Source organism: Dipodomys merriami, unplaced genomic scaffold, assembly GCF_024711535.1.
Source record: "Dipodomys merriami isolate MVZ:Mamm:240054 unplaced genomic scaffold, mDipMer1.0.p SCAF_292, whole genome shotgun sequence".
Taxonomy (NCBI): Eukaryota; Metazoa; Chordata; class Mammalia; order Rodentia; family Heteromyidae; genus Dipodomys; species Dipodomys merriami.
Genome location: NW_027204404.1, coordinates 1,152,235 through 1,296,413, shown reverse-complemented (window position 1 = coordinate 1,296,413; position 144,179 = coordinate 1,152,235).

Below are 144,179 nucleotides of genomic sequence, written 5' to 3'. Positions count from 1 at the left end.
TCACTGAGTTTCCTGCCCAGGCTACCTTTGAATCACAAGCAGCATCAGATCTCAGCCTCGTGACTAGCTAGTATTACAGATGTGAGCATCAGAACCCAGAAGAAGTATATATGATTTTTCTTTCTTTTTTTTTTACAGGAGTCTAAAGTTCCCTGAGTCTCATAAAAGGCTTTACATTTAGACTCTTGACCATTGTTGGAAATTTTAAGACTGTGGAGAGTCTTAAGATTTTACCTTTTGAGAGGAACATGATCCTGAAGGGTCCAGGGGCAGAATGTTATACCCTTAAAATGAAATGTCCACCACCAGCTCATATTTTCAAGGCATACTGCCCAACTAATGCTGCTGGAGGAGAAACGTATTAGCTTACTTCTAAACTTAAATAGAAGTAGAATGGCAGCCATATTTCAGCATCTTAGACATCCCAGCCTTTTCATGGAGCTGGTATAGTTTTCAGATATCAAAACAATATTTTGGAGGATCTACGTATCTTGACTGTCCCCACTAGCTCCTTTATATAATTTGGATTACTGATAGAATTATGGATCTCCTACAGACGTCTGCTTCGAAGGTGTTTCTGAAAACCAGTACCTCCAGCTAACAACATTGTTTGTTCCTTGCTTACATAGTCCTTCCTCCTCCATCTCCTTCTTCTCTTCTTACTCCTCCTGCTCTAGCCTCTTCTCCTCTTCTTCCTCCTCCTCCTCCTCCTCCTCCTCCTCCTCCTCCTCCTCCTCCTCCTCCTCCTCCTCCTCCTTCTCCTCTTCCTCCTCCTCCTCCTCCTCCTCCTCCTCCTCCTCCTCCTCCTCCTCCTCCTCCTCCTCCTCCTCCTCCTCCTCCTCCTCCTCCTCTTCCTCCTCTTCTTCTTCCTTCATTTCTATTTTTATTTTTTGGTTGGTTGTGGGGCTTTACCTTTTTTTTCAAGGTGGTATTCTAACACTTGAGCAATACTTCTTTTCCTGTTTTTTTTTTATGGATAATTGGAGATAAGAGATTCATGAACTTGTCTGTACAAGCTGGCTTCAAACTGCAATCCTCAGATCTCAGCCTCCTAAGTAGCTAGGATTACAGGCTTGACCACTGGTTTCCACTATTACTGTAAATAGGTCTTTAAGAAGATATTGCACTACTAAAACCCCAACTTTTAGCTCAGTGCTTATCACTAAAGCACCAGGTTAGGAGAGCAGACTCAGGACACTCTCCCTGGATTGACAGACCTAGCTCTTACTCTTAGAACACTCATGCCACAGAACATGGGCAAATGAAGGCATGCATGTCATTAAGGAGATACATGGCTTACACAAACAGGTCACAAGGACAACTGGAACTTAGTAGGCACTGTATAAGGTTCAGCTGCAATAACCAGTAAAAATAAACAGTATCACATCCACTTGATCTTGTGATATATCTTGTTTGTCATATATTAATTTGTTGAATTTTTATGTTCTTTTTGCCTGTCCTTGTGCTTCAACTCAGGATCTGGGTGCTGTCCCTGAGCATTTGTGCTCAAGACTAGTGCTCTACCACTTGAGCCACAACTCCATTTTAGGCTTTTCGTGGTTAAATGGAGATAAGAATCTCATGGCCATTCCTGCATGGGCTAGCTTTGAACCTTAAACCTTAGATCTCAGCCTCCTTTGTAACTAGGATTACAGGAATGTGTCACAGGCACCTAACCTTTATATAATTTTAACACATTAAAAATATTTGCCATGAGCAAAGACACACAAACAAGAAATTATTCATCCAGACAATAAGTAATTACAGAATGAAAGGTGACTTTCAAGGCACTGAAGCTGCTCTTCCTTGGCTTCACCAAGATATAATGGAAAGGAGTAACCACTGAGAGTTGAACTTTCAATTGAATTAAATTCTAAGTCTATCTGAAGATTATGGCACCCAGGGTTGAATGTAGGGTTGGGCACTGTCCCTAAGCTTTTCAGCATAACATTTGAGCCATGGCTCCCCTTGGGGCATTTTTGGTGGTTGATTGGAAATGAGAGTCTCAGAGACTTTCTGCCATTGGGTGGCTTTGAACTACAATCCTTAGATCTCAGCCTCCTGAATAGCTATGACTATAGGCATGAGCCACTGGTACTTGGCAATTTTACATTGTATTTAATGAAACTCTTGAAACTCAAAGCATTTTACATTTTGTGTACAGTTTAGCTTCACTGTACATCCATTGGTAGTAATAACCACTGAGATATGTATATAATATTACATATATATTTTCTACATTATGGGGATGTGTGTATTTACTTATTATTATTACTACAGATCATTTTCACATGTTGAGTTATTTGATGTTTGCAAAATTAATCACATCAAGCAGTGTTTTAAATAACTCATGCTAATGCAGTCTGATTGTATTTCATGAATGTATTTAAGATTGCAACCTCTGAGCAGAAAAATGATCAGTAAAATATGTGAGACCTCTTATTATAAGGTCTACAGTAAATTTAGAAACAAGTGACCAGATAATATCAGCAAGAGACAACTTATCTCCATTTCAGCGATCTTAAAGCTGTTCTTAATCCTGAAGCAAATAGCATTGGTTTACTTACAGTTATTATGGTCCTTTGTGATTTGGAAATTAAGATGCAATGCTCATAGGACAAGCCCTAAGAACTTGTATGCTAACATTGCTGGAAGGAGAATAGGAATAAAGTGGGGAAGTGGTCTGAGTCCAGAAGGCCAATGGGAAGACAATAGCCTCTTCTCTTAAGTGGATGGTTTTATGGTGGTATAGTGGCAGCTTAAAGGTACCAGAGACAACATTGGCTTACCACTGTGCTTCACAATGTATGGTCTCTTGTATAGGTATTAACGTTGTTGAAGAAAGAATATTCAGTCTGGCATGTAGCTCAGTGGCAAAGTGATTGTCTAGCAAGCACAATGTCCTGGGTTCAATTCCAACTACCAAAAATGAACAGACCAAAAAAAAAAAAAAAGAATCTTCTGTTGGCACTGGTAGTTTACACCTGTGGTTCTACCTACTTAGGAGGCTGAGATCTGAGGATCAAGGTTTGAGTCGTGAGGCTATTATCTCCAATCAACCAGCAAAAAGCTAATAGTAGAGGTGTGGATTGAGTGGTAGAATGCAAAACTTGACAAAAAAAGCCAAGCAAGAATGAGAGGACCTGAGTTCAAGCCTCAGTTCCAGCACAATTAAAAAAAAATCTTCAGAATCTGGGCACTGGTGGCACACACCTGTAATACTAGCTACTCAGGAGGCTGACATCTGAGGATTGAGATTTGATGTAGGCTAGTCAAAAAAGTCCCTGTGAGATTCTTATCTCCCATTAGACCCTAAAAACTGGAAGTGGAGTTGTGGCTCAAGTGGTAGAACACTAACCTTGAGCACAAAGAGGCCCAGGGACAGTGCTCAGGCTCTATGATCAAGCCCCAAAACAGAAACAAAAACAAATCCTCAGAAAATTTAAAATGGCCCCTGAGCAAAATCACAGAGTTAATGGGTGTCAGGATCAGGGCTCAAATCTTGATCTGGGTACAAAGTACATTTTCTCCTTAAGTTGTAGTAAAAATTTTTATTATTTTTCACAATGTGAAAATGTGTAAATCAGTGACATTTAGCAATTCACAATTTTGTGTTACTATTGCATGATTTCTGGAGTATTTTTATTTGCCCTAAAGAAGACCTATTAAGGAGTAATTCTCCAACATTATATTGCCCCTAACTCCTGGGAGCACTAACCTACTCTGTCCCTACAGATTTGCCTATTCTATAGATATTTTATATCAGTGAAATCATACAATAAATGGCCTTTTATCTCTGCCTTCTTTTAGTTAGTACAGTGTTTGCAAAGGTAGCCTATATCACTGCATGCATCAAAACCTTTTGTCCAACCAGGAGGCAGTGGCTCACTTCTGTAATCTTACTCAGAAGGCTGAGATCTGAAGAACACAGTTCAAAGCCAGCTGGGGCAGTAAAGTCTATGAGATTCTTATCTCCAATTAACCACCAGAAACCAGGAGTGCCAGTATGGCTCATTCTGGTAGAGCACTAATATTTACGGTAAAAAGCTCAGGGCAGCACTCAGACCCTGCATTCAAGCCCCACAACAACAAAAAGCAAGCAAGCAAGCAAACAAACAAATCAACTGAAAAATACCTTCTGGCCATATAATCTTTTTTTTCCACTATATTTTATTGTTAAGTTTATTTAGTGACAAGAAGGGAGGTAGGGAGTTTCCCAAGTGAGTTAAGTTGGAAGTTGGATACAATTCAGGATCTAGGTTTTCTCCATATTTATAGTTTCAATAAAGGGTTAGTTAGAGAGAAGAGTTTTTCCCAGACTTGTTTGCCAAGGCTGGTTTTGAACCATGATCCTGACATCTCAATCTTCTCAGTAGTTAGGATGCTAGGCATACCACCTCTACTCAGCTTCAATTACTTTTTAGGTGTAAGAAAATATTACCCTGAATTTTCCCCTCCAATCAGCTCTGCCAGATATTCAAGGCAACCTATACTTCAGCAGTTGCTGGCAAAGGAATGGAAATACAATGAATCATGTAAGATTAATGAAGGTTGAGGCTGGAAGGGGCCCCATTTCCCCTGTTTCCTACAGTCACCTGATGCCTGAACATAATCCAAAATGTCAGGGAAAGTGATGGCTGTAAGATGGGGCAGCCACCAGTTGCGTGGGCAAGATTTCCTGTAGCAAACCCCTCTATCTCTGAGCTCCAGGCCTTAACTGGCTATCTGAAATGAAAAACAAAACCATCCAAATCACCAACCTCAACATGCCCAAGATGGAACTCATGGTCCCTTCCCATTGTTGCATTTAATTGTGACGAGCATTCCCATTTCAGATGCCCATGCTGGCAAAAGAATTTTCACATCAGCTTTATCATCCATACCAAGCAATGTCCAAGTCCTGCTGATCTAGTCACTGTTACTTATATCTACTGCTACCATCCTAAATCCAAGTGACCTCATCAGTTCTTCCCTGGATACTCCAGTCTAGTTTTTCACAGCACAGCTAGAGTGGGCCTTTCAAATATAAATTGGTTGTGTTTAAGGCACTGCTTCTGGAATGAGGACTAAAATGTGGTCTTTGTTCAATCATTCTCGTCCCAGTCACACTGCTTTCCTTTGAGCTTAATAAGGTTTGCACTCCATCCCACCTCAAGTCATCTGCATCTGCCCCTTGTCACCTCTCACTTTCACCTTAACCTTCATTTCCAAAGGAAAGCTTTCCCACACATCCTCATGGTCAGACCCTTGCACTAGGAGTCACATCCTCATGGCTATACCCTTGCACTGGTGGTCACATTCTCATGGTCAGACTCTTACACTGGGAGTCATATCCTCATGGTCAGACCCTTGCACTAGGAGTCACATCATTAGGGTCAGATCCTTGCACTAGAAGTCATGTCCTCATGGCAAGATCCTTGCTCTGGGAGTCACGTCCTCATGGTCACATTCTTGCACTAGGAGTCACGTCCTCATGGTCGGACCCTTACACTGGGAGTCACATCCTCGTGCCAAGATCCTTGCACTTGGAGTCACGTCCTCATGGCCATTTCCTTGCATTAAGAGTCATGTCTTCAGGTTAGACACTTGCACTGGGAGTTAGAAGAGGACTCTGTCTTTCTTTTTTTTCCTCAGTATGCAGAATAAGATCTAAGGTTCATAACAAGAAGTAGCTGGTGCCTCCTCAACCACACTCTAAATGCCAAGTACAGGGCTGTTGAATGACTAAGTGAATGGGTAACCTTCACAGAAGTGTAGCAGACAAGAACATACCCCAAGCTCCAGGGGGTTACAGGATGGCTGCGTACAATGGGTCTGCAGCCCAGGTCACCTGTGCCCATCTGCAGTGGCTCTGCCCCTGGCCCGCCTCTCACAAACAGGCCAGGGTGGGGCATGGAGGTCCTATGATGTAACAGCCTCCCAGCATGTGATTAGGCTCTCTGGCACGCAGGCTAGGGAATGGACGTGTCTCTGTGTACTGATTGGCTGTCTCGCTGCGGTTGGGCAGGCAGTGGTAGTGGCAGCGCAGAGAGGGACTAGAACAGGCCTGGCAGGGAGGGCAGAGGCAGGCAGCCTGGGTCCTCACCACAGGCTTCCCTGAGCCTTGCTTGCTTGGACTGCCCATGGTGGGCCCGCCGTAACCTTGGCAGGATAAGGGCTCCCTGGGGTGCCCTATGGTTGCCATCTGCAACACAATGCAGGAGAGGTTAAGCTGGGTCGTGGCCAACTGCTTCCACCAGCTGCTGGAGGAAGAGTGGGACCCATTCAATCTCTTGCGTTAGGCCAAGCTCTGGTGCCAGCAGCAGCTGCAGCACCAAATGCATGACCAGGTGGTAGTGACGGCTCCTGGCGGCTGGGGTGGCCGAGTGTGGCCAGGCCGGAACCTCAGTCCCCAGGCTGGGCATGGGCTGCAGCTGCAGGGAGTCCCAGAAGGAGCTCAAGAGCAGCCCAGCGCCTGGTGTGCCATGGCCAGACAGCCCCGACTGGGTACGCAGGTAGGAGAAGAGGGGCTTGGGGCTCAAGACCACCTGGCCAGCAGCCTGTACTCTCCACGTGAGTCCGTGGCACTGTGCACAGCAAGGGTGGGAGCCCTGGAGACATTGCAAGGGTCAAGAGCATTCATGGCCACGAAGATTGCACCTCAGGTGGCCCTGGAGTCAGGCAAAGTTGGGGGGTCGCGGGGCCTGTGCACAAGTCCAGAGCGGGCTGGTGCTGCGCAACCACCATCCCAGCCAGTGCACAGTGTGAAAGGGGACCGGCAAAAAGGGAAGGGGGTGACCTGGAAAGGGGGGAAAAGTGGAGGGTGGGGCGCAGGGACACGAAGGGTGCAGGGGGCGGGAGGCAGAGGACATGGGCAGGGCTCCAGTTCTCCAGTTCTCCAGCTGACGCTGGCCTGGCAGCACTTGCAGTCCTGAATCACCCCTGATTGCTCTAAAAAGGCATTCCTAACCCTGTCACCTCCAAGCTTCTAGATGCCTCCTGCCTCATCAGACCACAGCCTGGTGCAGGAAGGGGAAGGGCACCTCAGAAACCACTTACACCTTACCCGCCCTGACCTACGGCGCTTGCACCTGCCTCCCCCTTCTTCCCTGATTGCTGAGTGAGGTGTGCTGTTGTCATGAGGTTACATGTGTAGTTGTCACTTTTGTAAGTGTTGAGCTTAGTTGTCACTGTTTGGAGTAGTGAAGTGAGGTGTGCAGTACTCATTGTTCAGACTGTTCTGAGTGTTGAGGTTAGGTCTGTGGTTATCACTGTTGTGATTACTGAGGTTAGATTAGATGTGTAATTGTCACTGTTCTGAGTGTTGAAGTTAGGTGTGTGGTTGCCAATGTTAGGAATATTAAGGTTAGGTATGTGGTTGTCAGGGTTCTGAGTGTTGAGGTGAGGTGTCCAGTTGTCACTGTTGTGAGTACTGAGGTTTGATATGTAGTTGTTGCTGTTGTTAGTGTTGAGGTTAAGTGTATAGTTATCACTATCCTGAGTACGGAGGTTAGGTGTGCAGTTGTCACTGTTCAGACTGTTCTCAGTGTTGACATTAGGTGTGTGGTTGTCACTGTTCTGAGTGTTGAGGTTAGGTGTGTCTTTGTCACTGTTCTGAATATTGAGGTTAGATGTGAAGTTGTCACTGTTCTGAGTGTTGAAGTTAGGTTTGCTGTCAGTGTTAGGAGTATTAAGGTTAGGTGAGCTGCTGTCACTTTTCTGAGTGTTGAGTTTAAGTGTGTAGTTATCACTGTTCTGAGTATTGAGGTTAGGTGTGTAGTTGTCACTGTTCTTAGTACTGAGGTTAGGTATGTAGTTGTCACTCTTCTGAATGTTGAGGTATGGTGTGCTGTTGTGTGTTCTGAGTATTGAAGTTAGCAGTGTGGTTGTCAATGTTCTGAGTATTGAGGTTAGGTGTGCAGTTTTCACTGTTCTGAGTACTGATCTTACGTGTGTAGTTGTCACTGTTCTGAGTACTGAGGTTATGTGTGTACTTGTCACTATTCTGAGTATTGAGCTTAGGTATGTAGTCACTGTTCTGAGTACTGAGGTTAGATGTGCAATTGTCACTTTTCTGAATATTTAGATTAGATGTGTGTTGGTACTGTCTTGAATATTGAAGTTAGGTGTACAGTTGTCACTTTTCTGAGTACTGTGGTTAGATGTGTAGTTGTCACTATTCTGAGTACTAAGGTTAGGTGTGTGGTTTTCACTATTCTGAGTATTGAGGTTAGGTGTGTAGTTATCACTGTTCTGAATGTTGAGTTTAGGTGTGCAGTTGTCATTGTTCTGAGTACTGAAGTTAGGTGTGTGGTTGTCACTGTTCTGAGTACTGTGGCTAAGTATGTGGTTGTCACTGTTCTGAGTACTAAAGTTAGTTTTGCTGTTGTCACTATTCTGAGTATTGAGGTTAGTTGTGTAGTTAACACCGTTCTGAGTATTGAAGTTAGGTATGTAGTTGTCACCATTCTGAGTACTGAGGTTAGGTGTGTGGTTGTCACTGTTGTGAGTGTTGAGGTTAGGTGTGTAGCTATCACCATTCTGAGTGCTGAGGTTAGATATGTAGTTGTCACCGTTCTGAGTACTGAGGTTAGGTGTGTGGTTCTCACTGTTGTGAGTGTTGAGGTTAAGTGTGTATTTGTCACTGTTCTGAGTATTGATGTGAGGTATGCAGTTGTAACTGTTCTCACTGCTCTGAGTATTGAGTTTAAGTGTGTTGTCACTGTTCTGACTATTCTGAGTGCTGAGGTTAGATATGTGGTTGGGAATGTTCTGAGTACTGAGGTTAGGTATGTAGTTGTCATTGTTCATAGTAGTGAGGTTAGGTTTACAGTTCTCCCTGTTCTGACTGTTCTGAGTGTTGAGGTTAGGTGTGTAGTTGTCGCTCTTCTTACTGTTCTTTGTATTCAGGTTAGGTGTATAATTGTTACTGTTCTGATTATTGAGGTTAGGTTTGTAGTTGTCACTGTTATGAGTAGTGATGTTAGATGTGTAGTTGTCATCATTAGCAGAGCTTATTTGACCTGTTCCTGGCTTGGTCAATACTTGTGCACTGCTTCTGGGCAGCAGAGACTCATGCCTCTTCTCCTAGGTCCTTTGTAGGCTGAGATGGAATCTAGGTTTGAATTCACCCTGGCAATAAAGTCCAGGAGACTTCTACATCCAGTTAACCATGGTGGGGCTGTGGTTCAATGGTGGAGTGCCAACTCTGAGCCTGAAGTCTTGAGAGACAGAGCTGAGGCCTGAGCATGCACACAAACATGTGTGTGTGTGCAGACACACACACAAAGTGTGAGTTCCAGCTCTATCAGAAAATTTTAAGAACTGGTACCTTGACTTGTGCAAATCATGACTCTGCCTTTACCTGTGCAAATCAATTTGCTACTTGTAGCGACCGTCTACTCAACCAGCGAGGAAAAACGACCACCACACCAGGAGTCTTCTCAGATCACGCTTTATTGGAGAGCCTTTTAGTTGTAGGAGAGCTTGGGCGCGAGAGAGCGTGCACCCGAAACACAGCCGCTTATATAGGAGAATCGGAACGAGGGTCTTTCTATTGTTGGTCGCCTGCCTTTCACCGTCACCAGGTGTCATGGGATTGGCTGGGGACTCTACCTGGCTCGCGCACGCGTACAGCCCAGGCGTACCGCCAAGCACCGTCTGGGGTGGTTACCTCAAAGCTGCAAGGGAGTGGGCAGAGTCTCGCCTCGGCTCCCTACAGTTCCCCCTTCTTTGTTTTATGGCAACAGGTAAGAGTAGAGGTTGGGCCTCTGTCTAAGACATTAATGAGAGGACCTTGCACTGGCCTTCGCCTGAGGGGCGCCTTCCCCAGTGATGACCAGGCCCGTCCGATGCCTTTTTTGCAGAGGTGGGATCTTGGGCATCAACCCACTTGCAACCCAGCATGCTCTTCTTGAGGGGATGAGACCCTCAAGTGCAGTGCACTTGCCTAGCACCCTGTCCCAAATTGCAAATTGCATACCTGTCCCGGTGCAATGGGATCCCCTGATCCCTCGGGGTGCTAAGGCTATGCAGAATGGTAAGGCTTAACTGCCTCTTAGGGCCGACAGCCAAATCTGGGGTGAGGATCCACTCCCCAAAGCGGCTAATGCTTGTGAGATAACAACCTTGTCCCTTCTGGTTTGGGCTCGAAGGTGACAGACCAACCATAGGCAGACCACGCATCCTCCCAAGCAGCAGGCTAAAAACATTCTGACTCCCACCCGCTCTTTGGAAAAGGACACCGCAGAGGCAATCCAGTCAGTAAATTGTAACAGCCCACAGCATCATCGGTTTAGCTATCACAGGGATTGCTATTAGCACTGTTGCTAACAGCAGGAAGATCAGCTGCATCTTCAAGAGGGGGTTCTGTTGCAGTCTCCACCGGCCTGGTCAGTCTTGTTGGCACCCAGTGAGGTACTTCTTGACTCTGTGGAAAAACACAAACAGCTCCCCTGGATCTCGTTATTACCGGATCCGGTCCATACCATTTATTATTAATAACATCCTTCCACATAACCATGTCTTTAGTATCCATGGAGTCTCTTGTCATATGCCGATCTGCGGCAGACTGATCGTTGTCATTTAGAATTAAAAAATTAAGGGTAAAGAGCGCAAGAGAAAGTCTTTCCCTGGGGGACGCGGACTCAGCAACTCCCCCTTTTTGTTTTTGAAGCATTTCTTTTATGCTTCTATTAGCTCTTTCCACTACACCTTGTCCTTGAGGATTGTAGGGCAATCCGGTGGTGTGGGCAACCTGCATTTGTGTGCAAAAGGCGCAAAAACCATGGGAAGTATAAGCAGGGACATTATCCGTCTTGAGACTAAGGGGCTTTCCCCAAGCTGCCCAAGCTTCTAAGCAGTGTATTTTGACGTGAGACACCTTTTCTCCTGCCAAAGGTGTGGCATGAATGACACCAGAAAAGGTGTCCACAGACACATGTAAATATTTTAACTTACCAAATTCTGTCAGATGAGTAACATCCATTTGCCATAGGGGGTTTGGTCTCAACCCCCTGGGGTTTACCCCCACATGGGGAGGATGAAGAAAGGTAACACAAAATTTACAGGCTTTAACAATATCTCTTGCCACATGCCTGGACAAATTATATCTTTTCCTAAGGGTATTAGCAGGTACATGATACAATCTATGAAAGTCTTTTGCCAATTCTACAGGATCAGCAGCGACCAGAGCCACAGCCCGAGTTGCCTGGTCCACCAAATCATTACACCTTGCCATCGGGCCCGGCAACATAGAGTGGGCGCGAATATGTCCAATATAAAAAGGGTGTTTTCTGTTTAAGATAAGGGACTGAATCTGTAACAAAACATTAGAAATTGTACTGGCCTGCTTAATTGAAGCAGCAACTTCAAGAGAAGCAACGGCATTTACAACATATAATGAATCAGAAAATAAATTAAAAGGTTGATCAAATCTTTAAAAAACTTCAAGCACAATTAAACATTCAACAGCCTGTGGGGCATTCGGCCGAAAATTAAAGACTACCGGCTGTTTGTGTCCTTGAACAAAAAAGGCACCTTGTCCAGATTTTGATCCATCCGTAAAGATGGTCACGGCATCAACCAAGGGCTCCTTTGAAGTGACAACAGGAAAATACACTAAATTTTTGTTAACTATGGCAAGCAGAGGATGCTTAGGATAATGGTTATCAATTACATTTGGAAATGAGCAAACAAGAATTGCCCACATATCCACTGTGGCTGCTAAAATTTCAACTTGCTCACGGGTGTATGGAATAATTAATTTATCTGGAATTTTTGCAAAGTGCATTAAACAATACTTTATACCCAAAATTGCCTTTTTTTTTCTCTCAGAATCAAAATTGCCTGTTTAGCCACTAATTCAGGAAAATATTGAACAGTTTTTGCTCCCACAGAATCATAGCATTAATAGTTAGCCTTTGAAGCAAGGCAGTGGTATAATTGGCCGTCACCCCATAAGTCCGGACTGCCTCAACTAAATCCTTAAGCTGGAAGTAGGAAACCGGCTCAAAATTTCTTTCATTAGTAATTGGATTTTCAAAAACTGGAAAAGCGGCCACCAGCCGCGACCAGGTGCTTCCTTTTATAAAATGACTCCGCCCTGCCGGCGGGCACGGCTGGGGGGCCGATGGGTGAGGGCCAGCTCCGTTTCCTCTTCCTGGCTGCTGCGGTACTCCCACCCCTAGGGGGCGCCACCCCCCATATCTGTCTGCCTCATACTCCGCCGCAGCCTCTTCTAAGTCTTCACTATCAGCTGGATCAAGCTGTTCTCCCTCCTCCTCTAACATTTCTTCCTCTGAGTCACTCATAAGATCACTGCATTCTTGGTCCCGCCCTTCCACATGTAGGGCTGAGAACCGGTTTGCTTTTAAAGAAGGGCATGGGGGTCTCCTTGAGACCCCCTCCTCCCTAAGACCCTTCTCCTTTTGTGAGGGCTGCAGTCCCTCCTGCTTTAATTCTTTAGGATCCTTTTGTCTTTTTTCCCTTTGTCTTTTAGGCCTATTTTCTTCCCCTTTACTGGATGCTGACTCTGATAGACTATCCTGATGCCGTGTTAGTACTTTGCATCCTTACTGGATTAAATCAAACCCTCCCTCCTCGAGGCAAATGCGCACCATCAAAAAGACAAGCCACAAAGGAAGAAGCAATGCAAGCAACCAATAAATATCTAAATCTACAGTGAACAGCATACCGGGGGATACTTACCGATGTCCCCTCTCCGCCTGTTGAGTTCTGGCTCCGGTTCGGACTCTCGCACGGGTCCCGGGTTTCGGCACCAGTTGTAGCGACCGTCTACTCGACCAGCGAGGAAAAACGACCACCACACCAGGAGTCTTCTCAGATCACGCTTTATTGGAGAGCCTTTTAGTTGTAGGAGAGCTTGGGCGCGAGAGAGCGTGCACCCGAAACATGGCCGCTTATATAGGGAATAGGAACATGGGTCTTTCTATCATTGGTCGTCTGCCTTTCACCGTCACCAGGTGTCATGGGATTGGCTGGGGACTCTACCTGGCTCGCGCACGCGCACAGCCCAGGTGTCCCGCCAAGCACCGTCTGGGGTGGTTACCTCAAAGCTGCAAGGGAGTGGGCGGAGTATCGCCTCGGCTCCCTACAGCTACTTGAGAATCAGAAGTCAGTAAAATAAAGATGCTGAAAACCAAATGCTATTCCGTATGTCAGTAAGTGTATGACCTTATTTAAACAAATGAGATAATAAACTTTTGATCTTACTTTTTCTCAAATTAGACAAATACAAAGTTAAACGAGGCAAGGGTTCTCCATTTATTTACTTATCTGTGTATTTTTGGCTGTAGTAGTTGGAACTGATGGCCTCATTATTTTTCAGACATAGATGTCTCCCTATGCTTCTTACATAGCTGAGATTAGAAGTGTGTGCCATCATGACTTCATGTCTAGCTTCATTTTTTTAAACAAATGAAAATGTTGTGTCCTTTAGAAGAGTGTGACACTGCAGCTAATACTGCTAATAAGCTGACTTTTCACTGTTTTATAATTTAAAATTATATTTTGTCATGTTTTTTTTCTTATCATATTGTGGATCAAACATGGGCCTCAAGCAAGCCAAGCCAGAGGACTTTACCAATGAACTTCAGTCCTGCCCTGAGTTGGAAATTTTAAACATGTATGACACTGGATGAAGATCTTTTATTTTTCCTGCTGTCAGCAATGTGAATTTATATGCACAAATTTAATTACATAAATGCATAGTGCTGTTTCTTTTTTCAAAACTTAAGTGATATAAAACTGGGATGCAGTCTACTTCCTGCTTGACATTGTAATCCAGTGCACTTACCAATTTATCTGTCCATTTAGAGTCTAGGCAAAATGGCTTTTGAGATCTATATTTAATTTTATACTTAGAATATCTTTGTAGTTCTTTTTCAAGTGCATTATAGCAGCAAGCACCACATTAATTTCCATCTATGTAGTTACTGTACTAAAATTATATATAATGAATATTAGAGATCTACACAAATTCCTGTTAGCCCTGTTATGAAGGTCTGTGCTTTTCTATACTCAAACATTTTAAATTTAGTCTGGAGATTGAATGAATGCTTAGAAAAGAGAAATGTCGAGCACTTCGGAATATGCTTTTTGACATACACCGGAAACATTAATCCTCCAGAATGTGGAAATCAGAAGCTTGCCCAATGGAAATGGATGTAACCACTGTCCAAATCTGTACAGAAACCTTCCAGAGGCCCTTTGCTCAGTATATTCTTGAACCATCAGAGGCTGTTTCAGCTTGCTTTCCTCAGCCAAAATGCAACTATTTTATGAGAACTCTTGCTGGAAATTTTACTGTATACTTTTTCTTCTCTAGGCTTATGTTTAGATCATTGATCAAAATCCGTATGCCAGCCTTTAATTGGAAAGGGCTGGTAAAATGCAATGTTTGCATCACCTACTTCAAGCTGCAGTTCCAGCATGGAAAAGCAAGGTGGATTCTCTTGCAGTCTTGACCTCTTTCAACTGGTTTCTGGTGGAAAATATCTGTCACTATTTGCTTTGTTCTTTGGAAATTTCGAGGGAGAATGCAATGTTTTCATGATATTTGTAATTATCCTAATAAGTAGCCAATTCTATTTAACACTTTTCACCGGAAAGATCTTCGTGTATTTCAGAGACTACCTTATATTAAGATTCAGGACCAGTTGTATAATTAAAACTAAATTGTGGTGCTTGGAGCTGTTGGCTCATACCTATAAACCTAGCTACTCAGGTGGCTGAGATCTGAGAATTGCGGTTCAAAGACTACCTGGGCAGGAAAGTCTTTGAGTGTCTTATCTCCAATTAACCACCAGAAAACATTAAATGATGCTATGGCTCAAATGGTAGAGTGCTAGCCTTATGCTGAAGAGCTGAGGGACAGCACCCAGGCCCAGAGTTCAAGCCCCATGATCAACAAAAATAAGTAAATAATAATTTAACTGTAGGTTTGGAAGGTACTTTATTGGTAGAGCACTTTAGCATGTACAAGGCCCTAGGATCAATGTCTAGTATCACTGTAAAGGAAAAAAATAATTTTCTTGTAACTATGAGAAGCACTCTGTGTTTCACACCAGTTAACATAGCTGTTATGCAAGACACAACTTGGAAAAAATTATATTAACTGAAGTAAGCCAGGCCCAAAGAAACATGGGTCCCATGGTTTCGCTTATTTGCAATAACTAGTATATGTCTGAGACAAGCAGTAAAGGTCAGATAAGTTGATGTTAGGTGAAATGAATCTCAAGATAAGGATTCAAACGTTTTTTTCTTTCTTGTAATTGTTTCTAACATATTTATAAGATGATTTCTTTGTTGCTTTCTATGTCACTCCCCCACGGTATAACCCCTATTTTCATTGTATTTGATGTTGGTATAATTTATGGAGGGAAAGGGAAAAAACACAAAAATAACACACACACACACACACACACACACACACACACACACACACACACACACACACACACACACAAAATAGTTTAAATAGGAATACAGGTGGAGTCATTGTAACAATGAGATGTACAAGTCCTTATGTCGAAATACAAACTTTACAACTTTGGCCGGAGGGGGTGGGAGGTTTGGGAGATGGGAAGGGAGAGGAAGGGGAAACAAAGGAGGGGGCAACAATGCTTGATAAGAAATGTACTCATTACCTTGCCCATGCATTTCTAACCCCTCAGTACGGTATTTTTACACAATAAAAATAAAAAAGCTGGGGGTGGTGGTACATGCCTGTCAGCTGTGTGGGAAGCATAAATATGGGGTCCAGGCTGGCCTAAACAAAAGCAAGAATACAAAAGTAACAAAATAGCTGGACGTTAGTGGCTCACATCTGTAACACTAGCTACCCAGAAGGCTAAGATCTGAGGATCACAGTTTGAAGTCAGCCCAAGCAGTAAAATCCATAATATTTTTTCTCTAATTAGCCAGTCTAGAGGTGTAACCTAATAGAGAAGCAGCTGTAAAAACATAATGGTAAGTAAAAGCTCAAGGTCCTGAGTGTAAGCACCAATACTGACACCGAAAAAAATAAACAAGTAAATAATCAAAAGGGACTCGAGGCGTGGTTCAAGTAGAGTGCCTTTGTAGCATGGCTACAGACCTTAAATTAAGCCCTAGTACAGCAAAACAAAACAAAACCAAAACAGATGGGTGTACTGTATTCTTTTTATTTATTTATTTATCTATTTATTTATTTATTTATTTTATTTGTGAACATACTGTACAGAGGGGTTACAATTACATGGGCAGGATAATGCGTACATGAAGTTTTAGACTAAGGAGCTAATTTTAGAATAGGGATATAATTAGGGTTTTGATTTAGCATTATGAATTCAGACTCCTAAGCAGATTAAAACAGATTCTTAATTCTATGATCTGCTAAGTAGACTATCATGAGATGAATGAAAAAAAGTCTAATATGATACATGATACCAATCTCTGGAAAGTTGTCTGGTGTGAAGTGTGGCATAGGGCTGGTGCATTCTGTCTCCTGAATCAGGGCAGAGCCTTCTACAAAGGTAGCTATTATTTATCTTATGCCTTCTGTTAGCAAGATAGTTCTTTGTCTAGGGAGTCAAGGTTCTCAAAGTGTTTTGACTTCCTGACTACCAAATTCATTTAGGACCTTGTCCTAAACAATGTCTTAGCCAAAGAACATGGCTTTATAAGGCTGGGGTGAGGAACCTGTTTCTGCCACGGTCCCTTTGGATATTTATAATCTGTAATGTACCAAATGATTTTTCAGGTCTTAAATGACCCATGAGTCAAATGTGCCTCACCCCTGCTAGAGTTGATTACATTAAGTGAATAAAGCACATGTAGTAGAGAGCAGCTCATCTGAAGGGGTGTGGTGACTAACTAGAAGGGACACATAAAACAGCAATCTACAACCTGGTGGATCTGCCACAAGGTTTGAGAAAGTTCTGGAAAAGCTCACTTTATTTTTGGTGATTATTTCAAATTTTCTCCGTAATGGCTACTTATATATGAAAATCCTCTTAGATCAGAACTATATTTTTGAAAGGTTTATGTATTTTTTTTCTCTATTCAGACTTTTATTCTATAAAAAAATGAAAATTTTGTTCAAAGGCAAAAGCCCATATTTCAACCATTTTTAAAAAGTACGGAACTTTAAAAAGTACAATTGAACATGTCAGCTTTTGAATACAATACATCTTGATTCCTGTCACCCTTTCATCATTTCCTTATCTCCCAACCCCACCCAGCTACCTTTTTTTTTAAATAATAAGTAGGGTAGCCTTGAAAAAGATAGATTTTTGTGACATGAAAATCTGTGAAATAACATATGTAATGGTAGGGGCACAGGGATATGAGACAATGTATTGACCTTTTCTTTTTTTCTTTTAAAATAACTTGATTTATAAAAAAAACATTGCGAGGCTGGGAAGGTGGCTCAGTGGTAGAGCACTTGCCTTGCATGCCTGAGGCCCTGGGTTTGATTCCTCAGCACCACATAAGCAAAAAGAAAAAAGCCGGAAATGGCACTGTGACTCAAGTGGTAGAGCACTAGCCTTGAGCTGAAACGTTGAGTTACAGCACCCAGGCCGAGAGTTCATGCCCCATTACTGGACCCCAAAAAATTGCAAGAATTATATGAAATATTCTTTTATACCCTTCATCTGGATTCCCTAATTATCAACTTGTTAACATATTTGCTTTATCATTCTCTCCTTTTCTACATACATACTTTTCTCTTTGTCATTTGAAAGTACGATGTGTGAGTGTCAAAAACAATTGTTAATATTAATATAGCACTGTTACCTGATTCTTTAAATTATCTGATTTGCATTCAAATTTCATGAGGTGGTCTACGTTCTTTAATCAGGAATAGAGTGTAGATCAGTTCTTTTTGTAACACACACCATGGTTTGTGTTTCTCTGATTTCTTTTTTCCTGGAGGAACACTGCCATTTACATTTGGTAGGAGCACTAGAAGTGGTCTCCTGTTAATGAGTCATGTGAAAAATATGTAGGGAAGTGTCATTTTGTTTTTCTTATCTTGGGCCTTGAAATTGGTCTGAGCACAGCTGTCCCTGAGCTTTTCTGCCCAAGGCTAGTTCTGTACTACATTGAGCAACAGCACTACCTCTGGTTTTCTGGTAGTTAACTGGAGATAAGGATCTCATGGACTTTCCTGAGCAAGCTGGTTTTGAACCACAATTCTCAGATTTCAGCCTCCTGAGTCGCTAGGACTACAGGTGTGAGCCACTGGCACCAAGCTCTGGATTCTTGAACCATTTGTTATTTTCTGTCTTTTGTGTTTGAGTTTGTCAAATATTAAACTTCCTGAGTACAAGATTATTTCATTTCATCAGGTTTTAAATTACAGAAGACCTGGTATGGTGGTTTACACCTGATATTCTAGTAATTATGAGGCTGAAGCAGGATAATTTCAAGTTCATATCCTGGGTTAGATTAGGAAAACCACGTTTCAAACAAACAGTAAGCCCAAAACAACAACAACAAAAAAGCAAAGGGGAAATGTATATGGAATATATTCTGTTTTCAAGCATTACAGTGTACCAGAACACAGGGATGTTTTTAGGCTTGGTTTCTATCATTAATATATTTGAAAAGACTTTTGTGTTTTATTGTTATCTGATTTAGATTTCTATAAATATAGGACTGATTTTCCCTGATGTTACTTTCCATATATGTGTTTGCTGTTCAAGTTTTGGGTAGAATTTTTTTTAAAGATTTCTGTTTTACAAAAGACCTAGAATAGCCAAAGCAATTATAAGTAAAAGAAACAACACAGGATGGATCACGATACCAGATTTCATGCTCTACTACAGAACCATAATAACAAAGATAGCTTAGTATTGGCACAAAAACAGACTCGAAGAACAATGGAACAGATTAGAAGATCCAGAAGTAAAATCACATACCTATACTCAGCTGATATTTGACAAAACAGCCAAAGACATACAGGGGAAGAATTATTGGTGCTGGGAAAACTGGGTGGACACATGCAGAAAACTAAAATTGTACCCCAACCAGTCTCCATGCACTAGCATCAACTCAAAATGGACTGCAGAACAGAGTAGGAGAGACACTTGAACTTACAGGCATGCAGGAACTTCCTGAACAGATTCCCAGGGTCACAACAAATTGGAAAGATACTTGACAAATGGGACTACCTTAAAATAAAAAGTTTCTGCATAGATAAAGAAATAGCAACACAACAAGAAAGACAGCTAATTAACTGGGAAAAATATTTACCAGCAATGTATCAGAGAAAGTCCTAATATCCACTATATACAAGGAACTTAAGAAACTACCCCCTCCCAAATCTATCCAAACATTAAATGGAAAAGCAGCTAAAGAGAGACTTCTCAGAAGAAGATATAAAAATGGCAAAGAAACAGATGAGGAAATGTTCACCACCTTACCCCAATCAGAATGGTCCACATCCTAAATTCAGCCAAAGACAAATGCTGGAGGGGATATGGCGAAAGAGGAACCCTACTGCATTGCTGGTGGGAATGTATACTAATACAACCACTTTGGAACGCAGTCTGGAGGGTCCTCAGAAAGCTAAATATAGACCTCCCCTATTACCTAGCTATACCACTCATAGGTATCTACCCTGAGCAACAAGAACCAGGATAGAAAGACACTTGCTCCTCCACGTATATTGCAGCACTGTTCACAATATCTAAGATTTGGAAACAACTCAGATGCCTCACTATAGGTGAATGGATCAAAAAATTGTAGTACCTATATACAATGAAATATGCAGCCATTAGAAAGGACAAAATAATGTCATTCACAGAGAAATGGGTAGAACTAGAACAAATCATTTCGAACAAGGTAAGCCAAGATCAGAGAGACAAATGGCACATGGCTCCCTGATATGTGGATGTTAAAACCAAAATGCAAGGATATGACAAAATAAACAGGACTCAAGAAACAAGGGACCACTACTTAATTTGTCATATCATTTCTAAATGACTCCATATTCTTGACCATAAATATGATGTATATATATGCATATATATTCCATATATGTGTGCACATCTGAGGGAAGCTAGGAGGAGGACACAGAATCAGAGGGTAATGGGAAAACACAAAACAGAGGGGCCCATCAGCTACACCAGACATTGATGAAAATGAACTAAGTAACTGAAGGGCAGCAATGGGAGTGAGGGAATGAGAGGGAAAGAGGGAGCAGCATGCACTAAACAAAAGGAAAGAAAGGTACATATCACCCGATTTGAAAGAAATAGTTGTATTGTCAAAGCTTATGCAATTCACAAACTATAGACCATGATAATGACAATTTTGCATTGTGAAGGTTAAAATGTGTATACGACTTTAACTAAGTATTACTATTGCACAATAGTGAGAAATTTGTGAATTTCATGTAATCATTTAATCTCAATAAAAACTATTTAAAACATTATTACCCTTTGGACTATATTTCAACAATTCATATTGTGCCATGATTTTTTTTTCTGTAATTCTATGTCTAGTCCAATTTCCATAAGGGATTTTGATAGGTTAAAAATAATTTCTTTTTTTCTCAAAATTATATTAAATGCTAATAAAGAAAATTGGAAAAGAATAGAATTTTAAATCAGAAAAAAAATCCTTTTTAAAATTGTTTTGGATTTCGTTAGAGGATGGAAAAGCCAATGTAGAGAATTTATTTAGAATAGTCTTTTATATGAAAAGCAAAATTAATCATCAGTACTTCGGCATTTCTTTTCAAGAAAAGAAAATTGTAAATGGGATCTTTTGTTTTTTCTATTGTGGAAAGAATGGCTTTTCTTAGCCATGAGAAAATGATAGTATAATGTTACTGGTGCAAGTATTGAAGCTCTGGATTAATGCTCTGGATTTCTTGATTTCATGATCCCTTTTTGTTTTGGTCAGTCATGGGGCTTGAACTCAGGGTTTGGGCCCTCTCTGCGAGCTTCTTTGTTCAAGGCTAGTGCTTTACCATTTTAAGCCACAGCTCTACTTCCAGTTTTCTGGTGGTTCATTGGAGATAGTGTCTCATTGACTTTCCTCTCTGGGCTGGCTTGGAGCTGTGCTCCTCAGATCTCAGCCTCTTGAGTAGCTAGAATTACAGGTGTGAGCCACTGGCACCTGGCCAGGATCTCTTTTAAATAAGTAATTTTATTTTATGGCAAATGTTTTGAAAAGACTTTACACATAAAAATGTTAATAAACAACGGTTAAAATAATTAAAATGATGTAGTCCTTTAGAACTACATCTTAGGAGATTATAGCCTAGTAGAAAAAAAGGAGGTTCTCAGAAAGCAGGAGGATGGGCAGAAGGGAAAGTGGGCAGGTGATTACACACCAGAGCCTGATGGTGTACCACACCATCCAGGAGACTGGATGTGGCAGAACACAGGCAGAGGCTTGGGTTCTCTTATCATATGGCATTGCCACCTTTTCCTAGACCAGTGGACAGGTTTGATGGAGACAGGCAACTGAGATGATGTGGAGGCCCAAGAGGGGCATGTTAAGCACAGGCACAGGTGGTCCCGGGAACAGAGCTTTTGATGAATTTGACCAGAGAGGGAAACGAGATTTTGAAAGATACAGTGAGAATTATAAAATATAAGTCACTTTATAAATACTATTTTGCACATAAGTTTCAGTAATACATGAATCTGTTTATTATGTCTGAATATTTAACCAACTTCATATCAGTATGGTATTACTCTGTGAAAGGCTGATCCTGGGACAACTTTTATGGTCCACTTTTTCTGATGTAGAAATTGACTAGAGTGTCAATTGTATGCTAAAGGAATACTCTTCATTTCTCTAGAGCTACTAGAACTGAAACAGCATGTGTGGATATGTATCTCGTAGCTGGGGATTAGGTAAAGACACCAGGTAAGGAGTGAATTTGTGTCCCCTGAAAGCCTATGATGAAGTGAAAGTCTGTGTACTTGTATTTGCTTATATTGAGAATTGTGATCATTGAATTATGCTTTATAATTAGATATACCTAAGCAGAGACTGTTTGGGAGCTTGGAATTACTGAGATAATTTTTTTTTGGTATAAGTACGTAGGTGAAAACTTTTTGCTGTTATTAGTGATGGTGGTCGTGGGACTTGAACTCTGGGCCTGACTGCTATCCCTCAGCTATTCAGCTGAAGGCTAGCTCTCTACCACTTAAGCCACAGCACCACTTCCAGTTTTCAGTGGTTTATTGGAGATAAGAGTCTCATGGACTGTCCTACCAGGGCTCGCTTTGAACTGCAATCCTCAGAGCTCAGCCTCCTGAGAAGCTAGGATCACAGGCCTGAACCACCAGTGCCCAGCTTCTAGGTAATAATTTTTAAAACAAGTTTGCTCTGTTGCATTTACATTTGAAACTGTTTTTAAAGAGCTTTTTAATTTTATATTTGCTAAATGATTTGTGACAGATGTCTACATACTTGGTGATGCCCTAACAAGTATATGGCGTAGCATATTTATGTATGTCTCAAGAAGCTTTCTAAATACCCATATATTATATACTTCTCTGAGACCTTTCAGAGTTCTTTTAGCTTCTTGGTATTGCATCTTACTTTATAGTCATTTGTAGATGTGGGTTGCAGCTCCAAGAGAAGTTTCTCCTGTATTATGCTCCTGTTAGACATTTCTCTATGGCTTCATGATACTTTAGATCTTTGCCAATTCTGCTAGTTAGAGTAGGTATTTGTTTGCTTTTACAGTAGTTTTGGCCTTCATGGTGTCTGCTGAGAAAGTGATAGGATATACTGTAGGGTAAGGCACGGTGTAGAGCAAGAAACTGTGTAAGACCACCTTTCTGTAAATTAGAAAACTTGATGCATCTGTATTTCTATTTTTCTTCTTTTAAAGAATCTAAGCTTTTTATGCAATCTTGTTTTTATTTATTGTTAGTATTATTCTGGAGAAAGTTCCAGGGTGACCTGGAGTTCTCTGTGTCCCAGGCTGGCCTCTAACTTGTGAGCTTGCTACAGCCACCTCCTGAATGCTAGTGTTCCACTCTGTTCCACTATGCCAGACAGAACTTCTTTTCCTTGAGTATCTGTTCTAAAAGACAAATGTATAAAATAATAATGGCAAAAGTAAAATTAGGTTTACCACAATTCTCTTCTATGGAACCGGAACAGAAACTTTTTGAGTGGTTGCTCAATCTCAAATTCCGTAGTTTCAATGATCTCTTGTTTTACTTCAATTACATGTACGTATGTATGTATATATACATATATACACATACACACATAATATTTATATGTGGGTATGTAGAGGTGGCTGTGCCATTTGTGGGGCTTCCAAGATTGGTGTTAGGAAGACATATCTTGTGGCATTCATTTTGGTTTTGTTTGTCACTAATTTAGGTGATGCTAGTTCATAAATAAGTCTTAGAGTAAGATATTTTTGTGTGTGCAGAATCTGGGGCTTGAACTTAGGGCCTGGGTACTGACCCTGAGCTTTTGTGCTTAAGGCTAGCACTCTACTTGAACCATGTATGTCTTCACTTCTAGATTTTTAGAGATAAGAGTCTCACTGATTTTCCTGCCCAGCCTGGCTTTGAACCACAATCTTCAGATCTTATCCTCCTAAGTAGCTAGAATTACAGGTATAAGCCACCAACAACAAGTAAGAGTCACTTTTTGTGGTTGTGGTTGTAGTTGTGTTTGTTGTTTAATTGTTTCTGTATTTTTCAGAGCTGATGTCTGAAGTTAAATTTTTGCACTTGCCAGCAAGTTTTCTTTCAATGAGCAAAGTCCCCAATCCCTGTTTTTTGTAATCAGCTGATGTGCAGTCAGTGCTGTCATGTGAACTTTGGATCTGTGAAGAACTGAATGAGAAGTGATGTGCAGTCCATCCCTGGCTCATGCCGAAAACACTGGCAGTAGTGAATAGAATAAAGGACAGACTCACGTGACTAAGTAGTTCTAACAGTTTTGAGTTTCCTTCACAGGTCTGGCATGGAGTGTCATCAATATCATTTAAAAACATAGTATTTTGATAAAAGCTTAATAGACAACCACACATGAGTTTTCAATAATACTGCCTTAGAGTTTATACGGTTGAGAGCAGGTAATTGTATGTTACCAGGTAACATTTGATGAAACTCCATCCACTGTTAGAGATTTGGGTTCAGTGTGAAGGCTGACTACATTTGAGCTAGGTACTAAAAGCCTTGAAATGTTCAACAGCAATTTTGGAGCCTAGTCACACAAAGAGGCATGCTTTTCTCTAGCATAACAAGTCACGGTATAGACAGAATCTCTCGGGCTGTTTCTTGTAATGAACTTAGCATTGTCAGTTTGCTTTCAGCAGAACATTATTTGTCAAAACAAATTGCTGCTCATCTTTGTAGATTTGATCAAATGGTTCAATAAGCTGTTAGTACACCATGAGTTTTGAATTTATGCATAAAATAATTTAGGTCAACACAAAGGGTAGATTTGTGATTTTTCCTCTCTGTAAAATCAGTTCACTGCTCAAGTTTAATAAATGCTGATTTTTATAGTCTCAGGTGTTTGTGTTTCCCTTTTTCTCTTTCCCCACATCTTCTTAGTCATTAATTGCCAAACAGTACAAACTGTATGTCTGTAGGGTTTTTATTGTGTGTGGGTGCCTGTCCTGGAGCTTGGGCTCTGGGCATGGGCTCTGTGCCCTGAGCTTTTGTGCTTAAGGTTAGTGCTATTCTGTTTGAAGCAAGCAACAGCTCCACTTCCAGCTTTTTTGGTAGTTTGAGATAAGAGTCTCATGGACTTTCCTTTTGGGGCTGGCTTCGAACCACATCACTCAATCTCAGACTCCTTGGTACTTATGGTTGTAGTCACGAGCCATTGATGACTCATTTTGTGTTTTAATCTTGGTTTGTTTCATGGCAAGAGAACAAAGAAAATATTAAAATAACTTAGCATTGCTATTTTGCTAGACTTTGGGACTACTGGGTGCTTAAAAATGAAGTGACCCACTGGGGTCTGTCTGATGGGTAGATGTGAGCATTTATGAAGGGGCTTCAACTAGGTGTGCGTCCTTTAATACATCAAATACATTTGAGTTAAGATCTTGTTTAAAGCCAGGCACCAATGGTGCATGCCTGTAACCCTAGCTACTCAAGATGCTGAGAGCTGAGGATCACGGTTGTTTGCCAGCCATGTTAAGAAAATTTGTGAGAAATAATCGTATAAATGCGTTAGAAACAAATGCATGAAAGAAAAAAAAAAACATTTAATTACATGACTTAGGTTTCATTTTCCTAACATCACCTTATCTGACCTTTTCTGCTTGACTCTTACATTTACTAGATATTGCAAATAAGGGAAAACTTGGGACCTATGTTTCTTTGGGCTTGGCTTACTTCACTTAATATAATTTTTTCCAAGTCTTTCCATTTCCTAACAAATGGGGCAATGTCATAAGATTATTTCTTTGTTGCTTTGTATGTCCCTCCCCCACAGTATAACCCCTGCTTTCACTGTATTTGATGTGGTATAAGTTGTGGAGGGGAAGGGGAAAAGCAAGTCGTTTAAATAAGGACACAGGTGGACTCGTTTCAACAATGAGAAGTACAAGTTGTAATGTAGAAAACAAACTTTACAACATTGGTTAAGGTGGAGAATTGGGTGGGGATGCGGGGGGAGGCTGGGAAGGGATGGGAAGGGTAAACAATGGAGGAGTCTACAATGCTTGCTAAGAAATGTACTCACTATCTTGCCCATGTTATTGTAACCCCTCTGTACATATTTTTACAATAAAAAAGAAGAAAGAAGAAGGAAAAGAAAAAAAGAAAGTTTGTGAAATCCTTATCTCTAACCACCAAAAAGCTGGAAGTAGAGTTGTGTCTAAAGTGGTAGAATCCTAGCCTTGGGAAAAATACCTCAGAGGCAGTAGCTAGGCCCTGAGTTCAGGCCCAGGACTTGCAAATAAAAATGAAAAGAAAAACATCTTGTTCATAGAGTAAAAGTTTTTAATAAGAGCGCAGATCTGTAGCCAACTGATATTTGACAAAGGAGCCAAAAGACACACATTGGAGAAAAAAAAAACTCTTCAATAAATGGTGTTAGGAAAATGGGTCATCCACTTAGGATACTGAAAACGGGCCTTTTGTCACCTTCTAAAAACAAAAACAAAAACAAAAACTCCAAGAGGTACAGAGAGCTCAAAATGAGAACTGAAGTTTTAAATCTACTACAGAAAAATATAAGAAAACTTATGAAACACAGGTAATTATTTTCTGAATAGGACTCCAGAGAATGGAAATAAACATGGGTAAATGGGACAGTATCAAATTAAGAGTTTTTTTCAAAGCAAAAGAAGCGACCAGAATCAAGAGACAACTCAAAGAATAAGAGAATAATCTTTGCCACTTATCCAACAAATAAAGGATTGATATCCATACTATACAGAGGACTGAAATTAGACATAAAAAAACCCCACAAATAATGTAATTACATAGTTTAAAGAAGAATAACAGGATGGCTAATAAAGTCATCAGGAAATGTCCAACAGCCTTAGTTATAATAAAGAACATGCAAATTAATACTGCAATGAGATTCTCTTTATAGTCTTTTGGTGGGAATGTAAACTAGTGTAATCATTATGGATATCAGTCTAAAAATAAACCCTTCCAAAGACTCCACTGTACTAGTATGAGGCATATGTCAATAGAATAAATCAATACACCAGAAAGATGTCAGAATAACTCATGTTTATTACAGCACTGTGTACAATAGCCAAATAATGGAATCAGACAGCTGGAATCTTCTTCTTCTTCTTTTTTTTTTTTTTTTTTTGGTCAGTGGTGGGCCTTGAACTCTGGGCTTGGGCACTGTCCCTCAGCTCTTCAGCTTAAGGCGAGCATTCTACCGCATGAGCCACAGCATCACTTCTGATTTTCTAGTGGTTTATTGGAGATCAGAGTCTCACGGAATTTCCTGCCCGGGCTGGCTTTGAACCTTGACCCTCAGATCTCAGCCTCCTCAGTAGCTAGGATTACAGGCATGAGCCGCTGGAGCCCAGCATTGGAATCTTCTTGAATGATAAAGAAGAAGTGGTATTGATGCACCATGGAATGTTACACAGCCATGAAGGAAAATGAAATCAAGTCGCTTTCAGAAAAATGGATATAATTAGAAGACATCATAATGAGCTAAGCTAAACAACAACAAAAAAAAACCCCACAAGATATATGTTTTTTTCTCCTATATAAAAGTTAGACCTAAAAATCATGTATTTGTAGACATGATTCTACTTTTATTATTATGGGCAGACATACAATTTGAGTCTACAAGTCTATTTAAGAGGAGAAGGGGAAGGGGAAAAGAATGAATAATATTGAAATACATTGTAACTATATATGAAAATTACATGAAAGCTGTTGATCAATATCAAGTTGGGGGAGAGAGAGAGGCTAGGGTGGAGTACTAGTAATAGGGTTGACTAAGGGAAAATAGAATGAATATGGTTTAAGTAGATTTTTGTCAAACCTGTTGAAATTGTTTTGAGAAGAGGGAGGGTAACATTATGTGGAAATGTCACAACTATAACTATTTTATGATATTTTTTTGAAATGCCAGGGACTTGTTGCTTAAATCTATAGTCCTAGCTACTTAGGAGGTTGAGATCTGAGAACTAAAGTTTGAAACCAGCTCAGGCAGATGAACCTGAGATAGATATTCTGATCTCTAGTTAAACAGTAAAAAAAAAAAAAAAGGCCGGAAGTGAACGTATACCTCCAGTGGTAGAGCGCCAGCCTTGAGAGAAAAAGCTGACAGAGGGGAGAGAGAGAGAGAGAGAGAGAGAGACCCTGAGCTCAAGACTCAGGAACCTGTACAACAAAAGCAAAAGCAAAACCAAAGTGGAAGTTAATCAAAATTTATGGCAAAAAGAAACTGTGAGATTAAAAAAAATGGTTAGTAATTTTTCTTTGTTGATCATGGGGCCTGAACCCTTAGCCTAGGCTCTGTCCCTCAGCTATTCAGCTCTAGGCTAGTATTCTTCCACTTGAGCCAAAACACCACTTCCAACTTTTTCTTCTTATGTGGTGCTGAGTAATCGAGCCCAGGGCCTCATGCATGCTAGACAAGGACTCTACCACTTAGTTAATTTCCCAGTCCCTGTTACTAATTATTAAAGAGATGTACAGAGGGGTCACCATTTCATAAGCAGATAATGAATATATTTCTTTGGTGGCAATTTCACCCCTTCCTTTGCTCTCTCCATTTCCCTCTCCCATCTCTACCTACAAATTGTATAGTTGTACAGTTCATTTTCCTGATAGTGTCTACTGAGTATCACTGCTGCATTTGTTTACCCTTGGTTCTTCCATTTCTTTGCCTCCTCTTACCCCCCAAAGACAGTTAAAGGAACAAACAGACAAAAAACAAGAAATAAAGACCAAAAAGAAAAAAAAACAACACCATCTTCATCAACAATGGGAAAAAAAATATTAAAAACTTGTTGCCATTTACTGGCATTCATGTTGATAAATATTATTTTACAGGTTCACTGGCACAGAGGCATTCATTCCACTTTTGGGTCCCTTCCTTAAGAGTACCTCCTTTAATTGTAAGGGTCTTTTCAAACTAATTGCAGTTTCTACGTGTTTAGAACACACAATATTTAAGTTGAGATGTATTTTATTAATGCAGCTTAATTTATATGTACTTTAAAACCTTAAAAAGCCATCATTGAACACTTATTTTTCTGCACTAGGATGAAAAAAAATGCTGGATTCTGTATATGACTGTAATATTTTCCCAGCAATATTGGGAATTGAGCTTGGCTTGTTAGACCAAGCCTGTGTCACTTGAGCCACACATCCAATTCTACATTTAAATAGTTTACTAAAAGTAATATTTCTTTGTCTGGGCCTTCATAAAATGTTATGTTCAAATAGTATTAATGTCAATACAGAAAGGAAAAGAATGAGGTCATGTGAATTAAAATTCAAATTTTCGTTGTGCTGTATTTCGTCTGTAGATGGTATATTAAAATGAAATAGAATATAAATTAATTCAAAGTCTTGTTTTGCTGGATTAGTTATTACCAGCTTATTTATAATCATATGTGATCCTTTTTTTTAAATTTATTTCTACCTTATTGCCATTTTCTGAGTTTGTTCGGTGGTCTTTTTCTTCCTCTTGGGAGTACTAGGTTTGAACTCAGGGCCCTTGCACTAGCCATGCAGAGGCTCAATCACTTGAGTTATGTACCCAATCCTTTTTCATTATTTTTTGAATAAAGTAGCTTTTTACCCAGGCTAGCCTGACCACAGCCTGCCAAGTAATAGCTCCCATGTCTGTATAGTTCTTGTGGCAGGTGTAAACACTACACCAGCATTTTGTTGGTCTCTTACCCCAACCACACTCTGTGGTGCCAGGCCCAACATAGTCTTATTTTTATTGGGAGTATTTTTAATGCTTGTAGTTTAAGAATATTTATGTTTGAGGCTGAGAATGTGCCTTAATATTAGAGTACTCTCCTAGCAAGCATGAAGCCCTGTGTTGGATTACTTAGTACCACATAAACAGAAAAGGCCAGAAGTGGCACTGTATTTCAAGTTATAGAGTACTAGCCTTGAGTAAAAGAAGCTCAGGAGCAGTGCCAGGCCCTGAGTTCAAGTCCCAAGACTGACAAAAAGAAAAAAGAAAAAAAGAATATTGATGGCATGCTCACTCTTTCATTTTTTCTGTCTCTCTTTCTGTCTCTCATGCTGATCATGGTGCTTGAACTCAGGACCTGGTCATGTAAGCCCAGTGCTCTACCATTTGAGCTAATGCACTAAAGCTAGTGCTTTACCACTTTGAGCCACAGCTCCATTTCTGATTTTCTGGTGATTAACTGGAGATAAGACTCTCACATACTTTCCTGCCTAGGCTTGCTTTGGACTGTGATTCTTGATTTCAGCCTCCTGAGTAGCTAGGAATATAGGCATGAGTCACTGGTGCCTGGCCTATATCCCATTCTTAATTTTAGATTTTTTATGGAAATTTCTATTATAAAAGAACTTTTCACATTGTGGAAATTTATATGGATAAGAAATTCATTTTGGTGTGGCAGCTGTATGTGTACAGAACTCCTTGAAAAGCAAACCCTTAAGAAATAAGACACTAAACTTGAGCTCAGTGACTCCCACTTGTAATCTCTAAAGACTTGGGAGGATCATGGTTTGAGGCTATCTTGGAGAAAAGACTGAATATCAACAAGCCTGGTTGGGGGTATACATCTATAATCTCAGCTATGCAGAAAGCATAAGTAGGAAAATCTTCCTTCAATGCAATGCTCTTAAGTTCAAACCCTAATACTGCTTTTATTGGAAAAAGAAGAAATAGGTTATTGTTTTTTTGTGAGCTTATGTTTGTAAAAGCATTGGTGTAATTCATTCATATCACTGCAGAGCCTTTTGCTGTTGTTCAGTGGCATGGAGTTAACGGCCCCAAAGAAAGAAACCTTGGAGGAAGAGACCCTGGGTGCCCTGGATGAGGAGTCCCAAGCCAAGTAGGGTGTTTTGCATATTTTCCTCATTGGATTGTAATCTTTTCATGCATCTTCTTAATGTATTAATAAGAAGCAATGCAGTTCAAGCTATCTAATGAGTAATTTTTTTTAACTTAGTCAACTTACTTGGGGTCTGAAACTTACATTCCCATTTTTTTCTTGCTAACAGTAGATGGCATTGTGTCTTGCCTTATGACCATAGTCATTCCCTGCTTGCTTTTTAAAAATATTTTTGTTATCTTTAGGTATTCGTACAGAGCAGTTTATGAATATTGTGTGTCTTGATCAATGTTATCCTTTCAGCATTCTCCCCCAATCCTCCAAGCCACCCTTCCCTTTACTTATATTAATTCTAGGTTATGTATTGAATGTTTTGCAATTTAATAAAGCAATTTATGTGTATTCTGCATCATGATTTGTGTCACCACATCAACATCTTTACACACTCCCTTTAGCAACACCCTTTCCCTTAATGTTTCTCAATTCTGTGTTATGGATTCTTGCCTGCATTCTCCACCCTTCCCCCTTCATCTACCCTTCTCCCCTTGCTCCCTTAGCCTTCCCCTCTTGCTAGCACCAATATCCTGGTTCTTGTTTTGCTGGGCTTTGACTTAAAGTCTACACAATTGCTAATGAGTGATTTATTTTTTTTTAGATACTGTGGTTTGAATTGGAGCCTTGAGCTCTTGCTCAGCTTGCTGACATCTAGTGCTGCACCACTTGGTTGCTGCTGGTTATTTTGGAGATGGAGTCTACGACTTTTTGCCTGGGCTGGCTTCAAACTGCAATCCTCTGGATCTCAGTCTTCTGAAGAGCTAACATGCAGCATGACGCACTTGTGTCCCCTTCTAACGGGTTTTAATAAAATTAATGGGTTAAATTCAAATATTCTGTTTTTGCCCACCTCTTTCCATCAGTAGCATGTTCAACTCATTTCTTCTGTTACTCTCGCCAAGTCTCTCTTTTCTCGCTTTTCTTCTTGTAGCTTAGGTGCCTGGTCTATATCTAGCAGGTTTATACCTTAAGTCCACTTGTCTTTTCGAGTTCGTGTGGGATCTTGCTTAACCAAACCCAAGCTCGATGACTCCTCACAGTTGTCCACCCTACCTGAACCCATAGGCAGGCATTGTAATCATTTGAAACGTCTGCATGTCTTGACTCCCAGTATTCTGAAATGAGCCCTCAGTTCCACCTAGCAATCTGTTTCAGGGTTTCACTTTTACCACCTTTAAAGCTTAGACTTTCTTGTCTGCTCAGAACTCTGACACTACACTTTCCTTCTCACCCCACACCTCCTCTTTCATTCTCCCTGTGCAGCTTTGTGTCTTAAACAAGGTGGGAGTCATCAGATGGGAACTTCACAGTTTTCTCACTGTCAAAGTTACAAACCTGTTTATAGCCACTCACCTCCTAGCTTCCTGCCTTCCTGGTAAAAGACTATCTTCTCACAGCTCTTCAAGTTTTTTATCTTTTCTCTCTCTAATTCATAGAAGCTTCATAGTTACGGCTTTTCTCTTCTGAATTCATGTTCTTTCTCCCAGATCTGGTCTTGGAATCAACATTTTAAATATGGTCATTCTCATGCTGGCGCTGGGACTTGAACGCTGGGACTCTCACTTGACTTTTTTGCTCACGACTGGCATCATTAGCTAAAGCCATGCCTCCAGTTATGTTTTTTCTGGATAAGTGGAGATAAGAGTCTGAAGGATTTGTGTACCCACGCTGGCTTCAAACTGTGGTTCTCAGATCTCTGCCTGCTGAATAGCTAGGATTACAGGTGTGAGCCACAGGTAATTAGCACTCAGAAATCTGCTGAACCTTCTCTTGAAACTCCATTCTCTCATGCTTCCATCTTTCTGAGTTGTGTTCCCTCTTTCTTCATTTCCATACCCCATCCTCATTCCTCACTTCACTCCTGCCCTCTTGTCCTTCTGGAAGCTGTCACCATGTCTCCTGATGTAATGGTTGTTTCAACATGAGTCTTCTTTGTTCTCAGAAGCATTGTACTTTATTGCTTTCTTAAACATGTCCTCTCACTGGCTTCTGTCATTACTGTACTGGTTTACCTTCTGCCTCTCCGTATCTCTGTTGTAGGCTCATCCTTATCTTCTTGGTCTTTTAAAATGCCATTTCCTTCAGCGTCTCTTCTTCTAGAGCCTGTTTGTGGGATCTTATGTATCCTGTACCTTAAACTGTCAGGTTTATCTCCAGAATTTATCTCTGAGTCCTTCCTTCAGTATACTTCTGGACACCTCCCCTGATCACATATATTCCTTGTATTCCACATATCCAGGATTTAGCAAATTACTTTCATTACAAGCCTCTGAGCCTCCTTAGTTGTTTCCACAAACTAGAAGCCTAGGAATCACCCATGGAACTCCTTTTGAGACTACCTCTCCCAAATTCAATCCTTCCCTCTGCCCTGTGTGATTTGTACCCTACCTCCAACAGCACAGTCATCTGGCTGTCACATGGCTCCCTGCATTCTCACCTTGTATGCCAAAATGGCATTCAGACTACTGTGCCCTCTTGCTCACTGAATCCTGTTCTTCTTTAAGTTTCTCATCTGACCTGCCCATTCCTACATGGTCTGGCCTCCACAGGACCCCTGGCTCTAACTGTGCCTTCCCTGGGTTCACTTCATGTCTCTTATTTTTAATCTCAGACATACCTGTCCTCTATTACTGTCCTCACATCTGACATGCTTTCGCAAGTATTGATTTCCTATTCTCTATATTTCCATTCATCTTCACCTTCAAACCATTAGAACTTTTACTCATTCTTCACCTGCCCATGGCAGCATGTCTAAAGAGCATAGACAGGAACCCAGAGTGGTGAGTACAAATTCTAGCTCCACCACTCACCAGACTGGACAAGTTATTTAATCTTTCTTCTTTGGTTCTGTTTTCTTCATCTGTAAAATGGTAACAATATAGTACTTGTGCTAAAGGGCTGTTGTAAGGAGTGTGTGTATATGTAAGGGAAAGAATGTACACAAAGTGCCTAGCATCTGGTTAGCACTATGGAAATATCACTGTGAAAATCTATATCTATGTAGATATAGAAATATCAATATTATCAGTGTGACTTATCCTAAGAGTAAAAAGGCCATAATTATTGGTGATTATCAAAATAATTAATTTGCTATTCAAAACTGATGAGAACCTGCTTTGTTCTCATAACTCCACGTTGCTTCCATGGACTCTCACCTCCCACCACTCCCACCCCCGGTTCTCAGGAATAATTCATTCCTGACCTCATCTGAAGTGCAGGACCAAAGCCGGGCACTGATGGCTCACTCCTGTCATCCCAGTTACTCAGGAGGCTAAGATCTGATGATCACAGTTCAAAGCCATCTCAGGCAGGAATGTCTTTGTGACTCTTATCTCCAATTAACCACCAGAAAGCCAGAAGTGGCCTGTGGCTCAAGTGGTAGAGCAGTAGCCTTGAGCTGAAGAGCTGAGGGACAGCACCTAGGCCTAGAATTAAAGCCCCATGGCCTACAAAAAAAAAAAAACAAAGGAAAGTTCAGGACTAGGATGATACCTCTGCTAGAAAATCCCAAATGGAATATAAATTCCGAACAGGACAGTTTGGATAATAAATCCCCAATAGGACCAGACAAAGAATCTCCAAAGAATAGTCTATCAACTCCTGGTTTCTTCTTCCAGCCCAATCCTTTTATCTATACAAAGACCCTATATGAAAGACTTACCTCTCCCCTCTTGTCCCAATCTTCTTATGTATCTAAAAATGGAATATGAAGGAATGACCGCTGCCCTACTGTCTCAGGCACATATGGACCAGGCAAAGCCCAGGTATGTGTGCACTTGATGTGCAGGCAGGGCAGTCTGACCCAAGCCTGGCCTTCAACATTCCACTGTGGGCTGATTGAAAGTCCCTACCTTTCTCTGCCCTAATAGGCTTTTGATAACCTCTGCCCCCTGGCTCAGACCCCACAAAACCCACCTCCAAATCCAGCTCCTTGTAGCCTCCACTCCTGCGGGAAGGTTGGTTGCCGCTTGCTGATTCTCAGTAAGTAGACCTGTCGAAATGGAGAGTCCAACCTGTTCCTATTCCTTTTTCTATTTTTCTTAACAAAAACTGCAAAATACGTGGGAAAAATAAGATTAATAGTTAATATGATGACTTAAGCAGTGACTTGCCTAAATAAAGACATGTAAATTTATATGAATATTGGAAAATACATTAACTGGATACCTCTGGGAACACATAATATTCTTTCTGAACCAATGAACATTTATATATAGTTGGGTGATATAAGGTTGAGTAACAGAATAAAATATAGCATCATTCTAATCTTCATACTTATGGAGATACTGTAGCATTCATAAAAGACAAAGTGATTCTCTGATCTCTCTAAGAGATGGCAATCTCCATGAGGGCTAGTCAACAAATCTCCACTGGCCATAGCTGTTACTAAGCATCTGGTTGAACTGCTGGTGCTGCCCTGTAGAGCAGCCAGGTTGACCAACCATGCTGAGAAATCCTTGTTTTTGTTCTCTCTTGTCAAGCTTTTGAAAGTTGGAAAAACTATATCAAATGACAGTGACACTGGCTGGTCTCAGCCTTGTCTAAATAGTGATTTAACATTCCTGCTTTCAATAATATACAATGTGTACTTCTCAGTTATAGAAATTCTAGATGAATGAATTCAATACTATATAACCAATAATGTTTTCTTTTTACAGATAATCACAACTGCTCTTCTTTTTGATGTTGCTTCCTTAGATGAAGGTGAAATGATCCCATGTGTTTTAATATGTGAGGATAACTGTCACAACTTGTATTTTGTTATAAAAATAGCATTTCTGAAGTATTACTGTGTGCCAAAATCTGCTCTTTATAGAACTGTGTATTAATTCACTGAACTCTGAACTTCTCTGAGCAGTTAACTCTTAACTTTTCACATGGAAGCACAGGGGTTAAACAACTTATTAGTAAATACATGGCTAAAATTATAGTCCAACTCTGCACCAGACAGAAAATGATAAGAATGGTTAATTGTCATTCAGATGACCATCCTGTTAGGGACTTCCCTTAGCTGGGAATAGGTTGCTCAGTCCTATAATCTTAGCTCCTCAGGATGCAGAGATCTGAGGATTGAGGTTCAAAAGCCAGCCCAAGCAGGAAAAGTCCATGAGACGCTTATCTTCAAGTAACCACCAGAACTGAAAGTGGCAATGTGGTTCAAATTGGTAGAGTGCTAGCATTGGCAAAAATGCTCAGGAAGAGTTCCCAGATTCTGAATTCAAGCCCCACAATGGACACACACACACACACACACACACACACACAGAAAGAGAGAGAGAGAGAGAGAGAGAGAGAGAGAGAGAGAGAGAGAGAGAGAGAGAGAGAGAGAGAGAGAGAGAGAGAGAGAGAGAGAGAGAGATTCTCCTAAAAAGAGAAGTTACTGGTTCTGTCAGCTTGAGGATTGTCAGAAAGGTCACTGATGATTTCCCTAGATAGAATTGATGGAACAACCACCCCATTCCTTCCCTTCATGAAAAGAAAATGTTGAGGGTATATTTGCTTGCTTGTTATCTTGTACAAGTGTTTGAACTGAAGGATTCAGCTTGCTTGCTTGTCACTCTTCCACTTAAGTTATGCCTCAAACCTTGTTGGTCATGGGGCTTGACCTCGGGGCCTGGGCTCTGTCCCTGAGCTCTTCAGGTCAAGGTGAGCACTTGAGCCACAGCACCACTTCCAGTTTTCTAGTGGTTAATTGGAGATGAGTCTAACAGACTTTCCTTCCTGGGCTGGCTTTGAACCACGATCCTCAGATCTCAGCCTCCTGAGAAACTAGGATTACAGGTATGAACCACCAGCACCCGATCTAGCCAAGCTTTTGCTGGTTATTTGGGAAAAGTCATATTGCAGACTTGTTATTCACAAGAGCTCAATTCTCCTCTATAAGACTGTAGTTATGAGCCAAGGTGGTCTAGCTGAGTAAGTATTAATACAAGGTATCTATCTTCTATTGCACTTTGTTTCCAAGTGTATTGGTATAAACAAAGAATATTTTGCATATTTGTGTTAGGCTAAATTTGCTTGCCTCACTCATGTCTGATTAGTAAGTTTTACTTAGTTCTAGGGCCCAGTTTCTTTGGTTCACTGTATTTTTGCCTAGGTTCAGGTAGAAAGTCGAAATGTGTATGTGTGGACTGGTGTTTTAGACATTCTCTTGGAATATCACGACTCTTTTTATAAGCTCCATTGCCCTCTTACTCCCTAAATCTCAATGTAGTACAAAGGTGAAGGTTTTATAGATGCAATGCATCAGCCTTGTGGTACCTTGGAGCCCCTCAGAGTCATCACATGGACCTCTGATGGGTCTACGTGTGCTGGGTATGAGGGTCTTTCCAGGATGCACATTTAGAAGTGCCACTTCTTTCTTGGTAACGGAAGCAACTGGTGCCACATATAATTTCTACTCTCTAATATTTTCCTTCAGTGATATAAACAGGACAAGAACATAGAAATACTATGTTTTATTACAACAATATACATAACCTATGTTATTTCAACCTTTAAAAACATTGTAGTATTTTGTGTAAAGTCAGTATTCTTTCTGTAATTCCTTTTTATTACTTTTGAATGTAACTGAAGTAATATAGTTTGTGCATATTTTACCATTCTAGTATAACTTCATTTGCAGTACTTACATGCAACTATTTTTCAAATTCTGAGATTTAATACTATGTTTTTGGATAACAATTTTATTGTACTTCTATTTCAGTTTGCCATTATGGCCTTATAAATACAAACAATAAAATCCATTCTTGCTAGTATGGAGTTCAATGTCCTTTGGAAACTACAGACTCAGGATATAACATTGTGCATACACTATTGTGTATCACCTTATTTACAACTGCTCAATAAAATCAGTAGTTCAGATGGCAGCTTCTTTATTTGGCACACTGGGCCCACTGGGCATGATGGGGCCTCTAGTGAAGTAAAAGCCTAGCTGCAGCCCTTCCACTTTCTGCACCACCTTCTTCTTCTCTGGCAGGCTAGGGCAGTCCTCAGTGGGTGCCACAGCACAGAGCCAGCTGCAGTCGCTGGAAGCTCTAGCTGGGCGTGGCTTACATGGCATGGTGCCACTGAAGCACTCTAGCACCTGCCTGAAGGCCCAGGGCCTGAATGACCCTTCCCTGGGATCTCACACTGCATTTCATGATGGGGCTGACAGAATCGAAGCCATTCGCCAGATCTTGGAGCAGGGGATGACTCTGCTGCGTTCTGAGGAGAAAGACAGGCCCAGAGGTCGTTACTCCAACTTTTGTACCCAGGTCAGTGTGGAAGCTTCCTTCCCTGCATCCTCCCGCTGGCTCAGGCTGCCCCGCTCCTTGTCAATGGAAGAGCAACCATTGACACTCATGTCAGGTACTAATGGTTGCTCTTTTGGGTTCATTAATTTATGTAAAGAGAGCCCCTCCCTCAGACAACAAGTTATATTCAGGGTTTTGTATACATTCTTTATCTGAGCATTCCCAATGTTTGGCTTTTGTATTCTTTCTTGTAAATTCTAGTGAAATTTGTATTTTAGGTGTTGAGGTATGGGGAAGAGCAACCAGATTATGAACATAGTTTCCTACAAGCTTTTTAGCTAAAAAGGAAAACATATTCTCCTCTAAAACTGCCTGTCAACAAATTAGAGGGGAACAAGGCTGTTTTCTCCTAAGATCAAAATGTGCTAGTTTTATATACATGCTTTATGTGTTCAAAATACAATTAAGTCGGCCTGGGTGGCTCAGTGGTAGAGTGCTTGCTTTGCATGCCTGTGGGCCTGGGATTGATTCCTCAGCACCACATAAGCAAAATGAAAAAAGCCAGAAGTGGCGCTGTGGCTCAAGTGGTAGAGTGCTAGCCTTGAGCTCAAGAGCCGAGGGACAGCGCCCAGGCCCAGAGTTCAGGCCCCAGGGCCGGACCCCCCAAAAATACAATTAAGTCATTCTCTATCGTGGATACGATTGGGAAAACCTAAGAGTTATGTGTCCTGGGAGCTAGAGGCAGGATTTTTGTGAGCTTTATCCAAAGTGGGGGAGAGGGGAGAGGGGGAAGGTGTTAAAATACATATATTATTTTGTAGAATCAAAGTAATACAAAATGAGGATGACAAAAAATCTGTCTGGTCTAGATCTCACGTGCTGCCCTTGACATGGCACTTTTTGCCGTTTCTGGCTGTGGTTAGGTCCACCTGCCTGGTGGGTAACTTGTCTTCAAGGCATCTTGGTCCTGAAGTGGGACCTGGATTACCTAGTGGCAGTTGGAACCAGTCCAAGTACAGGACAAAGGACACTTCCAATGCATGGCTCCATAATTCCTCATGCACGTAGGATTACCAGTGAAATTTCTCTGAATTTGACTCCAGAAAACAATCACTGAACCAAAAGGACAGGCCATCTAACACCTTTCCTATTCCTCCATTCCCTCCTTCCTTGGTAAAGTGCAAAATAGTTTTGCAGGTTTTGGCTCACAAACAAATCACCCACCCTCCCCTGGTAAACTAAGTTGCAAGTGACTAAGTCATGTAAATGCATAGTGCCACATTCTATTCTGGACAACATCTTCAGGTTGTTTGATGCTTTAATCTTTTTTTTTTATTTCTTTTTGTCCGTTGTGGGGCTTGAACTCTGGGCCTGAGTGTTAACATGTTCCTGAACTCCTCAGATCAAGGGGAGCCCTCTACTACTTGAGCCACCGCAACACTTCCTCTTTTCTGGTGGTTAAGTGGAGATAACAGTCTCACAAACTTTCCTGCCAGGGTTTGCTTTGGACCATGAATTTTTAAATTATATTTCTATATTTTTTTGCTAATTTCAGGAGACTTGGTTCTCCTTTCTCTTTAATTTTCTCCTGTATCTTCTTGTTTTGGAACAAATGTCATGGACTCTCCATCCATTCAAAACTAAGCTTATTTCATTAGTTTAATAGAAAAGGAATCACGCCTGCCTGCATCTCAGGGCAGCTTCGCAAATAATGTTAATCTGATAATTCACATCATGAATTTTCAAATTCATGTTGATAATTTTTTTTTGTAAACCATTTACTAAAGAGTTCCCAAAAAGCAAGAATAAATAATAATGTTCTGATTTCTAACAAAGTTAAAAAACTAGTAATTCAACAAAACACATTGTATTCTTCCCAGATTCCATGGTGTAGAAGCCGTTAACACTAACCCCCTCCTTTCAAACTTGTAGCTTTATTCAGTTTAACTGTGCTGGCTTTCATTTTGGTACTAGCATCAATAATTTTCTTGTAGTATTTGACAGTGAAATTCCATTTGTTAATAGCTCAGTTCTTATTGACAATGGTAGACTCAAAAGTTAACTATCACAGAGCATAAAATATTGAATAGCATTAATTATATGCAACTATTCCATAAATTAATAAAGTACCATGTATATGCATGTTCATATAATTTTTAAAACGCAAAATTATATATCTGTGTCTAGTCACCTCTGTATAATCTCTTTCCTTTCCACATCCAGTTAGTCACTCATGTTAAATATCTGAAGAATAACTTGTCCCAATGGGCCTTCAAGAGGCCAGGGGTACCCAAGTCTACTGGCTATGCCCAATCTGCCCTTGTTTTCTTAGGCAATGAAGTATCAGTGTCACGGGTGTCAGGGATCAGGTGCCTGGAACCATAGTACTATGAATTATGTAGAACACAGTAGCAGAGACTAGGATACCAGGGAAAGAAGAATTGTGACTGAAATTGTTGAGTTGTAAAGGCCAGGTGTAGGAAGCATGTCTCGAGTTCACTGCTCTTGCTGCTCCGAGCCCAGGGAAGCGGGGAAGGTTCCAGCTCTGGATCAGGACCAGGCTTTGTGGACAAGCCTGGGTGAGGAATCCTGGGACCTGCAAAGTGGCCACCTTGTGCAGCCTGGGAACTTCCTTAGCGTGGCCTAGTCTTCTCCACAGAAAGGCACATTCACTCCTGTGCCTCTCCTGCCTTCAGGATTCTTGCTGTCCTCTTGTCTTCTGCCATGTCCAACTACAGGTATCAACTTCTCCACAGCGCTGAGAGGCCATCACAGAGATGCTCACAAGGATTCTCATGCCTGGTTCACCAAGCATGCAGGACTCCGGGGTGCCATCCTCCAGGCAAAGTGTACCTCCATTTCAGCTTGGCCGCCCCTGCCTAGGGGACCACAAACTGCATTTTTACACAGGAAGCCAGGGGTACACAAGGACATCCTGCAGTCTATGGCATCCTTTCTCTCCTTCTGCTCAGCTGTGCGGAGGCTGTGGAGTCAACCACAACATCACATTTGATTATCTAGAAGGAAGAGGAAAAAAGTTTCATTGTTCCAGATATAACTGCCCCTTGGATTCTCTGTGTACACGAGGTGTGTGTGTGTGTGTGTGTGTGTGTGTGTGTGTGTGTGTGTGTGTGTGTGTGTGTGTGTGTGTGTGTGTGTGTGTGTGGTGTGAGTGAGTCAGACACAGCTGAGGTTTGGGGTAAAACACTTCTTCCCTTCAGCACTGAGTTTTGGTATCTAATGGTTTTCCCCCCATCCCAATTCTGAGTCAACGTTCTAAAGTTGTCCTTCTGTATACTTTTATCCTTTGATCGTTCAGATTCCTATGGTCTGCTTGTGAACTTTACCATTTACTGTTGAAGGTGGTGCTGTTTTAAAAATAACTTATGAAGCCCTTTGATCACTTTAAATGCTATTTTACTGTGTTAGTGCATTTTACTTAGCCCAACTCAGGGCCTCGGCTGTGACTTTTAATTCTGAGATTAGCTTAGGGCTAATATGAGATACTATCCTTTCAATCTATCTTTCAAGTGAAAGATGTTCGGCATCTTTACTGAAATAATTGCCTGGTTGTAAAAAAAAAAAAACAGTGTTATAAATGTACAATCAGTTGATTTTAGTAAATTGTGCACCTTTGTAGTGATATTTATTTTTTACTAAGGTGAATTGTTGGAATGGGAGAAATCACAAATTCTTTTTTTATTGTGAAAAAATGTACAGAGGGGTTACAATTACATCGGCAAGATAGTGAGTACATTTCTTATCAAGCATTGTAGCCTCCTCCTTTGTTTACCCTTCCCATCCCTTCCCATCCTCCCTCTCCCCCAACCTGATCCTCCCCCCCAATTGTAAAATTCGTTTTTGACATGACAACTTGTACTTCTCATTGTTGCAACAGGTCCACCTGTATCCTTATTTAAACGACTTGTTGGAAAATCACAAATTCTATAACTTAAAAATTGATCAAATATAAAAAAAAGAAAGAAACACTGATTAGGAATCATGTACAAATGTAAATGTTTAATAAATAAATGAAATGTTTGAAATTCTTATCCACAAAGGAAATATACATCAAAAAGTCACAAATTCCATCTTACACATCAGAATACTTATCACAACTCAAACAAATAAAAACAAATGCTGGAGAGGTTGAAATAAATCAGGAACTATATATAGTTGTGTGGCATTATAAACTAGTGCAACACATATGGAGATCAGAATGGAAGTTTAGACAATGCCAAAAAAGACACATATTTTAATGAGCTTTACAGCAACTTGGGTACATATGGAAGAAATATGATTCAACATGAATATCCATGTACATGGGAGGAGTATTCATAGCAATCAAGCTCTGCAGTCAACCTGGGTGCAGAAAGGGAATAAAGAAAATATGATATTCATAGCTATAAACATATACTGGGATATAAGAGAAATGAATGCGTCTACTATTTCTTTTCAAAATATTTTTGGATATACACAATCCTAATTTCACTGGGCTTTATGGCATTGAGTTTTCCTTTCTTGATGAACCTCCATAATGATTTTCAGAGCAGTTAAAAAGGTTAAATATATCCTATAATAAGTGGATGGGGGACTGAAATTTAAATATATCAGTGAACACATACAGGACAATCATATATAGTTCTAATTTGAAGCAATTTTAAGAAGGCCACAATTAGGGGAAAGACAATGTTAGAAGATTAATAACAAATTTTGTTGAAAAGTTGAATAAAGAGGTATAAAATGAAATTTATCAAAAGCTGTTGAATGATAGAAGATTGATGGAGGTTAGAAAAACAGATTCATCTGCATGGTCAACTCGACTGAGGTATATGCATATTTGGTATACACTCATGAAACTCATTCCAAAACATAAAATATCCTTAAAATATTTATGAGAAGATAGAACAGGATCTGTCTTGAGTATATGTAATAGCAAGAATTCACTGGAGGATCAGAAATGTGAATGAGAGAGAATATCACCAAAATAGTTTATGTGATTCTGTTAAGATGCACAATGAATCTGTGTTTGGGAAAAAAAGAAAGAAGATGAAGAAAACATATGAGGTGTTGTCAAGATATATCTTACACATATACAGAGATGGAAAAACAGGAAAAATGTGCAACTAATTAGTGCTAATTTAACAAAACATTTTGCTCATTTTAAAAAATGAAACTATGAAAATAATATTTAATATCATCAAATAAATATGCCATGGAAGAAAATGTACATAGACAGATTTTCCCCAAAATTTGTTTTATTTGATAAAAAATGGATTAATTAAAATGTAATTATGTCTGAAGATGTTAACATTTTCAAATGTCATTGTTAGAACCACCAAAGGAAAATAACAGAGAAGTAGAGAGTAAAAACAATCTCTGTTTTGGATGAAGATACTCAGTAGAAATTTGTGACGAAAGAATGTGCTCTGTTTTCCTCATCAATATAGAGGTAGGACACATACCTTTTGACAGAACACTTGTAGTAAGCGCAATTAAGTTACTAATTTAGGTACTAATTCATTACATTTATTCCCTAATTTTATGATGTGACTCCCAAATTGTATGAGTGGTCCTAGGAGATTTTCTGAGCTATTTCACCCAGAGTTTCTAATTGCATCACCTGTCAATGTTTCTTCTGCTACTTTCATTTCTCCTTGTTTCTCAAGTCAACTCCTGTGACCTTTTGATTCATGAGAAAGAGCTAGAGAAATGTGAGGATGGCCTGGAGTCTGAGCTAACATCTACTACAGCTAAGAGGATCTGGTGAAGCACCTCCACCTGGGCCTCAGAATCATATATTAATTGACCTCTTCATAAATGGGGAAACTCACTTCATCAGGAAGACTCTGTCATTCCTTGGCTTTCTCTGAAAAGATTTGGTACTAGGGCACAATTGAGAATGAGCTTTCTTTCCACCAGCCACAGCCTTAGCAGGAGGAACAGATTCAAATCTGAAAATGGTCTCAGTTCCCACAGGGCCAGTCAGAAGACAGGAGAACATACTTTCCTGCTCATCAGGGACCTTCTGGTAGGATTAGAGTCTGGACAAAGTCAAAGATGGAGATAAACTTAGACTGGGCGTAAGGGGGACACAAAAAAACTTCCCTTTCTTTGACTATGAGTGAGTTGGTGAGTTGTTTAGTCAGACATGATGCCTCCTTCATATCAGAAAATAAACTACGTGAATTATGTCACTGCAATTTTGTGGGAGGTCAGTTTCTTCGAAGGAGAAGGGGTTAAAGTTGCCACCACAAGTTTGCTCCCTAGACTGTTGTCTCTCCACACCTTCCCATGCCAGGAATACATTGATTCTTTCAGGCATTCAACTACTTGTCCAGATCCTAGGCAGGAATACTATAGGCTATTCTTTTGCATCTCTTGCATTTGAGGTAAAATAGACCCAGGCTTAGCTCATGCCAAGAGGTAGATGCAATGTGACAACAAGCTCAGATTTGTACTGAAGATCAATCATATTGAAAAAAATAACTGAAATTAATAGCATCCTTCTATACTTACATATTTACTAACAGACAACTTCCTGGTTGCTCATCATGTAATTTCTTTCTTTTTTTTGGGGGGGGGGCGGGTGTCTGGTCATGGGGCCTGAACTCTGGGCCTGGGCACTGTCCTTCACGCTGTCCCTCAGCTCTTCAGCTCAAGGCTAGTGCTCTACAACTTGAGCCACAGCACTAGTTCCAGATTTTTCTTTTGGCTTATGTGCTGCTGAGGAATGGATCCCAGGGCCTCAGGCATGCAAGGCAAGCGCTCTACCACTGGGACACCTTCGAGCCCCTGTAATTTCAATTCTTTAGTAGCAAGAACCATTCTAGGAGGTCTTTCCTGGCCATACTTTTTGAGGTTTAAACTGAAAATTGAACTTACTAGAATCTCAAAAGTTTCAGTTTTGGGGTGGTAGATACTGGTGGTTCATACCTACAATCCTACCTAATCAGGAGACTGAGACCTGAGGATGGAAGTTCTAAGCTCTCTTGGAAAGAAAGTCTATGAGATGGATGTCTCTCTAGTTACCAAAAAAAAAAAAACAAAAAAAAACAAAAAAAAACAAAAGTGGTACTCTGTACCAAAGTGGTAGAGAGCTAACCTTTAACGAAAGATCTGAGGGCCAGTACTCAGGCCCTGAGTTCACATGCTGTGAGCAACAAAATGTAAGTTTCATTTTTTTGACTATGGTTTCCTTTTCTAACACACTATGTACTTTATCTGGAAGTCTTACTTAAGGTTCCTATGTCTCACTCAAGTAGATTTTTTTTGGGGGGTGTCCAGTCGTGGGGCCTGAATTCTGGGCCTAGGCGCTGTCCCTCAGCTCTTCAGCTCAAGGCTAGCACTTTACCACTTGAGCCACAGCACCACTTCCGGCTTTTTTCTTTTTGCTTATGTGGCGCTGATGAATCGAACCCAGGGCCTCATGCATGCAAGTCAAGAGCTCTACCGCTGAGCCACTTTCCCAGCCCCTCAAGTAGATTTTTGTCTGTCAACAATAACCAAGTCTATAAAGTCTACCTAGAGTACAAACAGCAAGTTCACAACAAGTAGTGTTAAGTGTGGGTGTGTAGACCTTAGACTAATTCTTACTTTAAAGAAACTATGTTGGCCTTCCTTCCACTTGAACAATTGTGTGGAAAATAGATGTATCTCTGGATTTCTTTGGTTCTTTCCAGAATCTATTTTCTTCAGATTATTTTTCCATTGATACAGAAAAGTTCCAAATTGTGGCTACTATTATTAATTGTATTGCTAGTTTTAAGCATGGGAAAATAGATCAAAGGTATTTCAAATTTCATTGTGTGAAAAATGTTCATCCATTATCTAAATTCAAAAAACATACATTACTAAAGGCACTGTTTCTTCGGTAAAAAGAAGAGCATGAGGGTCAGGAGTTCATAATTGTATATGATTCTAGTTTTAAGAGCAAGACTAAATGCTTGCTTGTACATAGTTGACACTTGCATATAATTTATTATATAATTATATATGCATACATATGTATATATAATTTACATATTGACACACATATGTATATATACATGTATGCATATAGTATATATATAGTATCTGTATGCTAGTACTAGGATTAAATCAGGGCCTAAGTTATTTTGCTCTTATTTTTTGCACAAGGTTGGCATTCTTCCATTTGAGCCACAGCTCCACCTTTAGTTTATTGGTTCTTAGTTTAGTACCAAGGTCCATTTTACCTTGTCTGTCTTGAAACTATGATCCTCAGCTTTCAGCCTTCTAAATAGATAGGTTTAAAGGCAAGCACCACTAAAACCAGCCCTATTCTCTTTGAATTAAAAATAAATTTAAAGAACAATAACTTGTAGTGATTTCAAATAAATGTCTTTTCATTTAAACTAAAATAAACTGCCTAATTTTTTTTTCCAACTCACCTACAAAGAAAGAAAAGGAAAAATTCTAAAGGAAAAATCCTAAAGAACCTCTGAATCTAAAAATTCTCAAGCCTGCTAGCCACAGTTTATTTGCTGGGAAATAGAACAGGATGATATTGTCTACAAGCAGAGCAGGAGAAAATTCTCTTCACTGAAGTTGCGGCAAGTCTGATGAGGATGAGGGCAAGCAACTTTATCCAGGAAGTATCACAAAGTGTTTGCTGTGGTAGGCTGACTCTAGTGGATAAGTGTAGCCTATCTTATAGGATGTTCATAATGATGTGGAGAATAATCAAAGGTGAATATGTGATTGGAGACGTGTGATTTCCTGAAGATGAATGTTTATATTGTAGTTTGTATACTGTTGAAAATAAGACAGTTAAGATAGGGATATTTATGCAATTTTTCTGCTTGTAAACAGTTAGACTAGCAATACCTTTGAAAATTGATAGTAAAGTAAGAGTCCTTACAATTTCTTTTGCAACATAAAATTTTACATATTAAGTAGTTGTTTATTCTGAATTGGTTTAGAAATGAAATATCATAATATAGTGAATACTCAACAATAATGACTTAAGAATATGCCAAGGACAGTCACAGTTACTTAGGAGGTGGAGATCTGAAGATAGCTGTTTAAAGCTAGGCCAAACAGAAAATTACTGTGAGACAGTAATTAGCCAAGAAAAAAATGTAAGAAGTTTTTCTGGGTTCAAGTTTTAAACTGCTAGCCCTGAGCAAAATAGCTCAAGGACAACACCAGGCCTAGTAAAAATCTTAGTACTGGCACAAAAATAAATTATGCAAATAAAACATACAAATATGTTTATTAAAATAAAGTCGTCATTCCTTGTATCCTTCACAATATAATAATAAACTAATTTTATAATTTATATAATTTATAGCAGTTATAGAATATCAGTAATTATACATATATCATTTATGTTATAATAACATTATATATATTATACACAGATTATAGTAATAACAATAATATCCATTAATTAATACATGTTTTAGAATAAGGAATGGATTTCTTTGGTACAACAAAGTACCTTATCACAAAAAATTATTCCTTTTGGATTATATATCACTATCAAACTATTCCATGTGTATTCAAGCTACTTAAAAGCCTGTGTTCATAAGTACAGGTGTTGTTGACATGGATTGTTACTCCTTAAACAATTACTCTAATTACTTCCACAAACAGTGGAAGCTGAATGATGTTCATCCAGGTTTCTTTAGAAATTAAACCGATCTTTATTGATACAAAGATCACTTACAAAGTCATTACCCATACCCTTTTCATTTAAAATTATTTACATTCTGTAGCAATTTTACTGCCATTATACCCATAATGAAGAAGATAATGTGGGTTTATCTGCTCCATAGTTCTTAAAAGGTATTGAATCTGACATTTACATAATATCCTTAGAAATGCCTGGTGTAAAACTAGATTTGAATTATGGGTATGCAAGTGGTCAGTCTTAGATAGTTGGGAAATTTGCTTGGCCTTGTTGCCTAGGTCTTTTTTAGTGAAATATTGAATTCCTATCCTAAATTAAAGTACTGTTATGAGCACTAAAACTACTTTAGTGAAGGTGCAATGCTTGGAATGGTTTCTGCACCTTGTGTAGTAGGTCCCAGATAAATATGCTTCTATCACCATGGTCACAGCATCCTTCCTGAAGGCCTTCAGAAATATTTACCAAGTGGAGTTCCGGAAAGATGGAGGAGGAGAAACTGGAGGCTAAACAAGCTCTCACATAAAAAGCAGTATTAGAGTTCCAGTGAACAGTCCTAAGCAAGAGAATCACACCAAGTGTGCCATCACAGGACAGAGAGTTAGGCCAGAGAGGGAAAATCCAGGCAAGGAGACAGATCTGAGCAATTGCCAGCAGCCGCCATACCTGCAAAACAGAGAGTCAGGAACAAAGGAGCCAGGCACAGTGGGTGAACGGATTCTACTCAATACCAGCAAGAACTCACAAGGAGCAGATATCTTCATCCTGCAGTTCACAGACCAGAGATGACCCAGGAACCAAGACTCGGCTAGAGTAGAAGCCTAACGTCCTCACCCCTTCTCAGGGAGCAGAGGAGGGAAGGCCTCCCCTCCCCCCTCCAGTACCAGAGATCTCCATCTTGGATACTGACAATGTTCGGTGGAGCTGCTAGCTCCAACTCAGGCCTTGGAAGAAAACTAGGGTCATTTAGCAGGTCACAAGAACTTAATGGCGTGACCTGCCAGACTCAGCTCCACCCAGGGAAAAGACACCCAGCTCAGGTGCCAGCCCCAGGAGTGGCTTTCTTCACTGGGTAATCAGAGCCAGAGGCTGCCCCTCCTTTTAGCAGCCTTGACAATCAGTTGAAATTCAGTAAACATAAACCCTCAGAGTGGCTACAGCCTGGGCTCTGTGAGTTTCTCACAAACTAGCCCCCAGGAAAAGCTACTGTTTGCTGAAAGGCCTCAACTCTACCTAGAACACAGCCTCATCACAGTATCTCCAAACTTGAGGAAAAAGCCATCTCCCTCTTTTGTGAAACTCAAAGCAGATCTCCCTCCCATTGAACTATTCTGGGAAGAAGATCATAAAATCCTGGGTAAGGCAGACCATTTCTCTGCCTGTTCAAACAAACTGACTTAAGAAACCAACCAAGCCACAGGACAAAAAACCACCATAAGCAGACCAGAGACTCCAACAAGAGGCTGGTTATGGACACAAGGGAGATACAGGATTTTTCCTACCCCTCCCAAAAAAAATCAAAGAACATTTTTTCTATTGTTTTTGTACATTTTATAATTTTTTTTCTAAAACTGTTTTTTAATTTTCAATTTTTTCCTTTATTGAAAAAAAATTGTTTTCTAGTAACTTTTTTTCCCTCTTATACTTTTTATTTTAGGGGTATGTGTCTGTGTGTGCGTTGTTCTTTCTTTTTTTTTTCGTTAAAAAATTATTTTGTTTTTGTTTAGTTCTACTGAACTTCGGATCTTTTTTTGTTTCTTTCTTATCCTTTTCACCTTTTCTTCTCTTTCATTCTTCTTTATGTGACTTAACTGTTGTTCTGCACATCCTCAGATAAACCCATAGTCGATTATTAGACCTTATACCATATTGTGTACACAATTAATCCACAAATTTATTACTCAATTCAAAACCTTTGAGAATTAAATTCCTTAATAGCAGTACTACCTCTTTATACCTACATAATATTTTAAGTATTTTTATTTTTAAGTTTTTCACATCTCCTTTATATCCATTCTCTTCTCTCATTATATTCAGGTTCTTCTCTGAATATTTTGTTTTTGATATTGCATAATATTTTTCATTTTTACTTTTCTATTTTTTCTGGTCTCTTTTTTCCCTTTCTCTTTCTTTTTTTTCTTTCTCTCTACTTTCATCCTATCCAACCTATTTCCTGCTTTGAGATTAGGACTTAGTTAAGTTAACTCTTCCATTACCTTCCCACATCACTCTATTCCTATTTTTTAGCCACATCTCTCCCTAAACCTAATAATTTCTGATTTACCAAATTCTTCTTTGCGGTTTGTAGTCCATTAATATATAGCTGTTTGATGTTGAATAGATTTATGTGTTGAACTAGATTGTATCAGCAGACTATTGACTGTGCAAATACAGATTTTGGTTGGTGTTTGCCTTAAGTTAGTGTTATAGCATAAAACTGGTATTAACTTCATCCCAAATGGGCAGAATAGGCCGGAAAAACACAAGAAATATTGCAATTCCGGGTATCTCAAGTCCCACTCATGATAACCAGGGGAGAGAACAGATAAGGAGTAATCCAGAGGAGAGTTCCCAAATAGCTCTGCAAACATTGCTGGCAAACATGATAAATGAAAAGATTGAAAACTTACAAACGAGTCTTAATGAACATGGTAGGGAGAGAGGAGGCAAACAAAAGGTCAAAGCAGGTAAAGATTGAAAACCTCCAAAGGACTCTGTATGAGCGTGATAGGGAGAGAGAGGAGGCAATCCAAAGGTTGATAAAGGAATTTCAGGAGTGTGAGGAAGCTACTCAAAAACTGATACAAGATTTGCGTGAGCAGTTAGAGAATACTCAAAGAGAAAGGCAGGAATGGCATGAGCCGGCTAGGATTTGAGAGAACATGATGAGAATACACAAAGATCACTAAAGGCATTCATGGAATACATTAACAAAGAGCTGAAGGAAGTCAGGGATACCACAAAGGGAATGCTGAATGGAACCCAACAGAGAAATGGGAGTCCAAGGAAACCATAACCAATCAACTATATGATTTGAGAATAAACACTGAACACCAAATTAAGGAAGTAAAAGGTTCATACAAGATCTAAACCAAAGCTTCAACAAAGAATTTGAAGCCAACAAAGCTGACCAATTACAAGGAAAAGAAATGAAAAAAGAAAGTAAAAAGTCTATACACAAGGTTAGACCATGCAGAAGATCGAATTTCGGGGATTGAAAACAGCTTAAACATTATAGAGAAAGAACATACAACCATCCAAGACAAGTCCAAGAAATATGATAGATCTATCCAACACTTGGAAGACACCATCAGAAAGCCCAATCTAAGGATAATGGGTATAGAGGAGCACCTAGAAACAGAAGTTAATGGTCTAGGAAATTTGTTTAACAGGATCCTAGCAGAGAACTTCCCAAACATGCAAAAAGATAGGCCTATTCAGATACAAGTAGCTTTTAGAACTCCAAATAGACCGAACCAGAATAGAACATCCCATCATCACATTATAATCCACAAAGGATCAATTCAGACCAAGGAAAAGATCCATAAAGCTGTCCAGGAGAAAAGATTAATCACCTATAAAGGGAAACCAATTAGAATCGTCTCAGATTTCTCAGCAGAGACAATCAATGCAAGAAGAGCCTGGAATGATGTATGCCATGCCCTAAAAAAAACTATCATCCAAGAATATTGTTCCCAGCTAAATTCTCCTTGATAACTGAAGGCCAAATAAAAACCTTCCATAGAAACGCAAAATTGAAACAATACATCTCCACCAAACAAGCCCTACAAAAGATTCTTAAAGATGTCCTACACATAGAAAACCAACAAGATGACAATAGAGGCCAGGAAACCACATGCAAACTGAGAATCCAATTACCATAGGAAGGACCCAGTTTTCATAGCCCCAAAGAAGGTGGATAACATTGCAGGAACTCCCAAATACCTCTGAGTCCTATCTCTCAACATTAACTCTCCAATTAAGCGACATAGACTGTCTAGTTGGATTAAAAAACAAGATCCTTCTATCTGCTGCCTTCAGGAGTCACACCTTTCCCATAAAAACAAACACATTTTCAATATTAAAGGCTGGAACAAAATCTACGAAGCAAACGGCCTTCATAAACATTCGGGAGTTGCAAACCTAATATCAGATAAAATAGACATCAAATTAAAATTGATGACAAGAGATAAAGAAGGTCCCTACATACTAATTAATGGATCTCTCCATCAGGAGGATATTACAATTCTAAATATCTATTTGCCAAACAACGGAGCACCCAAATTTATCCAAGAAACACTACTTTCCCTCAAATCCCACACAGATCCAAAGACATTAATTGTCGGGGATTTTAACACACTAATCTCCCCACTAGATAGCTCAACTCGGCAAAAACTCAACAGAGAAATTGCAGATCTAAACAGCTGCAAAGATCAACTAGATTTAACAGACATCTACCGAATATTTCTCCCAGCAGCATCAGAATACACGTTTTTCTCAGCAGCACAGTGAACATTTTCTAAAATAGACCACATTTTACGCCACAAAGCAAACTTGTCCAAATTCAGAAACATTGAAGTTATACCTTGCATTCTCTCTGACCACAAGGGAATAAAATTAGAACTCAACACCAAAAGCCACCAAAGAAAGTCCGGTATCACATGGAGGCTGAACAACACACTGCTGAATCAAAAGTGGGTCATGGAAGAAATTAGAAAGGAAATTCAAATGTTCATGCTATTCAACAAAAATGAACACACAAATTACCAGCTACTCTGGGACACAGCAAAGGCAGTACTCAGAGGCAAATTTATAGCTCTGAGTTCCTACATCAAAAAATTGGAGAGATCTGAAACCAACAATTGAATGGAACATCTGAACTTCCTTGAGAAAGAGCAGCAAGATAAACCCCAATCAAGTAGATGGAAAGAAATCATTAAATTTTAATCAGAATTAAATGAATTAGAATGTAAAAAACTATAGAAAGAATCAACAAAAGAAAGAATTCTTTCTTCAAAAAAATTAACAAAATTGACACACCCTTAGCAAATCTTATCAGAAAAAGAAGAGAACACACCCAAATAAATAAACTCAGAGATGAGCATGGAAACATCACTACAGAAACAAACAAGATTCATAACATTATAAGGGCATACTTCTCAAAACTTTATGCTAATAAGTTTGAGAACTTGGCAGAAATGGACCTTTTCCTAGCAAATATTGACATGCCAAAACTAAACCAAGATGAGTTAAACCATCTCAACCTGCCCATATCAAGCATTGAAATAGATACAGCAATAAGAGAGCTCCCAGCTAAGAAAAGTCCAGGACCAAATGATTTTACAGCAGAATTCTACAAGGCCTTCAAAGCAGAGCTCACACCAATACCCCTCCAACACTTCAATGAAATTGAAAGAGAAAGTTCACTACCTAATACATTCTATGAAGCCATCATAACCATCATCCCAAAACCAGGCAGGGACTCATCAAAGAAAGAGAACTAGAGACCCATTTCTTTGATGAACATTCATGCAAAACTCCTCAACAAAATTTTGGCCAATTGACTTCAACAATTCATCCAAAAAATCATACACCACGATCATGCAGGATTCATTTCAGGGATGCAAAGCTGGTTCAATATACGCAAATCAATTAATATTATTCATCACAAAAACAGTAGCACGGATAAGAACCATTTGGTTATCTCAATAGCTACAGAAAAATCATTCGACAAGATCCAACACCCCTTCCTGATGAAGGTTTAGAAAATTAGGAATCCATGGGAACATTCCTCAATACAATAAAGGCTGAATATGACAAACCTACAGCCAGCATTATACTTAATGGTGAAAAACTAAAGCTATTTCCTCTTAACTCAGGAACAAGACAAGGATGTCCACTCTCTCCACTTCTCTTCAATATAGTATTAGAATGCCTAGCTATAGCAATAAGAGAAGATGCAGGATGCAAATAGGGAAAGAAGAAATAAAACTCTCCCTTTTTGCAGATGATATGATATTGTATTTAAAGAATCCCATAGACTCCACTCCCAAATTACTCAGCCTGATACAAAACTCTGGCAAAGTAGCAAGGTATAAAATTAACCCCCCAAAATCAATGGCTTTTCTGAATGCCAACAATGAGAAAAGTGGCTGAAATTAGGAAAGCAACTCCATTTGTAATAGCCAAACAAAAAATACAATACGTAGCAATTATCCAAAGAAGTGAAGGACCTGTATGAAGAAAACGTTAAAAATTTGTAAAAGGAAATCAAAACAGAATTTAGAAAAGCGCAAAAACTCCCATGCTCCTGGATTGGAAAGATTAACATCGTGAAAATGGCAATATTTTCCAATGCTGTCTACAAATTCAATGTTATACCTATCAAAATTCTAACCTCATTCTTCATGAAATGAGAAGAGGCAATCCTAAATTCATGTGGAACAGTAAATGACCCCTAATAGCAAAAAAAGCTCCTCAACAGAAAGAACACTGCTGGAGGAATATCAATACCAAATTTCAAACACTACTCTAAAGCCATAGTAATCAAAACCGCTTGGTACTGGCACACGAACAGAACTCAGGACAATGGAATAGAATTGAAAACACAGAAATGAACCTACAGACCTATAGCCATCAAATCTCCGATAAGGGATCCAAAAAAATAGAATGGAAGAAAGACAGCTTCTTCAGTAAATGGTGCTGGCAAAATTGGTTAACTACCTGTAGAAAACTAAAGCTAGATCCTTATATATCACCCTGCATCAGAATCAACTCCAAAATGGATCAAAGACCTCGGAGTCAAAGCTGACACTCTGAAAACATTACAGGATGGAATAGGAGAAACCCTAGGTCTACTTGGAGCAGGCCGAAATTTTCTTAATAGAGACGTGGAAACACAACAAATCAAAGAAAGTTTGGAGAAATGGGATTGCATGAAGTTGCAGAGCTTCTGCAGGGCAAAGGACATAGTTTGCAAGATCAATAGAAAGACTATGGATTGGGAGACGATCTTCACTAGCCATACAATGGACATTGTCTAAAATATACTTAGAACTCAAAAAATTAAATCCCCCAACAACAAATCCTCAAAGAAATAGCTGCCCAATAAATAAGTGGGCTAAAGTCTTAAAGAGAAATTTCTCTGAATAAGAAAGAAGGATGGCCAATATACACATGAAGAAATGCTCACCCTCCCTAGTCATAAAAGAAATGCAAATCAAAACAACATTAAGATACCACCTCATCCCAGTTAGAATGGCAAAAATCAAGGACTCTAATAACAACAGATGCTGGAGGGGATGTGGACAGAAGGGAACCTTACTTCATTGTTGGTGGGAGTGTAAACTTGTTCAACCACTTTGGAAATTAGTATGGAGTTTCCTCAAAGACTCCACATAGAGCTCCTCTATGATCCAGCAATCCCACTTTTCGGCATTTACCCAAATGTTTACAAACAAGACCACACTAAAGCTACCAACACAACTATGTTTATTGCAGCATTATTTATCATAGCTAAGATATGGAACCAACCCAGATGCCCCTCAGTAGAAGAATGGATCAAGAAAAGGGGGTATATATACACAATGGAATTCTATGCCTCCATCAGAAAGAATGACATCGTCACATTTGTTAGGAAATGTTAAGACTTGGAAAAAATTATATTAAGTGAAGTAAGCCAAGCCCAAAGAAACATAGGTCCCATGATTTCCCTTATTTGCAATATCTAGTATATGTCTGAGTCAGGGCGAAAAGATCATATAAGGTGATGTTAGGAAAATGAACCCAAAGATATGTATTTAAATGTTTTTTTTTCTTTCAAGCAGTTGTTTCTAACGCATTTATAAGATTATTACTTTGTTGCTATATATGTCCCTCCCCCACAGTATAACCCCTGCTTTCACTGTATTTGTTGTCGGTACAATTTGTGGAGGGGAAGGGCAAAAACAAGTCGATTAAATAAGGGTACAGGTGGACCTGTTGCAACAATGAGAACTACAAGTTGTCCTGTCAAAAACGAACTTTACAACTTTGGTGTGGGAGGGGAGGAATGGGTGGGGTGGCATGGGGAGGCTGGGAAGGGATTGGAAGGGGAAACAACGGAGGAGGCTACAATACTTGATAAGAAATGTACTCATTATCTTGCCCATGTAATTTTAACCCCTCTGTACAATATTTTCACAATAAAAAGATATGAAAAAAAAATATTTACCAAGTGATGTTACCATCTGTGAAAATTTGTCTTTACTAAAATAAAAAGTTCTAGGGCCTGGGAAGGTGGCTCAGTTGTAGACCTCTTCCCTTGCATGCCTGAGGCTCTAGGTGCGATTTCTCAACACTACATAAACAAAAAGAAAAAAAGCCGGAAGTGGCGCTGTGGCTCAAGTGGTAGAGTGCTAGCCTTGAGCTGAAGAGCTGAGGGACAGCGCCCAGGCCCAGAGTTCAGGCCCCACGACAGGAACCCTCCCAAAAATAAAAAGTTCTATTCTTCCCATGAAATTATAAAAACAGTGTTGGGGCTGTCCTGTGGCTTCTACTCTAAAGGAGTTTTGCCTGAATTTCATTTACTATATTAGTGGTACCAGTAGCATTCTTTAGTGCTGCCATTCATGTTTCTAGTCTGTGTTTCATCTGCAATATAATCATAGCAGTTTATAATCTTCATTGCCAGAATAAAAAATAAAAGTTTCTTTTCAATGACAAGACAATTTTAGGCATACATTGCATATTATATGCTTAATAATTGCCTGAAATATATTTCTGATTTCTTTTAGATCCATAAAGGACAGCTCAGACCAGGGAAAGAGTATTGCAAGGAATAATAAAAAATACTTTTATGGTGGTCTTAATGGCAAAGTGTAAGTGATATGTAACAACACTGAGTGTTGGTTAACTTTCTATTTTTGCTATTGTCTCTACCTTCTTTGTAGAAAGGTTCTCATTATGAAGTGACAAATGTTCTAGACCTTTCATGCCTTGTCTCAGTGACAGAAGTGATGGGATTAAGGATATGTGCTGCCATGAACTGCCTTTAAGGAAGTTAACAATAAAGCAATGCCAACACATATAAAGAAACTTTGTGATGTGTATTCACTTCCACAATTGCCAAAATTAAATTCATATGTCAAAACATCAAATTATTTACATTATATTACATGCAGTTCAACTGGAATCACTAACACCTCCACAAATCAAAAGCAATCTAAAAGCTTGATCTCAAAAACCAACATCTGCAGTATCTGAAATCCTAAAGATACACAATAAACTTAAAGAGTTAGACCTTTTGCACTGGTAATGAGCATTGATAACTGGATTTCAAACCAGGGCTTAAAAAGATCAGATGTCACTAAATACATATTTTAAATTGAAGAATTGACCTTGGTCTCAATATTAGATGTACAATTCAAAAGCAGCTAAGGTTGCTGCAGTATTGTTGCTGCAGATACAGTGTGACCCTCCCTAATAATGGTAACGTACAGAGTACAAGCTAAGTCAGTAAAAGGTATAGGACGGATTCTCCACTGAGAAAAATTGCAGGGGTTATCATCACTGTTGCCTTGAAAATTTATAGCCCAACTCATTTTACTTTAGGCTCTAGCATATTTCTGATCTGAACACAATTATAACACAGTTGTGGGCAATGAGTGTCGAGCAGTGAGCAGTGTAGGTATTACTCTAATACACATAAAAACCTTAGAGGTATGGGATGACCCCACCCTCACACTTCATTCTATGTTGTTGAGTTTCATGGAGAAATGTTCATAATTATGCAATTCAGACTAATCTAAGTATGATTCAGGTAACTGAGATAAACGTTAGGGTCATCCACTCCAGTCATGTGGTTTGTCACCTATGAAATAAATCATATTATTTTACAATGTATATATGTTTGTGAAAATTTATGCAATACCACATACCAAATGTACGAAAGGGACAAGTATCCATCTTTTATACTAGCAGAAGTAAAGATACTCCAGAAAGGTACTTCCTTGCTAGTATATTACAGTATGACTGCTTTGGTGTCTTTCCAGATGCTCATATAATTTTCTGTACCTTCTTTGGGGAAAAGTGGATCCACAGGCAGAAAATTATGTCCCTGTCTTCACTTGACTGTTTGTCCTTTCCAGGGCATAGCTGTCAGCCTTCTGAGTGCTATTTGAGATGGTTTTCCTATCTCTTGTCCCGTTCCAGGTCTCATGGCTCAGCTGCAGAATCCCTCACATGTATGCTTACAGATATATTGTTTTGAAAAGGGTATTTTTTTCTAGGATAGGTTCACTTTATAAACTTAATATTCCCTTTCTCTCCCTCTGCATCTGTCTCTCTGTCCCTCTTCCTTTCCTTCTCTCTCTCCATCTCTCTCCCTCTCCCAACCCCTCTTCTGTCTCTCTCTCTCTGTAGTAATGAGACTCCAAGCCTCAAACTCTGTGTTCTGTGTGTGTGTGTGTGTGTGTGTGTGTGTGTGTGTGTGTGTGTGTGTGTATAGTAATGAAATTAGACTCCAAGCCTCAAACTCTTGCTTGTTTTTTTGTCACTCATGACTGAGGCTATCCTACTTGAGCCAAGGTTTCACTCTGCCTTTGACGGTACAAGTGAACACAAATGTATCATGAATTGCTACTGCAGCAAGCTGTGAACCGTGATCTTCCAATCTTAACCTCCTGTTTATATAGGAATAGGGATGGGATACTGGCATCCACCTCTATTATCAAGTGTTTAATGTTTTGTTTTGTTTCTTGCTGTTGTTTTTTTCATTGAAAATCTGTAAGAAAAGCAAATTATTCATAAACAGGAATCTTCAAATAAAATATGTGTTTTTGAAAGATTACCTTAATTATGTTATCCTTCTGCATGATTTTTATTACTTGGGCTGTCCTGTGGCTATTATTCTGAAGGAGTTTTGCCTAAAATTATTTACTATATTAGTGGTACCAGTAGCATTCTTTAGTGCTGCCCTTCATGTTTCTAGTCTGTGTTCCATTTGGAATACAATTCTAACTTCGTTTATATTCTTTGTTACCAGAGTAAAAATACAAGTGTTTTTTTCAATAACAAGACAATTTTAGGCATACATTGCATATTATATGTAATACTTTCCTGAAATATATTTCTGATTTCTTTTAGAACCATAAAGGACAGCTCAGAACAAGGAAAGAGTATTTAAGGAATAATAAAAAATACTATAATGGTAGGATTAATGTCAAAGTGTAAAGAATATGTAACAAAACTGATGGTAGGTTAATTTGCTCTTTTTGCTATTCTCTCCCCCTTCATTGCAGAAAGGTTCTCACTATGAAGTGACAAATGATCAAGACCTTTCAAGCCTTATGTCAGTGACAGAAGTGATGGGATTAAGGATATGTGCTGGTAAGACTGCCTTTAAGGAAGTTCACAAGAAAGCTTTACCAACACATATGAGAAACTTTTGTGAGTGATTTGTATTCAATTCCTCTATTGCCAAAATTAAATTCATATGTCAAAACATCAAATTATTTACCTTACATTATATGCAGTTCAACTAAAATCACTAACACCTCCACAAATGAAATGCAAACTAAAACCTCGATTTCAAAAACCAACATCTAATGCAGTATCTGAAATACAAAAAAAACCTAAAGGAGTGAGACCTTTCACACTGGTAAGAGCATTGATACCTGGATTTTAAACCAGGGCTTGAAAAGATCTGATGTCACTAAATATGTGATTAAATTGCCGAATTGACCTCGGTCTCAACATTGTAGGGACAATTCGAAGGCAGCTAAGGTTGCTGCAGAATTGTTGCTGTAGATACAGTGTGGCCCTCCCTAATAATGCTAAAGTACAGAATAGAAGCTAAGTCAGTAAAAGGTATAGAAAAGATTCTCCAGAGAAAAATAGCAGGGGTAATCCTCACTCTTGCATTAGGCTCTAGCATATTTCTGATCTGAAGACAATTATAATACATCTGTGAGTAGTGAGAAGTATAGGTGTGTATTACTCTAATACACATTCACACCTTAGAGGTATGGGATGATATGACCCTTAAACTTCATTCTATGTTGTTGAGTTTCATTAAGAAATATTGATAATTAGGCAATTCAGACTAATCTAAGTCTGATTCAGGCAACTGAGATAAGACTTTAGGGTCATCCACTCGAGTCATGTGGTTTGTGACCTATATTATTTCACAATGTATATATGTTTGTGAAAATTTATGCAATACCACATACCAAATGTACAAAAGGGTCAACTATCCAACTATTATGTTAGCAGAAGTAAAGATCCTCCAGAAATATACATCCTTGCTAGTGTATCACAGCATGACAGGTTTGGTTTCTTTCCAGATGCTCATATAATTTTATGTATCTTCTTTGGGAAAAAGTCTATCAACAGTTTGTTTAGAGGTGTTATATCAGTACTGTCACTAACTACAACAATACAAAGGCACAGATGATGGGATACCTGGACAAAGAACTGAGAAATCACAGAGTGCTATAGGAACGAAGACACCAGGGAAACAGACGGCTCATTGTTCTGGATCCCAAAATCCTTCTTAATATTCTATATATTCATTTTAATACAGGGTTTCGGTCAGTGGTTACGGGTATGTTCACAAACTATGGCATCAATCTAGTCATTAACATGAGTTATTGTTTGTATACATAGTGACCCTTGCTGTTAGAGTGCATAAGGGAGCAATAATCAGATCAACCATAACACAGACAACAATATTATCTCGAAAATCTTAATTTTTTAGTGTCCTAACAGCTCTAACTTAAATAAATTTAAGGCAGAAAATTATGTCCCAGTCTTCACTTGACTGTTTGCCCTTCCCAGGGCATACCTTTCGGCCTTCTGAGTGCTGTTTGAGATGGCTTTTCTATCTCTTATCCCTTTCCAGGTATCATGACTCAACTGTAGAAATCCTCACATGTATGCTTACAGATGTATTATTTTGATAAGGATATTTTTTCCCTAATAGATTCAGTTTATAAATTTAATACTCCCTTTCTCTCCCTCTGCCTCTCTCTCTCCTTCTCCCTCTTCCTTTCCTTCTCTCTCTTGCTCCCTCTCCCTCTTCCTTTCCTTCTCTTTTCTTCCCCCTCTCTATTCTCTGTAGTAATGAGAAACTCCAAGACTCAATCTCTCTCTCTCTCTCTCTCTCTCTCTCTCTCTCTCTCTCTCTCTCTCTCTCTCTCTCTCTCTCTCTCTCTCTCTCTCTCTCTCTCTCTCTCTCTCTCTCTCTCTCGTAATGAGATTAGATTCCAAGCCTCAAACTCTTGCTTGGTTTTTTCACTCATGACTGAGGCTATACTACTTGAGTCAAGGTTTCACTCTGTCTTTTACTGCACAAGGGAACATAAATGTCTCATGGATTGCTACTGCAAAAAGCTGTGAAACGTGATCTTTAAATCTTAGCCTCCTGTTTATATAGGAATATTGATGGCATACTGGCATCTAACTCCATTATCAAGTATTTTTGTTTTGTTTTGTTTCTTGCTGTTGTTTTGTTCATTCAAAAATCTGTAAGGAAAGCAAGTTATTCATAAACAGGACTCTTCAAATAAAATATGTATTGTTGAAATATTACCTTAATTATGTTATTCTTCTGGATGATTTTATTACTTGACATGTACATTATGTAATTTGATTTTTTTAATTCTATTATTTCACACAGTCGAGTCATATATATATATATATATATATATATATATATATATATATATATATATATATATATAATTTAATTGTCCTTGTGTTGGTTTATAATGTGTTGTTTCACAACAGAGTTTATTAAAGTTTAACTCTGTACTACTGAAGCAAGACCTTTATGATTATTCAATGTTCTGTAAATCATGTTAATCTCTTCTTGTGGCACCGTGTGAGCACCACAGGTAGTTTCCTGTAATCATTCCACATGTTTTCAAAGTCACTGCCAGACACTTTTCTGAACACATATGAATTCACTGTTCTGCCAAATATGCAAGGGCATCCTTCATAATTCTCCTTGGATTTTCATTGTTGTAAGTCCTGTGATGGTCAGGTTGATTTTCTCCCCTGTTTCTTTCATCACTGTATCTTGGGAACTACTGATATTTACTATTTTACTTCACGCCATTCTCCTTGTGCCTTGGCCTGTACCCCTCTCACAGCAGAGGGCCAGATATTGGGAATATTTAATTTACTCTTTATTCCAGACATATAACTTTACTTTCTAGCAATTCATTCATTGAATTCATTCTGTACATTTTAATGTCTTAATCATGATTACTGTATTTTTGCGGCTTGTCTGTTATTTGCCTTCAGAGAAGAACATAGCTCAGTAACTGTACCCTAGGTAAATGAAGATCACAACCATGCCTCAGTAGATGTTGTTCAATGGATAATGTTTACTTCATGGTCTGCCTGCCTGATTGCTTTACATTATTTTTCAATATAGACCTTTCTCTGCAAAATATTTGTGGCCTTGTGAAGATCAATTCCTAGTTTAAGTAGTCATTAATTTTATTCCAAAATCATTTCATGGTACCTCAGAGTTTCTTCAGGGTCTGCATAGTAGTGCTTCACATTCTTGGATACGTTATAAGTATTGAGGCATCCAATGATAATTGCTTAAGTCACCATTTGGATGATTGTAAAGAAAACCATACTGCAATCTCACCATATGACAATTTTCTACTTTTAAATTCTTTTAGATTAAAATGGAGGGGGGAGGGGGGAAAGATTGGGGGGGCGTGGAGACGATGGGAAGGGATGGGAAGGGGAAACAAAGGAGGACGCTAGAATGCTTGATAAGAAATGTACACATTATCTTGCCCATGTAATTGTAACCACTATCTACAGTATTTTCACAATATAAAATTAATGATGGAAGATGGAACAATCTGTATATTTTATATTTTGCTAAGTATTTAGTTTTAGTTTAGGTTCCAATATAGAAGCATAAAGTTAAAGCATTATTATTTACTTGGTTTTAGTATTTCTAAAATGTTCAGAGGAAAGATTCTATTAATTCACAATTTTAAGACAATAGAGTGCCCATTACGACTAAGGGAGACAGTTTATAATTTTTGTGTTCCAATGCTGGTGCTGGGGAATCTAGTAGAGTGCTTCATTTGTCTTAATCTACTGTTTTCCTCTGAGCCTGATGTGATCTGTGGTTTTATTCTCACACAAATGGAATAAAGAAAAAGTTCACTAGGAAGGAATTACTTGGTTTATTTATCCAGTATTTCTCGCATACATAAAAGTAATTTAATTCTTTTTTTTATTTTTATTTTTTATTATTTTTTATTTTTTAATTGCATTTTATTTTATTTGAGAACATACTGTACAGAGGGGCTACAATTACATGGGCAGGATAATGCATACATTTCTTACCAAGCATTGCAGCCTCCTCCTTTGTTTACACTTCACTTCCCTTCCCCGCCTCCCCCCACCCCCCACCCAATTTTACCCCCCTCCCCCCACCCAATTATACCCCCCTCCCCCCCCACCGACATTGTAAAGCTGGTTTTGACATGACATTTTGTACTTCTCATTGTTGCAACAGGTCCACCTGAATCCTTAAACTACTTGTTTGGCCCCATCTCCTCCACATGTTATACTGACATCAAATATAGTGAAAGCGGGGGTTACACTGTGGGGGAGGGACATACAAAGCAACAAAGAAATAATCTTATAAATGCGTTAGAAACACATGCATGAAAGAAACGAAAACATTAAAATACATATTTAAGGATTCATTTTCCTAACATCACATTATCTGACCTTTTCCGCTTGACTCATACCTATACTAGATATTGCAAATAAGGGAAACCATGGGACCTATGCTTCTTTGGGCCTGGCTTACTTCACTTAATATAATTTTTTCCAAACCTTTCCATTTCCTAACAAATGGGGAAATGTCATTCTTTCTGATGGAGGCATAGAATTCCATTGTGTATATATACCACATATTCTTGATCCATTCATCTACTGAGGGGCATCTGGGTTGGTTCCATATCTTAGCTATGGTAAATAATGCTGCAATAAACATAGTTGTGCTGGTAGCTTTAGTGTGGTCTTGTTTGTAAACATTTGGGTAAATGCCCAAAAGTGGGATTGCTGGATCATAGGGGAGATCTATGTGAAGTCTTTTGAGGAACCTCCATACTGCTTTCCAAAGTTTTTGAACAAGTTTACATTCCCACCAACAATGAAGTAAGGTTCCTTTCTGTCCACATCCCCTCCAGCATCTGTTGTTGTTAGAGTTCTTGATTTTTGCTGTTCTAACTGGAGTGAGGTGATATCTCAATGTTGTTTTGATTTGCATTTCTTTTATGGCTAGGGATGTTGAACATTTCTTCATGTGTCTATTGGCCATCCTTCTTTCTTCTTCAGAGAAGCTTCTCTTTAAATCTTTCGCCCACTTATTTATTGGGCAGTTGTTTCTTTGAGGATTTGTTGTTGGGTGGTTTAATTTTTTGAGTTCCAAGTATATTTTAGATATGAGACCCTTGTCCGTTGTATGGCTAGTAAAGATCTTCTCCCAATCGGTGGGCTTTCTATTGATCTTGCCAGCTATGTCATTTGCCCTGCAGAAGCTCTGCAATCTTATGCAATCCCATTTGTCCAACTTTTCTTTGATTTGTTGTGCTTCCAGGTCTCTATTCAGAAAATTTCAACCTGAGCCAAGGAGACCTAGGGTTTCTCCTATTCCATCCTGTAATGTTTTCAGAGTGTCTGCTTTGAGTTCAAGGTCTTTGATCCATTTTGGAGTTGATTCTGATGCAGGGTGATATATAAGGATCTAGCTTTAGTTTTCTACATGTAGTTAACCAATATTGCCAGCACCATTTACTGAAGAGGCTGTCTTTCTTCCATTCTATTGTTTTAGCTTCCTTATCGAAGATTAGATGGCTATAGGTCTGTAGGTTCATTTCTGGGTTTTCAATTCTATTCCATTGGTCCTGAGGTCTGTTCTTATGCCAATACCAAGCTGTTTTGATTACTATGGCTTTATAGTAGAGTTTGAAATTTGGTATTGATATTCCTCCAGCAGTGTTCTTTCCGTTGAGGAGTGTTTTTGCTATTCGGGGTCTTTTATTGTTCCATATGAATTTTTGGATTGCCTACTCTATTTCCTTGAAGAATGAGGGTGGAATTTTGATAGGTATCACGTTGAATTTGTAGATAGCCTTGGGAAGTATTGCCATTTTCACGATGTTAATCTTGCCAATCCAGGAGCATGGGAGGTTTTGCCATTTTTTAAGTTCTGTGTTGATTTCCTTTTTCAAGATTTTAAAGTTTTCATCATAGAGGTCCTTCACTTCTTTGGTTAAGTTAATTCCTAGGTATTTTATTTTTTGTGGGGCTATTACAAATGGAGTTGCTTTCCTAATTTCAGCCACACTTTTCTCATTGTTGGTATATAGAAAAGCCATTGATTTTGGGGGGTTAATTTTATAACCTGCTACTTTGCCAAAGTTTTGAATCAGCTTGAGTAATTTGGGAGTGGAGTCTATGGGATTCTTTAAATACAAGGTCATGTCATCTGCAAAGAGGGAGAGTTTTATTTCTTCTTTCCCTATTTGGATCCCCTTTATGTCTGCTTCTTGTCTTATTGCTGTAGCTAGGCATTCTAATACTATGTTGAAGAGAAGTGGAGAGAGTGGGCATCTTGTCTTGTTCCTGAGTTAAGAGGAAATGGCTTTAGTTTTTCACCATTGAGTATAATGCTGGCTGTAGGTTTGTCATATACAGCCTTTATTGTATTGAGGAATGTTCCATGGATTCCTAATTTTTCCAGAACCTTCATCATAAAGGGGTGTTGGTTCTTGTCAAATGCTTTTTCTGCATCTATTGAGATAACCATGTGGTTCTTATTCTTGCTCCTGTTGATGTGATGAATAATATTAATTGATTTGCGTATATTGAACCAGCTTTGCATCCCTGAAATGAATCCTGTTTGATCATGGTGTATGATTTTTTGGATGAATTGTTGAAGTCGATTGGCCAAAATTTTGTTGAGAATTTTGCATCAATGTTCATCAAAGAAATGGGTCTATAGTTCTCTTTTTTTGATGAGTCCCTGCCTGGTTTTGGGATGAGGGTTATGATGGCTTCATAGAATGTGTTCGGTAGTGAGCTTTCTCTTTCAATTTCATTGAAGAGTTGGAGGAGTATTGGTGTGAGCTCTGCTTTGACGGCCTTGTAAAATTCCGCTGTAAAACCATCTGGTCCTGGAATTTTCTTAGCTGGGAGGTCTCTTATTGCTGTTTCTATTTCAATGCTTGATATGGGGCTGTTAAGCTGGTTTAACTCATCTTGGTTTAGTTTTGGCATGTCAATATTTGCTAGGAAAAGGTCCATTTCTGTCAAGTTCTCAAACATATTAGCATAAAGTTTTGAGAAGTATTCCCTTATAATGTTCAGAATCTTGGTTGTTTCCGTGGTGATGTTTCCATTCTCATCTCTGAGTTTATTAATTTGGGTGTGTTCTCTCCTTTTTCTGATAAGGTTTGCTAAGGGTCTGTCAATTTTGTTAAGTTTTTCGAAGAACCAACTCTTTGTTTTGTTGATTCTTTCTATAGTTTTTTTGGATTCTAATTCATTTAATTCTGATTTAATTTTGATTATTTCTTTCCGTCTACTGGATTGGGGTTTATCTTGCTGCTCTTTTTCAAGGAGGTTTAGATGTGTCATTAAATTGTTTCCAATCTCTCCAATTTGTTGATGTAGGAGCTCAGAGCTATAAACTTGCCTCTGAGTACTGCCTTTGCTGTGTCCCAGAGGAGCCACTCTTTTCTGTTTATGTGGTGCTGAGGAATAAAGCCCAGGGCAAACAATTTAAAATTAAGCCATATTCTCGGCCCCCAAACTATATTTTATTTATAATAATTATCAGAAAAAATGGATTCATAAGATGTTTTCTGGGTTCTGGTTTTGAACTTTTGGGAAATTTTGGGTGGATCCTGAATAGTACCTCTGTAAATATGAAATATGAATGACCATCTAGGGAAAGGGGCTCTCCTAACCACTATAAAATGTTTGAGAATGGACAGGTGGACAAAATACTAATGTGAAAGGGATAGCCAATTGAGCCAAAGCACAGGTTCTATTCTAATTGGACAGGAATGTCACCAACACTGGTCCTCCACAATACCATTGGACATTTCCCCTGGCTATGTTTAGTGCTTACTAGTTATCTCTTCACAGGTTCAGCCTCCACTGCTTCTTGATAAGTTTCCCAGAAATGCCAGTTGTCCCACTATCTAGAGAGGCAAATGGTATAGTTGGCCATGGGAAGATAGGATTTTTGTCTTAGATCCTTACTCTTGCAAACAGCAACAGCACCGTCTTACAAGTTTCAACAAGCTGTGTTTGACCGACAGATCATGCACTCCATGCATGATCTGCATGGGGGTCTGAGGTTCATCACAGTGGAAAGTGGACCACTTGTTTTTCTGGTCTCTGTGCCACACAATCTTAACAGTAATAATGGGCAGAATATTTAATCCATTTCACCCAAGCATTATTTTTTGTTGGTTATAGCACTTGAACTCTGGGCCTGGGCACTGTCCCTGAGCTTTTCAGCTCAAGGCAAAAGAAAGGCCTACTACTTGAGCCCAGCACCAATTCTATTTTTCTGGTGGTTAATTGGAGGTAAGAGTCTCAAGGACTTTACTGCCCTGGCTGGCTTTGAACCCCAATCCTCAGATCCTGAGTAGCTAGGATTTCAGGTGCATGCCACTGGCACCCAGATTTGGACTTGAATTTTAAGGTTACCAAGAGAGTCTGCTTCTGAAACTGTGGTTCCAATGCCATACATCCTTGGATCAGCTAAAGGATCAATCCAGGCTTCAGAGTCCAAGTGGGCAGCTGAAGGAGTTTAGTGAGTAGGACTTTTTTGAGTTCTCCTTTCAGGATATAAGATTAAAACACGCACATGCAAGCACATATGCATCACAAGTTTTTGTTTGGACAAGTGCACATTATGGAGCTCAGTAATAAATGTCATCCATTATTTAATAGTGTTCTCAGATTTTTTTCAGCATTCTCCCAGTGGATTATCAGAAGCAGGGCCTTGGATAATTTTTCTTGGGTTCTTTAGGCCTAGAATTCTTATTCCCCATTTTAGCAGCTTTCTTGTGATTTCAGTTTTTGGTGCACTTAATCCTCCTTATTGTAAGTTTCTTGTGCACTCCTCTCATATTCAACTCTTCCCTTACTGGAGATTTCTTAAAGATGGCTTCCTATAGCTCCCACATTTTTATTCTTGGGCCAGAGAATGAAAACACGCATCAAGACTCAAGTTTTCTTTTTGCCTAAGACTCATTCAGCCCATGAAAATCCCCAATCCATGAGGTAATATGCTCTAGTCCAATTTTTCCTCTCATGGCCAAAGCATGATGTTAATTTTTATTGGGGTGTTCCTTGGGCCCTTTCCTGACATTGCTGACACACTTTCCATCATTAACCACAATAGGTGGTGTTTAACCCAACCTTGATCTACCTCAACAAGGCAGGATGTTTCTGCTCCTGAAGGGCTCCCTCCATCCCTCCTTGTATGACAAAGATCCTGGACAATGCTCCCGATTTTTGGGAATACTCTCATAGTATAAGCCAATATGCCAACAAAGACCAGCAACGTGAAAAAAACTTAGCAGGACCAAGTTTAGTTCTGTTAAAGGGTATGGTATTGGCAAGAAGACAACTAAGCAACCACTCTGAGTAGGAAGTCTGAGTAGGAAATAGGTTTTACCCCTAATGAGTTACAAATTCTGGTATTGATCAGAAGTTGTGTTCACAATCTTGCTCAATTGTCTCTTTTGAAGCTCAACTGGCTAGTTTGAAGGGGGATAACAGTTTCATAACAATCCACTAAACCAAGACAACCATGCCAGAAATTGTTAGAAAATTCTTACTAAGCTTGTGCTCTATGAGTTAAACTATGTCCCTAGAACGATTTTAGTTATAGGATATACTTTAGTTAAAATACCTTTTAGTAAGATAATGGCTATGCTTAGTCAATGCTTTCCCTCAAGCAATCACTTTCAGAGCAAAAGTCTCTAACTCCTACACAGTCCATTCCCAGACAGAATTTATTATCAGCAGCTTCCTCTTTGGAATGGAGGCTTATGAGCTTTCAGTTGAACAAACCTTATTCACATATTGCCTTGGATCCCTCAGGCAAACTCACCTCAGCAAGTGGTTATGAAACCAACAGTGGTGTGTGTCTGCTTCATTATAAAGAACCTGTCTTGTACTTCTGGTCCTACCGTTAATAGAAAGAGGAAAGCATACTCTCTCAGGAGGCACGTAGCTATGGACTTAAGCACACATATTGAACCCTGAGCACAGAACACAGATTAGGCTGTAGGATTTTCAGAGCCATCCCAGCTGCTTGGCTGACCGGAGGGCACACTTCTGATGCCACATTTCTGAGGCAAAGCAGTTCTAAGCTGCCAAGACACTATGGTAGGAAGAGGCCTGAGGGAGAATTCTTGGTGGGAAGGAGAAGGTGAAACTTTGGATTTAGGTTTTAGAAAATGCAAGCCACTTTGTGAATTGCTTGAGACATTGAGCCGATCAACATATTTTCTAGCCCTCTAGATGCGGAGTATGAGAACACTACACATAGCAGTTTTTAAGAAGGCAAAAATCAGTGAATGTGATCTAACTAGTGAAGAAAGCATATCCTTTGGATTTAGAATAAATCAATTTCTATCTCAGAACAAAAGGAAGAGAACAAACCACATTCTACAGAATTTAATACCTTAACGATGCTAGTTGGCTGCATTAAATTTTCAATGTTAGTTTCACGCAAGAAAAAAAGGAAAGCCAAGAATTTCTGGACCCTTTGCTAGCCTAGTACTTGGTTCTTGTTTTTTGTTTTGTTTTTTCCTAATTCTTAAAAAAAATTTTTTTTTGCCTCCTCTTTTGTTTCCCCTTTCCATCCCTTCCCATCTCCCTCCTGCCACCACCACTCTCCCTCCTAAGCCACAGTTGTAATGTTCATTTTTCGACATAACATCTTTTACATCTCATTTCTAATTCTTTTATAGATTCTAGTAAGAAGACAAGAAAATGCAGACATTAGCCTGGTTCAGATTAATCTGTAATCACAGAATCTAAGTTATCAAATTCTAAATCTAGTCTCATAGCTGAAGGCGAAGGCTTCCCTCCCCCCAACATCTTCAGAATAGCAGTATTATTTGTCTCAGGTTTGTTTTCTTTTAAGAATTTGAGAGCAGAAAAGTTTTTAAGCGGGTTTCCTTCAGAGCAAAAACACAGCAGTGAAATAGACTTCTCATCAAAGTAAAAATAGATTATGAAACAGACTCCTTAGAGAAAAGAGGGACCAAGAGCTGGTCGCAAGGGGCCCACATCCCTCAGGTATATGGAGAGCCCTTTGTCTTTGCCCCTTAAGGCATGTTCCTGGATTGATTGGTCAGTGGGTGGGCTTGTGCCACATTGAGTCTCATAATTGATCTCCCAGTCTCAGAGAATGATTATGGAATTTTCCTTATTGGATATCCCAACTCAGAGCACAAGTGTGGAAAACACTTTTGATTGGATGGGAGGTAGAGGGAGACGCCCCAGATCATAGAAACAGTGCATGTTAGCACCTAAAGCTTGTTGGGAGCAAGGTGTTCATTCTTTTCTGTGTCATTCATCCCTGAAATCTTGTAGTCAGTTCCATCCATCGCTTTATCCATAACTACCCAGCTGAAGTGGTTTAACTCCCTCTGAGTAGAACATCTCAATTTGTTACTCACAGGGCACTTTACATTATGGTGTCCCATGAACCACTATGCTGATATAGAGATTGTATGTCTAAATTGCTGTTTTGAAGCAGCAAAGCCTGCTGGCTTAAACTTGAACACTTACCTTGAATGCATTTTGATTTCTACTTACAGAAGGCAAATTTGGTTCTTCTTTGAGCCAACATTGTAAGATACCTTTAGCAAATCTAAGGCAGAGAAATTATTGGACTGTATTTCTAAAGTCAGTTGATGTAGGAACCCTCATTCCCCGAGTGCTTGCATTATGTTCACAGACATATATTTTGTTGTGGGAAGTAATTTCGCCTTAAGGTACATTCTGAGCTGCATTCAGACTGAAGATCATATTTGTACATCTGAAAGTATGTACTTAGGAATCTAAGCTGCAGATGAAGCAAGTTCTTAGTAACAGAACAGTATGTTCAATATATAACTGGCAATGACATTTTGATGAACAAATGAAAGAAAAATTATAAAAGGAGTGGTATCAATCAAGCTGCATTGTACTTATTTACTTACTTGTTGAATGATGACCCTTTGTACAACTACTTAAAGGAATATATATATATATATATATATATATATATATATATATATATATATGCAATACTATGTATTTTCTGTGAGTGCATATCAATCCACAGTGTAAGTATCTTGAGGACAGGAGAACTCAAATGACTATAACAATGCAGCTAGTAAAGGATTAGTCTCTTATCTGTTGAAAGCCCAGAGGAAGAAGATTCCAAGAAGATGGAGGCATACCCCAGCATTAGGATATAGCCCTCAATGTCTTGGCCCAAAGTGACCCTTAAAATGCCAGTAATCACTTCCAAGTTCCAGGAAGTGAGGTGAAGTCACAGAAAGAAAAATAAAGAAATACAGAACATGTGTGAACTGTCCTTAAGGCAATATCCTAGATGATATCAGGTAACATTTTCATCTGTATTATCTAAATATTATCATTACTGGGAAATGTTATCACTATTTTACTTAGCCTGGACTTCAGTTAAATCTATTGATTTACAAAGGAAGGGTAGTCGGCACATGAGATATTTTGCTCTGTATATCAAGGGCCCTAGACTCATGTTTAGTGTTTTACCATTTTCTATGGGGAATAGTTGATGCATTTTATGTGCAACTAGAAACTACTTTCAAGCATAAGAAAAAGAAGAAACATGTCTGATATGCTATATATGCTATTATATTTTGAAAATGTGTATGATAACCTCCAAATTACGGCAAATTACAGAGCATACTCTCATTACATTAAAATACAGTCTGTACTCAATGGAGGAATGCCAGGAGGAGCAACACAATATGTGGGAAACAGAACAACGCACAACACAGTGGCCTATCAGCTCCACTGGTCATAGAAGAAAAAGAACTAAGCAATCAGAAGACAGTGATGGAAAGGGAGAAATAAGAGGGGAAGAGGGGATAGTCTGTACTAAGCAAAAGGCAAGAAATGTAAACATCACCTGATATGGAAGATATTGGTATTGTCAAAGCTCATAGAATTCACAAACTTTAAAGACCATGATAATGATAATTTTCCTTGTGTTGGTTAAAATAGGTTTGTGAATTTAAGTATCATGATTGCACAAAACTGTGAAATAAGTGAAAATTATGTAATCACCTATCTCCTTTTTTTTTAAAGTGGGAGAAGGGTTGGGTTGGGAGGGATGGGTGATTATGTTGTTAGACACCTTGTATTCATATACTGTTTTGTAGAATGGGAACTTGTTTGTACAACTAGTTAAAGATAATAAAAATGAAAATATGTTTTTAAAATTTTTATTTACTTTTTATTGTGAAAATACTGTACAGAGAGGTTACAACATGGGCAAGATAATGAATACATTTCTTATCAAGCATTGTAGCCTCCTCATTTGTTTCCCCTTCCCATTCCTTCTTTAAAAAACAACCTCACACACGTAAGTGAGATATAGTTTTGAACCACGGATTATTGAATGTTGGCAATTAAATTGTTTCCCAGACTGTTGCAGTTGTTTTTTTTTTCTTTTTTGCAATAATTGTGGTCAAATGCAAACAACTTAAATTTTATTATCTTTTCTAAACTCTGTATTAGCATTACCTAGTTAAATAAGTGGATTTCATTTTGATATATCCACATTGGCATACAGTGTACCTTGCTTATACTTACCCCTTCATCATTCTCCTTCCCCTCTCCCAGGTTTCATTATCTTAATCATTTTAAGAATACAGCATATTTGTAGTAAGTATATTTACAAAATTGTATAAGATCAATGTCCACACTGTTTTCATCCTGCAAGATTCAAATTATGTATTCATTAAAATAATTTTCCACTCTCCTCTGCTTCAAGATATTCATCAAGTATGATTTTGCTTCCTGACTTCATCAATTCGTTTTATGTAACTGATATAAGTAGAATCATGTAATATTCGAACTTTTTATGACTGGTTTATTTCACTTACCACAGTGTCCCAAAGATTCATCCACAATATAGCACCTGTCACAACACAATTCTTTTTAAAGTTTGAATAATATACTACTGTGTGTAGAAACCACGTTTGCTTTCGCTATTCATTGGTTGATATTCACTTGGATTGCCTCTATGTTTTGAATATTTTACAAAATGAATATGAGTGTACAAAGATCTTTTCCAGACCTTGCTTTTAGATCTTTAGAGTATATGCCCAGAAATGGAGTTATTGGATCATATGACCATTCTGTTTCCTTTCTTTTTTATTTTCTGTTATTGGGGCTTGAATTCAGGGCAGGGTCACTGTCCCTGAACTTTTTCTCAAGGCTAGTGTTTACCACTTTAAGTCACAGATCCAATTCCAATTTTCTGCCAGGGTTGGCTTTGAATTTGTTTCTGCTTGTTCATAAACTACATATGCTCAATAGTTGGTACTCACACAGAAGATCAGATTAGAATTTCTGAAGTTAAAATATAGATTTAAATTGCTCTACATATGCACATTTATTTGTGTGGAGGTAGAGGATCAAACAGTCAACGTCAGCAGAATCCACACTCTGAACTCTAGGAATGAATAGGTGAAAATTTTAGCAATTTCTTGCAGCTTTGTGTCTATGATTGGAATTGGCTGTGGCATTCTCAATGGTGATTTTGTTAGGAAGTATAAATTTGTAATTATCACATTGGTTCACAGAAGAATTAGGGTTTGTGCTTTGTAAGTGTCATTTGGTATTTACACGTGAAACTTTAATTTTGCCTGATATCAATACAACACAAATATCTTTATATGGTTTCTGAGTTTTTTTTATTTTTTTTTGCATTTTTTTGTGAAAATACCTTACAGAGGGTTTACAATAATATAAGCAAGGTAATGAGTGCATTTCTTATCAAGAATTGTTGCTTCCTCCTTTGTTTCCCCATACTTCCTCATCTCCCAGCTTCCAGCCCCCCACACCCCTCTCACCAAAGTTGTAAACGTCATTTTTTGACATAACGTCTTGTAAATCTCATTGTTGCATTGAGTCCACTTGTAACCCTATTAAACAATTTTTTCCCTTCCCTTCCACATATTATACCAACATCAAATACATTGAAAACAGGGATTATACCATGGGGAAAAGACATACACAGCAACAAAGAAATCATCTTATAATTATGTTAGAAACAATAGAAAGAAAGAAAAAGCATTTGAATACTTATCCTGAATTCATTTCACCTAACATAAACTTATCTGCCCGTTTTGGCTTGTCTGAAACATATACTAGTTATTGCAAATAAGGGAAACCATGGGACCTATGTTTCTTTGGGCCTGGCTTACTTCACTTAATATAATTTTTTCCAAGTATTTCCATTTCCTAACAAATGGGAAAATGCCATTCACACAACTCCAAATTTATCAAAGACCTCAGAGTCAAAGCAGAGACCCTGAAAACTTTACAGGACAGAATAGGAGATACCCTTGATCGGAGTTGTTTCTTTCATTAATTTTGATTCTTCTTACAGCAGGCATTTTAAAAATTAGTGGAAAACTTAAGACTTTCTTGTGTTTTGTAGTCCCATTAGTACTCAGTAATCTTAATAAAGAATGAGAATCCAAGAACTAAGTGAAGAAATTGTATCTCCAATCACCTATTCCCTTTCATTAATTACTGGAGCTAAGAGAACCGGCTCCCCAGAATCTGATCTTCTGAATTCAAGAATGAGGTGGGAATAAGACAAGGAAAGAGAGACATAGTAATTTGCACTGGAGTTGCTGTGTTGTCATAACGAACACCTGTTCTCAGGCAATCTTTTTGAATCCCACAGTTAGCTTTTTTGTGCTTTTCTATTAGTATGACAAAGATAACTGACTTTCCCAGATTTAGAGTTGGAAATGTGTGGGAAACATTCCTTTATGTATGGAATTTTCCTTATTATTGTGTATCATTCATTTTGGCTCTCGGTGCCCTTTCCATCCTTGTTGCAAGTATGTATTTCTATAAATGGGACGTTGGTTCATCATTTGTCTTTAAATTATTAAGTTATGTGAATTTGGAAGATTGTGTGATTTGCTGTAGAAGTAAGGTATTATGGTTAGGACCCTTGGTTCCATGTTGGCATTTCTTTGTGGAATTTTTATTGGGGTCCTTACAGATGGACTCATGTGTAAATAATTCTTCCAATATTACAGTATAATCCAGTAGAGTGGGGCAATTCATTAGAAATTTAAAACATGCCTAAAATTCTTTTAAAATATACTTTTAAATATAATATAATAAATGAAAGCTTTGTTTTGTTTTTGTTTTTTTGTAATTTTAATATTATTGTCAAGGTGATGTACAGAAGGGTTACAGTTACATAAATAAGTCAGTAAAGCATTTCTTGTGTAACTTGTTAAACCCTCCCTCATTTTTCTTCCTCTTTTCTTGGCTCTCTCAATCCCACTGCCCAAGTTGTACAGATCATTTCTAAAATATTGTCATTTTGATTTCCTTTAAATAAATATTAGTGCTGTTTCCATCATGGAGCTCCACAATGTGAACACTGGAGCACCACGGTTATACCCCTCTGCCTTGCATATATGCATATATATATATATATACATGCCTATAATTTGGGTTCATATATTTGTTTGATTATTTATTTGTTTATTGCCAAAACTGGGGCCTGCACATTGTTCTTTGCTTTTTTCCCCTCAATGCTATCCACAGCTCCACTTCTGGCATTTTGGTGGTTGAAAGGATTTTCTCTGGAGGCTGGCTTTGAACCATGATCCTCAAATCTCACCCTTGTGCTTATGTAGGATGACAGGTGTGAGGCTACTTTATACTTTGACTTTTCATATCATTGTATTATGCATATATTTCCTACCTAATAACATTCTTAGGAATTTCATACAGGGGTTGGGGTGGTGGCTCAGTGGTAGAGCGCTTGCCTTGCATGCATGAGGCCCTGGGTTCGATTCCTCAGCACCACATAAGCAAAAAGAAAATAACCGGAAATGGCGCTGTGGCTCAAGTGGTAGAGCGCTAACATTGAGCTGAAGAGCTGAGGGACAGCGGCCAGGCCCAGAGTTCAGGCCCCATAACTGGACCAAAAATAAAAATAAAAAAGAAAAGAAATTTCATACAGTTCTAAGAACATCACTTAAAATGATTACATGGAAGTCCAGTGCTTATAAATTCCATAATTAATTGAACTGTTTTTATCACTGAACATTTTTGTCGTTTCCCAAATATTAAATGTACCATCAAAGTTCTTTTGGATTTTTCATTCTAGTATTCATTTTTTATAAATAGATAAGTGTCTCCTAGTTAGAAATAACCAAATACAATCTTTCTTCTTACATAAATGTTCCATTTTAACGTTGCTCATCTAAAACAGTAAGTTACTCTTCCCTGTGAAGTTATTCTTTTTCCCAGCATGCAGTTCCAGTTTTGAAACCTTTACACACCTTACCCACTATAGCCTTTGTCTGAAATCCTTCTTGCTATCGTCCAGTTTTTTTTACAGTTTTTGTAAAAACCTTCTCCATGGTATATCATTAATAAGAAGGCATATTCAATTAATACCAACTTAATGTCATTATTTCCATGGGTATTTGCATTTTAGCCTGGATCAGAACTTGATTCTAACAGGATATTATTTTAATGGAAGAATCAGAACATCAGTCAGAATGCTGAGATTACCCTTATGAACAAATTTTATCTTTCATTGCTTATTTTTTTTTTTGGAATTTGAAGGCTAAAGATTACCAGCTCATATATCCTCTGTTGGCACTGTATTTGATTCTGGTTCCCTGCATCTTGTATATACATTTTTCTAATTTGGGGATGGGAAGGCTAACAAAATGTTGAAACAAGGATACAGGTTGACCAATTGTAACAACGAGATGTACAATACACTATCTTGAAAATGAACTTCACAACGTCAAGGTATGGAGATGGAAGAGTTGGGGAAGTAAGGAGGAAAGGAATTGTAGGAGGAAAACAAACGATGGGTAACAATGCTCAAGAGGAAATGTACTCATTACCTTATTCATGTAACTGTAACCGCTCTAAACAGTATTTTTACAATAAAAATATTTTAAAAGATGACCAGCTTATACTCCCATAGTTAACTTGCTATACACCTTAAATGCTTCATATGGCTGGAAATGGGAAAACAAAAAGAAAACAACTTTCAATATAGATTGTCTATTGTTGTAACACCAAAATGAAAAATGCAGTGCCAAGTGCAGTGCATAGACATTAACCTCAAGAATTCTGAGTTGTTTTCTTTGGCCGGAAATCTCTTAATTTTATTATACATAATATGCAGAAATGCCCTGAAAATTATTCATGCAGAAAAAAACAGGTCTACAAAATCAGGAAAATTTGACCAAGTCAAAAAGAATAAAATAAGACAAGAAAAATTATATTCCTGTTTATATAAAATCTAGGATTAAATATGGTTCTACTAATAGTCTGAAGAAGAAAAAACAATTATTTATGTGAATTGTTATTACGATGATGCTAATATCCGTCTCTTGGATTGTTCCCTGTATTAATATGCAGTGTCCGTCCTTGACTTTTTGTATTGATTTTAATGAAAAGTTTACTTTGTCAGATATGAGGATTGCTACACCAGCTTTCTTACTGGGGGCATTTGATTGGTAAATCCTTTTCCAACCCTTCACTCTGAGTTTGCTTGTATGTTCGGCTGAGAGGTGGGTCTCCTGAAGGCAACAGAATGGGTCATGTTTTCTGATCCAATCTGTAGTTCTTTTTCTTTTGATTGTCTAATTAAGCCCGTTAATATTAAGTGATAGTATAGAGCGATGCATTGTGGTCCCTGTCATTCCCTGTTTTCCTAAGTTTTTCTTCTTTCCTTTCCTCCTGGGCTTGCTCAGTTAGACTTCTATTACTGCCTGTCTGGTGCAGGTCCTTGTTCCTGGTTGCTTTCTTCAGGTTGTGTTCCCTTTTTTAGTATTGTTTGTAATGCTGGCTTAATGTTTATATATTCATTTAGTTTTTCTTTGCTATTAAAAATTTGCAGCTCTCCATCAAATGTGACTCCTAGCTATGCTGAGTATATCAGTCTGGGTTGGCAGTTATTGGCTCTCAGGGCTCGTATGGTACTTTCCCAGGCCTTTCTTGCATTCAGTGTTTGTGTGGAGAGATCTGCAGTGATTCTATTTTTTCCCTTTGTAATATAGCTCCTTCTTCATTTTTGCTGCATGTAATATTGTTTCCTTATTATTCAGATCTATCATTTTTACTATAATGTGTCTAGAAATGTTTCTCCTGGGATCCTGCTTGTTCTATATGCTTCTGTCATGTAGGTAAGATGTTCTTTTTTGAGATGGGGAAAATTTTCACCGATTTTCTTGTTGAATAGGTGTTGAATTCCCTTGCTTTGATATTCCTCACCTTCGTCCACTCCAATTATACGAAGGTTAAATTTCTTGTCACTATCTGCTTGCTCTTGAACTTCTCTTTGGCATATTTTAAGTGATTTTTCCATATCTGTCATTTTTTGGTCCAGTTGGTGTATTCTGTCTTATGTATATGACACTCCAAATTCTATTTCGTTCACTCTGTTACCTGTGGCTTCCATTGTGGTTTGCATGGAGGAAATGGACTCATGTATGGATTCAATGTTGGTTCTCAAAATACTGATCTCACCTCTTAACGAGGAGTGTACTGCCTCTATTTTGGCACTTATCCCACTTCTTAGTGAGGTGTGTGCTGCCTCTATTTTTACGTGTACTTCCTGTTTGACATCTTGCGTCTCTTTCAATAGTTCGTCCTTGTGTTCTTTAAATTTCTTGTCTATTTCTCACTTTATTTCTTGATTCATTGCCTCCAGCATCTCTTGGATGTAGCTTTTGCCTTCCATTTCTGCTTTGCTCCCACTGGGGCTCTCCCCTGCTGGCTTTTGGGGTTAGCTTGCTATCCTGGGTGTTAATAAACCTTGTAATTTTTCCCTGTGATTTTCAAATGGGGATTCAGGGATTATTGGAGACTAATCTGAAATTTTGTTTTGGTCAATATGTGCCTGTCTTTGCTTGGTTGTTGTTTCTAACTGCTGGTAGAGAGAGTTTGTAACTGATCTAGGTTCTGTTGGGGGCCGATCTCCAGCTGCTGGTCTGACCCATATAGGGTTGTCAGCTCTCTGCTATAGATCACTGGCATTTCCCGCCTTTGGAAGGGTTGATCAGCCTAGACTGCTCCTGATTGCTCCTACAGGTGCTCTTGGTGAGATCGGATGTGCTGGATGCACTCTCCCAGATGCTGGAGTCTACTATGAGCTCCTGATGTTTTTAGTTTTTTTCTCTTGGCCAGTTGTGGGCTTGAACTCTTGGCTTGGGTGCTGTCCCTCAGCTCAAGGCTGGAACACCACCATTTGAGCCACAGCACCACTTCTGGCCTTTTCTGATTATGTGGTGCTGAGGAAGCAGATCCAGGGCCTCATGCACTCAAGATTAGCACTCTATTGTTGAGCCACTTTACCAGCCTGAGCTCCTGACTATTATCAGGTGCTGGTACCCTGTGTTGTCCAATCTTCAGCCTCGAATATATGGGTCAGGTTCTGGTGGGATTTAGGGCTTCTCTTGTCCTGAACCCCCGGGTCTTTTTCTGTCATAGGCATGCTTCCCAGGGGGTGCAGTTCCCTTTTTTTCTCCCCTCTGCTGAGGCGTATGCTCAGCTTCTGACTTTAGTTGGGAGGAGTTGGAAGTGTTGCTCAGGCACCGGATCCACAGGCCTAGTCCTGGCCCCCAGCTTGGGGCATGCCAGTTGTACCTGTGCTGCTGTGTATCCCACCTAGGGTATTCATCCTGGGGTACACAGTTCAAATCTCTTCCAGTGTTGGGTGTCTTGACCTAGGGGCACTTTTTCTGGCTTAGGAGTTTAAGCTCCCGTCCAGGGGCGCTCTTGCTCTAGACTGGCCACTAGCCAGCTGAGTGTGCTCTGTAGGCTGGTGGAGCTCTCGAACAGTTCCCAGTTTTAGTGGGTCCTGTGGTCCAGCTGTTGGGGTAGGGGGTCTCGGTCAGGGTCTGGGGATTCCCATCAGCTCTGATCTCCCTGGAGGGATACACTGTCCCCTGTGTGGTACTCACCCTGGAGCTAGATGTTTCTGTGTGATTTGGTCATTGGTTTCTATTTCAATCAGAGTTCAGTTGAGGTGGTTGTGGGCTTGGCTGGGCTGGGAAGTTGTGTCTCTGTGTGTTTCTCTTCTCTTTTCCTTGGTTAAGGCTGTTTGTGTCCATGTTGTGGGAGGGCCTCTGGCCTCTGCCCAAGAGGAAGGGGAGGGGCCTCCAACCAGGATCTGAAAGCTGGGTTTTGTCTCTGTGCTCTCCGGATCAACACCAGTTCGTTGCAGGTCTTCTGCTCTGGTGTTCTGTGGGTGTCCCGTGTAGCTCTGAGGCTCTCACTGTGGGTCCGAATTCCCAGCTTGGAGGTTTCTACGTTCATCACGGTAGACTGACACCGGTACTTCATGCTGATTCTCGCAGATGATCTGCAGACATCCCCCTGTGTCTCTGGGACTCTGGCAGCCCCCGCAGGGCTGGGCTGGCAGCGGCTTGGTGCGCTGCTTCATGGCCAGTAAAGATTAGGGAGGGCTCTTCGCGTTTCTCTCTTCTGAAATTTTTCTTTGTCTCTTTCTTTTTTTGTTTTTTTTTTTCACCTCCTGTTTTTCTCTCGGTGTTCGATTTTTTGTTGTTGTCTGTCTCTTGGGGAGATTAAGCATTGGAACTCAAACTCTCTTTTTGGTTGGGGAGAGCTGTGGCATTTTCCTACTGCCCTGTTGCCATCTAGGTCCTCCCTCAGAAAAAATAATAATTTAAATCAGTTTCATTTAACCTTTTTCTTTCTTAATCAGTTTATTTAAATGAACTTTATATGCCTAAGAGGGACATTACACAAAATAATCTTTCTATGTATATATTTTTTGCTTGTTTCTGTGGTGTCATGTCTCAAATTCCTTAAACTTTTTGACGGAAACATCCTCATTTTGGCAAATATCCAGATCGGAAGGGAAGGGAAGTGAGAATGGAGATCAACTAACATCTTACATCATCCACTGTTTAGGGCTGCTATTTCCACTATTGGAATTGATGATAGCCAGTTTGTAGATTCATTGTCATGAAATGGCCCTTACATCATTGATAAAATTGAGTAGCTCAGATTCCCTTTATAGCATTGTGCTTTTGGTGTCTGCATACTATGTGTCTGAAGGACCCAAAATCAAGCTGCTCTCGACAGAAGTGAGGTCTCCTCTCCTGAGAGAGTGAGATAATGTGGGGAGTTTTCAAAGGAAGAGGCTATTACTCAGCACTCCTATATTAGAGGATTTGGAGAGAGAGAAAAAGAAACCCATAAACTGCGGCTAGAACTTGACCTCTTCCACTCAATCTTTCCTTCTTCAGATAATAAAGCTGAGTAAGCTGAGGAAGGCGGAACACTACTTTCTAATTCAGATCTTGTTGCCTGGTTTTCCCAGACAATTCCTACTCTCTTCTATGAGGGTCTGACTTCACATCTGACCTTGTCAAGTGTCTTCTCAGAAGGAATTCTGTCTTCAAAAACTAACTTTGTGGCAAATCTTTAACTCAGTTCATAGATGATTCAGTGGGAATAAATACAAATTGAATGTGCTGCATTATACACCTTTTAATGTTTATGGACATTAATTGTAAGTTTTAAAAGTTATATATAAAAACCATGAGCTTCTAGTTCATGCTTGTAATCCTAGCTACTCAGGGGGTAGAAATCTGAGGATTGTAGTTTGAAGCCCGCCCAGATGAAAAAGTCCATGAGACTGTTATTTCCAATAAAGTACTCAGAAAAAGCTGGAAGTAGTGTTGGGACTCAGTTGGTAGAATACTAGCCTTGAGCACAAAGAGGCTCAGAGACAGTGCCTAAGCCCTATGTTTAAGACCCAAGAATAGAAAACAAAACCTATATATTCTTACAAAAGTTGTACACATTTTCCTCTTTAGGTCCATCATGATCTCCTACCAGTAAACTCACGACAGCTGTATTTTTGTTGTTCATGATACTACAGCTTTGTGGCCTGGGGAGGTCTCTCCTGACAGGTTATTCCTACAAAGCTTTGATGGGTGGCTGTGTTTTTTAAAAAATGAGTTTCTGTTCAATCCCTGTTTACAAATGAATTCACAAATCATCATGGCACCCTACTTCTGACCAGGGCTGCTGGTGAATTTAACATCGATCTCTGAGACAGAGACATAATTTCATTTGACATTATTACCATTCCAGGCAAAAATAGAAATTGTAGTTATAAAACAATGTATCTATCCTGTTGAAATCCAAGTATTGATTTTCCTCACAGACTTTGAGACCAGAATTTGTTATATATGTACAAATATATCATGGGAGAAGCATGGAATAGTGAACCGTTTTTGATTCTTATGTATTGATGAACCACAGCTTTATCATTAAACCCCAGTGTGAGATTTCTAACAATGCCTTGGGCCATCTCATTTAGAATCTTTAGATATTAGTGTAGCTTGCTCATTTAAAGGAATCAATTCTTTTTTTATTGTGAGAATACTGTACAGAGAAGTTACAATTACATGCGCAAGATAAACGAGTACATTTCTTATCAAGCATTGTTGCCTCCTCTTTGTTTCCCCTTCCCATCCTTTCCCATAGTCCCCCCACCTCCCCTCACCTGATCCTCCCCCCCACCAAAGTTGTAAAGTTCGTTTTTCGACATAACGACGTGTGCATCTCATTGTTGCAATTGGTCCATCTGTTTCCCTACTTAAACAATTTATTTTTGCCCTTCCCCTCCACAAATTATACCAACATCAAATACAATGAAAGCAGGGGTTATACTGTGGGGGAGGGACATACAAAACAACATAGAAATCATCTTATAAATATGTTAGAAACAATTGCATGAAAGAAAAAAAAACATTTGAATACTTATCTTGGGGTTCATTCCCTAACATAAACTTATCTGACGTTTTCTACTTTACTCAGACATATACAAGTTATTGCAAATAAGGAAAACCATGGGATCTATGTTTCTTTGGGCCTAGCTTACTTCAATTAATGGAATTTTTTCCAAGTCTTTCCATTTGTAAAGAAATCAATTCTTTCATAGAGCGAAAACATTACTAACCTTGGGGGCATATGGCAAGACTGAGATGAGGTCAGCCTCACCTAATGGACTACACCTCACACCAGTTGCTGGAATCTGCATCTGCAAGCCCTGTTCTCCTGTGATTTTTACAAACCTCCCAACCTCGCTCCTTACAAGATATTCTAGCGGGATGCAGGTCACTCACATCTGTAATCCTAGCTACTCAAATGTCTGAAATCCATCCAGATGATCTTGACCAGCTCAATTAGAAAGGTTTGTTAAAATTGAGCCTCCAATGAGTAGGGCAAAGAGGGCTGAAAGTGTGATTTAAATAGTAAACTTACAGCCAACTAAACAGAAGACCCTGAGTTCAACCCTCAGTACTTAAAGGGGGAAAATAGGGGGGCAAGGTGAGATGCAGGACTATATTCCAACTTGATAGTGTTCAGAGGATGTGTAGTTAGTAGGAAGTGTCTCAATGGCTGCTGTCAGTCAAGCCCTGGCTTAGAACTCTGTATTTGAAAAGTTGTAGTTGTTCTTCAATGGTAACACTCAAACTACATAAAAAGAATCACTTTGTATGTATATAGGTATAAGTTTATGCTTTGCTCAACTGTGGGAAATCAGAACAAGAAACCACCTCTGAAAACAGAATCAGCTGTATGGGGGGGAGGAAGAAGCAGATTCCCTACATAGTATAACATGAACCTCCCTGGAACTACAAAGCTTGTAAAAGCAAACTCCAGCAAAGCATTGGCTGGGATTTATGGCAAGTTCTTGTCCCCTGCAAAGGCAACCTTCCCCCATGCCTGCTTTGCTCTCCAATCTCTGGTGTCAGTATCATACATCAACACATAATGGGATACAGGCATTGGGATGCTTGCTGATCTTTCTTTCCAACTTCATGTCTTAAATTCGCCTAGCTCCATGCCCTTAAGTTAATTTAGTCCAGTTTATAAGACCTTAGGAATACATGTTGTTTCCAGATTCAATGTGTAATGTCTCCTAGCGGGGGCAGGTTATATCCCTTAGTCAATAACCCTTCAGTAACTGCCAGACAATCTTGGTGTCAAGTTTACTCTGAATTTTGTCTTTCTTATACACCACAACTCCCTAAAGTCAGTGTGATCCTTGGGTCTTCGAAGAGAGAAAGTTGGACATACTATATATAATGGACAGAGAGACCAAAAGCCAATGTAAATACCAAAGCAGTTCTGGCTTTGCCACCTACAACCAGTGGCAGCAGCCACCTCTGCATGATATCCAGGCTGCAGTTAAGCATTTACAATCTGCAGATCCACAGTCTACTTGTTCTCCATTTATTTTTTAAATTTAGAAACTTAGTGAATACTTTCCTTCAGTTTAAGAAGCCTAATATTATAGCAGTAAAAGGCCCAGCAATTGGACTCGGAGAATCCATATTGCCTCTTTGTGATGTAGTTTGAGCCAATGAAAAGGCTTGGTTCCAAACACCCTATACCCCCTTCAGACAGGATGCAGGTGGTTGCTCTACTTTTATCTTTCCCAAGATTATGGGAGGCACGTCTGTGAGTACCTTGGTTAAACATATTTTAGACAATGTCCTAAAGACCTTTGGTTTGGGTGTTGTTCTACTCAGAGTATATGGTGTGTTCTCTGCGGACACTTCATCAAATCTATTTGGGTAGTTTAGTGCTCTGATCCTTCCCAGGAGAAGGCCATTCCTCCCATGAGAAGCCTCCAGATCTTCATAAATCACACTGATACACAGTTTTCTATCAAGAATTGTTCTTTTACTTCACAAGCTAAAAGCTGCCCTTTTAAAATGGTGGTGGGAAGCCATGCACCAGTTGATCACACACAATTGTAATACTAGCCTTCTGGGAGCCTAATACCAGAATTGCAGTTTGAAGCCACTGTAGGCAGAGAAACCCAAGACATTCTTATTTCAGCTAGCCTGGAAAAAGTCACAAGTGTACCAGTGGCTCGAATGGTAAGTGTGCCAGACTTGAACAAATGAGTGAGGTTAAGAGCCAAAGGACCTGAGTTCAAGTCTTAGTATTCAAAACCCCACCCCCTGCACCTGAACCATACATCTCCCCCAACAAACACACAAAAGCAATTAGGGAGCAAACTTGTATAAATAAAAGATGTGGGGAGAGAGGTTCAGTATAAACTTGTGGTTCATTTTTTTCACTATTTAAATTATCCCATTCATGATGAGAGATTGTGTTTGCATTTACTCAATTACATATACCTTGTTTCTTAGTTCTAGAGAGAGGCTGAGAGAGTTGGTAGAGAGGAGCATACAGAGAGATTGAACTTTGTTGAAGCAAGGAACTGGATGTCAGATTGGATGGGGGACAAGTGCAACTCCTCCAGCTCCATCACTGAGTGCCCGGAATTTGACCTGGCTAATTGACATGATGCTGTCTTCATATATATCAGTGTGGGGAGTGCAGGAAGACCATTGTGTCATGGAGAATGACTGTAGCTGAGGGAATTGCAGAAATAACTTATAGCGCACAACTGGAGTAGCAGGACCTCCCTTTTGAGTTCACAACTAAGTTTATCTCTGTGTCACTGGGACCTACATCCTCATGCAGAAACATACAGCATCTGGAGGTATCACTTCCTTAGGGAGCCTACAATGAAGGGAGATAGACAGTACAATTCCAGGCAATCCTGGGAGCAATTAGAGTACAATAAAGAAGGAAATTTGTGCCTCCTCTCTGAAATTACAGACGGTAAGAGTAACTGAGGAGAGAAAGCTGTAAGTCACTGCTGAGTGGTTAGGGTTCATAAGGAAGGCACATTGGAGCTGGGAGTCGCCTGTGTAATCCTAAATATTTAGGATGCTGAGATGTGAACCATCATTATTCAGAGCCACACCAGGCTAAAAAGTGGGTGACATCTCCTCTGAGGCTAGGGACGCATATCAACCTCACTACAATAGGAAGCCAAAAAAGGTGAGTCCAGGCCCTGGCATGTACCTGGACAGGAAGCAAAACCACAAATGAACAGCACAAAATAGGATTATAGATCATCTATTTACCAAGTACAAGATTCAGTTCTAACACAAGTACCATGAACAAGTATAAGCTTGGTGATATCAGTGTCCCAGTGTGATGCACTGAGATGGCTGTTGCATCTGTTGCTCTGTGTACTACTGGCAAAGATGAAGAGTCCGTCGACATCCCTCAATCTATGCCTACAAAGAAAGCAATTGCTGAGCAGAACCACTCACAATGTCTAAGAATGGAGGGAAAGAGAGTAGGGATCTTCAGGACCAGATAGACTGCTGCGTGAGAGAAGGGCAGAGGGAGGCAATGGTGAGGTTGGCATGGGGTTTGTGTTTAGTGACTAATATGACTTCAGTGGAAATGTTCTGTCTTTGATATGTTTTATGACATGTGCATTGAAGGAGAGCTGGGTCAGTCCAGGGAAACACTCGTGTAAATTTTCCATAGGTTGAAACTTACTCTAATGTAGAAGTTGTTTTTGAAAACTGAGATGTGGAGAAGTTTATAAAAGACCACAGCCCCCCAGTTCTGGCACTGGTCTCTGTAGATGTACCTGCCCTATCCACCCTTCTACTGGTGGGTGTTTGTTCCCAGGGTGCCTCATGCTCCATCCCTTTTTGCTGCTCAAACCAGAACAGCTGCTGTTTGGCAGGGAGGATCAGGGAGCCCTGATGCACTTATGTACCAACAGTGCTTCCTTCCCTTGGAGGCACAACACATTACTGAGCTCTGAAATATCCTATCATTGCTATGAATTGGAGCTTCCAACACGTGGGCATTCACACTCTTGGGAAAATTCAGGAATTCCTTTTATTGTCCTGCACATGCAGCCATTTGGAAAAGAGAAAAGAACAAGTCAGGAAAGGCTCCCTAGTAATAAACAGATGTGTATGGAGCTTGCTTGAAGGAAGCAAGATGGGCCACCATAACAGTATGATGGCTACAGATAGATCAGATGAAGAGAACCAGGTAAGGACATGAATTGAAGGCAAATGGTAGAGAGCCATGTTAAAGCTATTGACTGATCTACAAAGGGAAGAAAACATAAAAAGTAGAGACTAGGCTAGGAATGGTGGTACGTGCCTATAATCCGCATACACATGTAGCTTAGCTCAAAGGCCTACTTAGACCCTATCTCAAAAAAGAGAAAAGTGACTGAGGAGAACAGAGTGGAACCACATACACTGGGTTCTCTGGACCTGGACATGTTGGCATATACTGTGTTTAGAATATACTTCCTGCTTGACTGGAGGGACTAGACTGTGGTTTCTCTACTGAATGTTGAGAAATAAAATGATGTTCTAAGGTGGGAAAATTCAGTGGTCGTATGTTCCTTCTCCTTTATACTCTGAAACCAACATAAAAACCTGGGACAAAATTAAAGTCAATGTAATATTTATACGTATGTATAGATGTATATACTACATGTTTTAAAAACAAAACAATGTTCACTTGCTCCATGCAGTCATGGGAAATCATGTGTCAGACTCACTCAGCATGGCAATGATTTTGGGAATATGAATGTCTTGGTTGCTTTGTCTCTTATAGTTATATCCACTTGGTGAAATGTGAAATCTATCAACCTGGTGATATCTAAGGTGATATCCAGCAGCAATACCCCCAGCCTTTAGAACATGGGCTCTGAATGTTCACTTGCTCCATGCAGTCATGGGAATTCATGTGTCAGACTCACTCAGTATGGCAATGATTTTGGGAATATGAAAGTCTTGGTTGCTTTGTCTCTTATAGTTATATCCACTTGGTGAAATGTAAAATCTATCAACGTGGTGAAATCTAAGGTTATATCCAGCAGCAATACCCTCAGCCTTTAGAACATGGGCTCTGTGCTCAGGAATAAATCACTTTTCATAACTCAGATAGGAAAAGAAACCCCACAAAGCCATTCTACGCCTGGCTAACTTCCATAAGATTAACAATTACTTGGCATTATTAATGGCTCATTGTCTTTATATGAAGAGTTCACACATGGGAGCTGGCTTTAGAGGACAGAGTGCAGATAAAGCAAGTTAGAAAAATAACCTCAAAATAAAACAGACACTTTTAGTTCACATTTTTGGAATCCATGTGATTCTCAATGAGTTATGTTTCTCTTAATCGCCTAGCTCATCTGCTCATTGGATTGTGACCCCACACAATTCATACTTGGTGTCCACTAGCACCACCCCCAGAGGATTTGGGGTTTGTGAGTACCCATCCTTAGTGTTGACATTGAGGGATAGGGCCCCCTCTGTCTGATTGGATCACATTTCACACCACATCACTCTGCTTCCTTTCAGGCCAATGAATTGTTGATCAGTGGATAGAAACTCCCTGTGCAGGAAATATATGGAAAAGGTCTGTTGTCCCAGGTTTCTGGCCAGGGATGCCATGGTTCTAATCAAGGAGCTTGACTCCTTTAATACAGTTATTTATGTAGTTTATTCTATTACATGTTAGTTTTAAAAAATAAAATCTTGGACTTGGAAGCTGGCCCAGTGGTAAAGTGCTTGCCTAGCGTGCATGAAGCCCTAGGTTCGATTCCTCAGCAACCACATATCCAGAAAAAGCCAGAAATGTTGTTGTGGCTCAAGTGTTAGTGTGCTAGCTTTAAGCAAACAAAGCTTAGTGACAGTGCCCAGGCACTGAGTTCAGGCCCCAGAACTTACAAAAATGAATAAATTAATAGTTGATCAGCTGTTGCCACTTCAGGCCAAAAAAAGGGTAACAAGGCTCAGGACTTTTGCCCCCAGGGCTCATGTTTCTGCCCAGAAACATCGTGATAAGGTTCATGTCTCTCACTTTCCAATACCGAGAAAACCCTTAAATCATGAATGGATCAATAAAATGTGGTATATATGTATGAGGTTACATATATATATATATATATATATATATATATATATATATATATATATGTATATATATATACACACACACATCCATACATACATATACATATATATATATATACACACACACAACCATCCATCATACATGTACATATATATATATATATATATATATATATATATATATATGTATATACAACGCACAGAAATCCTACTCATCCATCAGAGAGCATGATTAACTACCATTGGTAACAAAGTGGAAAGACTGGGAAAGCATTATATTACAGGAAGTAATCCAGACTCAGAGAACACAGGATGCATGTTTTCTCTTATTTGTGGCAGCTAGACTGCTCCAATAAATCAAAAAGCATATACACTGGATTTTGTGCTAAGGGTTACAGATGAATTACCTGAAGCATAATGGACTCTATGCAGAGCAGAACGTCTGATTTTTGTGTTCTCTGAAGAAATGTTTAATGGTCTGCCAAGAAAATAAAAACAAAAACTCCAAAAGTTTGTCAGTTGTTAATAACTTAGTAAAGAAGGATGCTCTCATCTGAGTGGACGAGATTGAATACAGTCACATACATTTTAGTGACTAAAAATCCAAATCCTACTGACATCACAAATAAGTGTGTCTTATTAAAAGTTTTAATCTATTTCTATTTCCGACTTTCCAGACCAAGAATTATTGTCTTACAAGGGAATATGAACACAAAAACATCCATTTGTGGAAATGAGCATGAGGCTAGTTGTTTTTTCTGAGAAGTTTGTCTAGATGAAAACAAATAACTAAACTTAAATGCTGAGGAAAATAAATGTATTACTCCATCATACCATAAAAAGAACGTAATCTGTGAACAAGGCAAACATGACAAACAAAACTAAGTCAAATAACAGAAGTTTCAATTAAGTAAATTTCTTCTTTCTCTTTGCCATCTGAAATCCTCCATCTCTGTGTCTTCTGGTATGCAAATGAGAATCTGGCAAACCTCTTAAGGACCAGAGCTGAAGGGACAGTTTCCACAATGGCCAGATGTGCAGTGTGAGTTGACAGGTACCCAGGGTAGGTATTTTTAGTATGGAAAGCTGTTGGAACGATCCTTTCCTCATAATCCAAACACACACATGTTCATGGCAATGTCCAGAAATGTCGAAGTAAGGCTTATAAAGATCAAAGGTGAAAAAGCAATAATCTAGCATAAAAGTTAAATGTTTCAAACAGGAAATATGGTAGTGCATGACTGTAATCCCAGAATTCAGGAACCTGAAGCAGGAGAATATTCAATTTTAGTCCAGCTAGGCAATAAAGCCAGCTCTTGCCTTAGGAAGTTCACGTTTCCTATCATCACTTCCTAAAGGAAAACTACTTCCACGAGACGCCCCAACTGAGATTTCCATGGCACTCTCTCCATCTTCACTTTAATTACCTTTACTAGTTTCTTCTCTGTCACTATCCATTTCCCAGAAAATCAACCGCAATTCATCTCCCTTGGTCCTATCTTCTGCACACAAATGATTGCTGCCTATTCTAGTGCCATTCCCATTGTTTCTCTGTATTTTAAACATTGTCCTATCTTCATCTGAGTGATCATTTTCACTGGAATTCCATGATATATTTGTGAGCTCAATGTACTAGATGTGGTTGCTTCTTTGGTCTTGGAGATAATTCAATATTTCAATAATTCTATATTTCAGGTGTCCTGAAATCCTTTTCCAAACCTGAGCCATGCTCCAGAGAGGGAGGCAGCAGATGTGCCTGTTAGCTTTTTAAAAAGAGGTAGCCGAGTAAGAACAGCACCTGCATGCACGTGGTATTAAGGTAAGGGGTAGGTTTATTCGGTAGACCTGCTGGGACCAGGCAAGGTTGGCACTCCATGCGGCTGGGAAAGGCCTGGGAATGAGAGAGAGCTGGGAAGAGAGGAAAGAGCTAGAAAAGAACAGAGAGAGAGGTAAGAACAGCAGCACTCACGTGGTATTCAGGTAAGGGGTAGGTGTATTCAGTAGACCTGATGGGACCAGGCACGGGTGACACTCCACGTGGCTGGGAAAGGCCTGGGAAAGAGAGAGAGCTGGTAAAGAGGAGAGAGGGAGCAGAGAGAGCTAGAAAAGAGCAGCAAGAGAGACAGAGAGGAACAGAGAGAGAAAGAAGGAATCTGGGCCTGGGCTAGCCCATATCTAGGGTATGGGTGGAGAAAGGTGTGGCCACATCAAATTCACATGTGACCTCAGCAGATGCAGATGTGACCTCTTCCATGTGTCCCAGTTGCCTAGGTAGCGCAGGTACTGGGTGGAGATTTTGCTGCTAGGAGGGTGGAGTCTGCTTGTCATCAGGGGCGGACCTTACAGTGCCCACTGTCCTAAGACTTGTTCTTCTGACCTGTGGTGAACTCTTTTGGATAGTATCGGTACTCTATGTCCCACTTCCTTTTCCACTTGGGTCTGCTGGTCCCATCACCAGAGACATGGTATCAGCCCATGCTAGAATAAGTCTTTGGAAAGAATAATACAAAACCCAATAAAGGAAGCACAAGGAAAGTATATGGTGTTCTGTCTGAAAATAGAAAATTCATATTGAAGCAAAATTTTTGGGGTTCAAACCTCCATTTTCACAGGCCTTGGTCAAGCCATCATTCCAGTTCTTCATGTGTGTTTAACATTTATCCTCAGGCTCTTCTAGTGTTCATATAAGTCCTACTGACCACCAGGAGTCACTGGAAGTCCAGGGTACATTTAGGGCATGGTTGGAGGTGTCATCCTAGAGGTCCTTTTTGGCTCTGACAGGCCAGGAATGAGATTAAGCAGCCAAAAAGAAGGCAGCAGTAGATGTAGGGGAAGCTGTGGCAATGGCTACAGTCTCAGCCTGAAACCCAAGGGGCTGCAGCCTGGTCATTGCAACCGTTGGAAATCATACGCTCATGGGGAGCTCAATTAGAATGCACAGAGTAGGGATAAGTGGGGTATCCTGAAGCCAACCTCCTGACAGCTGTGACCATGCAAACTGAGGATTGACAGCTGAGGGTGGTCAGTCCATAGGCCCAGTGGCTGAAAGGTTGGTCCACATAGTGGTCACCTAAGCCCTGGTGTCATTTGACAGGGAAAACTTTTTGATTTTTTTTCCCCATCTAAGCTGCCTTCCTACCATCATCCACACACCTCACTTCCTCTATAACAAGAGCATAGGCAAGAGGCACCCCACTCAGTTTAGAAGAGATTTTGCAGTGGTCCCCTAATTACTCCTACCTCTTCAAGAGGCTGCAGCTGGAGCTGTCCTTGGAAAGTCATGTGCAAACCCAGTGGGGACTCAAAAGGACGCAAGTGCTGTTGAACAGAAGCATGAGAAGCTGAGACCATTTGAATGTGGTGATGGAGGTGTGGCCCAGTTGGTAGACTGATAGCCAATGAACCAGAGTCAGTTCCTGTGTTAAAGTCCTCATCAAACACCAAAGAATAAAGAGAAAAATATCCCTTTGTGGCATTTTTTACATTTCACATTCCTTCTGTACTTTCACTAAATACATCTCTATATACCCATGAGTAATAAATATATTCCTTTTGTGTTTGGATTAGGCTACATTTTTAGATTACTGTATTTAGTAATCCAGGACCTCAACAATCATACTACCACTCCATTTTTCTGTTGTTTTTTTCTCCATTCATTTTTGTTTTCATCAATTCTTAGAGCTTGAATTCCAGATCAGTGCTCTGTCCATCATCTCTTTTTGCCCACATCCCTACTTTTTGCCTTTGTATCGTTATTGGAGTCTTTGAACCTCATGTAATTTTCTGCCAGAAGTGGTCTCCAATAGTGGTTCTCAGATACCAACCTCCAGACTTGTGTAGTCATGAGCCAGCAGCATCTGACTTCTACTGTTATTTGTGCTGGTGGTCTTCCAAATCATTTCTCAAAAACTAGGCTATTCCTGTGGCTCGTAACCTATATCCTTCATCTCTCACCCTCCTCAGAATCAGGGGTTTCAGGTTCAGACCACCAGCCTATAGCTTAAGACTTGTTTCATCTTATTTTTCCCTTTTTTATCTTGCTGATTTTTTAGAAATTATGAGTTTCAATAAAACCATGGATTCCGGCCCTGGGAATGTGGTTTACTTGTAGAGTGAATTAAGCCCTGGGTTCGAATCCTCTTTCTCACATAAACAGAAAAAATTAGAAGTGGCACTTGGACCCAAGTGGTTGAGCACCAGCCTTGAGCAAAAGTAGCTCAGGGACATCCCATGCCCTGAGTTCAGGCCCCAGGACTGCGAAAATAAAAACAAAAACAAAAAAACGAAAACAAAAAAAAAAAAAAACCAATAACATGGATTGCTGCTGCAGGTGACTCAACCCGTACCCTTATTTACTCATGACACTGAGATCTGTTCCAATTTGGAGCCAGCCTGGGCAGGAAAGTCTGAGACACTTATCTCAAATTAATGACAATAAGCCAGAAGTGCAGCTGAGTTTCAAGTGCCAGAGTTCTAGCCTTTAATGCAAGAAGCTCAGGGATAACACCCAACCAAGAGGTCAAGTTCTAGGCCTGTCCAACAATTTGTAAATATATGAAAAAGTAAATTAATTTTATAAATGAATATCTCTAATTGTTGGAGACATGGCTCAGTCTGTTGAGCACTAGTCAGTGAGGGAAAGTGACAGGTACTGAGATCAATTCCTGGTTTCAGACTACAAAAAAAAAAAAAAAAAAAAAAAAAAACAGAAACGAAAACCAAAGAAATAGACTAATATTAACTGAGGGGTGGTTGCAGGGCATAGGCAGGCCTTGCCTCCACTCCTCCCTCTTCCAGCCTTCTCTGCCTCAGCAGATGGTGGCCTGGACTGACCTGCAGGCAAGTGGAAGAGTCTGCTGGCTTGGGGACTAGTACCAATGCCCCCAGACCCCAGCTTAAGTAGTCAATGAGGAAGGAGAGGATTGGGTGGGAGAGGCAAGAGCTGCTGCTGCCTTAGTCTTCATCTCATGGCAGGTAGCTCTCTGCCAACTTGGTTATATCTCCCAACTCCCTCAATGTCCATTTTTTTCCAACACATATTTTATTTTTCTTTTACAATTTCTTCTTTTAATTTTTTAATGAATTGATTTATTTTGTCCTTGGTTCTAGGTAGGACTTGAACTCAGGGACTGGCCATATCCAAGACCATTTTTTTGTTGGCCATGGGGCTTGAACTCTGGACCTGGGCACTGTCCCTCAGCTCTTTAGCTAAAGGCAAGTGCTCTGCCACTTGAGCCACAGTGCCACTTTCGGTTTTCTGGTGGTGTTTTGGAATTGAGTCTCACTGACTTTCTGGCCCTGGCTGGCTTTGAACCACGATGCTCAGACCTCAGGCATGAGCCACTCGCGCCTGTCCTAGACCATTTTTCTTCAAGGAAATTGCATAATAACATTTCAGCCACATCTCAACAGCTGACTTATTTTTCTTGTTGGGTTATTAGAAAGAAGAGTGTCTTAAAAATCTGGTTTTCCTGGGTACTGGTGGCACATGCCTGTAATCCTACTTAAACAGGAGCTAAGGATCACAGTTCAAAGCCAATCTTGGTAGAAACGTCTGTGAAACTCTTATCTCCAATTAATCACCATAAAATTGAAAGTGAAGCTGAGGATCAAAATTGTAGAGCATTAGTCATGAGCAAAAAGAACGCTGGAAGACCACCCAGAATCTGAGATCAAGCCCCAAGACCAAAATAAATAAATAAACAATGAATAAATAAACAAATAAATAAAGACTTTCAAGTGTAGGTGTCTCACACCTATAAACTTGGTAGTCAGGCGGCTAATTTCTGAGGATCACAGTTTGAAGCCAGCCTGGACGGGAAAGTTTGTGTGACTCTTATCAGAAATAAGTAGAAAAGGCAAAAATGGAGCTGTGGCTTAAGTGGTAAAGTTGCTAGACTTGAGCCTTTTGCTCAAGGGATCATGAGCACAGGTATCATCATGAGCAAAGGATCATCAAGCACAGGGATCATGAGTTTTATCTCAGGGACTACCCTCCCAATTGAATAAATAAATTAAAAAGTTTAGGGCTTTGAGGAGTGACTAAGATTGTTGAGGGCTAGCCAAAGAGCATGAGCAGTAGGTACCAAGCTGGAGTCCTGGTCTGACCTGGACATGTGTGGGTCCTGCCACCCCCACCCCCTCACCATCTGGCTTACAGCAGAGGCAGGCCAAGCTAGATGGGGAGGAGGAGGAGGAAGAAACTGCTGGCTTTAGGAAACCTTCAAAGATGCTAACAGCCCCCAGCTTCACTGGAAAAATGAGTCAGGAGTGGATTTTGTGCAGGGACATCTAGTGCTCCAGGGAGCAGGTGATGTGGGAGCTAAAAATAGAGTTGAGTCTCTGCTCCTGTAGGGCAAGAAAGGAGCCTGAGCTGGGCCCCTAGACCTAGGGAACCAGCCAGTTAAGGTAGAGTCTTGATGCCCCACATGTTGCCCTGGAGCAGCAAAACCATGGGGTACCTGGAGCACAGAGAGTGCTTCTGAGCTCTGAATCCAGTTGGGAAAAGCTTGGCTTTTGTCATTGGATAGAGGTTGGTTGGGGGAGGTTGTCTGCAGCTAGGCATGGTCCAGCTGTGCTGCAGGCATAGTGTAAAAGCTGCCTGTCTGCTGGTTGAAGGCAGACAGGAGGATTTTCTTCCTTGGCAGACTGTGAATCCAGATCCTCAGATAGCTCATTTTAATACCTAGCATTGCAGATGTGAGCCACCACTGCCAGGCTCATTTGAGAAGCCTTAATTGCTTTTCTTTTTTTTCCATACTTTTACCCTCAGGACCAGGACTCCCACAAGCCACCTGATGCTTTCACTCAATGGATCTACTAACTTAGGCAGCCCTCCTTACCCCCTGAATGCCTCTTTTCTTTCAATTTTCCTTTTATTTTTTGTTTGACATTTTTAAATTTTAATTAATAAATTTATTTTTTTTGTTGCTTCTAGCACTGGAACTTAGGGCTTGGCCACTGTCCCAGGGTGTTTTTGCTCCAGATTAACACTCAAGTTTTTGATTGTGTGTGTGTGTGTGTGTGTGTGTGTGTGTGTGTGTGTGTGTGTGTGTGTGTGTGTGTGTGTGTGTGTGTGTGTTTATGTGTGTGTGTGTTAGAGACTTTTATTGTAAAAAGGAGTCTCATTGAAATGACTAGCTTATGGTGGGTGTGGCTCACAACTGAAACCCTACCTATTCAGAAGATGAGATCTGAGGGTCCCAGTTTGAAGCCAGCCTGGGCAGGAAAGTTTTTGAGACTCTTAGCTTGAATTAATTAGCAAAATCCAGAAGTGGAATTGTGGCTCAAGTGTTAGAATGCTTGAAAAAAAGAAGCTCAAGTTCAGAGCTCAGGCCCTGGCTTCAAACTCCAGGAAGGCCCTTCACTAATGAATTATTTCAGGGCTTGGAAATGTGACCCAGGGGGTAGAGTGCTTGATAATGAGCTACTGAGTTCAAGTGCAGGCCTGTGAAAGATAACTGCCTGAAGAGTCTGAAGTTCATTTTCTTTTTCCTTTCATGTCTCTTGCCTTAACTACCTTAGGCTTCTCTGTAACTCTCACCCCACCTTTCAAATTCAGACAAATGACTTCAAACTCTTCCCACTGAGCAACAGATTAACTCTTAATGGAAGCATGTAACTTAATTTTGAGCTAATATTAAAGGCATAATTATTTATGTTCTTACAATCCAAGAGAGTAGCCGTGTTGGGAGCAAACTCAATTTTCTACATGAAAAAGTGTCTTAAAATATTTTCCAACCAGGAATAAAAAATAGTGAACAGGGAATCATTTATTGAAATTAGAGAAGGTGATGATGAAGCTTTCAAAAATATCCAAACACATAGGATAGAAACTCAGAGGTGTTATTAAGAAAACAGATACTCTAGTTGCTCTAGCTGGGAAATTGTGTGTGTGTGTGTGTGTGTGTGTGTGTGTGTGTGTGTGTGTGTGTGTGTGTGTGTGTGTGTGTGTGTGTGTGTGTGTGTGTGGTGTGTGTGTGTGTGTGTGTGTGTGTGTGTGTGTGTGTGTGTGCATCCACAACAGGTCTTTTACTCAGGCCTGGGTCCTGTCATCTGCTTATTCTGTGCAAGGATGGCAGTACACCACAGGGCCACAGGTCTTTTTATGGTTTTTTTAGTAGTTAATTGGAGATATATATCTCATGAATTTTCCTGTCTGGACTTAGTATTTTGATCCCAGCAATCCTTGGATTAGTGTTACTGGGTGATACCACAAAGTGACAGTTCATTAAACTGGGAGCAATACGGAAGTACTTGTGCAAGATGCAAAGTAACCAGTTCATTAATTTGGGAGTAACACATGATCATATTAGATTGCCTTCAAACACATTGTTTCTGATGAGTTTCTCAGAAGTCCAAAGCATAATCAAAACCTATTAGCCACAATGTATGAAGTATCACATATTATGGTGTAGACTATATACAATGAATTAAATCCTAAATCAAAAGTCTTTACTAGGTTTGTTACTTAAAAACAAATCACAAATGTAGTGTCACTGAAATGAAGTCGAGACTGGAGGCATGCAACAAGCAGCAGAACACCTGCTTAGTGTGCAAAGGCCCAGAGTTCAAGCCGCAGGACCATAAAGAAGTAGAAGAAATTGAAAAAGAGGAGAAAAGACAGGTACAGAAAAGGAGGAGGAAGGGATGAGAGGAGGGAAAAGAAAACCGAGGAAGAAGGGAAGAACACAAGAAAAAGGAGGAAGAGAAGAAAGGAAAGAAGAAGAGGAGAGGAAGGAAGGAAGACGGAAAAAAGACTCAGGGAGGAGGAAGAGAGGAGATAGGAAGAAGAAGAGAAATGCAATATAACAACAAGAATTTTTGGCAAACATCTTGGATAAGTGATCTGCATCTCCTTGGCAAGAATTATTTTCTCATCAGAGAGACAACTAATACAGTGAAAATATGGATGATTACCTGTGGCTCGGTCATTTTGTCATCAAAGCATTACACTGAGTTTTTACACTGCATACTCACTGAATTTAAAGTTATCATAGATGTACTCAAATGAGGCAGGATGAGTGTGAGGACTTCCACGTGCAGTGTGGGTTGAAGATCTCTCAGGAATATGTTGGCTATGTTGGAAGGCAATCAGTGATAAGCCCATTGCTCCTGACCCTTTCCTGGGTCTATGTAACTGACACTTCTTTTCAGGAGCAGGAAATAGAATGCACACTGATAAAATAAATTACACTCAAACAAGACTAACTGGAGACATACAATTTCTTCCCTTATTTGGAATAACTATGTCTGAGAGAAGCAGAAAGGGTCAGATACGTTGATGTTAGATGAAATGAACCCCAAGATAAATATTCAAATGTTTTTTTTCTCATTCTTGCGAAAATGGATTGAGGTTTATGTTTGTTTTTGGTAGCACTCAGGGACTTTTACATGTTAGACAAGCTGTCTACCACCGTGCCATATCACCAGCCCACAAGGAATAACCCTTGTTTTCATTGTATTTGATGTTGGCATAATTTGTGGAGGGGAAGGGCAAAAACAAACCGTTTAAATAGGGATACAGGTGGACCCATTGCCACAATGAGATGTACAAGTCATTATGTGGAAAATGAACTTTACAGCTTTGGCTGGAGAGTAGGGGAGATAGGAAGGGATGGTAAGGGGAAACAAAGGATGTTTGATAAGAACTGTACTCATTACCTTGCCCATGTAATTGTAACCCCACTGTAAGGTATTTTCACAATAAAAATATAAAATAAAGGTGGTGGAGAAAGACTGGGCAGTGGCCACAGCCTGCCATCTGAAACTTTGGCCAGCTATGCTATCTCCTGCACAACAAACCAGATCAGGACAAAGTTGTGGAGGCACAGCCACTGTGTGTTCAGAACAGAGAAACTGTGATTCCACCACTTCCAAGTGCTTTAAATATGTTACTATCTTATCAGACGTTAATGTTTTTATATTTTTCAATAATCCTTTTTGGCAGCAATATTGTTTCATTCTCTCTCTCTCTCTCTCTCTCTCTCTCTCTCTCTCTCTCTCTCTCTCTCTCTCTCTCTCTCTCTCTCTCTCTTTCTCTCTCTCTCTCTCTTTCTCTCTCCATCACTCACACACACATAAACAAAATTATAAAAAAACTAACTTGTTACCAAAAAAAAATAAATAAATAAACAGCCAGGCGCCGGTCGCTCATGCCTATAATCCTAACTACTTAGCAGGCTGAGATCTGAGGATTGTGGTTGAAAGCCAGCCTGGGAAGGAAAGTCTGTGTTCCTATAGGAACTCTGGGTTATTTTTCCAACTTTGCTTTTATATAAAGCTATTCGTTTAAGAAAATATAGTTTAAAAAACAATGATAACAACCAGCTAGTCAACATTTATGAATAACCAGAAGAGGAATTTAAAGGTTCCTAATACAAAATAATAAGAAAATAATCAGTACATATTGTACAAAAGCATTGAAATATAAAACCATATGCCATAAATTTGTACCTTAGGGGCTAATCAAACTTAAAAAAATTAATAATCTACAGCTAAGATATGGAACCATCCCAGATGCCCCTCAGTAAATGAATGTATCAAGACAATATGGAATATATACAAAATGGAATTCTATGTTCCCATCAGAAAGAATAACATCTCCCCATTTGTAAGGAAATGAAAAGAGTTGGAAAATAATATTAAATGAATTAAGCCAATCCCAAAGAAACAGACTCCATGTTTTCCCTCATTGGTAATAACTAGTGTATGTCTAGTATAGCCCTAGAAGAGGATCACAACAGCTCAATAGCTATGTACATAAGGAACATACAAGATGCTAAGCGAAATGAACTCCAAGATGTGAAAACAATAGTTTTTTCTTTGTTGGTGTTGTTTTTAAGGTGCTATGTTTTTTTCTTTTGTCTTTTCCCTATGGTTTATCCCTTGTTGTCACTGTATTTGATTTGGTTACACTGTGTATTGTATATACGTTTATCTGAATAGGGAAGGGGAATATCAAAATGGTGAGACAAAAGACAAAGAGCAAACCAATGCAAGAGTGAAACTCATGAGACAATTTGTTGGAAATGAACTTCACAAGTTGTGGTGATTAGTAAGAGGTGGGGAAGTGTAAGATAAAGGAGGGTGGAGGTAACAATGTTCAACAAGAAATGTACTCTCTGTCTTACTTATGTAAGTGTAACTCCTCTGAACATCACCTTGACAATAAAATTAAAGAATTTTTCAAATGAAATAACATTTGAAGGGAAATAACTAGGTCCTGCTTTTGAGGTTTTAAAAAAAATTAGCCAAAGGATTACACATTAGTTTCCAAAAAAATTAATGATATAGAAATGTGAACTATCTTGATTTAATCATTACAACCATGTATATATGTGAAGTGTCCTTCCATGCCCCATAAATTTGTCCAATTAAAAAATAATACAAATAGAAGCATAGAATGGCAAATGGAATTGATGATATATATGTATATATAATTTAATTCAAACACTTGATATTTTGACAACTGACTAAAAGCTATAACTGTCATGTTAAATGCAGTTCCATAAATAGGAGCAATATGTACATTAAACATGCTCTCTCTTTACTGGGATTCTGGAAGTTTTTGTTTGCATCAAAAACTATTTAACAAAAGATGCAATATCTTTGTAGTTTTTCAATTAGTCACCTTAAGTTTTTATTACATTTTGTTCAGAGTCCCTTGGAAAAGCTTACATCACTCAACAAAGAGAGTTATCAAGGTTACCTTCAGTTCTTGCAGCTGAAGTAGATTGGAATTGGAAGCAACACTGTGAAACAGAAAGACACAGAGGAACTGCAAGATCTAATTATGGGAACTCAGTGTACATAACCATGGAACTTCAGTTGTGACCAGGAACATATCAACTAACAAGCCTTTCTTGATAGATGACCTATCTTTGTGCTAATAAATACTGTATTTTATAACAGAATGAAATGTTCTATAATTTAGAAGCATCTAAATGTAAGGAATTTTCCTAAGAATTGTCACAGACACGTTTAGTTTGCTAAGTCTCATCTATATGAAGTTGAGAAATGTGTCAAAATATTTGACAAAAAATGACTTTGAAAGAAGTAATAACAGAGAACCAATGCCACTGTAGGTTAAAACATTAGCCAGGTGCCACTGGTTCATTTGTGTAATCCTAGCTACTGAATAGGCTGAGATTTGAGGATCATGGTTCAAAGCTAGCCTGGGCAGGAAAGCCTAAGACTCTTATCTGCAATTAATCACCAAAAAACCCCAAAACTGGATGTGAGGCTGTGGGTCATGTGGTAGAATGCTGGCCTTAATAAAAAAAAAACTCAAGGATAGGATCCAGAACTGGCACATACAAATAAAACAAACAGAAACATTATATATGCCAACATTTATGCATTGTGAAACCAAACACAAGAATGGAGAGTATCCCTCATTTTTCAGAATTGTTTTATACATATACATTTTAACACTAGAGTGTTGGTCTTAGTTTCAAAGATTATCATCTACATAGAATTATCAATTGCTATTGTCTATAATATCCAATTAAATAATCAGGAGACATAACTCTAAAGCAAACTCACATAACCATGAGCAAATAAAACCTAATATGGCATCTTAGAACCAAGTCTCATTATATTCTTGGACGCTCCAATATCCGAATAGGATAAGGTTGGAAGTCAGTGAAGTTTTGTCGTGTGTGTATGTGTGTGTGTGTGTGTGTGTGTGTGTGTGTGTGTGTGTGCATATACTGGGTCTTGAGTAAGGGCCCAGCACACTAACTTCAGTTCTTCGTTCCAGGCGGGTGCCCTATCACTTGGATCACTGCTCTACTCCATAAAGTTCATCTTTTCTTCCTTTATTCAACTCTCTTCTCTTCCTGGGTCTTTTGTATTTTTTTCAGTAATTCCAGGTGCTATGTCTACATCTCCTTAGGAGAGCTCAACACACAGGAGACACACAGGGACCTTGGTCAGATGCCAACTCTTCAGCAAGTAGTCAGAGGACAGGGGTCTGCAATTTGGGGAACTCCTAGGGGAACCAAAGCTGCAGAACTCAGGTCCTTGTTTAGCAAAGCCTGAGAAAAGATGTGATTTAAAACCAGTGCCTGCTGAGCTCCTGGGAACTGAATAAGCAATCTCCCTCTCTTGTGGTTGTGTTTTAGGACCTATATCTGGTAGAACACTTTTGAGACTCTATGCACTCAAATTATATCCCTCAAATAACATACCAACTCAGAGACCAAAAATATTAGGTGGGGACCGTAGAATAAGAACTCATTTTTGTTCTGTAGTGTTTCTTATGCTCATCACAAGGCCAGCCTTGACTTATTGGCACAATGTGTTTGTTTCATGGAAAGTAAAGAAGCGGAAGGAAGGAGATGAAGAAAGGAAACCAGCAAGTAGTTAGTTTGCCTGGGAACATATAATCATGGGAAGTGCTGGAAGGACTTTCCAAATGGTCAGAGCTACCCATATCCAAAGGACCTTTTCGGAGGGATGCTTGCTTAGTTTGGAGCTTACTGGGTAATTATGCCTACGTAGGAACCAGGAATAAATAATAAGCTCTTTTCTTCTAGGTGGGCCTTCAGAGCCATACACAAAGGAAAGCCAGGCTTTTCTTGACAGGGAGAAAAATGTTCCAAATTTTAAAGCAGCTATAGAAATTAGGTACAGAGTTTTGGAGTGTTTAGTCGGGTGTTGGGGGAGGATGGGAAAAGAGACAACGTATAAGGATTTTTTCACATATAATTAATTTGAATTTTTTCTGCTAAAATTCTCTTTTAATTTTGTGAAACTGCCCCCACAACAGAGTGTTCTGAAACTACAGGCTATGTGATAAAGTTTCATAGTTAACTTGTTACTTTTATATATAGTCAACTGGGCTAAGCTATGATACCTAGTTATTTGTTTCCACTCTTAGGGATGTTAGTGAGAAGTATTAGCCTTTAAATCCAGAGACTCTGACTACAGCAGGTGACCCTCTGTATGCGGGAAGGACTCATCTAAGAGTAAAGGCCCAAAGAGAAAAGACTGACCTCTGAACTCCCTGAGAAAGACCACAGATATTTATTTATGGTGGCTTTCGTGGTTGTTTGGGATTTTTATTGTAGTTGCTTTTTTATTTTTTTTTAGCAGTAACTAATGAGATTTGAACTTAAGGATTTGTGCTGACTAGGCAGACATTCTACTCTTTCTTGAGACATGCCACCAGATTTTGGCATTTTTAAAGAATAAATCTTTGCTTTTTTACCCAGGACAGTCTAGACTTTAGTCCTCCTATTTATATTTCCTACATAGGTGGAGTAGCAGTGATATACCACCTTTCCAGATGTTGAGTTGGTCTTTGTACATTTTGTCTGTGCTGACTACTAATCATATCTTCCAGTTACTGACTCCCAATGTTGATATTATAGAAATTAGTACAAACAGCCTTTTTTCCCCTATCAGCAGCTCTCTGGGTCTCCAGCCTGTCATCCTCCCCTGTAGCTCCACAAACATGTGTCAATCCCTTAACACCAACCCTGCCCTATGTAATATATATGTATATGTATTATGTGTGTGTACCACACACATGCATATGCATGCACACATCAATTGTTGGTCATGTTTCTCTGAGGAACTGTAGTGCAAGTGGCTGAAGTTATTTCACTCTTTAATCACATGTAAACTAATGTACCAGCCTGACAGTAGGGATTGCATTGCCAACATTCTAAAGATACAAGAGAACTCTAGTTGTTGCTGAATTTACAACATTCAAGTATTATTCAGTAGACCAGGCCACTTTCTAAAGCCTCAGATGCACAGCTAGACTGTCATATTTTAACTCAAGACAGTGGCTATTAGGGTACACACATATGAAAATGTTTCCAGATACACTTGAAAATGAGACATTCTAGACTAATCAAAAGAGAATGTTCTCCTCATATTTTATTAGGAGACAGCTGATGCATTACACTTTAGGCCAACGAACACACACACACACACACACACACACACACACACACACACACACACACACACAAACACACCCGCACACACACCCGTATACACTTTCATAATACACAAATCCATGTACACAGAACCAAACACAGTCTGCCTGTGCCTTGCTGTAACTCTGTACAATGTCAGGGCCTCTCTACCCTAATGCAGGCTCCTAAGACAGGTCAGCAGGTGAGAGACACTAATGTAGAAACGAAACCCTCCTGTGTTTTGTCAGGCATGTTACTATATCTCTCCATGTCACAGCCACACAATGCAGGGATATGAATACTGCCAACTGCTCTGTAAGTAAGAATCAAAGCTAGTTCCATGCGTTCCTTCCAGGCACAGACTGTTCACTTGTTTTCTCTGTAATCGATTCTATCTTTGTATATATTGTCCTTGTCACCATAACTAAGCAGCCACAACCCACACACCACTTTCTCTCAAGCTCGCTTCACCTCAGGAAAATAAATAAAACTATTTATTATCATTTAGTTAATTATATACAGATATTTCAGACTATTTTGTTTTCTATGTGAATAATCTTACATGACTTATGGTGCTGGTGTTTCATCTTGATTATCTCTGTTTGAGTCTTACGGTTAGAGAATTATACACTTAGAGGTCTGTGCTTTTTTTCTCTGCTTTGTGCTTGCAGAATATTGGTTTTCCCTGAATGCATCTATTATATTAGAAGAAAGCTTCCAGAACTGTGATTTCTTCCTTCCTTCCTTCCTTCCTTCCTTCCTTCCTTCCTTCCTTCCTTCCTTCCTTCCTTCCTTCCTTCCTTCCTTCCATTTGCATCTCCAGCTAACCAAGCCACAATGGGAAGCAGGTACTAAGCCATCAGATCTCTGAGGAATATAAGTATTCTGCATCCCAAGGACTCATGCTAGCAAATAGTGTCTCTGTCAGAGAATATGACACAGGAAGATCCTAAAACATTCCCTTCCTAAACAAGTATTAGCTTGTGGTTCTGGAATTATTCCACCTCAATCCAGAGGATATTGCAATTCTTGGGTACAGAAGTTATGAATTACAGATTAACGTATCATGTATGAAAAGGTGCAGTTTGCCATAGTTGCTCAGGTCAGCACTAATGAATACGTCCCCAGCCTCTCAAGAGCCTTCTGCCCTGGGACTAGAGCTTTTGCCTGGAGCTCAGACAACCAACCACGTAACTATTCTTTTGCCAGTGTATTCCTATTCCAGGATGGAGAGCTCCCTGCTTAGATCTGGTGCTCTATCACTTGCTAACCCCTGATCTTTTTCCTTTTTATTTTAGTTTATTCTCCAGAAAATGTCATGCACTTTTCCTCAGGCGGCTTCTCGAAGATGGATATATTAATAAGGCGGCAAAACCTAGAGCATAAAATATTGGAAACATTTGTTGAGCTTAGTCAAAATAATTCTGCAAAATTAGACAATACTCAAGAAAAAAATAGTACAGACACAGAAAGTCTTTGGGTAAAAAAAATCTTAACCTTACCCCTTTAAAAGGAAAGCAGCCCCACTCAAGTTCTAAGTCACACTGGAACTAGAAGCTCAGATTAATAGAGATCTTCAAAATGGGACAATCTCTGACATGTGAGTCCACAGCACATACTCACAGGTAGGAATTGGAGATGGCAACAAGAAATGCCCTTTCCTAGCCACTTCACTGGACATTCACTGCATATGTAAACTTAGAAATACCCCCCACCTTAAAGACAGACATCGTTGACAGTTGTGCTTTTATCTCCTGCAGGGCATCAGGCTGCCCTGAGCTGATAAGTAGCAGAACTGTTTTGAGTTGGAGATTTTTCCTGGCACAGGAAAAGGGCAATTGTGCCTAGCCTCCAGGTCCATAAACCCTACCAGCTCGACTTCACCAACTGCAGCCCACAGATGGTGAAATCCTCTCAAGTGAACTCTTCTGCCACCACAAGAGGATAGGGAATGGTGGCTGGGTCACAAAAGAGAGAAGATGTTTTTTCTCTTCCATAGGAAGAAAGACACTCTCAAATCAACATCTGGCCTGATTCCTCATCAGAAGTAAGTGCTTGGCCAAGCCATACCCTCCTGTGATTAATCTCACTTGACAACCTTGCTGATGTTTTCACCTTCTGGATAGAGAGAAAATTTTCAGGCAATTTTTCTATTTTTCTTCCCCCCCCCAATTCCTGGGCATTGAATTCTGGGCCTGGGCACTGTCCTTAAGCGTTTTACATTCTACCACTTGAGCTACAGCACCACTCTGGCTTTTCTGTGATTAATTGTAGATAAAAGTCTCATAGACTTTTCTGCCCAGGTTGGTCTCAATCCACAATCCTCAGATCTCAACCTCCAAAGTAACTGGGATTATAGGCATGAGCCACCAGCATTCTGCTCAATTTTTCACCTTTCACAGGATACTGATTTTAAGGACTCAGTATGTGGTACAATACCAGGTTCATAGTAGATACACACATACACACAGAGATTTAAGTAAGGAAATTAATGGATGAATGAATGGTTAAAAACCAGCAAATGAAACAAGAACTTCTTTCTGGGGGGAAGAGAAAAGATACTTTCTTTGTTTATGAATTAGTAGCTGAAGACGAACATCTTCCACAATTTAATTTATGGTGATGATCCAGATGGACAAAAAATAGATTATTGTCAAATCTAAACAGTTCTTGAAGACTTCAAGTCCCTTTAGAAGAATATCTCTTATCCCTAAGTAACATGTAGAATTTATGAAGGGAAGTATCTCCTAAAGTTCCAGAGTTGGCTTATTTTTCTATCACATTTCTTCTCAATAAACAAATAACGGGATACAAAATCTTTATGTCGTATAGCCAATACACATTTATAAAAATCAGTTTAGTCAGAATTAGCAGTGTCCAACTAACCGGACAGAAGACACAGTTTTACTCAAATAGAATTAACTGGGGCAATGTCAAGATGGTACTTGGAATTTGCAGGTGGCTTTCTCAAGCACATTGCCACAGACAAACCTGTTCCTCTCATCACTTTCCTATGGATACCACAAAAATTCAACCCGTTGTGATTTTCTCAGGATGTGCTTTTACTAATTTTTCTTAGATTATTATCAAAACAAAAACACTCCAACACAAAGTTAAGCACCCTGATGTGTCTTTGACGACTCATTTGAGTATAGACAGAGATGTGTCCAAGAGTATCCAAGCTCTGGTATGCAAAGAGAGCATCATTGTTCTACTTGTTACTCTGCATCCTAGGTCTTTCAGGTACCAGGGACTCCTGAATATTTAAAAAGGTTGAGCTAAAGGTCATGTCTACCTTGAGTTCTATGTCAAAGACAATGTCAATAGTGAATCAGGCTGGGTGCAGGTGGCTCATGACTGTAATCCTAGCTACTCAGGAGGCTGAGATCTGAGGATTAGAGTTCATGAGGATCACAGTTCAAAGCCTGCCCCGGCAGGAAAAGTCCATGAGACTCTTTTCTCCATTAAGCCACGAGAAAACTGGAAGTGGCACTTTGGTTCAAGTGGTAGAGCTCTCACCTAGAGATGAAGAGTACAAGGACAGCACCCAGGCCCAGAGTTCAACCCCCACGACAGACCAAAAAGAAAATAGTGAACCACAAAAAGAATTAGAGACCTCTGTTGGTAGTTTGGCATCAGCTATCTTGTTTTTATAAGGGCAAACAATTGGACAAGGGTTAAAATTAGTTTTTCTCCTTTTATAATCAAGAGATTATAAGAAAAATTCACTTAGAAGATCCTGAATGCTTCTTTCCTCTTCAGAAAAGTTTCTCTTTAAGTCTTTAGCCCACTTATTTATTGTCAGTTGTTTCTTTGAAGATTTGTTGTTGGGGGATTTAATTTTTTGAGTTCCAGGTATATTTTAGATATGAGACCCTTGTCCATTTTACGGCTAGTGAAGATCTTCTCCCATTCCGTGGGCTTTCTATTGATCTTGGCAACTATGTACTTTGCCATGCAGGAGCTCTGCAACTTCATGCAATCCCATTTGTCGAACCTTTCATTGATTGGTTGTGTTTCTGGGTCTCTATTAAGAAAATTTCGGCCTGTGCCAAGGAGACCTTGGGAAGGAGTGTAAACTTGTTCAACCACTTTGGAAAGCAGTATGGAGGTTACTCAAAAGACTCCACATAGAGCTCCCCAATGACACAGCAATCCCAATTTGGGCATTTACCCAAATGTTTACAAACAAGACCACACTAAAGCTACCAGCACGACTATGTTTATTGCAGCACTATTTACTATTGCTAATATATGGAACCAACCCAGATGCCCCTCAGTAGATGAATCGATCAAGAAAATGTGGTATGTATACACAATGGAATTCTATACCTCCATCAGTAAAAATGGCATTGCCCCATTTGTTAGGAAATGGAAAGGCTTGGAAAAAATTATATTAAGTGAAGTAAGCCAGGCCCAAAGAAACATAGGTCCCATGGATTCCCTTATTGCAATATCTAATGTATGTCTGAGTCAAGCAGAAAAGGTCAGATAATGTGATGTTAGGGAAATGAACCCTAAGTTATGTATTCAAATGTTTTTTTTTTCATGCGATTGTTTCAAACACATTTATAAGATTATTTCTTTGTTGCATTGTAAGTCCCTCCCCCACAGTATAACCCCTGCTTTCACTGTATTTGATGTCGGTATAATTTTGGAGGGGAAGGGGAAAAATATCGCTTAAATAGGTATACAAGTGGACCCATTGCAACAATGAGATGTACAAGTCATTATGTCGAAAAATGAACTTTATAACTTTGGTGCGGAGGGGGGGGTAGCGGGGAGGATTGGGTGTGAGGTCACGTGGAGGATAGGACGGGATGGAAATGGGAAACAAAGGAGGAGGCTGTGCTTGATAAGAAATGTACTCATTATCTTGCCCATGTAATTGTAACACCTCTGCACAGTATTTTCACAATAAAAAAATAAAAAATAAATAAAGAAGATCCTGAATGCTTACAAGATGAAGCAATGAACTTGTTCAAGAAAATGACTAAGGAAGGTTTGTAAGAGGCGACCATAGTCTTCCTAAGAAAGCTGCATTGGCCAGGAGCTGGTGGCTGAAACATGTAATCCTAACTAGCTTCTCAGGAAACTGAGATCTGAGGATCAGGATTTAATGCCAGCCTGGGCCAGTCGTCTGTGAGACTCGTGTCTCCCATTAACCACCCAAAACCATAAGTGCCGTTTTAGTTCAAATGGTAGCTCTTGAGCAAAAGAGGTCAGGGACAGAGTTCAGGCCCCACAACCAACAGTAACAAAGCCAGATTGCAAAGGCAGCAGGGCCACCTACTGGTAGTAATACCTCAGAGCTCACAATGCTGGGCAGACTACTCCAAATCAGGGCAAGAACTAAAAAGACCTAATAAGAGATGCTGTACCCAAAATGAATGGTGACCCTTGACAACTAAAAATCATAAAGAAAACATAGCCCAGGAAGGAAAGTCTGTGAGAATCCTATATACAATTTACCATCACAAAAGCTAAAAGGGAAGCTGTGGCTCAAGTGATAGAGTTCAAACCTTGAGCAACAAATCTAAGGGCGATTGCCCAGGCCCTGAGTTCAAGCCCTAGTACTGGCACACATACGTGTGCATGTGTGCACACACGCATGCACACACACACACACACACACACACACACACACACACACACACACACAATCACATCACAAGGCCACATTCCCAGTCCCCTCATGAAGCCTCTCTGAGGCAGCTTTAGGAGTGGGTACCTGAACTAGCAGTCACTCATACCTGTGTGTGACCTACAAACCTGCTAATATGTAAGTTCTCTTGCAGGGACACAAGCCAGAGCACAGGGACCAACTTTTCCCTGTATCTACACCTTCCACCCAGTCCCAGCACCATGCTCAATCTCATTAGCACAGACTTCTCCTTGCACAGAAGGTTCTAATAGGTGCCCCCAAACTGCCAACTTTACACCCCCAAGGAAAGGAAGAAGAAGAAAAAATACCTGCTTTTTCTCCAAACTCCACGGGTTTGTTTGTTTGGGGAGTACCTAGGACTCAACACTGTATCACCCCAGCTGTCAGGGAAGTGATAAGCTCAAGCAGTCCTCCTGCCTCAGCCTCCCAAGTAACTGGGAAATTCAGATACACTACCTTAAAGTGGAAACCTTCTTTTTCATTTCCCTTCTTGGTGCTGTGAAAGAAGCACATGTAATCTGAACTCAGGGCTTCACACATGCCTTTCCACATGTCCTGGCTTCCCTCAAGCTCAAAGTGATTCTGGTGAGAAAAAAATTTACTAGATCTGCCTCCCCCATGAAAAGAGTATAACTTGGGAGTGGAGCCCAACTCTACTGAGATCAAGGCTGACCTATAACAAGTATGACATGGTGGGGCTACACAAGGAGATGGGCAAACAGCACGGAATCATCCAATATTCTAATTCCCCACAGTGAGCCACAAAGCTGCAGTACAACAGGTGAAGCACAGGATAATCTTTCCTGTATAGAAGCCTCTCCCCAAGAGCTTCCGGAGACGAGGACCACCCCAGGTTTACTCCCTCTACCTCCCTGAAAACCTAGTCAAGCCAGGAGAAACTTCCTTAATGCAGGATGTGATCCTGCCAGGTCATCACAGCAGAAGCAATACTGTGCTCTTGTGTTCATCCTGCCACTGAAGCAGGATAGCCACCCGGGGAGGGGTGTCTCATCTCAGCTGAGGGAACCTCATCAAGTGGGAGAGGTCTGATCGCCTTGGGAGGGTAGTAACACCTGGTCGTCTCCATTTGAGGAATCATATCTTTGTCTTGTTTTTGATGCCAGTACCAAAAGATTTGATAGCTCATTGGAGACAGCGCTTCCCAGACTTTTCTGTCCTGATTGGCTTTAAAACACAATAAAAAACCCACAATATTCAGGTCCTCTGATCTCAGTCTCCTGAGTAGCTGGGATTACAGGGAGGTATTACCAGAACCTAAGAGATACCCTTTCCTCAATGAAGACAACAGTGCAGTACAAAATCCAGCTCTTCCCTCCTGCTCAGTCCTGGAGGACACACAGACAAACCCACTCAGAGCCTAGAACAGGACAGAGGGGAGAAAATAAAACTTAATGCTACACATGGCCACCTAAGGACCAGCCATGCTTATAACAGGGCCCTCGGGAGTACAAATAGTTGCAAAGACTCAGGAAGAAAGTGGAAATTGCAGCTAGCTTTGGAAGCCTATGTTACTTTGGCCACAGTGGCAGTTCCTACTGCCTGCTGCACAGTGCCATGTGGCAGACACTGGGCACACCAGCATGCCATCTACTCAACAGGGTTGGTCCAGATGGGCACAAAGTGTCTGTGATCTTCCTAACAGGAAACAAGACACAGAAGTTTCTCACCAAATGAGAGTGGCCCCAGGAGTAGAAGGAACATCTGTGGGTAGTTAACTCTCAGAAAGAAGAGGAAGCCCCACCAACAGTCTGCTCGGGCAGCTTCCATGAGCCTGTTCTGCAGGTGGAGTTCAAAGGGAATGCTGGCCCAGACTGCACCCCTGAGCTCTCAAGGCAAAAATAAAATCAAGAGGTATTGCCATGAGACAGAGAATTGAAGGCAGCTCTGCCATGGGGCAGAGGCAGATATCTGAGCCAGTGGTGAACAACATAAATAAAGTCTGCACAGCTCTATAAGAATCTCAATTTCCCAGAACAGCAGGAAAGAGAACCAGGAAGCTGGGGGTTCACTCGGTGGGTTGGGTCCTGCTCAAGGGCTCATCTGGAAGGGTTAGTCCTCCACCTCGCTGAGACCAGGGCACAGCGGTTAAGATGGGAGGTGACATGTCTGCAGAGCACAGTAGACCGGCAAGCAGAACTTAAGCTGGAGAACATAAGCTGTGTCCCCCAAAAGGATGATAAAGCAGACAGAAGGGATGGGTAATGAGAATAACCCTGTGCTGTATCACAGCACCAACACTTAGGGGCAAGCCACCCATCAGTTCCAGCCTACAGCCCACTGTATATCATTCTACCTATCTGCTGTCAATCAGCAACAATATGCTACGGGGGTAAGCATGGGTCAAGGATCTCCACTGTGATGAGATTCTTTCATCCTAAATCATAGTTCTATCCCCCGTGATTATCATTGCTAAAAGGAATGACTGTCTCCTAGAGTGGTAGCTTCCTCAGCACACACAGTCCTGAACAACAAAGGACAGACACTGCTCAACACTGGGAGTTTTCAACACAGGTGCTAAGACTTGAACAAAATGCATAACTCAGCTCTATTTCCCTCCCACTGTCAGAATAAACATGGGCAGTGTGGAACAAAAGCCCTGCCCCATTCAGAGAGAGAAGAAACATCTAGATGAGGTGCTGAGGCTGCCGGCCAGGGCAGAACCACGTTGGATGCCGGTTGCCAAAGGACAGAGTTGAGGGCAGCATCCCACCCACCTGAGGGGAGGGGAGACAAGGGTGGAGTATCATCCACCTGAGGCCCAAGCTCAGGGTCTGCTCCAATCGCTCCCCTCTCCACAGCTTCACCAGCAGCTTCTGAAAAGACAACTATAGATCCCTCACCACAGATAAATACCATGTAAAGATGATGGTGACAATGACCAAGCCAAATATCCTGACCTTTGAAGTGGTTCTGCCCCTACCCGAGCAGCACAGCCACACCAAGCTCCTTGACACACAGGCAAACATTCTCGTCCTAGAGTGGTTTCAGCTTCCAATACACCCTGGGCAGCCACAGTATCTCAGGCTTCATGTTTCTCATGACAACTGCATCCTGCTCCTTCCTACAGACACAGCTTCTGCTTCAGGTCCTGTGCAAGGCATGGAAAAAAGGACAGGGACAGTGAGCTCTAGGAGACAGGAAAACCACCTCTACAAATGGAGAAGTCAGGGGGCTGAGATCTGAGCATTGCAACTTGCATAAAGTCAAGTGAAGGTATGGCTCAATTAATAGAGCATCAGCTTTGAGCAACAAAGCTATGCAAGAGCAAGAGGCATTGACTTGAAGAACCAGTATCAATCCGTGCACATACACACACAACACACACACACACACACACACACACACACACACACACACACACACACACACACACACACACACACACACACACACTGACTTGCAGACACAATCACTTTACACTGGGCCTATAATGGCCACATCATATAGACTTAAGAGCCACAATCCACCATTGAGCTTGGAGAAGCTAGGGAGGACAGGACAGAACTGTAATCTCTGCTCCCACTCCATGATCCACAGGGACCCAACAGAGTCTCTGTCAGCCACAGAGAAGGAAGGGAGGAAAGGGCAGGTCCTGGATTCCAGGAGAACAGGAGTGGTTGCTGGTCAGCCAAGCCCAGCATTGCTGCTCTCTCCCGGAAAGCTTTTATGAAAGTTGCCCATTTAAGCTATCCTAGAGTCAGTAGTGTTAGAAATGGCTCTGGATATTGGGCTGTCCTGTAGGAATAAGAACATCAACTCCAAAGGAACTCAGCAAGAAAAAATTTACTCCTGCAGAAGGGTGTGCCATCAACCAAAATTTTGGCCAGCAAGCACACACAGCAGGCACTGCTTACTCTTATTCCCTAAGCCAAGAGGCCATGCCCATGTGCTCAGACTGGCTGAGTTCATATACAGAATGTGCAAAAGATGTGAAATAACAGGGTGTCACAAACCTTCAAGGAGATTTGAACAGGATTCTTAAAGTGCAGCAGGCAAAAATATAACCAAAATGTAATCAACAAAGGCCAAGCCACCAGGACAACAAAGAAAGTTTCCAGAAAAACTATTCTCACAAGATTGACAGAAAGGAACCAACGTCCATTTGATAGAAAAGAAGCTTTTTTCACACTAGGAAACATGTTCAAGTCTGACTCAGAGTAAAGCCTTATGTCATGTCCAAGATGAGCCACACCCAAACCAAGGAAGGTTTAATAAGAGCATCCATGGGCCTGCAGGTGTTCCTTGATACTCATTGTCTGCAGGTTGGCACCAGAGATCTAGTGCAGTACCAGATAGGGGTTGTCATGCCCACAGGGCTGTTGGTTGGTGCCTGGCTTTGGATGTGTCCTTTTGGACTCCTGCTTTGGCTGTGGCCTGTTGGACACCTGGCTTTGACGAGTCATTACCGGATGTCATTCTTTTCCCATGCAGCTTCCTATGTGGCAACAAGTACCAGAGGACAGAGCTGGTCTGGGGATGCTGGGCTCCAAGTGTGAATAAGTATCTTGCCTTCTTCGTTTTCCATTGTCCTTCCTTCTTCCTTTTCCTTCTTTCTCATTTTAGACCGTTTGAGTTGGAAGTGGAAGCATATACTCTATCATGCTTTGGCATGTGTAAAGAGAAAGAAAGTGCAATTTCTTTGGGAAATAGTTGGTGCTCTAGAAAGAGGGGAAGGTGATAGGAAGAGGAGCTGAAGGAAAAACCAGGGAGAGGTCTGGTACAGCAGTCAGTGCAGTGGTACCCAGGAGAGCAGAGTACCTCACCCCTCCTTCAGGGCCAGTGACCTAGTCTCAACTGGGACTGAGTCCACCCACCCTACCCCCAGCCATAGAATCTGGACTCCTCCAGGAAACTTACCCACTTTGTAAGCATTTCCAAGAACTTTAAGTTAAACAGAACTCAAATCAGGGCCAATGTGTAGTTGGAATCACTGCACTGTACACAAATGGCCCCACAGGCTGATGTGGTGAAATGCCCAGTCCCGCTTCTTGGCCCTGTTTTCTCATAGTTCTTACAACATAGCTTCCTCATGAAATAGGAAGACACACCGTTGCTCCTCCTCCCAGGCTCTCCAAGAACATCATCAGCACCTACTAGTCCACAAGTAGGAGCACAATAGTGAGCAGTCAAACAGAACGAGAGCACTCACTAGGAGAACATATACACCAGGAGGAGAGCACACACTCACCAGGAAAAGAGCACTCATGAGGAAAAGAGCACTCAACAGGTGAGGAAGCAGTCGTAACAATGGTTTACAGAATTCCCTGGCCTCCTACAATCATCCAAAATATGTCAGTATATCAGGATGAGATCTGGAGGACAGATAGCTGCCTCAATGACATAGGATGGGAACAAGCCCTACTTAGGCCCAAGTGTCTCCCTAGACATCACCCTTACCAGCCTATCCTGGGCTGCTTACCTGAGCTATTCAGGACTTTCCAGGCCTCTCTATGCCAAGGTATCTACCAGACATATCACAGGAAACACACAGTTCACCTGCCTGCTCTGCTGCAACTGCATCTGTAGAGAACTTGGAACAGAAGTAGAAAAGTCCTTCCACTGTCTAAGAAATGAAGTTCCAAGTCAGTCCTCATGCTGGAAAAGATGGTAGTGTTTCCCCCCAGGTCTTGTATGGCCAACATCAGAAGGCAAAGAAAGGTCAGAGCCAAACTTCCACACCCCATCAACTCTTGCAGACATCAGAGTTTTGGATAACCTCTTCCCCTAAATCCCCTCTGATCCCAAAGGCACAATCTTCAGTTATTTGAGCCAGACCTGTCTGTTTCAAAAGGGAAATTAGGCAAACAAGCATGCCACCATGTCCAAGCACAGAACGGGCCACAGAAGAGGTGGTCAGCAACCCTGTGGCACAACCCCCACAGGAGCACCCACTAAACGTGTGGCCTCTGGGAGTCAGAAAAAATGCGTGCAAAGGCAGGACAAGGGCAGTGGTTAAACATGAACAACAGCCAGTCCACCACTCCTTCTGACTTACAGCTACACATCCAGGATCAACAAGCCACACAAAAACTAAACCTCAGATGAAGATTAAGGACATTCTAGAACACAGGGAAGACTTCAAGATTCAACAATATGAACACTGAAATGTTCCAAATCCAAGATAGATAATTAGAACAACCATCAAAGCAAAGGAATCTCTGCTGCTGACACACTGAATGGTATTAACACTTAAGGGGGATGACATCCTAAAAATCGCCACAACAAGGAAAAATTGACACAAGTAATCTGCAAGGAAAGTGATTTTTGTTATTGCTGTTAAAGTCAAAGGAAAACTTGTATGCCTAATGTATAGCTCTAGCTCTGTCTTAACAGAAATGGAAAAAGCCAATCTGGAGCATAATTCAAGCTCAAAGCAGGCTAACTAGAGGTAGAAGTATAGAAGAAAGAACAGAGATAAGTTAGATGTATAAGATCTTGCAGCCATTGTAGGATCTGGTTATTCGTTTCTGCTATCTCTGATAAATTAATGAAAACAATCAGAAGGCAAAAGAAGTTAGGCTAATCAGCAAGCTTAGAGTAAAATACAAAGAATCATGTCCTAAATTCTTCTCTTACCAGGATATTTCAAATGATTTTTAAAATTTGGACTCCTTTGTGTATGACAGTTCATTTCTGTAATCTCAGCTACTTGGGAGACATAGGTAGAAGGAAGGGGGAAGTGAGAACCTATCAGAAAAATAAAGCAAAAAGAGCCAAGGTGGGAGGTGTGGTTCAGAGTTTGAAGTGCCTGTATACCAAGGGCAATGCCTTGGGGTCAAACCCCAGTACTGCAAAAAAATTAAAATAAATGAACCAGGCACCCCGTAATCCAAGCACTCGGGAAGAAGAGGCAGGAGGAAAGCTAGACCAAAGTCCAGCCTAAGGCACACAGCAAGCCCTGTTCTCAAGATAGTTAAGAGAAGAATGATTGTTTACCTCTCAATTCCTCATTTAACAAGAGCTTTAGCATCAGTTCCCCACACACAGCACAAAGAAAAATGGGGTGGGAAGAAAGGATGGACACATGAATACATGTATGTGGTCAGAGGCAACTGAACTCTGTCTCCCTCCCCCTTTCTAAGCCTAAGTCCGTTCAGTTGTCAAGACCAGATGAAAACCACATTTTCAGTCCTCCTCTCCTACACAACACTGACACCTGCCTGGGCTAACCCACCAGAATAAAACATTGTGCATGTTCAACTTCCAGGAATCCAATCTCTCCAGTCTAGCAACAAGGTGCCAGGGCAGGCTGCACACCCAGTTCATCAATTCACAGACATTGTGGCTATTCCTGCCCACTGCCAACTGCCCACGGCATTTCCTCAGCAGCACATTGGGAGTTGGGCACACTGCCCCTATAATGTGGCAAAGAAATGAGCCCAGTTTGACGGTGCCCTCAGGAGGAAAGTGAGTTCAAGGATGGCCTGGTCTTGATTGAGACACTCTCATTTCTCAGAAAATACAACAAAATGTCTTTCAGAGAAGACATCTACACATAGCCAGGAAGCCTGCTACCCACAACCTGGCCACACCAGTACCCTCATGAGTCTACCTACTGGAGAGAAGCTCCTGTGGGCCACACTGAGCCCAAAGAGAACCCCTTCAAGGTGGAGTGCACAGCTCAGAACATGCTGAGCCTCTAACGGGAGGAATGCAAATGGCAGGGTGTCTGGGCAGACCAGGTCTAGGGACTGAGGGCTGGACATGTTTTTGGCAAGAGGCCAAGAGCCAGCTGGCTGAGGCTGGGAAAACCCCAGGGCAAGGTGTCAGATGAGTGGCCCAGGGCTGGCCTGTGGGATCTGCAGGCACCTTGAAATGAGTGACCAGGGCCAACAGGGGTCCCCGGGAAAATGGGATGAGGGGCTGAGGGCCGGGCTGGGCTTTAAGGCAGCCAGGATGAGGGCCAGGGTTTCTGAGAAGTCCAGAAGGAGAAGCTCAGGGCCAGCCATTCCCAGTAACAGCCATTATAGGCCCAACAGTCAGTCTCTTACCTTCCTTCCCAGGATCAGTACTCCACTGCATGCACATGTTTTGTTCTTCATGTATAGTCCATTATGTGTGAATACTCCACTGCAATCACATGCCATGTTCTCTGGGTACAGTCCAGAATGTAAATACTCCACTGCATGCAGAAATTGTGTTCCCTGTTTATAGCCCATTCTGTGTAAATACTCCACTGCATGTACATGTCATATTCTCCATGTACAATCCACTGTGTAAATACTTAATTACCTGTACAAGTCATGTTCCTTGTATACAGCCCATTGTGTGTAAATACTCCCCTGCAGGCACACATTGTGCTCTCCATGTATAGTCCACGGTGTGTAAATACTCCACTGCACGCACATGTAGTGGACTCTGTGCACAGTCTACTGTGTGTAAATACTCACTGTGTGCAAACATTGTATTCTCTGTATACAGCCTACTGTGTGTTTGTACTTCACTGAATGCACACATCACGCTCTCCATGCACAGTGCACTGTGTGTAAATACGCCACTGCATGTACAACAAGTGTTCTACATGAACAGCCCATGGTGCATCATTACTTCCCTGTGTGCACACACCTTATTCTCTGTGTACAGTCCACAGTTTGTAAATACTCCACTGTGTGAACACATCATGTCTCCATGTACAGCCCACTGTGTGCACACTCCGTGTTATCTGTGTGCAGCCCACTGTGTGTCCAATCCATGATGTGCACATGCCATGGTCTCTGTGTACAGCCTACTCTCTCTGTGGATAGCCCACTATGAGTCAATACTCCAGTGTGTGCACATATTCTCCCTGTACAGCCCCTGGTGTGTAAATACTCCACTGTGGATACATGTGGTGTTCTCTGTGTACAGTTACCTGCCAAGGGGTCCTTAGGGTTCTTCCGGCTTCATTGACTATGGTGAGCAATGTTGTATGAACATAGTGTGTGTCCCTGCCTTCTACTGTTGGCATGCACTTGGGAGCTATAGGTGCATACCATCTCCCTGCACTGCCATTTGGGGAACAAGCCTCAGCTCTGTAAACCTCCAGGAAACGCTAAGCACATCACCTCTTAGAATCTAGCACAATCAGTCCTCTCTGATTTTGTCACTTTAATAAATTTAAAGTCGATTTTGATCCACATGTCCCTTATCACTGGTGTTGGGCATATTCTCCCTGTACCTGTCATGATATCCACAGGGTCTTTTGTGACTTGTTAAATGCATTTTGCCCAATTTTTACCATGTTTCTTATTGTTACCTTCAAATAGTTTTACAGAAGAGTTTTGATTTATGTGCACAGCATATCTTGAACAATCATTCTCCCTCCATCAGATTCCGTTCATCCACCTATCCCAAACCCACCTATCTCATGCAGTTTCCAAGTTTTTTTTCACATACATATATTGAGAATGATATGTATATTCTCCCACCATTCTTCTATCAATTCATTTCCCCTCCCTTTAGTATCCACCTGCTCTAGTCAAGACACATTTCATTTTCTTCATAGTAATTTTTTCTTAAATAATTAGCTTTTGATGGGGTTTTTGATGGGGTTTTCTATGGAATCTCACTACAGCTTATACCATACTTTAGTCAATTTGGTATGACATATATACAGATATATGTAGATATATCTGTATGTATCTACATATATATATATATATATATATATATATATATATATATATATGCTTTTCATATATGTCATGCCAGCTTATACCATAGTCAGATTGGTAAGACATGTATGTATTTATATATATTTGTTTTAGGTGTAAGACTCACATGTGTTCCAAGCACTAGTGGCTTATGTTCATAATTCTAGTCAGTTGGGAGGCTGAGGTCTGCTTGTAGTTCAAAGCCCGTCAGGCAAGACAATCTGTGATATTATTATCTCCAATTAACCAGACAAAACCTAGGAATGGAGTTGTAGCTCAAGTGGTAGAGGGCTAGCCTTGAGTGAAAAAACTAAGGGACAGCATCCTGAATTCAAGGCCCTGTACTGACAACAAAAAAGAAGTTAAAGAAGATTTGCATATGAGAGAAGACATGAGCTCTTTATCTTTCTGAGAATGGTTGCTTCACTTCAGATTCATCCATTGCCCAGCCAAAAAAAAAAGTTTGTCTGTGTGTGTGTGTGTGTGTGTGTGTGTGTGTGTGTGTGTGTGTGTGTGTGTGTGTGTGCATGTGTCTGTGTGTGTCTGTGTCTGTGTGTAATGGTCCTGGGGTTTGAACTCAGGGCCTGGGTACTATTTCTGAGCTTTAATGCTCAAGGTTATCATTCTACCACTTGACTCATCTCTTCTTCTGGCTTTTTGGTGGTTAATTGAAGAGAAGAGTCTCATTGACTTTCCTGCCAAGGCTACCTTTGAACCACAAGCAGATCAGTTCTCAGCCTCCTGAATAGCTAGGATTACAGATGTGAGCACCAGAACCCAGAAGAAGTATATATGATTTTAATTTTTTTATGGGAGTCTAAAGTTCCTGAGTCTCATAAAAGGCTTTGCATTTAGACTCTTGGCCATTGTTGGAATACCTAAGACTTTGAAGAGTCTTGAAGAATTTGCCTTGTGAGAGGAACATGAGGCTACAGGGCCCAGGGGCAGGATGTTATACCTGTAGTATGATATATCCCCCACCAGCTCATATTTTCAAGGCATACTGCTCAACTAGTGCTGCTATTTTGTGAGACTGGAAACTTTGGGACGGTGGACTGGCTGGAGGAAGTAGGTTACGGGGGGTTGTGGGGCAGGGAGGCTGTGAGATTATACAGGGTCTCCAGTTCCCTCTCCTTTCTCTGCATACTGGCCTTCATGATGTGGGATGTTCTATTTTACCCCATCCTCAACCATTATGAACTAACATCTCTAATACCATGAGCCAAAACAGACAGTTCTTTCCTTTGTTCCTCCGAAGTATTTGGATATAACTACAGAAAAGTGATCAAAAACAAATATCTCAGCCACACATGACGATTGGGCTTCCAAAATATGGTACTGACAGATGGAAATGCTGACTTTGTATATTTTTACTCTAGCTGAAAGCTTCTGTATTTTTACAGAGCACAGGAATTTCCTAAGGATGTTATAAAGTATAAATTCATATTTAGCAGCTCTAATGTAGGCCTGGAATTCTGCTGGTCAAAAAATCGTCCTTGGAGGAGAAAGGTATTAGCTTACTTCTGAACAAAAATTTGAAATAGAAGTAGAATGGCACACATATTTCAGCATCTTAGACAACCCAGCTTTAGCAAGGACCTGGTATATTTTTCAGATAGCAAAACAATATTTTGGAGGATCTAAGTATCTTGTCTGTCCCCACTAGCTCCTTTATATAATTTGGATTACTGATAGAGTTATGTATCTACACAGAAGTATTCTTTGAAGGTGTTTCTGAAAACCAGTACTTCCAGCTAACAATATTGTTTGTTCCTTGCTTACATAGGCCTTCCTCCTCCTCTTCCTCCTGCTCTTGCCCCTCCTCCTTCTACATTTTTATTTTTATTTTTTTGGTTGGTTGTGGAGATTTAGCTTTTTTGTTCAAGGTGTGTTCTACTACTTGAGCCATATTTCTTTTTCTGGCTTTTTGATTGTTAATTGGAGATTAGAGTTTCATGGACTTGTCTGCACAATCTGGCTTCAAACTGCAATCCTCAGATCTCAGCGTCCTAAGTAGCTAGGATTACAGGTTTGACCACTGATTCCCATTGTTACTGTAAATAGGTCTTTAAGAATAGATTGCCCTACTAAAACCCCAACTTTTAGATCAGTGCTTATCACTAAACCACCAGGTGAGGAGAGCAGACTCAGGACAGTCTCCCTGGACTGACAGACCTAGCTCTTCCTCTTAGAACACTCATGCCACAGAACATGGGCAAATGAAGGCATCCATGTCATTAAGGAGATACATGGATTGCACAAGGAGGTCAGAAGTATGAATGGAACTTAATAGGCAATGTATAAGATTCAGCTCCAATAACCAGTAAAAATAAACAGTATCACATCTACTTGATCTTGTGATGTATCTTGTGTGTCATATATTAATTTGTTGAATTTTTATGTTTTGTTTTTCTTTTTGCCTGCCCTGGGGCTTGAACTCAGGATTTGGGTGCTGTCCCTGAGATTTTGTGCTCAAGACTAGTGCACTACCACTTGAGGTACAACTCCACTTTTGGCTTTTTGTGGTTAATCGGATATAAGAATCTCATGGCCATTTCTGCATGGGCTAGATTTGAACCCTAAACTTCAGATCTCAGCCTCCTGAGTAACTAGGATTACAGGAATGTGTCAAAGGCACCTAGCCCTTTATATAATTTTAACACATTAAAACTATTTGTCTTGAACAAAGAAATACAAACAAGAAATTCTTTCATCCAGACAATAAATAATTACAGAATGAAAGGTGACTTTCAAGGCACTGAAGCTGCTCTTTCTTGGCTTCACCAAGATGTAATCGAAAGGAGTAACTACTGAAAGTTGAACTCTCAATTGAATTAAATTCTAAGTCTATCTGAAGATTTTGTAATCCAGGCTTGAATGTAAGGCCTGGGCACTGTCCCTAAGCTTTTCAGCTTAAGAATTGAGTCATGGTTCCCTTTGGGGCCTTTTTGGTGGTTGATTGGAAATGAGAATCTCAGAGACTTTCTGCCATAGGCTGGCTTTGAAATGCAATCATGAATAGCTACGACTCAGCCTCCTGAATAGCTATGACTGTAGGCATGAGCCACTGGTACTTGCCAATTTCATATTGTGTTTAATGAATCTCTTAAAACTCAAAGCATTTTACATTTTGTGTACAGTTTAGGTTCACTGTGTATCCATTGGTGGTAATAACCACTGGGATATATATAATATTACATACATATTTTCTACATTATGGGGATGTGTATTTACTTTTTATAATTGCTATGGATCATTTTCACATCTTGAGTTATTTGATGTTTGCAAAATTGATCACATCAAGCACAGTGTTGTAAATAACTCTTGCTAATGCAGTCTGATTTATTTCATGAATGTATTTAAGATTGTAATCTCCCAGCAGAAAATGATCAGTAAAATATGTGAGACCTCTTATTATAAGGTCTACAGTAAATTCAGAAACCAGTGACTAGATCATATCAGCAAGAGACAACTTATCTCCAATTCAGCCATCTTAAAGCGGTTCTTAGTTCTGAAGCAAATATGATTGATTTACTTACAGTTATTATTGTCTTTGTGATTTGGAAATAAGGATTCAATGCTCATAAGACAAGCCCTAAGCACTTGTATGCTAACCTTGCTGGAAGGAAAATAGGAATAAAGTGGGGAACTGGTCTGATTCCAGAAGTCCAATGGGAAAACAATAACCCCTTCTCTCAAGTGGATGGTTTTATGATGGTATAGTGGCAGCTTAAAGGTACCAGAGACAATATTGACTGCTACTGTTCTTCACAAAGTATGGTCTCTTGTATAGGTATTAATGTTGTTGCATAGAGAATCTTCAGGATGGGATGTAGCTCTGTGGCAAAGTGATTGTGTAGCAAGCACAATGTCCTGGGTTAAATTCCCACTACCAAAAAAGAACAGACCAAAACAAGAATCTTCTGTTGGAATTGGTAGTTCACACCTATGGTCCTAGTTACTTAGGAGGCTGAGATCTGAGGATCAATGTTTGAAACCAGCCTGTGTAAAAATCATGAGACTAGGGAGTTCTGGGAAGATGGCGGAGGAGAAGCTGGAGGCTAAAGAAGCTCTCCCATAGAAAGAAGTTTTAGAGTTCCAGTGAACAGTCCTAAGCCAGAGAATCACACCAAGTGTGCCATCACAGGACAGAGAGTTAGGCCAGAAAGGGAAAATCCAGGCAAGGAGACAGATCTGAGCTCTTGCCAGCAGCTGCCACCGCAGCAGCCTGGCCGAACCCACCATACCTGAATCACAGAGCGTCCGAGACGAAGGAGCCAGACACAGCAGGCGAGCGGATTCTACTCAACACCAGCAAGAACCGACAAGGAGCAGACATCTTCATCCTGCAGTTCACAGAACAGAGACGACCTAGGAACCAATACGACGTGAGTAGAAGCTTGACATCCTCACTCCTTCTCAGGGAGCAAGGAGGGAAGGCCACCTGTCCCCCACCACAGTATCGGAGACCTCCATCTTGGATACTGACAAAGATCGGCAGAGCTGCTAGCTCCAACTCAGGGTTTGGAATAAAAGGAGTCATTAACAGGTCAGAAGAACCTAACCTGACCTGCCAGACTCAGTTCCACCCAGGGAAAAGTAACCCAGCTCGGGTGCCAGGCCTAGGAGTGGCTTTCTTCACTGGGTAATTAGAGCCAGAGGTTGCCCCTCCCTTTAACAGCCTTGATAATCAATTGGAATTCAGTAAACATAAACCCTGAGAATGGCTCCAGGTTGGATTCTGTGAGTTTCTCACAAACTAGCTCCCGGGAAAAGCTACTGTTTGCTGAAAGGCCTCAACTCTACCCAGAACCTAGCCTCATCACAACATCTCCAAACTTGAGGAAAAAGCCACCTCCCTCTTTTGTGATACTCAAAGCAAATCTCACTCCCATTGAACTAAACTGGGAGGAGGACTGCAAAATCTTGGTTAAAGCAGAGCATTTTTCTGCCTGTCCAAACAAACTGACTTAAGAAACCAACCAAGCCACAGGACCACAAGCAGACCAGAGACTCCAACAAGAGGCTGATTACCAACACAAGGGAGATACAGGATTTTTCCCAACCCACAGAAAAAAATCAAAGAACTTTTTTTTTTCTTCTTCTTCTTCATTTTTTATACCTTTTATAAAAAATATTTTTTCTTTTCTAAAACTTTTTTAATTTTTAAATTTTACCTTTTTTGAAAAAATCGTTTTCTAGTAACCTTTTTTTCTTCTTATACTCTTTATTTTATGGATACATGTGTGTGTGCGTTTTTCTTTCTTGTTTTTCTTTCCTTTTTTTAAAAAAAATTCTTTTTGTTTTTTACTTAGCTCTACTGAACTTCTGATCTTTTTTTCTTCCTTATCTTTTTCACCTATTCTTCTCTTTCATTCTTCTTTATGTGACTTAATTGTTGTTCTGCACTTCCTCAGATAAACCCGTAGTTGACTATTAGACCCTATTCCCCATTGTGTACACACTTAATCCACAAATTTATTACTCAATTCAAAATGTCTGAGTCTTAAATTCCCTAATGGCAGTACTACCTCTTTATACCTATATAATATTTTAAGTATTTTAAAAGTTTTTCACATCTCCTTTTATCCCTCCCAACTTTCATTATATTCAAGTTCTTTGAATAGATTGTTCTTGAATCTGCATATTTTTAATTTTTACTTTTCTCTTTTTTCTGGTCTTTTTTTCCCTATCCCTTTCTTCTTTTTTTCTCTCTCTCTACATTCATCCTATCCAACCTATTTCCTGCTTTGAGATTAGGACTTAGTTAAGTTAACTCTCCCTGTACCTTCCCACATCACTCTATTCCTATTTTTTATCCACATCTCTCCCTAACCCTAATAACTTCTGGTTTTCCAAATTCTTCTTTGCGGTTCATAGCCAATTAATATATAGTTGTTTGAAGTTGAATAGAGGTATCTGTTGAACTAGATTGTATCTACAGATTATTGACTGTGCAAATTCAGACTTTGGTTGAGGCTTGCCTTAAGTTAGTGTTCTAGCACAAAACTGGTGTTATTTTCATCCCAAATGGGCAGTGTAAGCCGGAAAACCACAAGAAAAATGTGAAGTCCAGGTATCTCCACTCCCACTCATGATAATCAGGGGACAGAACAGATAATGAATAATCCAAAGGAGAGTTCCCAAATAGCTCTACAAACACTGCTGGAAAACATGAAATGAAAAATTGAAATGAAAATGAAAATGAAATGAAATTGAAATGAAAATGAAACAATTGAAAACATACAAAGGACTTTGCATGAGCGTGATAGGGAGAGAGGGGAGGCAAACAAAAGGTCAATGCAGGAAAAGATTGAAAACCTACAAAAGACTCTGTTTGAGCCTGAGAGGGAGAGAGAGGAGGAAATCCAAAGGTATATACAGGAAGCTACTCAGAAACTGATACAGGATTTGCGTGAGCAGCTCAAGAATACTCAAAGAGAAAGTCAGGAATGGCATGAACATGCTGAGAACACTCAAAGAGAACTACAGGGATGGCATGAATGGGAGGAAGCTAAGCAAAGAGTAATACAGGAATTGAGAAAGCAGGATGAGAATACACAAAGATCACTAATTGCATTCATAGGATCCATTAACAAAGAGCTGAAGGAAGTCAGGGAGACCACAAAGGGAATTCTGAATGGAACCCAACAGAAGGAATTGCAGTCCAAGGAAACCATAAAACCAGTCAACTAAATAATTTGAGAATAAAAACTGAACACCAAATTAAGGAAGTAAAGAAGTTCATACAAGATTTAAAACAAAGCTTCAACAAAGAATTTGAAGCCAACAAAGTTGACCAGTTAGAATGAAAAGAAATAAAAAACAAAGTAGAAAGTCTTGACAGCAGGTTAAACCATGCAGAAGATTGAATCTTGGGGATTGAAGACAGCCTAGATATTATAAAGAAAGAACATACAACATTCAAGACAAGTCCGAGAAATATGGTAGATCTATCCAACACTTGGAAGACCCCATCAGAAGGCCTAATCTAAGGATAATGGGTGTAGAGGAGTACATAGAAACAGAAGTTAATGGTCTAGGAAATTTTTTTATCAGGATCCTAGCAGAGAACTTCCCAAACATGCAAAAAGATAGGCCTATTCAGATACAAGAAGCTTTTAGAACTCCAAACAGACCAAACCAGAATAGGACATCCCACCATCACTGTATGATCCACACAAGATCAACTCAGACCAAGGAAAAGATCCTTAAAGTTGTGAAGGAGAAAAGATTAATCACCTATAAAAACAAAGCAATTAGAATCACCTCAGATTACTCTGCAGAGTCAATCAAAGCAAGAAGAGCCTGGAATGATGTATGCCATGCCCTAAAAACAAACAACTATCAACCAAGAATACTGTACCCAGCTGAACTCTCCTTCATAACTGAAGGCCAAATAAAAACCTTCCATAGCAAAGAAAAATTGAAACAATACATCTCCAACAAACCAGCCCTAAAAAAGATTCTTAAAGATGTCCTACATATAGAAAAACAAAAAGAAAAAAATAAAGTCCCAGAAACTGTACATAACTGAGAACCCAAAACCATAGGAAGAACCCAGTTTTCACAGCCCCCTAAAAGGTGGAAAAAATGTCAGGAACACCCAAATTCGTGTCAGTCCTTTCTATCAACATTACCAGACTTAATTCATCAATTATGCGACATTGACTGTCTAGTTGGATTAAAAAACAAGATCCTTCTATCTGCTGCCTTCAGGAGTCACATCTTGCACATAAAAGCAAAAACATTTTCAATGTTAAAGGCTGGAGCAAAACCTACCAAGCAAATGGCCGTCATAAACAGGCAGGAGTTGCAATCGTAATATCAGATAAAATAGTCTTCAAATTAAAATTCGTGAGAAGAGGTAAAGTATGTTGCTACATAATAATTAAGGGATCTCTCCTTCAGGAGGATATTACAATTCTAAATATCTATTTGCCAAACAATGGAGCACCCAAATTTATCCAAGAAACATAACTTTCCCTCAAATCCCACATAGATCCAAAGACATTAATTGCTGGGGATTTTAACACACCACTCTCCCCACTAGATAGATCAACTCGGTGAAAACTCTACAGAGAAACTGCAGATCTAAACAGCTGCATAGATCAACTAGATTTAACAGACATCTACCAAATATTTCACCCAACAGCATAAGAATACACATTTTTCTCAGCAGCACATGGAACATTTTCTAAAATAGACCACATTTTAAGCCACAAAGCAAACTTGTCCAAATTCAGAAACATTGAAGTTATACCTTGCATTCTCTCTGACCACAAGGGAATAAAATTAGAAGTCAACACCAAAAGCCACCAAAGAAAGTCTGGTAACACATGGAGGCTGAACAACACACTGCTGAGTCATGAGTGGGTCATGGAAGAGATTAGAAAGGAAATTCAAATGTTCATGATATTCAACCAAAATGAACATACAAATTATCAACTCCTCTGGGACACAGCAATGGCAGTACTCAGAGGCAAGTTTATAGCTCTGAGCTCCTACATCAACAAATTGGAGAGATCTGAAAGCAAAAATTTAAAGACACATCTAAACTTCCTTGAAAAAGAGCAGCAAGATAAACCCCAATCCACTAGATGGAAAGAAATAATTAAAATTAAATCAGAAATGAAAGAATTATAATACAAAAAAAACTATAGAAAGAATCAACAAAACAAAGAGTTGGTTCTTCGAAAAAATTATAAAAATTGACAGACCCTTAGCAAATTTTATCAGAAAAAGAATAGAAAACACCCAAATAAATAATCTCAGAGATGAGCATGGAAACATCACCAGGGAAACAGCCAAGATTCTGAACATTATAAGGGAATATTCTCAAATTTTTATGCTAATAAGTTTGAGAACTTGACAGAAATGGACCTTTTGCTAGCAAATATTGACATGCAAAAACTAAACCAAGATGAGTTAAACCAGCTTAACAGGCCCATATCAAGCATTGAAATAGAAACAGCAATAAGTGACCTCCCAGCTAAGAAAAGTCCAGGACCAGATGGTTTTACAGTAGAATTCTACAAGGCCTTCAAAGCAGAGCTCACACCAATAGTCCTCCAACTCTTCAATGAAATTGAAAGAGAAAGTTCACTACCGAATACATTCTCTGAAGCCATCATAACCCTCATCCCCAAAACAGGCAGGGACTCATTAAAGAAAGAGAACTATAGACCCATTTCTTTGATGAACATTGATGCAAAATTTCTCAACAAAATTTTGGCCAATCGACTTCAACAATTCATCCAAAAAATCATACACCAGGACCAAACAGGATTCATTTCAGGGATGCAAAGCTGGTTCAATATAAGCAAATCAATTAATATTATTCATCACATCAACAGGGCAAGGATAAGAAAGACATGGTTATCTCAATAGATTCAGAAAAAGCATTCGACAAGATCCAACACCCCTTTATGATGAAGGTTTTGGAAAATTTAGGAATCCAAGGAACATTCCTCAATACAATAAAGGCTTTATATGACAAACCTACAGCCAGCATTATACTTAATGGTGAAAAACTAAAGCCATTTCCTCTTAACTCAGGAACAAGACAAGGATGTCCACTCTCTCCACTTCTCTTCAGTCTATTATTAGAATGCCTAGCTACAGCAATAGGACAAGATGCAGACATAAAGGGGATCCAAATAGGGAAAGAAGAAATAAAACTCTCCCCCTTTGCAGATGACATGATCTTGTATTAAAGAATCCCATCGACTCCACTACCAAATTACTCAAGCAGATTCAAAACTTTGGCAAAGTAGCAAGGTATAAAATTAACCCCCCAAAATCAATGGCCGTGCTGTATGCCAACAATGAGAAAAGTGTGGCTGAAATTAGGAAAGCAACTCCATTAGTAATAGCCCCACAAAAAATAAAATTCCTAGAAATTAACTTAACCAAAGAAGTGAAGGACTTCTATGATGAAAACTCTGAAACCTTGAAAAAGGAAATCAAAAGAGAACTTAGAAAATGGCCAATCCTCCCATGCTCCTGGATTGGAAAGATTAACATTGTGAAAATGGCAATAATTTCCAAGGCTCTGTACAAATGCAATCCGATACCTATCAAAATTCCTATCTCATTTTTCAAGGAAATAGAAGAGGCAATCCAAAAATTCATATGGAACAATAAAACACCCCGAATAGCAAAAACGCTCCTCAACAGAAAGAACACTGCTGGAGGAATATCAGTACCAAATTTCAAACTCTACTATAAAGCCATAGTAATCAAAACAGCTTGCTACTGGCATAAGAATAGACCCCAAGACCAATGGAATAGAATTGAAAACCCAGAAATGAACCTACAGACCTAGAGCCAACTAATCTTTGATAAGGGAGCTAAAATAATAGAATGGAAGAAAGACAGCCTCTTCAGTAAATGGTGCTAGCAAAATTGGTTAACTACTTGTAGAAAACTAAAGCTAGATCCTTATATATCACCCTGCACCAGAATCAATTTCAATTCCAAATGGATCAACAAACTCAGAGTCAAAGCAGACACTGAAAACATTACAGGATGGAGTAGAAGAAACCCTAGGTCTCCTTGGCTCAGGCCGGAATTTTCTTAATAGAGACCCAGAAACACAACAAATCAAAAAAGTTTGGACAAATGGGATTGCATGAAGTTGCAGAGCTTCTCCATGGCAAAGGACATAGCTAGCAAGATCAATAGAAAGCCGACGGATTGGGACAAGATATTCACTAGCCATACAATAGACAAGGGTCTCATATCTAAAATATACTTGGAACTCAAAAAATTAAATCCCTCAACAACAAATCCTCAAAGAAACAACTCCCCAATAAATAAGTGGGCTAAAGACTTAAAGAGAAACTTCTCTGAAGAAGAAAGAAGAATGGCAAATAGACACATGAAGAAATGCTCAACCTCCCAAGCCATAAAAGAAATGCAAACAAAAACAATATTGAGATACCACCTCACCCCAGTTAGAATGGCAAAAATCAAGAACTCTAACAACAACTGATGCTGGAGGGGATATGGACAGAAGGGAACCTTACTTCATTGTTGGTGGGAATGTAAACTTGTTCACCACTTTGAAAAGCAGTATGGAGGTTCCTCAAAAGACTTCACATAGAGCTCCCCTATGACCCAGCAATCCCACTTTTCGGCATTTACCCAAATGTTTACAAACAAGACCAAACTAAAGCTATCAGCACAACTATGTTTATTGCAGCATTATTTACCATAGCTAAGATCTGGAACCAACCCAGATGCCCCTCAGTAGATGAATGGATCAAGAAAATGTGGCATATACACACAATTGAATTCTATGCCTCCATCAGAAAGAATGGCATTTCCCCATTTGTTAGGAAATGGAAAGGCTTGGAAAAATTATATTCAGTGAAGTAAGCTGAGCCCAAAGAAATCCCATGATTTCCCTTATTAGAAATATCTAGTATATGTATGAGTCAAGCAGAAAAAGTCAGATAATATGAAGTTAGGAAAATGAACCCTTAGATATATATTTAATTGTTTTTTTTCTTTCATGCATTTGTTTCTAACGCATTTATGATTGTTTCTTTGTTGTTTTTATGTCCCTCCCCCACAGTATAACTCCTGCTCTCACTATATTTGATGTCCGTATCGTTTGTGGAGGAGATGGGGAAAAACAAGTCATTTAAGGATACAGGTGGAACCGTTGCAACAATGAGAAATACAAGTTGTCATGTCGAAAACTAACTTTACAACTTTGGTGCAGGGGGGTAGAATTGCGTCGGGGGGTGAGGGGATGCTGGGAAGAGATGTGTAGGGTAAACAAAGGAGGAGGGTGCAAAGCTTAATAAGAAATGTACTTATTATCTTTCCCATGTAATTGTAACCCTCTGTACAGTATGTTCACAAAAAATTAAAAAAATAAATAAAATAAAGTATGTTATACTCTTCAACTGCTTTGTTAGGTAACAATTCCTTTGTACAATGACTTAAAGCTTCAATATGCCAAAGTACATAGCTAGCAAGATAAATAGAAAAAAAATCGTGAGACTATTATCCCCAATTAATCAGGAAAAAGACAAAAGTAGAGGTGTGGTTCAAGTGGTAAAATGTCAAACTTGACACAACAAAAGCCAATCTCTTGGTTGAGAGTACCTGAATTCAAAACCCAATACCAGCACAATTAAAAAGAAAACCTTCAGAATTTGGGTGGTGGCTCACATCTCTAATCCTAGCTACTCAGGTAGCTGACCTCTGAGGATTGAGATTTGAAACTAGCTGGGCAGACAAGTCCTCATGAGATTCTTATCTCCAATTAGACACTAAAAACTGGAAGTGGGGTTGTGGCTCAAGTGGTAAGACACTAACCTTGAGCAAAAACTGGCTCAGGGACAGTACTCAGCCTCTATGGTCAAGCCCCAAAACAAACAAAAACAAATCTTCAAAAAATTTAAGATGACTATATCTACCATTAAGCCTGACTTAAATTTATGTGGTCGATGAAGAATGACACTAATAACATAGTTAATAACAAGAATTCTCATGAGGATTTATTCTGTGATGGCACTGTGCTGATCACTGTATATAAATGATGTCATTCCAATTTCAAAATAGCCCTTAGAGGTAGGGACTGTGATGTCTCCATTTTACAAATGACAAAAAAAAGCACCAGAAATACGTATCCAAAATCACAGAGTTAATGGGTTGAAGGATCAGGGCTCAAAACTTTATCTGGGTACAAAGTATACTTTCTCCTTAAATTGTGCTAAATATTTATTATTTTCACAATGTGAAACTGTGTAAGTCAGTAACATTTAGCGATTCACAATTTTTTTTGGCTACTATTGCATTATTTCTGGAGCATTTTTATTACCCTAAAGAAGACCTATTAAGGAGTAATTCTCCAACATTACATTTTCCCTAATTCCTGTTAGCACTAATGTACTCTGTCCCTATGGATTTGTATGTTCTACAGATATTTTATATCAGTGGAATCATACAATAAATGGCCTTTTACATCTGGCTTCTTTTAGTTAGTTCAGTGTTTGGAAGGTTAGCTATGTCACTGCATGCATCACAACCTTTTGTACAATGAGGAGGCAGTGGCTCACTCCTGTAATTCTAATCAGAAGGCTGAGATCTGAAGATCACAGTTCAGAGCAAGCCCAGGCAGTCAAGTCAATGAGAGTCTTATCTCTGATTAACCACCAGAAATCTAGGAGTGCCAGTATGGCTCAAACTGGTAGATCACTTACCTTGAGGGAAAAAAGCTCAGGGCAGCACTCAGGCCTTGCATTCAAACCCCAGAACCACAAAAAAGCAAAATATGAAACACACCTTCTGTACATATAATCTTTTTTCCAGTTTATTTTATTGTTAAACTTATTTATTGACAAGTAGGGAGGTAGGGAGGTTCCCAAGTGGGTTAAGTTGGAAGTTCCATAAAATTCAGGATCTAGATTTTCTCCATAAGTATAGTTGCAATAAAGGGTTAGATGGAGAGAAGAGTTTTTTCCAGACTTGTCTGCCCAGGATGGTTTTGAACCACGATCCTGACATCACAGTCTTCTCAGTAATTAGGATGCTAGGCAAACCACCGTTACCCATCTTCAATTTCTTTTTATGTGTAAGAAAAGCTTGCCCTGTTTTCCCCCTCCAATCTGCCCTGCCAGATATTAAAGACAAGATATTGCTCAGCAGTTGCTGGCAAAGGAATGGAATTACAATGAGTGATGTAAGATTAATGAAGGTTGAGGCTGGAAGGGACCCCTTTTCCCCTGTGGACCACAGTTACCTGATGCCTGAGCAAAATCCAAAATGTAAGAGAAAGTGATGTCTGTTAGATGGGGCAGCCATCAATGTGTAGGAAAGTTTTCCTGAAGGAAACCCACCTGTTCTGAGCTCCAGGCCTTAAATGAATGTCGGAAATGACAAACAAAACCATCCTAATCACCAACCTCAACATGCCCAAGATGAAACTCATGGTCCCTTACCAGTGTTGTATTTAGTTGTCAAAAGCATTCGCATTTCAGATGCCCGCGCCAGCAAAAGAATCGTCACATCAGCTTAATCATCCATACCAAGCACAGTCCCAAGTCCTGCTGATCTAGTCACTCTTACTTATATCCACTGCTACCATCCTAAGTCCAAGTGACCTCATCAGTTCTTCCCTGGATAATCCCCTCCAGTTTCTTCACAGCAGAGCTAGAGTGGCCCTTTCTAATGTAAATTGCTTGTGTTTAAGGCACTGCTCCTGGAATGAAGACTAAAATTAGGTCTTTATCTAATCCTTCTCATCCCAGTCACACTGCTTTTCTTTGAGTTTAATAAGGTTAGCTCTCCATCCCACCTCAAGACGTCCTCATCTGCCCCTTGTCGCTTTTCCCTTTCACCTTAACTTTCATTTTCAAAGGAAAGCTTTCCCACTCATCCTCATGGTCAGACCCTTGCACTAAGAATCACATCCTCATGGTCAGATTCTTGCACTAGAAGCCATGTTCTCATGGTCAGACTCTTGTACTAGGAGTCACGCCCTCATGACTAGATGCTTGCACTTGGAGTCACGTCCTCATGGTTACATTCTTGCACTAGGAGTCACATTCTCATGGTCAGACCCTTACACTAGAAGTCACATCCTCATGGCCGGACCCTTGCACTGGGAGTCACATCCTCGTGGTCAGATCCTTGCACTGGGAGTCACGTCCTCTTGGTTAGATCCTTGCACTGGGAGTCTTGTCCTCATGGCCATTTCCTTGCACTAGGAGTCACATCTTCAGGGTAGAACCTTGGACTGGGAGTTAGAAAGGATTATGTCTTTCTTTTTTCTCAGTATGCAGACTAAGGTCTAAGGTCCATAACAAGAAGCAGCTGGTGCTTCCTCAACAACACATTAAATGCTAAGTTCATGGCTGTTGAATGGCTAAGTGAATGTGTAACCTTCACAGAAGTGAGGCAGACACGGAAAGTGCCCCAAGCTCCATGGATTACAGGATGGCCATGACTGACACCTTGGTCAGCAGGCAGTGCAAGTCACCTGTGACCATCTGTGGTGGTTTCGCACCTGGCCCCGCCCCTCCGGAACAGGCCGGGGGTGGGGCGTGGAGGTCAAGTGAAGTAACAGCCGCCAGCCTGTGATTGGGTTCTCTGGCGCGCCTGTTGGGGAAGGGGCGTGTCTCTGCGCACTGATTGGCTGTCTCACAGTGGTTGGGTGGGCAGCGGTTGAGGCAGCTCAGGAGCAGGCGCTTGGAGGGACTGGACAGGGTCCAGCAGAAAGGGAGGAGGCAGGCGGCATGGGTCCTTAACACAGGATGCGCTGAGCATTGCTTGAGTGGGCTGCCTGCGGCGGCCCGCAGTGACCGAAGCAGGATAAGGGCGCCCTGGTGCCCTATGGCCACCACCATGGCTGCGATGCAGAAAAGCTTTAACTGGGTCATGGCCAGCTGCTTTCTCCAGCTGCTGGAAGGTGAGTCTGACCCGTTCCACATCCTGTGAGAGGCCAATGGCTGGCACCAGCAGTTGCAGTTGCACAGCTGCAAGCAATACAAGGCCGCCATGGCAGCTGCGGCCCCGATGGAGCCCTTCAAGAACTTAGGTTCCCAGATCTGAAGCTGGCAGTGGCGGCAGGGAGTCTCAGAAGAAACTCAAGAGCCTCCCGATTCCCGGTGAGCCTTGGCAGGACAGCCCAGGCAGGGCCCACCAGGTGCACGGGTAGGAGAAGAGAAGAAGGGTGCGGGGTGCAGAACAGCTGCCTGGACCCTCGACTTGAGACTTAGGTGCTGTGTGCATTGAGGGCGGGCGCCCTGGAGGCATCTCATGGGCCAAGAGTGCTCTTGGCCACGAAGGTGGGAGCCCATGAAAGGGGGAGCCCAGGTGGTGTCCCAGTTGGCCACTGAGTGTGACAAAACTGAGATGCCACGGGGCCAGCAAGCAAGTCTGGAGCGGGCTGGCGCTGCCGCCACCGCTGGCCCAGCCCATTCACGGTGAGCACACGGTGAGGAAGGTGACAGGCATGAAAGGAAGGGGTCAACTTGTGGCGGGGGGCACAGAGGATGGGGTGGGGTTGCCTTTCTCTAACTGGGCTGGATGCACTTGCATCCCTGAATCACCCTTGACTTTTCTAAGCCAGGCATTCCTAACCCTGACACCTCCAAGCTTCTAGATGTGTTCTGCCTCATTAGATCATTGCCTGGTGCAGGAAGAGAAAGGGCACCTCAGAAAACATTTCCACCTGACCCTCCCTGGCCTGAAATATCTGCACCTGCCTCCCACTTCCTCCCTGAGTGCTGAGTGAGGTATGTGGTTGTCATTAGGTGAGGTGAATGGTTGTCTGATTATTGAGGTTAGCTGTATGGTTGTCACTGTTCTGGGTGTTGAGGTTAGATGTGTAGTTGTAACTGTTCTGAGTGTTGAGTTTAGGTGTGTGGTCGTCACTGTTCTGAGTACTGAGGTTATGTGTGTGGTTGACACGGTTCTGACTGTTCTGAGTACCAAGGATAGGTGTATAGTTGTCACTGTTCAGAGTACTGGTGTTAGGGGTGTAGTTGTCACTGTTCTGAGTGTTGAAATGAGATGTTTAGTTGCTGCTGTTTTGAGTAGTGAGTTCATGTGTGTACTTCTCACTTCTAAGTATTGAGGTTTGGTGTGCTGTTTTCAGTGTTCTGAGTATTGAAGTTAGGAGTGTGGTTGTCACTTCTGAGTACTGAGGTTAGGTGTGTAGTTTTCACTGTTCTGAGGATTGGGATTAGGTGTGTAGTTTTCACTGTTCAGAGTACTAGGGTTAGTTGTGCAATTGTTACTTTTCTGAGTATTGAGATTAGGTGTGTAGCTGTCTCTGTTCTGAGTTATTAGGTGGTTAGGTGTGTAGTTGTCACTGTTCTGAGTGTTGGGGTTAGGTGTGCTGTCATCACTGTTCTGAGTATTGAGGTTAGGTGTGTGGTTGGCACTTTTCTGAGTAGTGAGATTAGGTATGCATTTGTCACTGTTTTGACTTTTCTGAGTATTGATGTTAACTGCAGTTCTCACTGTTTTGATTACTGAGGTTAGATGTGTAGTTGTCACATTTCTGAATGTTGAGTTTAGGTGTGTAGTTGTCACTATTGTGAGTACTGAGATTATGTGTGTAGTTTTCACTGTTCTGAGTGTTGAGGTTTGGTGTGCTGTATTGTTTTCTGAGTATTGTTGTTTTGAGTGTAGTTGTCACTTTTCTGAGTATTGACGTTAGGTGTGCAGTTGTCACTGTTCTGAGTACTGAGGTTAAGTGTGTAGTTGTCAATGTTCTGAGTAGTGATATTAGGTGTGTAGTTGTTATCATTAGCAGAGCTTGTTGGTCTATTCCTGGCTTGGTCAAGACTCATCCACTGCTTCTGGGCAACAGTGGCTAACGCCTGTTCTCCTAGGTCCTCAGGAGGCAAAGATGGAAACAAGGTTCAAAGAGTGCCTGGCAGGAAAGTCCAGGAGACTCTTACCTCCTGTTAACCACAGTGGGGCTGCAGTTCAGTGGTGGAGTGCCAACACTGAGCCAGAAGTCTTGAGGGACAGTGCTCAGGCCTGAGCAGGCACAGGCATGCACAAAAACATATGCATGTGTGCTGACACACACACAAAGTGTGAGTTCCACTCTGTTTGAAAATTTTATGTGCAAGCACCTTGAATTGTGCAAATTGTGACTATACATTTATCTGTGTGAAGATTTGTTGCTTGAGAATCAGAAGTCTGTAAAATAAAGATGCTGAAAACCAAATGCTATTCAGTATGTCAATAAGTCTGACCTTACTTAATCAAATGAGATAATGAAATTTTTAACTTACTGTTTTCTCAAATAAGATAAATACAAAATTAAATGAGGCAAGGCTTCTCCATTGAGTTACTTATCTATGTAGTTTTGGCTGTAATAGTGTGATCTGATGGCCTCACTAATTTTTAGATATAGCCATCTCCCTATGCTTCCTGCATCGCTGAGATTAGAAGTGTGTGCCATCATAACTTCATGTCTAGCTTCATTTTTTTTTAAACAAATGAAAATGTTGTGTCCTTTAGAAGAGTGTGACACTGCAGCTAGTACTGCTAATAAGCTGACTTTTCACTGTTTTCCATTTTAAAATATATTTTTGTCTTTTTTTTCTTATCGTATTGAGGATCAAACTTGGGGCCTCAAGAAACCCAGGCCAAAGGACTTTAACAATGAACTATAGTCCTACCCTGTGGTGGAAATTTTAAACATGTATGACATTGAATGAAGACCCTTTATATTTCCTGCTGTCTGCACTGTGAATTTATATGCACAAATTTAATTACATAAATGCATAGTGCTGTTTTTTTTTTCAAAACTTAAGTGATATAACCTGGGATGCAGTATACTTCCTACCTGACAATGTAATCTAGTGCACTTACTAACTTTTCTCTCCATTTAGAGTCTAGGCAATCTGGCTTTGAGATCTTTATTTAAAAATCTTGAGGTAATTTTATAGTTAGAATATCATTGTCGTTCTTTTTCAAGTGCATTATAGCAGAAAGCACCTCATTAATTTCCATTTATGTAGTTACTGTACTAAATTTATGTGTAATGAGTGTTAGAGATCTATACAAATTCCTGGAAGCCCTGTTATCAAGGTCTGTGCTTTTCTCTACTCAAACATTTTATTTATTTATTTTTAATTGTGAAAAAACATACAGAGGGGTTACAATTACATGGGCGAGATAATGAGTACATTTCTTATCAAGCATTGTTGCCTCCTCTTTTGTTTCCTCTTCCCATCCCTTCCCCTTTGCACTCCCACACCTACCCTGGCCAAAGTTGTAAAGTTCATTTTTCTACATAATGTTTTGTACATCTCATTTTTGCAATGGATCCACCTATATGCCTATTTAAACAATTGGATTTTGCCCTTCCCCTTTACAAATTATACCAACATCAAATACAGTGAAAGCAGACGTTCAACCATAGGGAAGGGACATACAAAGCAACAAATAAGTCATCTTAGAAATATGTTAGAAACAATCACAGGAAAGGAAAAAAAAACATTTGAATCCTTATCTTGGGGTTCCAACCCAGATACCCCTCAGTAGTTGAATGGATCAAGAAAATGTGGTATATATACACAATGGAATTCTATGCCTCCGTCAGAAGAATGGCATTGCCCTATTTGTTAGGAAATGGAAAGATGGCAAAAATCATATTAAGTGAAGTAAGCCAGGTCCAAAGAAACATAGGTCCCATGGCTTCCCTTATTTGCAATAGTATATATCTGAGACAAACAGAAAATGGCAGACAAGTTGATGTTAGGCAAAATGAAACATTTAAATTTAGACTGAAGATTCAGTGAATGCTTAGCATAGAGACATGTAGAGCACTTTGGAATACACTTTTTGACATACACCAGAAACATTAATCTTCCAGAATGTGGGAATTAGATGCTTGCCCTGTGGAAATGTAGGTTTTAATATACTAAACTGTCCAAAGCTGTACAGAAACCTCCCAGTGGCCCTTTGCTCAGTATATTCTCAAACCATCACAGCCTATTTCATCTTGTTTTCTTCAGCTTTCTTCAGAGCCTAAGAAATCCTTTGAGCCAAAATGGAACTCTTTTATGGGAACTCTTGCTGGAAATTTTACTGTATTCTTTTCCTTCTCTAGGCTTGAGTTTAGATCAGTGATCAAATGCTAATGAAAGCCTTTTATTGGAAAGGACTGGTGAACTGAAAGCTGCTGTTCCAGTATGGAGAAGCAAGGTGGGTTCAATTGCAGTCTTGACCTCTTACAACTGATTTCAGGGGAAAATGTCTGACACTATTAGCTTTGGTCTTTGGAGATTTCGAGGGAGAATGTAGTATTTGCAGGATATTGGTAACTATCCTAGTAAATAGCCAATTCTATTAACACTTTTCAATTTACAAACAGAAATGATGGAAGTGACTTTACTATAAAGCAAGATTAATTGATATAATTAAAATGAGGTAGTAGAAAGAAGGTAGAATAAGCACTGAAGTAATTTTGTAGTTGAATGGAGACAATATAATGGTAAAACACAAATGATTATGGTTTTCAAATAGAAAATCTAAAGCAAATCTTTTAATTTTTCAGTTTGCTAACTTTATTTATTTAGGTGCTAGTTCTAGGGCTTGAACTCATGGCCTGGGCTCTGGCCCTTAGCTTTTTGTTTTTTCTCATGTCTAATGCTCTACCACTTGAAGCCACAGCTCCACTTCTGGCGTTCTTAGAGATAACATAACATTTTGCCCAGGTTGGCTTTTAACTGTGATCCTCAGATCCCATTCCTACAAGTAGTTAGGACAACAGGAATAAGCCACCAGTGCTCAGCTTCAACTTGTTATTTGTTTTGTTGTTGTTGTTTTTGTTGTTTTTGTTGTGGGGCTTGAACTCAGGGCCTGGATTTTGTCCCTGAGATCTTTTGCTCAAGCCAAGCACTCTACCGCTTTGAACCACAGTGCTAAATTCAGTTTTTCTGGCGGTCAATTGGAGATAAGAGCCTTATGGATTTCCGGCCAGGCTTCATATCCTGACCTTCTGAGTAGATTGGGTTTCAGGTGTGATCCACCAGTGCCTGGCTGAACTTTTTAACAACTTAGTGACATTTTCCTCCTGATCTCAAATACCCCTTCTAATTTTGTTGATCTGATTTGTTTCTGCAGTAGAAGTAAAATATTCTATGAAAATATCATTAAGTGATGTAAGTTAGATTTAAGTATTTATAGATATTATAGGATATTAGAGCCATATCAGAGTGAACTTAAATCTCTTGTGCAATATTTGACACTCAAAAACATTTTATATCAAAGGTAATTACATAATTTTATGTTCATGATGTGCAAACAGGATTTTTATTTTAAGACCTGATAGTACTTATTTGTGTTTATAAAGTTTAGTTAGGAAATTAAATTAATGAGAAAAATGGAAAAATCCCTTTATTTTTTAATTTTGTATTTTTTTGCCAGTCCTGGGGCTTGAACTCAGGGTCTGGGCACTGTCTCTGAGCTGCTTTTGCTCAAAGCTGGTGTTCTATGACTGCGCCACAGTACCAATTCTGCCATTTTCTGTTTATGTGGTACAGGGCATCTTGCATGGTAGATCACCACTAAGCCACATTCCCAGCTATATGCCTGTATTTTTAATGTGGATACATGAAAGAAATTCAATGAGATGTACACCCATTATTTGAATAAATTTTAAGATTTCTCTATATGCACTATCAATGTGTTGTAATTACTCATCAGGAAAATCAAAGAAGTATAGTAAAAGCTATACATAATATTTGAGGAGCATTTTAAATCTTTTAAATGTAAGGGGGGAAAGAATTTTCGAAAACAGTTTAAGAAATGACAAATTTCACAATTTATTCACTAACTTATTAGATGGCTTAAAATATATGATTTGATTGATCATTCTAATCCGTCAGGAGAGAAAAGACTAAAGAGTGGTAGCAATTTGGCCTTGTTTCACCTAGATGCTGTATTCTCAAATGGACAAAAAGATGCCTTCTTGCGTATGTTGAAAATTGAGTTGAGGCCACACTAGAGACATATGGCAAATATATAAATCCCACCAAAGAGCAGGAAAGTATTTTTAAAATACAATTTTAAGTACAATCTAATATTGTACTGTAAAGTACAGTCTAAGGTAATGTTATGTACTATTTTTCTGGATGAGGTTTAGAACTATGGTTTAATAAAGCTGCTTTTGAAATGTGAAATGTAATTAGTTTATTAAAATGTGTTAATAGAGTTCACCTATAATTAACCAGTTGTGTTGCATGCCTATGATCTTAACACTCAGGAATTTTGACACAGAACAATTGTGAGTTCCGGGCTAGTCTCAAACATATGTAACAACCTTATTTCAAAACACAGCAACAACAAAAAGAAAGAAAAAGCTACCTATAATTATATGGTTTATCTTATACTCTCTAAAACATAAGTGAAGTCATAATAATAATAAGGGTTTATAAAAATGAATAAATTCTAGGAAATAACATCAGCAACTATCCCCCCCCCCGAAATTCCCAAGTTTATCCAATGTTTTTCCAACTGGTTTGTGGGAAAATGCTATAGAATTGTACCTAGTGCTGTCATGGATGTTGTGTTTTAGCCCTCTGCTTTGGTTTTCTGCTGGCAGGCCAGAAGTGGACTCCTAGAAGAGGGGAACAACAAGGCTGGAATGACAGCTGGGGAAAAGAGGTGATACTTAATAGAGCAGAGCAGAGATCCTATAGGGAATATGGATCATATGAGACCAAGATACAGGCCGACTTTACAGCTGAGAAGTTTTCAGATGAAATGTATGTACAACATTCCTCAACTGGGATGGTTGGGGAACTATAGGAGTTTTCAGAATAGCCATAAGCCTTTGTGACCTTTCCATATTATAGGTCTTAGGGATATTTTGATACTGTATGCAACAAGTCAGTTTTATTTTAGATGACACCTGAAAGATCTTCATGTATTTCTGAGATGACCTTATATCAAGATTCGGGACCAGTTGTATAATTAAAACTAAATTGGGGAGCTGGGTTCTGTTGGCTTTTGCCTGTAATCCTAGCTACTCAAGAGGCTGAGATCTGAGGATCGTGGTTCAAAGGTAACCCCAAGAAGGAAAGTTCTTGAGACTCTTATCTCCAATTAACCACTAGAAAATAGGAAGTGGTGCTATGGCTCAAATGGTAGAGTGCTAGCCTTGAGTTGAAGAGCTGAGGGATAACACCCAGGCCCAGAGTTCAAATCCCATGAACAACAAAAATAAATAAATAATAAATTAACTGTGGGCATGGAAGGTACATGATTAGTAGAGCATTGGAAGAGCACTTTAGAATATACAAGGCCCTAGGATCAATGTCTAATACCAGTGCAAAGGAAAAAAAATTTTTCGTAAGTATGAGAAGCACTCGGTGCAGTGTTTCACACCAGTTAACATAGCTGTTTTGCAAGACACCACCTTAACTAAAAAAATATAACTAATAAAAACTAATAAAACTAATAAAAATATAACTAATAAAAATAAAAAGCTGAGTGTCGGGGTACATGCCTGTCAGCTATGTGGAAAGCATAAATATGGGGTCCAGGCTGGCCTAAGCAAATGGAAGAATACAAAAGTAACTAAATAGCTGGACTCTAGTAGCTCACATCTGTAGTACTAGCTACTGAGAAGGCTAAGATCTGAGGATCACAGTTTGAAGTCAGCCCATGCAGTAAAATCCATAATATTTTCTCTCCAATTAGCCATATTAGAAGTATGGTGTAATACAGTAGCAGCTATAAACAAAAATTAGGTAAGTAAAAGCTCAAAGTCCTGAGTGTAAGCACCGATACTGACACCAGAAAAAATAAACAAGTAAATAATCAAAAGGAACTGGACTCATGGTTCAAGTAGACTGCCTTTGTAACAAGCATATAGCCCTTAACTCAAGCCCCAGTACAGCAAAACAAAACAAAACCAAAACATATAAATATATTGGATTCTTTAAAATTTTACTTTGAAGTTTTACACTATGGAGCTAATTTAGAATAGGGATATAATTAGTGTTTTGATTTAGCATTGTGAATTCAGACTTTAAAACAGATTCTTAATTCTATTATCAGCTAAGTGGGCAATCATGAGACATGTAAAGAACAGTCTAATATGATTCATGATACCAATCTCTGGAAAGTTCTCTGGTGTGAAGTAATGGGTAAGGCTGGCACATTCTACCATGTCTTCTGAGTCAGATCAAAGCCTTCTACGAATGTAGTTATTTGTCTTATGCCTCCTGTTAGCAAGACAGTTCTTTGTTCAGGGAGTCCAGTTTCTCAAAGTGTTTTGACTTCCTACCTACCAAATTCCTTTAGGACCCTGTCCTAAACAAAGTCTTAGCCAAAGAACATGACTTTGTAAGGCTGGAGTAAGGAACCTTTTTCCATCAAGGGCTATTTGGATATTTATAACCTGTGGTGTACCAAATGATTTTTCAGGCCTTATATGGTCCATGGGTCAAGTGTACCTCATGCCTGCTAGAGTCGATAAGATATAAGTAAATAAAGTACATTTAGCAGAGATCAGTTCATCCGAAGCGGTGTGCATATGGTGACTATCTAGAAGGGACACAAAAAGCAATCCATAACCTGGTGGATCTGCCACAATGTTGTAGAAAATCTGGAAAACCTCACCTTATTTTTTATTTTTTTGGTGATTATTTCAAATTTTCTCTGTAATGGCCACTTATATATGAAAAGCTTCTTGGATCACAACTAAATTTTTGAAAGGTTTATGTATTTGTTTTCTCTATTCAGACTTTTATTCTATGGAGAAAAGGAAATTTTTGTTCAAATGCAGAAACCGACGTTACCATCATTTTAAAAATGTATTGAAGTTTAAAAAGTATAATTGAACATGTCAGATTTTCTTTTTTATAAGTAAGTATGGTAGCCTTAAAAGATACATTTTTGTGAAGTGAAAAAACATGTAATGGTAGGAGAAAAGGGATATGAGACAATGAAGTGATTTTTCTTTATTTCTTTTAAAATAATTTGGATTTATAAAAACATGGCAAGAATTAAATAAAATATTCTCTTATACTCTTCATCTGGATTCCCTAAATATCAGCTTCTTAACATGTTTCCTCTAGCATTCTCTCCTTTTCTACCTACATACTTTTCTCTTTGTCATTTAAAAGTAAGATGTGTGAATGTTCCTTTATCCTTATACACTTTATGTATTTGCCAAAAACCATGACAGAATTATTAAACTCATTGTTATTGATATAGCACTGTTATCTGATTCTTTAAATTAATTAATTTGTATTCAAATTTCATGTTCTACATTCTTTAATCTGGAATAGAGTGTAGACCAGTTATTTTTGTAGCATACACCATGGTTTGTGTTTGTCTGATTATTTTTTCCTGGAGGAACACTGCCATTTACTTTTGGTAGGAGCACCAGAAGTTGTGTCCTCTCAACGGGTCATGTGAGAAATATGTAGGGAAGTGTCAGTTTTTTTTTTCTTGTCTTGGGCCTTGAACTTGATCTGGGCACAGATGTTAAAACAAAAAGTTTCATCACAGATGAAGAAATAGAAACAAAACTAGAAAGATATCCAATTGATTGGGAAAAAATATTTACCAGCAATAAATCAGAGAAAGTCCTAATATCCATTATATATAGGAAACTCAAGAAACGAACCCCTCCCAAATCAAACCAAATATTAAATGGGAAAGCAGCTAAAGAGAAACTTCTCAGAAGAAGAGATAAAAATGGCAAAGAAACACATGAAATATTCATCATTCCTGGCCATAAAGGAAATGCAAATAAAAACAACACTGAGATACCACCAGTCAGAATGGCCCACATCCTAATATGAGCCAACGACAAATGCTGTAGGGGATATGGAGAAAGAGGAACCCTCCTGCATTGCTGATGGG